Below are 120279 nucleotides of genomic sequence, written 5' to 3' on the forward strand. Positions count from 1 at the left end.
GCATTCAGGGGGTTGCATTAAGCAGGTTCTCCTCATATCTTAAAGGTCGAACATTGTCAGTTAATATGGGTAAGCCCAATGGGTTGCATTAAGCAGGTTCTCCTCATATCTTAAAGGTCGAACATTGTCAGTTAATATGGGTACGCCCAATTTATCCTCAACACTGATCACATGTGGTGTCCCACAAGGTTCTATTTTGAGTCCTCTGCTTTTTTCTTTATACATGCTTCTTCTTGGCTCTATCTTTCAGAAATATGATATGATGTCTCTAACTATATACTGTCATGCTAATGATACCCAATTTTATCTTCCTGTCAAGTCTAGCAATGGAAACTCCATCATAAATCTTATCTCCTGTCTGGAGGAAGTTAAAATGTAGTTGTCAGAAAACTAGTCCTAAAGTTTATTGAAGACAAAACTGAGACCATTTCTTCTGGATCTTCATTGTGTCACTAATATTGGAAACCAAATAGGTTCCCTGACTTTAACACTGCACAACAGAGTCAAGAACCTAGGCGCTGTGTTTGATTCTGATTTATCATTTGACAAACAGATCAATTCTGTCATCAAAGTAAGCTTCTTTCCTCTCAGATCCATTGCCAAATTAAAACTGTTCCTCTCAAAGGAAGACCTAGAATTAGTGATCCATGTATATATTACATTATTACTGCAATTCAATATACAGGTGCTGGTCATATAATTAGAATATCATCAAAAAGTTGATTTACTTCACTAATTCCATTCAAAAAGTGAAACTTGCATATTATATTCATTCATTACACACAGACTGATATATTGTTTATCAAATGTTTCTTTCTTATAATTTTGATGATTATAATTGACAACTAAGGAAAATCCCAAATTCAGTATCTCAGAAAATTTTAACATTACTTAAAGGGATAGTTCACCCAAGCATTAAAATTATGTCATTAATGACTCACCCTCATGTCGTTCCAGACCTCTGTTCATCTTCAGAACACAGTTTAAGATATTTTAGATTTAGTCCGAGGGCTTTCTGTCCCTCCATTGAAAATGTATGTACAGTATACTGTCCATGTCCAGAAAGGTAAGAAAAACATCATCAAAGTAGTCCATGTGACATCAGAGAGTCAGTTAGAATTTTTTGAAGCATTGAAAACACATTTTGGTCCAAAAATAGCAAAAACTACGACTTTATTCAGCATAGTCTTCTCTTCCGTGTCTGTTGTGAAATAGTTCAAAACAAAGCAGTTTGTGATATCCGGTTCGCGAACGAATCATTCGATGTAACCGGATCTTTTTGAACCAGTTCACCAAATCAAACTGAATCGTTTTAAACGTTTCGTGTCTCCAATACGCATTAATCCACAAATGACTTAAGCTGTTAACTTTTTTAATGTGGCTGACACTCCCTCTGAGTTAAAACAAACCAATATCCCGGAGTAATTCATTTACTCAAACAGTACACTGACTGAACTGCTGTGAAGAGAGAACTGAAGATGAACACCGAGCCAAGCCAGATAATGACTCTTTCACGAGTCAAGAACCGTTTCTGTCGGACTCGTCCGATTCGAGAACCGAGGAGCTGATGATACTGCGCATGTGTGATTCAACGTGAAGCAGACCGACACACAGAGCGTCTGAACTGAACTGATTCTTTTGGTGAATGATTCTGAACTGATTCTGTGCTAATGTTATGAGTGCGGGTAAACCGAAGGCTTGAATCAAGGGCAATCATCGCCAATGACGCCATTACGTCGAGCACAAAAAGAACCGGATAACCGGTTTCTTCAACCGGTTTATTGAATCGAACTGTCCGAGAGAAGTACTGGTGATCCGAAACCGATACAACCGGTTCTTGACTCGTGAACGAGTCAGTCTATTGTTCGTTATCTTAAAATATCTTAAAGTGTGTTCCGAAGATGAACGGAGGTCTTACGGGTTTGGAACGACATGAGGGTGAGTCATTAATGACATAATTTTAATATTTGGGTGAACGAACCCTTTAAGACCAATACAAAGAAAGGATTTTTTGAAATCTTGGCCAACTGAAAAGTATGTACATGAAAAGTATGAGCATGTACAGCACTCAATACTTAGTTGGGGCTCCTTTTGCCTGAATTACTGCGGCGTGGCATGCAGTCGATCAGTCTGTGGCACTGCTCAGGTGTTATGAGAGCCCAGGTTATTCTGATAGTGGCCTTCAGCTCTTCTGCATTGTTGGGTCTGGCATATCGCATCTTCCTCTTCCTCTTCCCAATATCCCATATATTTTCTATGGGGTTAAGGTCAGGCGAGTTTGCTGGCCAATTAATAACAGGGATACCATGGTCCTTAGTCCAGGTACTGGTAGCTTTGGCACTGTGTTCTGGGGCCAAGTCCTGTTGGAAAATGAAATCTGCATCTCCATAAAGTTGGTCAGCAGCAGGAAGCATGAAGTGCTCTAAAACTTCCTGGTATACGGCTGCGTTGACCTTGGATCTCAGAAAACACAGTTGAGCTACACCAGCAGATGACATGACACCCCAAACCATCACAGACTGCGGAAACTTTACACTGGACCTCGAGCAAGGTGAATTGTGTGCCTCTCCTCTCTTCCTCCAGACTCTGGGACCCTGATTTCCAAATGAAATGCAAAATTAACTTTCATCAGAGAACATAACTTTGGACCACTCAGCAGCAGTCCAGTCCTTTTTGTCTGAGAGACACTGTCTGTTGTTCAAGAGTGGCTTGACACAAGGAACGTGACAGCTGAAACCCATGTCTTGCATACGTCTGTGTGTAGTGGTTCTTGAAGAGTTGACTCCAGCTGCAGTCCACTCTTTGTGAATCTCCCCCACATTTCTGAATGGGTTTTGTTTCACAATTCACAATCAGGAGATGCATAAAGCACGAGAAATAGAGGTTTCCCCAGTAACAGCTGTAAACAAAGCAGAGCTACGCTCACAAACGCTGCGTTATCAGGCATATAAAATGCAAGTCTTCCTTCAGAAATAGTGATATAAAAACACCCGTGCCTCGTTTTGATATTTAAACATATAAATGTAAGGAATTATTATTATTAAACGTGCAGTACGTGAGGTTACTCATGTTTATTCAACAAAGCCTTTTTGAAAATTGATCAGTTTTATCGTGGCGTGGCGAGTCTCCAAAAATAAATAAATGTATGGGAAACACATCCCACAGCACAACCACCTGAGCCCAACTTCAGTCTACTCATCACCTTAACTTTAACTGCGTTTGTAGAAGGCACTGCAGCCAGACCGATATACACAACACAGACCGGAAGTTAACTTAGGGCCAGGCGGTGGACCCGATGAAATGAGTCTTTAATCATCAAAATTAAAAGAAATGAACATTTGAAATATATCAGACTGTGTGTAATGAATGAATATAATTTACAAGTTTTCACTTTTTGAATGGAATTATTGAAATAAATCAACTTTTTGATGATTTTTGATGATTCTAATTATATGACCAGCACCTGTATATGGGTCAATCTCATTCCACTATACATAATTTGCAGTTGGTCCAGAACGCGGCAGCTAGACATCTGACAATCACTAGGAACAGAGAGCACATTACTCCTGCTCTCACTTCCTTGCATTGGTTACCAGTTAAATACAGTCGATTTTAAGGTTTTGCTGTATGTTTACAAAGCTCTGCATGGGCTAGCACCTCAGTATACTGCTGATCTCCTTAAAAACATACTCTGTGTCAAGATCTCTCTGCTCTTGTAGCTAACTTCTTCTTTCTGTTCCTGGTCCCGTTTAAAGACTAAGGGTGACCGAGCTTTCGCAGTTGCAGATCCTAAACAGTGGTATGCAATTCCAGTTTCCATGAGACCTCTCCCACGTTGTACACTCATTTACTCTCTTTAGCCTATGCTGTTGCCTGAGAATATTGGGATTATAAAGCGGTTTATGGTTTATCTTGCATGCTTTTATTTGTATCTAATGAGTTTTTATCTATTTGTTATTGCTTTTTGATATCATTTAATTATGTTTATAAATTGTACAGTACTTGTACAACACAGCACGCTAGTTGTTCTCAAAGGTGTGTTACTGTGATTTCGCTATATTTAAGAGGTGCTGTGAGGCACAAAACAAGCATTACTGCTTTAATGCCATTTAGTGTAACTAATAACATGCTCTGGCTCGAATCTCAGTACTTGGCCAAAGGATTTCTCAGATCCTTCCCTGATGACCTGCTTTACCTTTCCTCTTGGCCGTCATCTCTGCAGGCCCCTGCTCAAAGATAGAATGAGACTGGATGACCTCCGGGCGACCTCGGCCCCTCCCTCGGCCGTCCCGCTGCCGACCTCGATCCACATCCTTCTTATCCCGTCTCGTTCTTTCATCAGCCTTTAATCTGCAGCCAAGTAAAACAAAAAACACCATCCAATGAATTATTGACGATATATTGATTAATTTCTATATTGATTGTAAATGGACACCAATTATAAAGAGTCTGACACTCACTCCTCTTTTGATTTTCGACCAATAATATTGGGCGTGAAGGTTTTCTGCAGGACAAATGAGAAGATGTCACTTTGAGTTACAGCATGACGCATCTGAAATGTCTTGCGTGACTGTAATGTTCAGCTATGTATGGTGACCTTTTTGACTCCTCCTAATGTGAGGTCTCTGGAGCGCATCGTGGGGAGGCGTCCCGGAGAGATTGAAGCAGGCAGACGACGGCCCATCGGCAGCCCTCTGGCTCCCCCTACATGCGGCGTCCGTGGAGGACCACTTGGGTCACCAGAGCTCTCCATCCTCACTGACAAAAGGAGAGAGGGTTACAACAAGTCAATTTGAAATCCAAACTCCATTTGCTTTGAGAAAAGCTTATGCAAATCATCTATAAGCAAATGGTTTTTATGAGAAACTGGCATCGGTTTGTTAGCAAATGCTTAAATGCCATTGTTCTGTTCCAGTCCAAAACCTTTTAAAATTTCCTTCTAAAGTGAGCATTTTCTGAGGCTCCTATGTTTATGTTCTGTCATTTCACTTTAATGGCAATGAAAAGAGCCTATTCATTGCCATTAAAGTGAAATTACTGAACCGGAGAAATAAAATTGATTTTAGAAGGAACATTCCAACGGAACTTAGAGACTACTGAACTATATATATTATATATGTATACACACACACACACACACACACACACACACACAGTAAAAATCCCCATTAGGATCATTTTGGATTGGTTCCAGATTATGATTAGAGATATTCCGTACAAATTGTTAACGTTACCACATTCGGATTTTTTGTCTAAGATGATGACACGCCACGTTACTGTGTGAACATCAGTCCCACACATGTATTAATACACACATGTCCAGCAGAAAGCGGTATTCGCACGCTTCCGAACACATGGCGAGACAAACACAAACACTCACTCAGACTCATGACTGGACTCTTACCAGAGCGCTTCCTCTGGTGCAGAGATTCCTCAAACACCGCTTACTAAGTACTGCAAAATACAACCGAGCTACTGACGAAATCCAGATTTTATGATGATGATATCTAGTGTAAGTTTGTTTAAGGCGGAGTTTCACGTGTAATGACACTTTGACCCGCGTGACACAGTGCTGTGTTTGGTGAACGTCAAATCTGCACCACTTTACGCAGATGTTTTTTAAAAGGCTTAACCAACACGGGACCACTCACATGTCAAACAAGCACAATCAATTTTATAGTAAATAAATAAACTACATACATATACACACACACACACACACACACACACACACATATATATATATATATATATATATATATATATATATATATATATATATATATATATACATTTTGATGTTTAAAGTGAGGATAAAACCAGGTTCAGAATAAAATAAAATGATGTTAAATATTTAAGAATATTTCGATAAATGTGGGAAATTAAACACTTTTTGGTCCCTATTGACTTCCACTGTGTTTCCCCCGCTCTATTAAAAGCCAATGGCTTCCATCAACTGTTTGATTACATTCTTCAAAATATCTCCTTTTATGTTCTATAGAAGAAGAAACATCACTAACATACAGGCAGAACAGGAAAATTAATCTTAAACAAGTAAATTATTTTATAATTACTGTATATAATCAGTTATTTTCTGCTACACATCTATATGATAACAATATACTAAACAATCTCAATCATGTCCACTACTCAGAAGAACATTTCAAATGACAAATCAGAATGTGCACATCTCTGAGGACGCTTGTCCTTGCATGTGTGTCAGGGTCTATTGTGTTTTAATTATCTGTGGTCCTTTAATTACTCTCCATCCTGAGAAAACTCAAGTCATCTGTGTGATCCATCAATCACAGTGAGTCAGAAACACGGCTCTGGATCATCTGACCTTCACACAGCTTCAGTCAGACGTGTCGTTGTGTGTGTGTGTGTGTGACCATATGGTGCAGCATTTGGTGAGTTCCTCTGTAGGCTGGAGCATCAGATGGTCCTGTCCTTGAGTAATAACATGCTGGAGCGGACGCTGATATCAGTATAGCAGATCCACACGAGCATGTTCTTGAGTTATAGTGCGTGACAGTGGAATCAGTGTAGTCTGGTCCTCAGTGTAATGGTGAATAGTGCGCTCGCTGCTTCTAGACTCAAGCCAGCTTCATTTCTGTGTGCATGTGTGTGTGTGTGTGTATTCCTGCAGAGTCTGAGCTCTTTAAGTCTTATTCTTGAGTTTGTTTATGAAACTCAGATTCGGGGTCTGAAAGCAAGCATATTAGATATGGTTTTAAACCCTAAAATAAAAATGGTCACGCAGTGAATCCTGTTCTACAGACCATCTGCATCTCAAGAGGGGTGGGAGATACATGAACACACACTCACTCAATGTTCACATCACAACCATTGTAAGGCTATATGAAAATGAAGTATTTTATTTTCAATAATCATTTTTTATGTTTTTAATGTTTTTCTTATTCTCATCAAGACTGTATTTATTTGATCAAAATACATTCAAAAAATTAATTTTGTGAAATATTATTGCAATTTAGAATATAAGTTTCTATTTGAATATATTCTAAAATATAATTTATTCCTATAAACCAGTGCTGTATTTTCAGCATCATTATTCCAGTTTTCAGTGTCACACGATCCTTCAGAAATCAGTATGTCAGTGTTGGAAACTGTTGTGCTGCTTCATTTTTTATTTATTTTTTGGAAAAATAAAAAGAACAGCATTCATTCAAAATAGAAATCTTTTGTTACAATATGCACTATACCGTTCAAAAGTTTGGGGTCAGTAAATCGTTTTCTTTCTTTTTTGAACGTAATTAATTCTTTTATTCAGCAAGGATGTGTTAAATAGATAAAAAGTGATAGTAAAGACAAAAGATTTAAATTTTAAATAAATGCTGTTCTCTTCATATTTTTATTTATCAAAGAATCCTCAAACAAGGTATCACAGGTTTCGAAAATAAATAAAAATAAATACTGAATACAGAATAAATGATGCTGAAAATGAAGCTTTGATCACAGAAATAAATTACATTTTTAAATATATTAAAACAGAAAACCAATATTATTTCATATAACAATAATAATTTTTATTTTGCATATATATATATATACATATATCCTAAATAATATCAATGCTTTACTACGTTTTTTTTTTTACCATCATGTAGTTTTGTAAGAAAAGATATAAGAAAGAACAGAGTTATTATTATCTTTAACATTCATTTAAATAAATCCTGTTCATTAGCCGTCATGCAATTTTGGTCATGCATGACTCTTGGTTTGTTGCTGATGTAAAAGTGCATGCTGTGGTGGTCTCTGTGAAGGTGGAGCGAGGAGCTCGTTACATCACTTTTACGGTTCAGTGATGCTGCACTTTCTCATAGCTGTTCACGTCCCTCGGCATACAGCTGTAGAAAAACACACGGAGAGAGAGAGAGAGAGAGAAAGAGAGAGCACGAGTGGGTAAACGAGAAACCTCTCGCTCTCAGTTTTCATCCTCGTTTAAAGAGCTGGCAGCAGTGAAAGAGAAGAATTACAGCCACACTAATTTCTACAGCTTCTGTCTGTGAACATATCCCTTCTTCATCATCATCATCACTGCTGCTTCTGAACACACTGGTACGTCTTTCTCTTTTATTCATTAAAAGCAACACTGAATTCAGAAAAATAAGAACATAATAACATAATATATTATAGTATAATAAATGTATTTACTTATATTTACTTGGATGGATGGATGGATGGCTACTTATTTATTATTATTATTCATTTTTATTTTTTTTACATATCTTTTCTCTCCACAACACTGTTGTTTTTCTCTGGAGTGCAGTGAACTGAGGTCAGGACTGCCTTGTAGACGTTCACCGTCCAGAATCAGATTAGAGCGTTTTGTCCGAAGTGTGCTTTCATGCGCTGATGTTTTATGTTTCTCTCTCTTTTGTAGTTGTGTGTATCACAGTGAAATGTAGAACAGTGTTGCTCTTAATAGTTTCACTGGCACCACGGTGGAGCTGCATTGCAGAGACATGTGAGAAATCTGAAGCATGACAGTCATTAATACTGTGCGAATCAGCCTCTCGTTTCTCACTGAATCACATTCACTTCTCTGAGACTGACCCGGTCAACGTTTATGTGTATTATGGGTCACTGAATACACTTATGTTGAGGTCTTATCAAAGTGGAGATAAAGAGTTTTGGGTAAATTGTTTCTTAGTTCAGAAAACTCTGAAAAAGCTGCTTGCATCTTATGATTTGCATCTCTGTAGTTTTGCATACAAGCATGATGTTGTATATGTTAATGTGTATACATAATTACACATTCAATAATTTCCTGAATTTCCTGCAGTGTTTATTAATGCTGTTCTGCTCTGTTATACCACTGAGTGAATCTCATAAGACCAAAATCAAAAGAACAAAATACATATAGTGCATTTTACTAGAACAAAATTAGCCCTAATTTTAGTTTGCATTACTATTTATTTATTATATTATTATAACAAAGATATATTATCAAAAATGGTATAATCTTATTCTAGATAATTATAAGCATGTTTACATATTTTTTGTATTACAGTCATTTTTATATTAAATGTTTATTAAAGTACATAAAAAAATACATTTTTATTTAACATTTAGATTTTTTCAAAATATATTTGTAATACATTTGTATTTGTTAAGTATAATATTGAAGACCAGACAGTTACTTTTGTATTTTAAGTTGAAATAAATTATTAAATCAGCCTTAATGAGAATCTAAAAAAAATTAAATGTTTTTAAAATAATTACATACATTTTTGCTGACTTCTTTTTTTCTCTATTGTTTTTATTTTCAGCGATTGATACAATCATTGCATGAAAAATTACTGTTTCATTAATGAGAATAATCGATTAAGAATAATTGTAATCACTACACACACAAACTCAAAGGTAAAATGTCTGGCTGTAATGAGACATTACTGTAATGAGACTTATTATAAATAACTTTTAATTGTCATGAAAAAAAAAACAATGCAAAAAAAACCTTTTTGGTTCTTCAACATGATTTATTTTTATGTTTAAAATATAACAGTTTTTTTCTTTCATTATGAGGTAAAATGTAGCCAGAACATAAGATTTTCTTGCCATTTTTTGAAGCATATTTTATAACAGACAGCGTGCAGCATCCTGATTTTTTTTACTGAGCACTAGAGCAAAACTCAAAAATATTCAAAGGTTTTTCTAAAATAGTAAGCAAGCGGCTCCACTGCGTGCGTGTGTGTGTATGTGTGTGTGTGTGTGTGTGTGTGTTTTGCAGTCCTGTGAGGCTGTTTATCATGGCCTACATTGCCTTTGACTGAACGGCAGCAGTCTGGGGAGTTGAAGAGTTTTCATGACATTAGTCACTGCCTCCTGTAAGACGGACGGTTATTTCAAAACTCACAGTTTGTTAATCTTAAATTACTTTTTAAATTATGCTCCATCCTGAGGCAAAGCAGATGATCGCTTCAGGCCACACACACATACACATGTCCTCCGTGGAAAAAAAGGAGTGCGCTTAATTGCATTGGATAGTGTACTTCAAATCTGTATTTGTATAGTACTGAAATAAATGTTTGCTTAAGTGAACTTAAAAGAACAGTGTCTGCCTCTAATCACATTTTTAAAAAGTGCCCTTTGCAATAATGTCAAATTACCAATTTTACCTTAAACTCCATTATGTTTTAATAATATGTGTTATATTTTAAAGAAGCACACTTATTTTGATGCATTGACTAATAAAAAAATGCACATTTAAAGTACTTGATTATTTGTTATTACATTTAAAGTTCATATATTTTAAATCCACTAAATTGTGAAATTACATATAAAGATGCATTTAAAAATCACTCTTAAGTTCAGCTGATTTAATATAAAATTTAACTATAATAAATATCCATTTCATTATAAATAACATGCATTTAAGAATCCGAAAACATTAAATTCAGTACACACTCTAGTGTAATGTTTCCTAATAAATTGCTAAAGTCTATTGCGCTTTCACAAGGGATGCCATGTCTCTAAGCCAAAGCATTCATGTGTGAAGTACTTGCTGTAAAACATATTCTCATTTTCTGGCATGCACACATTTATGCCGTCCAGCATTGCTCTTGGCATTGTGCTGCCTCAGCACTCTGTCCATATGGGAGATTTATACCAAAATACACCAAATTTCTGACAATTTAGATTACATGTACATTTTACTGACCCCTTAAAAGCATTTGGACAGTTAAGAAGTATATGTCAAAAGAGTAAATATCGAAGATGACAACTGCTATGAGGAAAAGAACTGAAGGAGGACAAGAAAGAGAGGTGCTTATAAATCACCCTGCCGTCTCTCTCTCAGAGTAGTGAGTGCTTCACGGAGCACAAGGGCTGATAATAGATGGTGTGACCACACTACTCTAGGGTCAGCGCTCACAGGAAGAGGAAGTGACAGCTAATCAAACACACACTCACTCATGGCAGTAATCACACACTGAGGAGAGCACCTTTATTATCTCTCCTCTGAGAGGCATCTGTCAAACCATCCTTCACCGCTTTGATTAGATTAGATAATGTGTTTACCTGTTAATATGCCATCTCCAGCTAAATTCTTATATTTTGTTATTAAACTTAGTGATGATATAAAGAAGTCTTCATTAAATGTAACGGGGTGGATGGCAACAAAGTTGATTTAATTAGAGATTGCAAGATTACAAAGCAACTCTTAGGGAATTTAATTCTGATATTTCTATATATCTACTTTGTAATGTTCATTTGTTTACTGTACAAAATCATCGTAACGGGGTTGACTTTATTCAATTAGTTATCTAAAGAATTATGATTTCATCATGTCAACAAATTATGGAAAAATATTTTTTTTTTCTTCTTCATAATATATGGTACCGTATATGGTAACAGGTTTAACAGTGACCCAGAAGCGTTTTATTTAACTTTTTTCTTTTTATTTTAACTCTCTTCTCTCTACTGTTGAAAAGTTTGTGGTCAGTACAATTTTGTTTTTTACGGAGCCCCTAATTCGTTCCCTCAATTTACTAAAACATGCACAAGATTACTATTACTTTCCCTCGATTTACTATTGCGTTCCCTCGATTTACTATTGCGTTTCCTCGATTTACTATTGCGTTCCCTCAATTTACTATTGCGTTCCCTCGATTTACTATTGCGTTCGCTCGATTTACTATTGCGTTCCTCTCGATTTACTATTGCGATCCCTCGATTTACTATTGCTTTCGCTCGATTTACTATTGTGTTCGCTCGATTTACTATTGCGTTCCCTCGATTTACTATTGTGTTCGCTCAATTTACTATTGCGTTCGCTCGATTTACTATTGCGTTCCCTCGATTTACTATTGCGTTCCCTCGAATTACTATTGCGTTCCCTCGATTTACTATTGCGTTCCCTCGATTTACTATTGCGTTCACTCGATTTACTATTGCGTTCCCTCGATTTACTATTGCGTTCGCTCGATTTACTATTGCGTTCGCTCGATTTACTATTGCGTTCCCTCGATTTACTATTGCGTTCGCTCGATTTACTATTGCGTTCGCTCGATTTGCCAAAACGTCGAACGATTTAGCAAATCGAGGGAACGAATTAGTAAATCGAGGGAATGCAATAGTAAATTAAGGGAACGCAGTAGTAAATCGAGGGAATGCTATAGTAATCGTGCGCACGTATTAGTACATTGAGGAAACGAATTAGTAAATCGTGCACACGATTTAGCCTTATATTTTTTCCTGCATGTCATGTACGTGGCTCCGTAGTTTTTGAATGTTTTTGAAAAAAATATTTTACCAAGGCTGCATTTCTATGATTAAAAAAACAGTAAAATTGAGAAATATTATTACAATTCAGAATAACAGAATAACTTTCTATTTAGATATATTTTTTTATATTTTTATTTCTGTTATAAAAGCTGAATTTTCAGCATCATTCCTCCAGTCTTCAGTGTCCCATGATCCTTCAGAAATCATTTTAATATGATGATTTGCTGCTTAGGAAACATTTCTGATTATTCTCAATGTTGAAAAAAGTTGTGCTGCTTCATATTTCGTGCACACCATGATACATTTTTGTCCAGGAGTCTTTGATTAACAGAAGGTCCAAAATAATAACATTTATTTTAAAATATATTTTGTAATATTATAAATGTTTTTACTGTCACCGTTTGACCAGTTTAATGGATCTTCGGAAAAAATAAATTATTTAATATTTTTCATTTATTTATTAAAAAAAAAAAAATAGATATTTAAAAAATGCTAACCTTTCCTTGCAATATATATATCATTGGCCAGGAAACCTTGAAAATACAGACATCATCATGATGAAAGAAAAAAACATTTATAATAAACAAATTTATCGGTCTTTTTATGTGTTTAGAAAAATGTCTGTATTGACAACATCTTTAAAAGTCAACATTATCTATACTTTGTATAATAATTCTTTTTGTATACTTTTTTGCATGCTTATACCTCTCAGTTTTGTGTAATTTGTTGCATTGTCGGCCATAATGACGTCACTGGGAGATGTCATAAGTTTCCAAGCATAACATAAGCACATTTTCCCCTCAATTGTTCCATTTGTATAGAAACAAGGTGGTTAATGAATAAATGATAAGTAATTCAGTCGGCTGTGTCTGAAACTACTGCTGTGCTGCGAAGTCAGAAGATGCGTGTTTTCTCCATGAACCGTCTGTGATGTTTCTGTTTGACAGGTTGTTGTGTTGTGTTCCTGCAGGCGATGGCTGAGGTGGGGCTGCTCTCCACACCCCATCATATTGAGATCAGCGATGTGACCTGCGACTCGTTCCGGATCACCTGGGACATGACCCCTGAGGACGCGTCCCGAGTGACGCATTACTTCATCGACTTGAGCCGCAAAGAGGGCAGCGAACACAACCGCTTCAAGCACAGAGTCAGTATCCTCCCTGTTGATCTCACAGGAGAAAACACAGCCCTGATTCAGTGTCAGTTAAAACTTTTAATAAACACTTTTTAAGTAGATTTTTGATAAGCAATTGAACCCAGAGCACCTAAGGTTTATTAATGACTCTTCCTCAGGAGGGAGTCAAGTTGACTGGAATTGGGTTCAGTACAATCACACTATGAAAAACAAAAACAAACAAACAATGAATCAACAAACAATAAATTAATTTTATGCCGTGCATGATTCTCCACATATAGCGCGATCTGAACCTGAACATGTTTTAAATTATCATTTTTTTAAATTATGAATATTATAAATAGTACTCTAAATATTTTAGATTTTTTTAAACAGCATATGTAGGGAGTGGTGCTTGCAACGTCATGATAATGGGTTCGGCTCAAAATAGCAAAAATAATATCAAAACTATTAAACATGTCTTCAACACAAAACATCCTAATCCTAATATAAATTTAATATGAGTAGCCTATTGAAAATTTGCAGGCATGTTCATGACACAAAATGAGAAAAAGTCACAGAACTTCAAGAAAAAAAACATCATAGATTAACCAGTATTTCCAACAACTCAAAAATGTATGCTATGGTCCAATTGACCTGCAGTGTAATGGACGGGTAAAGATCTGTTTTCATGTTATATTTCTTTGAGCGGAGCATCCTCTGCTTTCCTGTCTGAGTAAAGGAGAAATAAAGCAGGCGCTGGAGAGGCAGATGCAGGCTGATAAAGGTGGTATGTTTGTTGTAATGAGCACATCTGACAGTGCTTCAGGGCTACGGTGATGCTCACATCACTTCTAATAAAACTAGGATATTGCTTTGGAAAAAATCTATTTAGTGCACTAATAATTTGGGGCATCATGCACCTAATGTTTATTTGTTTTTATTATTTTTTCAGTAAAAAGTTCACACATCGGACATTGAAGTCCACAACAGTGTTTAAAAAAACATAGCCAACCAATTAAAAAAGAAAAATAAAACAAACAAAAATGTATTACAATTAGGATATTGTTTCACATAAATGTATAATAATAAATAATAAATTACTAGTAATTTGTGGCTTTATGCACCTATTTGTTTATCGTTGAGTAGGAGTCCTCACCATCTGCACATGAAAATCAACTATTTTATTTTATTATTTTTAATTTTATTTATTATTTTTATTTTGAGTCCTCACCACTCGCACATGAAAATTTAGATACTGCTTTGCAAAAAATATATAAATTTAATACACTAGTATTTTGGTCATCATGCACTTATTTTTTTTATTATTTTTTTTATTCCAAAGACAAATGCTATTGTTTGTACAGAGATCATATTTTTTTTACATTCGTAAACCCTCCACAAACAACCGAAAACAGGCGGCATATTATAGATAATAATAATAATAATAATAATGATAAAAGAAAATCTAAATAAGACAAAGATAACAAAGATGCAATAGTTGAAAAATGACGACAAAAAAACTAACAAAAAAAGTAATTGGATACTACTAAAATTATTTTTTATTATTATTATTATTCATATTTATTTAATTATGTTTTACAATTTGTATTTCTTCATTTTTGAGCAGTACTACATATATAAAATTTTAATATTGCTTTGCAAAAAAAAAAAAAAATTGTACACTAGTAATTTTGGGAATCATGTGCATATTTTTTATTTGTGTTCTTTTTTTTTTTCCTTTTTTTTGAGTATTCCTGTCTACTTACACATGAAAGTCTGCAGCAGTCTTAAAAAAATGATTTCATTGAAAGCTGTATTCAAAGTCTGCTTGACTGAAACATCTGCAACACTTGCAAGACTTAATTGTCAATTTAGTGCACTATTTAGAAAGTGTTAGGAGGATGCTGATGAGATATTCAGAGCTGAGTGAATGAGAGTCTTCATTGTGTTTCTTGTTTTTTAAATTATTCCTGACAAAATGAAGCTATAATGTAGGAGTATTACCATGCATCTTTTCTGCACTCATTGGCTGCCAAAGATAATACATGCATGAACTGCTGCTAAATTACTTCTGATTTTGCCACGTCTCTAATATTGCATTTGCGGCTGAAAGGACTTGCTGAGGAGGTTGCTATGGTTCCGCCCCTCTGAGCATTTCATAATTGGTTCTGCTTGTCAGGATCTCGAGCCTCCACAACAAGACTAATTAACTGTGATCGAGCTCTTTATATGTGAGAGGAAATACTCTACGCTTAGTGAAGTTTGAAAATGTCTGTCACCTCTCAGAAAGAAGATTTGTCTAACAGATAACTGCACTGGATGAGACGGATGTTATCTGCTCAGAAATCAAATTATCTCACTGATTAGGCTGCATACATAATTATCAGGCAATTAGTGTTTCCCATGACTCATTTTACTGGTAAACTATTATCCGTCAATCACAAACTTGATTTTATAACACTAGAAATGTATAAATACATAATCAGACATATATACTAAATTAAATTCATTGCATTGCGGTCTGTATTGTTTTATATTCACTTCTTATGTCTCTTTTAGTATGATTTTGCACAGTTCTGTTGTGCTTTATAAATCAATTTTGATTTGATTTGACTAAACTATATCAGAGATAATTGGACTATATACAACAAATAAATAATATTTTGGCCAATATAAAGATATTTGATTTTTTCAGTCTTTGGTTGGTTCTTCTTTGTCTTCTTTTTTTTAAATTTATAGTTCTTTTTTTCTGTCAACTTAAAAAATCCAACTAGCCTGTTATTTTATTATACTGTACTATACTATTATAATATGTATTATCTAATACTATGAAGTGGCTTTTATTTTTATATTTTAATTTCATTTTAAATATATTTTACATTTTAATATTTAAATGTGCTTTGGTCAACTTTTATTTTTTTCTTAATTTCTATTTAACTTTAATTTATTTTAAAACAGTTTTAATTAAAAAAATATATATACTTTTAGTTAGTTGCTAGGGCAACATTTTACTTATTTTATTTTAACGTTTAAGTTTCATCTAATGCTCATATTTAATCAATTTAATTTCAGCTCAAATTTCAATAAAAAAGACCAGACCTGATCTGGCTACCATTTTGTGTCAATCAAATACCATTCATAAAACTTTTTTAGTTTATTTTCCTTAAAAGAAATTTCCCCAGATGTTTCTTCAGTGCAAATTTCAGATTCTATCAGATCTCTCTCCTTTGGTCCATTTAAAAACTATGTATAAAAATCCTTTTATAAGACTTTTCAAATTTGAACTGTTTTTGTAACTCTAGGCTTGAGGATCACACACTACCATACTTTATACCCAACTTGTAGGGGTTTAACAAACAAAAAATGGTCAAGTATTGTAAATGGTTGGTTGTTTTCTTGAAGGCTGAACACAAACCCTTTAAGCCAACAATCAACTATCAGGGCCCTCTGGTGTTTTCAGGATGTCCCCACCAAGCTAGTGACAAAAGCAGGACCTCTGCCGATGGCTGTGAGAGGCCACTGGTTCCTGAGCCCTCGAACAGAGTACTGTGTGGCTGTTCAGACTGCCATCAGACAGCCGGACGGAGACTATCAGGTGTCTGAATGGAGCCAAGTAGTAGAGTTCTGCACTGGAGGTGAGCAGAGTGTTTTCAGGGTTAAAATCGTTCCTCTTGTTCCAGCTTAATATACAAAGACAACTGACCAAAAGATTTGTCATTAAAAAAGGGCTAAACACTGAGACTGTAGCTCTATAAACTAATTTGTCAACACAGCAACAGGCTCAACCAATGGTGTGTGTTTGGGGGAGGGGATAGTTTTTTCCAACCAATAACAAACAGGAAGACTATTTGGGGAAACCTGTTAGGAAACAACTATAATTTCTGCACTACTTGGCATAAAAATGACACACTAGCACTCTGTATGAAGTATCATGATTATCTTAAATTATTCTACAAGGCACAAATACTAAAAAACTCATGAACAAATGGCTTAACATACTTATCGTTGACTGTGCATAATATCTCAGATAGAAGACACAACCAATTTTGACACATCTTGCTTGCTTTTTTCTTGCTTTCAGTGTCATAAGTGTTTTATAGAAATCACTTGTGTTTTATGTTCAATAGTGATGGTTTTAAATGGGTTCTTTTCTGCAGATTATGCCATGGAGCATCTCCAGCAGCTGTTAGATAAAGCTCAGGCTGCTGCAGGGAGGCTGCTCAGGTTCTCTGTCTTCTACCGCAATCAGAATCCTGAATACTTCCAATATGTCAGGTTAGTGTCATCTGTCATCCTCAGTCTCTCTGCTGCTCCTACATAGATCTTTCCTTGACAGCTCTGAGACTGCAGTGTCTGATTTATCTGCTGTGTGTTTTTGTGATTTGAGAAGGCTAGTGAACTTGATATGAAATAAAAACAGACTCTATCTCCTTCTTTCATGTTCCTTGTCTGATTGCGTGGAATTCTTCATTGCATGTTACTGCAAAAACATTAGTCTTTATATATAATTAACATCAAAATAGAATTGTCTTTTAATATCTCGCCATGCAGTTTCAGTTTGTCACGCAGTTTGTCATATAGTATGTCATGCATTTTAGTCACCAAATGCAATAATATTTGTGTGAGAATGTTATTATCCATTGGTGTGGACATAAATTGTTAGTTATTGTAATTTCTTTGAAGAGGTCTTTAAACCAAGCCCCGTCCTTTATTTGTGTCATGTTGAGGTCCTGTGTTCATCACATTCAGAAATAAAATGAGTTGCTAATACCACGTACAGTCATGAAAAATGGAAGGAGTGACAGATATTTATAGCAGGTTCAATAACTTGGTTCAGTGCGTTGGTTGTTGATAAGATGAAGGCAGATCTCAATGTAAGCTTGAAGTCGACTGTAAGGAAAGGGACAGGATTTAAGTGGACTAAATGATTGGAGAAGTCCAGCGTACTTTGCCGGAGAAAAATGTAAAGATATTTGATATTGATTAAACCTGATATTTTGATTAAAATGAAAAAAATAAAACACGCATTGATGATTTTTTCATTTAGAAGGTGATTTGTCCTTTCATGCCAATTTGAACATCAACATTTCAGCTTTGTAGTGTTTAAAATAGCAGATTATTTATTATTCTACATCTCTCTACATAGGTCAGAGTGTGGAGGTGCAATGCTCCCATCTTTCAAAGACAACAGTGGAAGTCATGGCTCCCCCATCAATGGAAAGCTCCGTGGCGTCTTCCTCAGCTGCAGCACAGAGTTCGACACAGGCCTCCCTCCCAAAGACTCCCCATACGGCCCTCTGCGTTTCCAAATATCTGCCGATCGTGTCCTCACCCCAAGTACAAACCTCTACTTTGCTGACTTCTACTGCATGTACACAGCGTACCATTATGTAGTGCTGGTGCTGGCCCCTGCTGGATCGGAGGGGGATAGCTTTTGCAACAGCCGCCTACCACGACTGGACCTGTCAAGCAATCCCTTCCTGACATTCACCCCTGGAGACGCACCGGCCTTCTGTCACGCCAGTGATGTCATTCTGGAGGTGCTCTACACAGAGCCCTTGCTACTGGAGCACGGCATACTCGCTCAGATCAGCGGCCATCACCAGCTCATGAGTCTTTCCACCGCAAATGCCAAAAAAGACCCAAGCTGTAAGGTGTGCAATATCAGCGTGGGCCGCTGAGCTGTGAATGGCAGCTATCACTGGAAGTGCAACCGGAAACCGGATCGTGAGGACCTCACTGGTCTGGAAATGGACCCATAGTCCTAATAAGGATCTGAATAAATATTCACTTATGAAAATTTGAAAATACACCAAAGGCATTGCACAAAAGAGGCAATTAAAAATCTAAATGAATGGGGTCATGATAGTCTGGCCACTTGTCGTGAATCAAAGCCATATGGTCTGTGAGGAAACTATTCAGATCTTAAAGAGACTGTTCACCCCAAAATATTTCATCATTTACTTACTGTCTTTTAAAACCTGTATTTTAAAGCACCGTAAAAGTGGTCCATGAGACTAGTGTTATATTTTGAAAGTCTTCTGAAGCCATAACTTGTGAGTCCACTTCCTTAAGGCTAATTGTATATATAAAGGTTACATTATTGAATTATGTAATTGATTGTTTATTTTTTGTATTAAGTCTTTTGGGTTGTCACCTGTAATTAATTTCATGTGTCGTTGTGTGCATGTATATGCATAAATATGTTACATTGACTGTATCGAATGCTTTAACATTAAATAAAACACTTATTTAATTTTCTGCATGTTGTAGGTTGTGTGCATGAAAATGGTTGTTTCAGTACAGCTTTGACCAAGTTTTAGTGGTTTTGATGCACACACACACAAACCTTGCAAAATGCTTATCAAACATAGTACTGCATAGGTATCATGGAGAAAAAAACATTCACATCTTTGTTTCAGAATTACATATGACGGGCCTCGAATTGTCTATATCTGAGTGCAAGTGAGAATGCTTGAGCTCCAAACTCCAAAAACTGAATGAAGTCCACAATATATAATAATTTGTTCCAAAAAGGAAATGGAAGAAGAACTGCCTGAAATTTAAAATTTCTAAATTACATAATATAATACACAGAGCATATGAAAGCCATTAAATCACTTATGTCAATATGTTAGATATTTGCTGACTAAAGGTGGCCGGTGTATGTATTACATCTGATGAGGGTTGATTATGAACAGGCCATTCATAATCAGACTGAACAAGCACTGATCTCTATAGGTCTGTCTGTCTGCAGCTGAGAGCAGGATTTATCTGGCACATCCTTAAAACTCACATGAATAAGACAAATTACAACATAAGATCTCAATTTCCCTGCCAGCAGGGATGATTTCTTTGGCTCCTGCAAAGCATTAAGCAGCAATGCTATATCCTGGAGGTCAAATGAAAGAACTCAATTGAGTTTAGTTTTCCCACTTAAAATAGTTATATCATAAACCTAAAACATCAATAAAAAATATTGGGATTTGAATTAACCTCCTTGATCCTATAGTTTGTGTCCCATGCGAAACCGTTTTAGTTCATAACATTTGTTGGACTGGATATACAAAAAATAAATAAATAAAAAAGGAACCTTGGATATAAAACCGCAATAGATAAATGCAAGAGAAAATGACCAATCATTAGGATTCAAGTTCAATGAGCTTTATTTTAATAAAATACGTTAAAGAAATTAAGTTACCCACAGTATGGAAAGTGTTTCATCAACATGTTAAAGTGCTCAATCTTCCAAAACAAGTGGCACAGTCCTAAATTAATCTTTAAAAGTATAAGAAAATATAAAATTACATTTATTCGATACAAATCCCAAAATGTTTTCCCACAGCACACAAGGTACTATAAAAGGCAATACATTTTCCACAGTATGGGAGACTTCTACGCGTTGACTTGCCAAATATTTCCAATAAATTTAAAATGTATAAAACCGCATAGTCGAGTGATCAGAAAAGCATTCCTTGGCATATTTTAGTCAGTATATGTTGAACGGGTCAGAAAACAATTGACGAAGTGCAACGTTTGTAGTTTTGGGTGTGTTTGCACAAACAGTGCGAGTGTCATTAGAAAACCGCACATTCAGTCACACTTCAGCTTCACACACATAAATACAGTAGTTTTTTCCGTTATTATTGTCCCATTGAGCAGCACTGAACGCAGCGGGCGAGTAAGACACGCAGAACTCGACGCGCTCGCGCGGGTCTAACCGCTCAGGGACGCTGATGTTGAACTCAAACACGTCGGTTCCAGGCTCCCCATAACTCTGCTCCAGGTACCTACACGCCACGTCCTGGTAGCTGCGCCAGGCGTCGAAAGTTATCCGGATGTGCACCGCTTTCTCAAAACAAACGTTCTTGACGCGCACGGTGCCGAGGATGGAGCACCTGGTGACTTTACAGCTCTCCAACGCCACCATGCTTTCCTGAATCCGAGTCCTGAACGCCTGGAAATCTCCACAAGGCTGCTCAAACTCAAGCCTCAACCTCGAAGTATTATGGACGGTCTCTTTAGCGCAGCCCAGCTTCTTCAGCCGTGGGGTTTTCACCGGTTCACGCGGGATTTTATCCTCTTTCTCGGAGAACAGGCGCACCGTGATGAGCGAGAGTCCTTTGGTGTCCGCGAACGCGACGCGTTTCTCCCTGCGGCTGCTTTTGGCTCTTACGAGGCCTGTGGAAGGGGAGTGTCTGTACTCAATCACCGGCTGATGGGTGATGCAGGGCCGCAGGGGTTTGGGGGAAGACACGCCGCGCAGGTGCGTGATGTTCGGCGATCCTCTGCACCTGAAGCCCACGGTCATGTCCACAGACCTCACGGAGACATGCGGCCCAAACCTCGACATCACACTGGAGGTGCACAAACACGACAAAATTAGGATTTTAACACTTTACAATCTCTGTTGCCAGAGTTTTTTTACCAACGTATATAATGTTTACGCTCACAAAAAGTCATTTAGAGCAAGGGTTTAGTAGAAATATTGACTACAGACATTCCTATGACTAAATAGCATTTTAAAAATCACTTTTAATGACTTGTTCAGGCCTGGAAACTACACTTTTGAAATATTTCCAGATTTTTTTGTCACCATGGAAACCCTGGTCTATTAAGACAAACTTACTTTGCACAAGTCATCTTCAGCAATATAATAGTGAAATTGTCCTTCAGAATTGTTTTCCCCCTTTCCTCCCAAAGCAGTCACACACTTTAAAGTGAGCAGATGCTGTAAAAACAAACATAAGTGGTTTTAATAATTTAACACATTTTTAACATTCTTCATCAAATTTGGGAAAAAAAAACTAATCTTACTGTGCTTTAATTTCAAGTATTGGATTATCCGATGAAATCCTTCAAAAATAATCTCTCTCTTTTTTTTTTTTTTTTTATTGAAGGACAAGTTTGAGGTGTCTTGTGCCACCTGCTCAGCTGAGCTTCAGGAAAAACTATGTGAAATCTTACGTCACTTCATCTTTTATAGTAGTTTGAGCCCTCCTCCAAATTCAAGCCAATGAGCTTTGCAAAGACCAGATAGGATTTAACCATAAGATAGGCTAAAGAGGAGGAGACTAAATCCTAGGGTAAAAACATTTGGATACTTGACAAATATCAGGAAACATTCAGCTGGATGAATATCAGGTTAACATTCATATGAATGTTTAGGGAAAACAGCTATATTGTATTTCCTGTGTCCTTTATTTTTCTTTAAATAATTTATTTATTCTAGGTGACTCAAGTAGTTTTAAATAGTCCAGCGTGACAAATTTAATTATTTTTAAGGTGTAAATACACCATGTAGGTTATCATATCACATTACAGTGCAAAACGTCACTTCTTTCAATTTTATTTATAGCCTAAATAAGTTGATTTACTAAGTACATTTCTGTAATTTATAATTTTTTTGCTCTGAGCATTACACACACACACACACACACACACACACATATATATGAGTGGCCTTTATGCCAATTTTTACTATTTCTGACCAATCTGGATGGACAGTAATGATATTTCTATTTGATGCAATTTATGTAACACAGTGAAATTAACATAATTGTGCCTTTGGATGATGGGAAAAAGCATGAAATTTCCTCAAGGCCATCTACCCAAACAACCCAGTGAGCATGCTTGTTCACCTCATTAGGCTTTCATTCTTCATGCTTGAGCTTGTTTTACAAAGAGAGAAAATAACCATAGCTGCCATATCAGGTCTGTAGTATGGCACGTAGCATGAATGTGGTTTGAACTCTTGCCAATCGGTCTCTCAAAAACAGAAATGGCAAGCTGACTCAGTGTCAGTTTGCTTAACAAATTCTAGTTAGTAGTAGCAAAAATAGTAGCAAAGTCCAAGTCTATGCTTAAACTCATTCTTACAGAAGTTTAGTTTAAGTCCACAGGGCCAAAAATGCCCATATGTCTAATTTTATATTTATTGAATGAATACTAAAGAAGCAGATCTGGACCTAAATATTGCACACTTTGCACATTGCAATATTTCACACAGAAGACTCGTAGATATATCGTCGTGTTGGGAGTGTAAAATCCCGCTGACATGACCAGACATAGATTCTTGGTGTTTTTTTAGGAAAAGCATCAAACTAAAAACACTGCAAAGTTCAAAATAGATAGAATTCCTGATATGACATGTCTGAGTTGGTTATTTTGGCCGGGGGGGGGAGCATAAACGCATAATAAAGATTTTGGCAGAAATCCTCTGCTGCGCAGCTCTTTGAAATGCATCCCACTGCGATGACTTCAAGCGGATCTGTGGGTGTCAGAGAATTACAAAATATCCAAGACCAGTGTTTTCAATCCATTTTTGTCTCATGCACTCATCAGCGAGACTCAAGAACCCCTTCATCATCACCAAACCTCAAACGTGTTCATATTAACTCATAATCTATATCATTTAGCATAAGTAACACCATTATAATACTCATTATTGCAATGATTCACTTTTGAACTGAAACTGAAGAACAGAATCCAATTTTGTAACTGCGTTTAGTTTGATAGGGAAATCCATGATATTTTGGGGAGAGCAGAAGCAATGTTTTATATGTCAGTAATGCAAGTTTACAGATGTCTCATTTGCTTCCTGATTATCGGTCGATGTGTGCTTCCTGTGCTTCATATCAAAAGACTTCACTTTCCATTCCAGTATTTGTACAATGCATTAGCCAATAGCTGGATAGTTTGTGAAAACAGATGAACAGTTCTCTATGATTTCTGCCAGGACTGATGATGGACAGTGTGGGCTTCCTGTCGCTCTCAGGGTTAAGGAAGTCACTGTGAAATCGGAAGCTGTGACTGAGGCCAATAAGCTATTGTCAAGTTTACAAAAAACCCACATTACCAAGAATTATGTTAATTGACGTCAATGAACTCTGGGTGTGACTGACTGACAAAAAGTAAAATTTTACAGCAAATCTTGATCTTTTGAAGGGAAAGTTCACAGAAAAAAAATTGGTACATGTCATTCAAAACCTGTATTAAAGTTTTTTTTTCTCAAAACAATGAAAGTGTTGTTCTAGATCTTGTAATGGACTCTATTGAATTTCACATTTAACATTTTTCATAAAGATTTGGAATGACATGTAAATTAAATTAAATTCAAGTTTATTTGTATTGCGCTTTTTACAATATAAATCATTGCAAAGCAAATTTACAGAAAAAATTATTTCTACAATATTTAGTAGTAGCTTATCAGTGGTGACTGTCAGTTTGTGGGCATATGACAGGAATTTTCTGAAAAATTAATACAACACGTAGTCAACCAGACGATGAGCATTATTAACAGCAATTATTATATGATGCAATCACACTAGCAATATTTGTTAGTTCTGTATGTTGTTTCAGTGTTAGCATCATCTGAGGTCCTCTGAGGGGCCAGCATCATCTCTTCTCAGGTGTTCTGGATCCAGACTGGAGCTTGTGGCAAAACAGAGAAACAAATAGAGAAATAATTAGCATAGCTGCTGTTCCAAACAAGTAAAATTAATTAGTTTAACCCAATAATGCACATTTTATCAGATACAACTGCAGTCACAAATTATGAGATGCATTATTTGAATGCTTGGGGAAAGAGATGTGTTTTTAATCTAGATTAAAAAGATGGGGTAGCTGTGGACTAATAGTTAGAGAGCCGGACTTGTTACCAGAAGGTCGGCGGTTCGAGTCTCGATGCTGGCAGGAGTTGTAGGTGGGGGGGAGTGAATTAACAGCGCTTCTTCCACCCTTAATACCCATGGCTGAAGTGCCCTTGAGCAAGAAGTACATTACAACAGTCCAGTCTAAAGGTCATGAATGCATGGACTAGCTTTTCTGCATCAGAAACAGGTAACATGTTTCATAACTTGGCAATGTTTCTAAGATGGAGAAATGCAGTTTTTTTAAACATGGGAAATATGGTTTTCAAAAGACAAGTTGCTGTCTCATATAAAACACAGATTTTTGACTGTAGAGGAAGTAACAGTACATTCACCTAGTTGCAAATTGTAATCTACGAGATTCTGTGTACTGTTTTTTGGTCCAATAAGTAATATCTCTGTCTTATCCGAATTTAATAGGAGAAAATTATTGGTCATCCATCTTTAAAATTTTTAACACACTCTTGTTAGCTTAGATGATTTAGAAGTTTTATCTGGTATCATTAAGATGTATAGTTGGGTATCATCAGCATAACAGTGGAAACGAATCCCATGTTTTCTTATGATATTACCAAGGGGCAACATGTATATTGAAAATAGCAGAGGGCCTAGGACAGATCCTTGTGGCACTCCATATTTTACTGGTGATAAATAAGATGACTCCCCATTTAAATAAACAAAATGGTAGCGATCAGACAGGTATCTGTATAGTTTTGTAATCGATCTATGAGTATGTCATTACTAGCACTAAGATCAAGTAAAACTAGCAATGAGATGCAGCCTTGGTCTGACACAAGAAGCAATTCATTTGTAATTTTAACAAGTGCAGTTTCTGTGATATGGTGGGGCTTGAAATCTGACTGAAATTCTTCAAACAGAATTTTTTTGGAGGAAGGAGTACAACTGAGCAGACACAACTTTTTCTAAAATTTGAGACATAAATCGAAGATTTGAAATGGGCCTATAATTTGCCAGTTCACTAGGATCTAGTTGTGGTTTCTTATTAAGAGGCTTAATAACCGCCAGCTTAAATGGTTTTGGAATGTGACCTAAAGATAACGACGAGTTAACAATATTGAGAAGCGGTTCTTCGGCTACAGGTAACAACTCTTTCATTAGTTTAATGGGTACATGATCTACATGTTGTTGGTTTAGATGCAGTGATAAGTTTATTTAGCTCTTCCTGTCCTATAGATGTAAACCACTGCAGTTTATCTTTGGGTGCGATGGATGAAACTGAAGTATTAGATGCTGTAGAATTTACATTCGCTATTGTATTTCTGATGTTATCTATTTTATCAGTGAAGAAATTCATAAAATCATTGCTATTAAACGTTGATGCAATATTTGAATCGGGTGGCATCTGGTTATTTTTTAATTTAGCCACTGTGTCTGTCTCAGTTTGTCCATTGCTTTGGGGATGAAACCCCGAAGAGAGACTGACAGTCGCCCCCAATAATCTACAAAATTTTGCCAAAATTTGGACACAAATTGGGGACCCCTGTCGGAAACCACGTCCATCGGGAGGCCATGTAACCGAAAGACGTGATCTACGACAGCAACCGCTGTCTCCTTGGCTGAAGGTAATTTGGGCAAGGGGATAAAATGCGCCGCCTTCGAGAACCGGTCCACGACAGTCTTGCCCTGGGAGGGCGGTAATGAAATCTAGCGCAATGTGGGACCAGGGTCTCGAAGGGACTGACAGCGGTTGGAGTAACCCATCAGGGGGTCGGTTGGAAGTCTTACCAGTGGCACAAACCGAGCAAGCCAAAACAAACTGCGGATGTCGCGAGCCATTAAAGGCCACCAGAATCATTGCTTTACCAAAAAACTGGTGCGATTTACTCTTGGATGACACGCTATACTGGAGCAATGACCCCACTGAATGACGTCAGACCGATACTCCTCAGGCACAAATAACCGGTTCGGTGGGCAATCAGGCGGAGGCGTTACCCCTTCTAAGGCCTTCATGACCTTCGATTCGACCTCCCATCTAAGAGTGGAGACCACTAATGTCTCCGGTAAAATACACTCGGGAGTGGACGGGCGTTCGCGCAAGGGTGAATTTTGTCGTCTGTGGCAGAACGTTGGGAAAGAACTGCTCCTACCCCCACCTCTGACGTGTCGACCTCCACCACGAACTGACGTGATGGATCAGGGGCAACGAGGATGGGAGCCAAAACGAAGCGGCTCTTAAGTTTGGCAAATACAGCTTCCGCTGTATCAGACCACCTCAACGTCGTTCTGGGGAAGGTCAAGGCAGTCAGAGGCGCGACTAGTTGGCTGAAGTTACGAAAAAAACGTCGATAAAAATTGGCAAATCCCAGAAACCTCTGTAGGGCCTTACGGGAATCTGGACTTGTCCAATCTATCACAGCCTTAACTTTGTCAGGATCCATACGCATTCCCTCAGACGAGACGATGTACCCTAGAAAGGGAACGGACTGTGCATGAAAAACGCATTTCTCCGCCTTGACAAAAAGCCCATTCTCTAGCAACCTCTGAAGCACTCGTCTGACGTGCTGAACGTGTTCCTGAAGAGAAGAGGAAAAGATCAATATGTCATCCAGGTAAACATATATGAATTGATCAACCATATCTCTCAGCACGTCATTGATGAGTGCCTGGAACACCGCGGGCGAGTTGGATAGCCCGAAGGGCAAAACCAAGTATTCAAAGTGCCCCCTAGGGGTATTAAATGTTGTCTTCCATTCATCCCCCTTCCTTATGCGAAACCAAATGATAAGCGTTACGTAAATCCAATTTTGTGAAGATGGATGCTCCCTGTAATCGTTCGAAAGCTGAAGACATCAACGGTAAAGGATAAGTATTCTTTACCGTGATGTTGTTCAACCCTCGATAATCAATGCACGGTCGCAGAGACCCATCCTTCTTCCCCACCAAAAAGAACCCCGCCCCCGCTGGAGATGAGGAAGGTCTAATGAATTTGGATGCTAGAGAATCAGAAATATATTTCTCCATAGCCTCCCTCTCTGGAACAGAAAGTGAATATAACTTGCCCTTAGGCGGAGACTCACCTGGTACTAAGTATGGCACAGTCGTAGGGACGATGTGGATGAAGAGAAGCAGCACGAGACTTACTGAACACTTCTCTCAGGTCCTGGTACTCTTCGGGCACGTTAGATAAATTCACTGCCTCCTCCTGAAAAACAGACACAGGTACAGACGAACACGCAGACACTAGACATGACTCATGACACATATTACTCCACATGGATACAGAATTGTGCCCCCAATCAACTCTAGGATTATGCTGTGTGAACCAAGGATGACCAAGTACGATGGGTGCCAGAGGTGAGTTCATGTGGAGGAATGTTATAGTCTCGGTGTGGGTTGCCGGACGTGATGAGAGTGATGGGTTTAGTGGCGTGAGAAATGCTGGGAAGCTGTTGTCCATTAAGAGCATTGACAGAAATCTTGTATGTGAGGGGGGTGGTAGGAATGTGAAGACGGTGAGCCAGTTCTAAATCCATAAAATTACCTTTATTACTGCCCCCGAATCCAGTAAGGCCTGGGTGTCGTGTGTGTTGGTTGCCCACCTTAGTCTTACCGGAAGGAGAGTAGATGATGATGGTGAGGATGAGGTCTTCTCGGCGGAGATCCCACCCGATAGTAGCCTCATAGTTACTACCGGGCTTGATCTTTTAACGGGCACGAGTGGATGAAGTGACCCGCCCTCCCGCAGTATAGGCACAGTCCTTGGGACCTCCGCCGTTCTCTCTCCTCCCGGGAAAGCCGAGCTCTACCCACCTGCATGGGCTCAGGGTCGCAAAGGGGACTGACCGTATCCAAGTTCTCAGAGCGTCTGGTCTCCGTGCCGCGAAACGGATGGTCCTGTTGGAAACGACTCATTCTGCTCAGCCGAGCATCCACTCGTAGTGCTAACTCGATCAGTCCATTAAGACTGGTGGGAAGGTCCAGCATATAAATCTCCCTCTGGATACGGTCAGACAACCCATGCAGGAATCTGTCCCACTGCGCCTCCTCGTTCCATCGGCACTCTGCAGCCAGGGTGCGGAACTGGATGGAATATTCCGACACCGAACCATGACCTTGGCGGAGATCGGCGAGTAGTCTGGCCGCCTCCCTACCCGCCACCGCCCAATCGAAAACTCTCTTCATCTCCTCGGAGAGTGCCTGGAACGAGGCGCAGCATGGGTCTTGATTCTCCCACACCGCCGTTCCCCAGAGAGCCGCCCTGCCTGATAACAGCGTCAGCACAAACGCCACTTTGGATCGTTCCTGATCGAACGTCTGAGGCTGTAAGGCAAAGTGCATCGAACATCAGGTCAAGAACGCTCTGCAAAACTCTGGTTCACCTGCATATCCTTCTGGTGTAGGCAGTCTCAGTTCTCGCTGCGGCCGCGGCTCTGGTGGAGGGGGCGGAGCTGGCGGTGTGGGTGGCGCAGTGGAAACTCTTAGCTGTTGTATCTGTTGGGTGAGCTCGGACACCTGCATCACAAGCGCTTGGACCGCCCATCCTGTGAGAGAGATGTTCTCCTCTTGGGTGTCCATTCTAGCGATGCTTCGAGCTGCGAACTCGTCCCACGTGATAGCGCCTGCTACATCCATAAGGGTCAGATCGTTCTGTTACGTAAGACAGAAACAGGATGTAAATGCAAACACTGTTTTATTAAATCAGCACAAAGGTCAGAAATATGAAGTAACACAGATGCACAGGCGGGCGGACACAAGGCAGGTGAAACAGTGACGCAGGGACTTCGATGGACAACTGGTGGTGGTGCTCAATCCAGTGATGATCCCTCGAATAATACCCGGTCAGTGTAGAAATCCTTCGTAACGGTGCTCGGTGATCCAGTGCTGAGTGGTAATCCAGAAGAACGACGACAACACGGGGAATCCAACCAACTAGACAGATACGGGAACAGGTACAGGAACACACCGGGAAGAACGATCTGACAACATGAAACACAGGTTACTGAACTTATAAAGGGAACAAACAATTGAATCCAGCTGGCGCTGCTGATCATCGCTGATCAGTGAACACGCCCACAGACACACAAACAACAGCACATTAGACAAGAGAGAGATAGTGAATTCATGAACCGTGACAGTATGAAGTGCTTGTAATTATATTTCAGTACATCACAGAAACAACTGAAACAAAGATCTAAAAGCAGTTTAGCAGCAAACTTTTTGAAAGCTAATATTTAGTGAAAGTGAAAGTGAAAGTGAAGTGACATTCAGCCAAGTATGGTGACCCATACTCAGAATTTGTGCTCTGCATTTAACCCATCCGAAATGCACACACACAGAGCAGTGAACACACACACACACACTGTGAGCACACACCCGGAGCAGTGGGCAGCCATTTATGCTGCGGCGCCCGGGGAGCAGTTTGGGGTTCGATGCCTTGCTCAAGGGCACCTAAGTCATGGTATTGAAGGTGGAGAGAGAACTGTACATGCACTCCCCCCACCCACAATTCCTGCCGGACCGGGACTCAAACTCACAACCTTTCGATTGGGAGTCCGACTCTCTAACCATTAGGCCACGACTTCCCAATTTATGTAATTCTCAAAACTTTTGGCCACTACTGTACATCAAAACTATTATCTGTGATCATTTAATTTACAATAACTGCTTTGGGTGAGAGTTATCTAATGTTTATTAGCCCAAACTTAAAAAAATAGTTTTTGTTCATTTATTTTAAATTTTTCTGGTTTAATCACGATAAGATTTTTTCTAGATCCTACATTGAATTTATATTTTGACCTCACTATTCAGGGAGCAGACTTAATAGTCTTAATAATAGATTGTCTTAATAGATTGGACAGCACAAGTACTTCTATCGTTTGAGCGTGTAAAACAAAAGTCATCATAATAGTTATTTGAGAACTGGCTTACTAGTCATATGGAGCGAAGTGTCCTGGAGAAGTTGTCAGAGAGCAGCTCCACTCCGACTCTGCTGAGGTGCAAGCCATCAGCGTGAAACAGCCTAGGACGCTCCCAGAAAAGATTCCAATTATTAACAAATAGCAGTTTCTGTTCTTTACACCATGACAATAACCATTAATTTAAAGCAAAAATTCTACTTAACCTTTCGTGTCCTCGTCGTTTTTTCTTCAGTAGAAGGTAGAAGATATTTATCGGAAACCACAGTCCTTGGTAATTGATAAAATACCAGTAAATGGCTACCTAATGATACATTGAGGTCTTATGAAGTGAAATGATCAGTTTGTGCAAGAAAGTGAACATTTACAACAGTATTACCCATAATTCATAGCCTAATGCAAACAGTCCGTTCTGGGATTTTGCACAAGGGCAAATAAGTTTGGTTGCTTTCCAGTTGGTCTTCCAAATTCGCCATATTGAGCAACAGAAAGCTGCTTGGATGTGAACTGTGCTACATACATCGCTACACTATTGACAATTGACAATGGACCTTTTTTTGCGAAATAGCATCGACTGAAGTTTACTGATTGTGTTACACCACTGATCTGTTATAGTATTTTAACAACCGGTTTCCAATGCATTACAAGTGTTGTTTACACATGCTTCAGTAGTTAGCTGGCCACATTTCCAGGATTCAGAGTCTAATCTTGTTGTGAATCATAATTTTAGTTGAGATTCCAGTCTGATTTTACCGGTATTTAGTGAATCACACATTTCATAATACTGGAACTACAATGAAAATACTTCTAATGCTGGTTCAAGCCTGTAGACAGAGGTTTCAACACGTGAAGCCGCCACATAACCACAGGTGTATAATTCATGTAAACGGCGAGGAATGATCTTGTACACAACACAGGATATGGAGCAATAGGTTTGTTTCTCAAGGTGGAATAGGAGTGAGATTAAGCAATGTAATCAGTAGAGTCAGGTCACAATGTGAACACAGGGCGTACGTGTGATTTTATGAGAACTGATGGCACTTGTTGATTGAAAACATTATATTGAATAAATAGTTTTAACTCATAATTTGGGCCCACTAAAATCTGGGCATTTTAATCCTAACACCTGGCATATGAAGAAACGAAAATACGTTTGTTTTTATCTGGCTTTTATGGCACATACTGTATAAGAAAATATAGAGCTAATTGTGTTTTATTCAGAGGCCCAAACTGCAAAAATATGCAATTTGGTGTACACATTATTTATATGCCAAAAAATAAAATATTGTGATAGCTATTGGAACAGTATAAGAGACTGCGTACATAAAATGCATAAAAAATATCCACTGCCACTCTACATTGCCCAATTTGAGGTACTTTCAATTATGTGATCAAACACATAATGCAATGCAAAACAGTGATTGAGAGATTAACAAATCCTCAGAAGCCTGGCGAATCACAGTCAAAAGTTACATTTTAAGATGATTTTTCTGAAAATTCATGTATTCATAATCAAGTTAACCTTTGTTTCCTCAGTCCAGTAAGTGCTCATCCTGAAATATTATTAATAATATAAAAGTATTTCTTCAGGTTTTGATCATGTAGGTAAATTAGAGAACATTGAAACGTATGCATCTAACATGATACACTAGGCCTTAAAGTGTTATTCATAACAATATTAGAAAAACTGTTTTATAGTCTTCCTGAAATTGAACTTTTAAACTGTAAGGCTCTTAAAAAGGTGGTACACAACAAAACAATAAACATTAAAATGCTGATTCTTTTTTAAAAACTGAAACTCTTTGAAAATATAAATGTTGGCATGAGAACAGAATGACAGAATTTTGATTTAGAAACACAAAAACAGGATTTTACTGAATAACTCCTGTAATAAAATAAAAGATAGACATGGCTGACCCGGTTTACGTTCAAGTATGTCGCTATAAATTAGTTTTTCGGGAAACTGAGGAACAAAATAATTTTATGTGGTAACTGACATTATGCCATATATCCTGTTGACAAACTTAAGAGTTTAACATGCAAGACAGCTAGATATAGCACACTAAAAAACATATAGCAGGCAACACAATAAAAAAACAGAGGACCAAATAGAAACATAAATAATACAATTTTATTCCATTACATCAGCGAAAACCTAATGACCATTTAAATGACCAAATACGCCCAAACCAACAACTTCCCACTTACAGAGAAAACCACAGTTTCCGTTTCAGAGCAAGAGTGTCAGGTTCACCAGTTTCTGATCAGACTGCAATAACTGAGCTGTCAATAAGTGATGAAATTTTGCTGGACATCATCAACAAATTAAAAATAATCCAGAGAAACATCCTATCTGTGTTTGGTTACTTATCCATTTGTCAGAATACTTTAAAGATTGTTAATTTTTTTTCTTCTTTTTAACTCAATAATAATAATAATAATCCATACTGCTTTTAATTCAGTTTCATGATGAGAATTAAGCATTTTAAGATATAAATGCTTTTGGTTTCAAAGAAATGGATGTGTTCAAGGTGTTGAGAGGCTGACAAATGTTCACAGCTGGCCATCTAGCATGCAAGGATGAAGTACACAGGCGATCTGTTCCTCTGTGATGTCTTCATTCAGTTCCTGAGGCTCTCTCTGCAGGTTTAAATGAGTTGCACTGCACCGCTGGCCACTAGAGGTGCTATAGTACGGTAACGCATCAGGTGCTGCGAACCTTCGTCCAAGTCCACAACGTACTCCCTAAGAGAGACAACAGCAAAGATGTCCAAATAAATACGGTTTAGGAATAGATTTATGAATTCACTTGAATTTGCTCATTAAAATGAACAGGAATGCTGCCCCCTATAGGACATTGTAAATTTTGATTAAAAAAACCAAGGCATTTTATTAGGTATCATTCAGTTTATTGATTGGTTATGAGACAACAAACATTGTTCCAGAAACTATTGGCCTTCCACACCACATCCTAACTAGGCTGTAACCTGATTACTGGATTATCAGATTAGTGATCATCAACCAGTATGGGTTTGATGGATTCCCAAACTTAGTGTGTGACTGGTTTGAGCTGAACGAAAATGGCCTTACCTCTGCTCATCTGTCTCAGGCTCCACCAGGATATTCTCCTGCCTCTCTTTCACTCTCAAGAACACAAACGAGTCCAGACACGGCTCAGGAACTTCACACAAACAAACAAACAAACCCATTCCCAATTAAATAACAACCACTGCCTCCAGATAAAGCCATCATAATTACTGCATTCCATTTAGGTCTAGATTGAAAAATTAACACTACTGTCCAAATGTCGGGGTTGGTAAGAATTTTTTTAACTCTCATGCTCACCAAGGCTGTTTTTATTTTTTTAATTTTTAAAAAAAATGTATAAATTATAAAATAAACTATTGTAAAATATTACATATATCCATGCTAAAAAATATTTTGTGTTGCTTAATATTTTTATGGAAAACTAATATTTCTTTCAAGATTATCTAATGAATTGAAGGTTCACAATAACAGCATTTATTCGAAATAGCAATTTAAAGGGATTCTCCATCCCAAAATGAAAATTTTGTCATTTAATCACCCCCATGTTGTTCCAAAAGCTTTGTTCGTCTTCGGAACACAATTTAAGAAATTTGTATGAAAACCAGTAGGCTTGAGACTGTCCCATAGACTGCAAAGTAAAATACAATGTCAATGTCCAGAAAAGTATGAAAGACGTCATCAGAATAGTCCATCTGCCATCAGTGGATCAACCGTAACGTTATGAAGCGACTAGAATACTTTTTGGACGCGAAGAAAACATCAATAATTTGTCTCCTCTGTGTCCCTCTGCATCAGCGTAGCACCATTTTAGAGAATATGAGTTAAATGCAGGCAGAGTACGCTCTTCTGTGTCACGGATATGCTGTTTTCTTTCAAATCATAGCGTTAATATACGTTGAAAACCTATCCTTGTGTCGTATCTGACACAGAAGAGTGTACGCTGCCTGCGTTCAGCTCATATTCTCCAAAATGGCACTACGCTGTTGTGTAGTGACAGAGAAGAAAATTGTTGAATAAAGTCATTATCTTTGTTTAATTTGCATCGTCACTTCATAATTTTAGGGTTGAACCACTGATGGCAGGTGAATCAGTCTATCATTCGAGCATTCATTTATTTTTTATTTAATATTAAAATAAGAAAAATTAGAAAACGGCTCCTTTTTCGTTTTTTCCAATTCAGCTTAAATTTTCATTTTTCAATGAATAAACAGCTTGAATATTTGATTTAACGCCCCTTTCTGCTGATTGGTCAGCCAAAGATCAAACCGTGCAGTCATCAGTTCTTCCGCAGTATCATGCATCTGTCACTGCTGCAGTTGTACGGATTAATAACCCATTTTATTGCAACTACATTTTTCTTAGCAAACAGTCGAACACAACTCGTACCGGGGAAGAGTCTAGACAGGGCTTTTTTTCTGTGTAGACCAGCGGTTCTTAAAGTGATAGGGGTCCCTGAAATAATTAGCTATAGCCTAAAGTTTCCAGACTGTAAAGTCACTATTTTATCATAATAAATTAACATAGGCCTACTGTGATTTATTCCAAAGTGACTTATATGATGCATTTAATGTCAAATAATCTAAATCAGGGGTGCCGAACCCTGTTGCTGGAGATCAACCTTCCTGCATAGTTCAGCTCTAACCCTGATCAAACTGAGCCAACTAATTAGGGTCTGAAGGAGCACTTGATGATGACAGATAGCTGTGTTTGACCAGGGTTGTAACTGAACTTTGCAGGAAGGTGGATCTCCAGGAACAGGGTTGGTCACCCCTGATCTAAATTATGCCTTTTAAAAGACAAGTATTCGCTGTGGTTCATGTTTGTGGCATGCGCCAGAAAGATGCTCAATGAGACCGAGACGTGTTAAAGCAGCGCATTCTGTCTGCTAATTATTGAGTTTATTTAACCCATCATAATTTAACCCATCGTAAATTATTGGAACTGTGTGAACTGGAGTGACTACTCACCTTAATGTTGTTCTAAAGGCTTATTACTTAACACAAAAATGTCCTGCTCGCACTTGCCAATTTAATTAATAATCAAATAATCTGATGCATCTCGTGGCGTATAAAATTCTATTATCATTTTATTACCTGTTTTGTTGGTGTTTAAAATATTTCTGCTGCATGATACTGCGGAAGAACTGATGACTGCAAGGTTTGATCTCAAGATGACCAATCAGCAGAAAGGAGCGTTCAATTCACGCTCATGTGTAGAAATCATATATTCAAGCTGTGTATTCATTTTTCTACCCCTGAATGAAAAACAAAAATTTAAGCTGAATTCTTGTTTTTCATTTTTGGAGGAAAAAAAAAACCTCGAAAAAGGAGCCATTTTCAAATTTTTCGACTTTTAATATTAAATAAAAAAATTGAATGATCGGATGATACACAGATTCAGGTGCACTATTCTGACGATGCTTTTCTGGACTATGATTCGCATTTATTTAGAAACAAGAATCAAGAGAAAACATTACTGTCTACAGCCGCGAGAGGGCGCTCTATGCTTATTAGGGGTAGACTACAGGAGCATTGAGCAGCATAGAGCGGTTCATGTCAAATTAATTTTGATAAATAAGTCGCACCTGACTATAAGTCGCAGGACCAGCCAAACTATGAAAAAAAGTGTGACTTATAGTCCGGAAAATAAGGTATATGCATTTATAATGTAATCCATGTTTGGCGCGCTGCATTCTGATTGGTTCGTATAACATACTGCGGGAGGTCAGGGGCATGGAAGAAATAAGCTATAAAGTGATTTAGAAATCCTGCATGCTCAAATCACAATTTTATGACAATTCCAATTAATCACACAGCCCTACTTGACAGTGTAAGTTACTTGGCAGTCTATGGGACAGTCACAAGCCTCCTGGTTTCATCCAAAATATCAAATTGTGTTCTGAAGACGAACAAAGCTTTTACAGGTTTGGAACGACATGGGGGTAAGTGATTAATGACAAAATTTAAAGACTTTAAAGACTTCACTATTTTCCTTTTTTATCCATTTAATGCATCCTTGCTGAATAAAAGTATACATTTCTTTAAAAAAAAAAAACAGTAGTGTTCATGCTTTTCTGATCCATTTCTTTATATAAATGCAGATGTGAATATATGCACACTCTGGACTGGTTAGACTCGATTAAGATGTAATCATCATCCAGGGGTTATAAAATATTTTAATTTCATGTGACTGATCGGGCTGTGGAAACATCCTAGTTTTTAACTCTCAGAAAAAGTGGTCAAAAAGCTGTCACTGGAGTGCTACTCTTTCAAAAAGTACACCTTTGTACCTTATTTACTAGCTCAGAGTAGTGAAATGGTACGTACGACTAGTATCTTGAGGACAATAATGTGTGTGATTTTTTTTTTTTTTTTATAATTGTGCACACCTTCTGGGAAACAACTTGCTGACCTTGACTTCTAGTATTTTCTGGCTAGTAACATTTTGAAAATTACACTAATAAATATACACCAAACAATAAAAAAGTAATGTTGGTTAACTGTCTGTCTACTCTAAAACTGTCAGTTTAAGACATTAAGAAATGTTTCTCACCAGCCTTCAGCATGTCAATGCTCTGCAGGTTCGGGGGCATGTGTTTCAGAGCCACGTTTCGGAGGTACACCTCTGTGTTGGCCAGATACCTAAACACACAACATATAAGGTTTGGAGACCACACACACACAAACACGTCACAATGTGCATTATGTGAATTAGATGACACAAACACAGGCAAGAACAGTAATTCTCCTGGGGATTAAAAGACTGTTCTGGATCTGTTTGTACTTTAGCACACGGTCTCTCTGATACAGACAACAGAAAGGATTCAGAGTGAACTCACTCTTTAGCGAAGGCAAACTCTTCAGGAGAAAGAAATGAAGGATCTCCATCAGCACGTGACTTCTCTTTCTCCAAAACGTGAGGGAAAAACTTCTCTATCTGCAGATGAGACAACACCAATATATGAATATGCAGGGTTCATACACCTTGATTAACTTCAAATTCAAGGACTTTCCAGGTCCAATACCCTCAAATTCAAGACTTAATGTGGGGACAGATTTCAAGAGAGAACGAGGTTACATTGTGTTGTCTTGTAAGTTACATTGTTACAGTTTTATCAGTTGGGGCAAAAAAATATGTCATTTCCATACCTAAAATACTTATTTTACAGTCACTGTTATGCATATTGATCATAAACACAAGCTTCCTGCCAGTGGCCCTCCTTCACAAAACTTAACATCTAGCACAGTTTTATCATAGGCAGAATGCAAAATGTTTCAATACATTTTAGTCAAATGTAATTAAATCTACATTTCAAACCTCTAACCCACAGGGAAAATCAACCCATTAACGGTTTAAAAGTAGCCATAGAAAAAAAAAAAAAGTGTACTTGGCAACCCTGCATTCAACACGATCTGCATGAGTCAGATTTGACTGATCATAGGTTGAGAAGAGAGAGATGGCTGAGTCAAGAGAGATTTTAATACTCTGCGTATTGATAGCGGCTCCCCGATGCAACATTATAATGTTTGCAGGGAGCGGGCGGGATTGGACACAAAAATCACGGGAGTGGGCAATAATGGTCAGGAATTCAGTGGGAGCGGGATTAAGAAAATGGTCCCTCGCAGTGCTCGAACACAAAAAATAGGTCTAAAAAGAGGACATGTCCGGAAAATAGGAAATATGGTCTCTCTAACATCATGGCAACAGACAACACAAAGTACTTCATGCGCAAACTCTTAACGTAATGCATAAATGCAAGTAACTAATGTAAATCAAGCAAGCTTCTATGCACAGGCCACAAATTGTTGGCAAAATAACACATTAGCGGATCAGAGGGAATAATATGGATTTTTTTCCAGAAAACTTCTTGCACAAAATAAATTCAAGCACTTTCAAGGACCTGCATCAATGTATGTTTATTTTCAAAAACTTTGCAGTAGTGTGGGGCGATATGGTCATTTTTCAGATCGCCATATCGTCAGTCCATGAGATCGACGATACACAATATTATCGTGCGTGTGTGGAGTAAGAGAGAGACTCTTTGTTCTTGTCATAACATAACTGTTTGGTGTTTTAAACCGCACATGTGCGCGAGAGAGAGCCTATGGAATCACCAATAATAAAAAAATATATACTTTCAAACATACCGATAAACTAACATTAAATACAAAAATACTGTATTTAAAACAGCTGGTTTATATATAGTCGGTTGCAACTGTCATATCGCGCATCCTGTGACAAATTTGCTGCATCTGCGCATGGAAGTTATCATGATGTCTAAATGATCTGCAAAATCAGTCAACGGTGAAAATCAATAGTAGATTTAATTTAAAGTCCAACAGTTTAACACTAATATTGGGCATAAAACGAACACGTTAAATATAAAGTATTTAAAACGGCTAAGTTGATATAGTTGGAGTAAAGTTGAACTGAAGCATCAGTCATACAGCGCTCCGGACCGTGCGCCTCATGACGAGTCTGACGCACCGTCACAGAAACCAGAATGATAAATATATTATCAAAATATTGCACATATATAGGCCATTCAGATTATTTGTTAAAGTGCAATGAAATACCTTATATCTGCAGACGATGTACGTCTGTTTGTGGATGGAGACTTTGTAACGGCCAAAACTATGTATTTTGCATGCATCACATCATAGTGAACAACAAGGCGGCAGCGCGAACTAATCCATAGTGGTTCTCACGTAGTCCTTCATCACCACATAGTGTGTGTTATAAGTTAAGTGATCAATCTTTAACCACATCAACTCTGGGGACCCACCGGTGGGTCCAATATTGCATATGCCTAATTCTCAAAAAATCAAAATAACAGCTGAAGTGGTTAAGAGAAGGACTACGTGAGAACCACTATGGATGATAAGTTCGCGCTGCCGCCTTATTATTAGAAAGAAAGAGTTAATCTCTCATGTTTGAGAAGAGCGCGTGGTCGTTCACCAGCCATTAAATGTGTGGGACACCAACTCCTCGTTTTCCATCGCTTTCATTTCATGGATTTAATTAGTTATCCAAGTCAAATAGTACAACTTCACCATCTACAAGCTCTAATCCTCTCTTGCGCACACCCTGTGTGTGTGTGTGTGTGTGTGTGTGAAATGCGCTGCTGAAGTGAAATGGCTGGGCTGTTTGATAGCCGAATTATAATAGGCCGCCTAATAAAAAAATAAAAATAAAAAAAGTTATTATTATTATATTTTAATACAAAAATAGGAGAATGAGCCTAATATCGTCTTGACTACCGACAAAGACATCTGCTATCATCGAGATCTCTGACTATCGTCGATACATGATACTATCGTCTATCGGCACAACCCGAATTAGCAGATAACACACCTACAGTGCAATTTACCTTTGCTTCACCTCAAAGCATACAGGATGCTAAAGATCATTTCTAGAGCAAAAAAAATCTTAAAACCATCTGTAAGGACAGCTGGATATTTGACAGGGTCTAGACTCATGTAATTCTTGATCTATCATAACTGTGACTGTGAGAAAGACACACATCACTTTAATGTGTGTAATATGTGGAGTTGAAGTCACGTAGTGGTAGTAGTGTAGTGGTGTTCAGGATACCTTCTGAAGTCTTGAGCGCAGATAGCTGCTCAGAACGAAGCGGATGCGATCGATCTCCATGCGATGCACACTGGCCTTCACATCACCTTTCTTCACCCGCTGCAGATTTTCCTCCTGCGTAAACAAATATAAATGACTAACTGATAGGAAATTTAAATAAATGTATGTAAAAATATATTAATTTTATGTAACTGGCTGTGGAAATATTCTGGGGCGTTTTTCTCACTGTAAAAACAAATTAAAAGTATATTTAAATTACTTGTTCTAAAGTAATTTTGTGATTATTTTAGCATTATTGTGCATACATATATTGTGACACAAACCATTTAACAATTTAAATAACTAAGTGACTAAAAGGTTATTATAACTGGAAAAAAATTATTAAATTAAACAAAGAAACCACATAAAATATTTAGCTTTCCAGTTTTGGCACCCGTATTCTTTCACCTTCAATTAAAAACCTTGTTATTGGGGGAAAAAAAAGTGTCAAATTTTATTTGTCAGCTACCTAAATATAACATGCAATGTTTGAGCAGTGAACACAGATCCATACCATGTGTGTGATCTGCTCCATCACACACTCCACCAACTCGGACTTGTTCTCCAACAGTTCTGGAGAAAACTTCTCATTCAGCCAAGCCTGAAACACATTCAAAAACACTGTTCCTAATATAATTTGTCTGCTCTGCATGAAGACTCATATTATAGACTTGATCTAATGCATGCATTCATTTTTCACATGCACTGTTCCCATAATGTGCAGCACTTATTAAATACTAACAACACTAAAGCCTGAGCATAAAACACACACACACACACATTTGATTGAAATTCTGTTTCATATTGAAACACTTTGGAGATTTTAAATTTACTTTTAAATGCTTGAAACTGGTTTTGTAGACAAAAAACTACTTCTACACATTTTTACAGCAATGTGTCTGTTCTCTTTAAAGGGATACTCCACCGTGTTTTCATATTAAACTATGTTTTTCCCTTACATAAGACGAGTTGATACATACCTCTCTCGTCTCATTTTATACAGTTACTCCCGTAGTGTAACTCGACCTAGGACGGTAACACAAAACAAAACGTTGCGCTTTTCTAAGCGTGTAAAATGGATAACTATATTGTGTGGCGGAATACCATGGCAAGTGCTTGTAAGCACTTCGTCTTGGCGCAGTAATATCCTCACTAGAGGGAGCGGGGGCCGGTGAGAGGATTTTTCACGAGTGAAGATACGAGACGAGAGAGGTATGTATCAACTCGTCTTAGTTAAGGGAAAAACATAGTTTAATATGAAAACACGGTGGAGTATCCCTTTAAATGTATTCATCACATCTTAAAGTTTCCATGAAATATTCAGCAGCAGAATCTGTTTTTAACATTTATCAGAACAATTATTAAGCACCAATAATAAATGAGCAGCAAATCATCATATTATACTAGGGCTGCACAATTAATCGAGTTTCTAATTGCGATTACAATTACTGATGCCACAATTACATAATCGTTCAAAGTACACTTATGTTATTCTGTGTCCCTAAGATGTGTTTTTTTTTCTTTCGGCACGTTATCTTAAGGGTTTTTCAATTGTTTTAATTTTAGTATAACATTATAATACCATTCTTATATATATATATATAAATAATTTAAAGAAGAAACCAATCTGATGAATAGTTGACATTTGAGGCTTAACAGTATAGAAAAGCACTGAAGTTTTTTTTATTTCAAGTGTTTTCAGCTTGTTTATTTTCATATTAAAATACGGCATGCAGTTGCATCAAACTAATGTGTAAACATCAATCAGTGTAAATTGTGATAATCATAATTAATAAAATAAAATAATAAAAATTAATAAAAGGAATAATCGACAATTATGATTTTTGTCAAAACAGTGCAGCCCTATATTATACTGATTTCTGGAGGATCCTGTGACACTGAAGATTGGAGTAAATAATGATGTTGAAAATACACAAAAATAAATAACACTTTGAATTATATTACAACAAAAATGGCTATTTCAAATCTTTTTTTTTCCTGATCCTGAGACTTCATTAAAAACATAAAATGATAATGTTTACAGACTTAGTACTGTATGTAGTGACCACAAAATGTTAAGTATAACGAGTTTGTGTGTTTTATCATAGTTTTGATTACGTCACTAGTCCTGTAGATATGTACAGATGTGTCTAAACTTCTGACTGTTAACGTTACTGTATACTTAGACTTTATTCTTTATTTGGACGTTTCTTTCCGCTTCTTCGAGAATGGGTTTATGAAGATAGTGTTAGTGTCGGTTGGAGCTCGGGGTAGATGTCTGACCTCTTCTAGTTTGGCGATGAGCTCCGCGGGGGTCATCAGCTCCTCCTGGCTCTCCTCTCCTCCGCTCATATCATTGGCGTCTGCCATTCAAACACGCTCAACACGACAAACAGACGCTGTAACAAGACAACTGTACAGAGAAGCAGCTCGGCGACTTTCTACAACACTCCGGACAATCAAACTTCACAAGAAATGCGAAACTAAATCCCAAACTCAGCGCTGTTTACATTCTCACGCGCGTTCACTACGGATCCTTCGGATGAGGAATTTCGCGCCAAAAAACCAACAACGTGTCGACCGACATGACGTCAGCGCGTGCTCAAGCCGGTTAAAGTCGCGCGAGTCTGTGCAATGCGCACCAAAATAAAGCTGAGAAGAGAAGCTTACATCCAATCTTATAGAAAAACTCATAAATAAGTTGTAACTTTTATGATTGTAAAATTATTTTTTGACTGTATGTTTATGATGTTTCTAATTTGTATTAATAGTATTATTTAAAACTTTGTAAATACCTTTTAGTTTTTATGTATCCACCACATGTTCTTGTTCCAAAGTTTACGTGTATCTTTCTGATATTGTTAATAAAACAAGAATTAAGAAAATTAAGCACAGAGACAATAAAAAAGAAGATTTTTTTTCTAGTGATATACTTTATATAATAATTATATATATACTTTTAAATAGTGTATTTTTTATATAGTTAATAGTATTCATATATTAAAAGTTAATACTATATTAATATTTAAAATACTCACTGGTAAAAAAAATAAAATAAAAAAAGATGTATAGCCTGAATAAGTCGCTCTGGATAAAAGCGTCTGATAAATGTAAATATAATTTAAGTTCTCAATCACAAAGATTTAGAGAATTCAGATTCTGTGAAATTAGGTAGTCATGCAATATATAAGAGGCTGTTTGAATAAGAATCTCAGTATTTGTGAATGTTTCAAATTACGTTGTTCTCTGCTGCTTTGCTATTTTTCTTCTTTTCACTCTCCTCTTCTATTCCCTCTTTCTTTATTACAGTATACTGATGTTAACTGTCTGATATTTTTCTCCAGTCCACATTCTGCACCAGTAATTGATTTTAAAGGGGTCATATGATGTTGCTAAAAAGAACATTATGTTGTGTATTTGGTGTAATGAAATGTGTTTATGTAGTTTAAGGTTAAAAAACATTATTTCCCACATACTGTACATAATTGTTGCTCCTCTATGCCCCGTCTTTCTGAAACGCGTTGATCTTTACAAAACTAATCGTTCTGAAAAGTGAGATGTTCTCTGATTGGCCAGCTATCCAGTGTGTTGTGATTGGCCGAATACCTCAAGTGTGTGACGGAAATGTTACGCCCCTTACCATCCTTTGATATGTGTCCTAGTCAGAACCACCGGCGCGAAAAGACAATAACAAAGAAAACCCATGACAAACGAGGCATTTGTTGCATCCATGGGACATAATTAAAGATTATAATTACTTATACTCTGTTTTTATGCATTGTGTTGTGTGGCGCTACATCACGGTGCGCAAACATAAAACCATGTCTGCATTTGTGATCGGAGAAAATAGTTAGAACAGCCGGCATTGTAGTCTTCTCTCCCAGGATCAGGAAACAGTCCTTCATAAAATGAGCTGCACACATCTGAATATTTGGTTTGAACTGTTCAGCAACAGTATTGTAAATAGAACTTAACCACTGATTTCTAGTTGTGTCCTCTTTTTGATGGCCAAACAAAGTAGATTCGCTTTCACAATGAAACACACAGCATCTCCACGACATGGTGCCGGCTGCAACAGCGAGAATAAAAGTTACGCCTTCATTCTTTGCATGAACATCTGGGTGGTGTTATGCAAATCTTTCCACACAGTGACATAGAGAAGTGGTATTAGAATGAGCCATTTTAGGAGGGTTTGGATGAGTCTTAACTTTTATAAAGAATAACTCTTTGGATCTGAGACTTTAGTCTTCGCAACTCTACAGATCTTCTTTATGCACCAAGAGCTTGTAACACTCCAAAGAGAAAGGACAAATTTTAATCACATCATATGACCCCTTTAATCCGTGTAAGGACTCTTGCGTCAGTCTCATTCCACAATTCGGTAATTTTGGACACTATATGTGTACACTGTGCATTGTGTGTAATCAGTAAATCATGTGTAAATGTGAACATTGTGAATTAGTGTACTATCACTTAGTGTGAACTAATTGTATTTTGTGCATTTAAGACATTGTTTTAGACTATCTCCATGTGACTGTAACCCGAGATAAAAAAAAAAAAATATTGCTTATGTTGTTTTCTAAATAATAATATGACACTTTAATAATAAAATATTAAATAATTATTATTTTTTTATATTATTAATAAAATACTTTAACATTTCTGACAAAATAAAAGTTACTCTTTTTCTGTTTTGCTTGAGTCGTCAGACCGCTAGATGGCGTCATTGCGCTTTTCCCGCGGCGCTCTTCAGCTGAAGCTCTGGCGCATGCGCAGTGTATCAGTCAGAATGGCGGCTAGGCTTCTCTTGAGATCAGCGACCCGCGCTGCTTCTGCTGTTTACAGCCGTCAGCCTCGGCCAGCTCAAGCTCTAGTCAGGGGACTGGCGTCTGGAGGTACTGCTCGAGCAATGCCTTTATTTTGAGTGCGTGTTTGAACGGTTTGAAAAATACAGCTTAGATCGAGAGTGATATCGTCTGTTTGTGTAGTGACAGCATCTCTCAACTATATATATATATATATACATACACACACACACGGGCTCGAATGCAACTATTGCATAATTTTCGTCGAAATGCTTCAGCGTTATTTCTTCCTTGAAGAGTTGTCAGTGTGTTCGTACTAAGTCTAATCCTCTTACTAGCTAATTTAGTCGCAGTTACACTTGCAGGAAATAGAATTGGTTTGTTGCATACTAACAATATAATTGCAGTTGAAATAGATTTAAGTTTCATGCCAAACAGATGACTGAATTTCTGCCACATAAGCCAAAAATTTAGTAAATCATAATTGTAAGATTAAGTGTAAATGCGACCAAAGAAAAATAGAAATCGTGAGATAAAAGTGCGAAGTTATAAAATTAGCTCTAAATTGTGAGTCGTAATTAGTACAAAATCCATAATAATGAAATGCGAATGTTTAACGTGAAATTATGACCAAAAAGTAGATATTTTCAATTATATTTATATTGTTTTATGTCATAACTTTACAATATAGACCAATAATTCTAACAATCCTTTTGTCATTGAAATAAAGTCATAAGTATATGAAAATTAGGAGCAGAACATCTTTATACTTATGTTTTGTGTCTTTACTATGGCTTTCTCATAAGTTTGTTATAATTTCAACTTATTTCATACAGTATGTGTAATTATATATTCCTTACGAGTTTGGCTTGACCTTTAAGTAGGTCAAGCCAAATGATTTGCCAAAAATTGTGGAAAACAACAAAAATAAAATGCTTGTGGAACATCAGTTCACCTTGCACTCTTGGCCTGTAATAAGATTAATTGGTGAACTTGTGTTCAGGCATCCCCACAGATGATGAGCAGGCCACCGGTCTGGAGAAGATTGTGTTGGAGGCGTCCAAGAGAGGAACTGTGAGTGTCTTGTAATGTGCTCTATTGTTCTGTTGTGGCATCTTGTGAAATAAAGAGTGCTGTGTGAGTTAACAACAATCAATGCTGTCTTCTCCACTAGGATCCGTATAATATCTTGAAACCGAAGGAGTATGCAGGCTCCAAACAGGACCCTCACATCGTCCCCTCCATAACCACCAAGAGGATTGTTGGCTGTGTTTGTAAGTGAGCGCATAATTTAGCTACTGTATCAGAACTCTCTATGCCTTTATCCTTGTCTCTCATTAATAAAAATTGCCAAATAAGGATGTTTACTTAACAATGGCAGTGCTGACTAAAAGGCTGCTGAACATAAATACCAAAGCTAACTAGTCGTCTAGTATGTGTTTATTAACAGTATGAGCCATTATAAGAACCTAATGATATTTGGTCGAACCTGTTAACCTGTGTCTTTGTTTTTTGAAGGTGAAGAGGACAACACTGCAGTGGTTTGGTTTTGGTTGCATCAGGGTGAGGCCCAGCGCTGCCCATCCTGTGGTGCTTACTATAAACTTGTTCCACATGAGTTACCCCACTGAAATATACACTTCACCGCACAGATGGCTAAAAACACTCTCATACTGATTCAGTCACCATAGATAATCAGACTTATGCACAATATCCTTTGCTAATCTCTGTTCTGAAGAATAGAATTGGACATTATATAACTTTCTATTTAGTTCTTTCTTATTGGTTGATTCACATAAGCAGATCTGAAATGCAAGTTTGGAAGTGCTTTCCTAATTGTGAATGCTGGTTTAATTTTTTGGGGGAGGAATAGTTTATGTGCCGTTTTTTTTGCTGTGCAATATCAGCTGCTTACACATTCCAAACTTTCCCCTAGAAATGCAGTGCATTCCTTGCCCTGTTACATAAATGAGCTATTACTTAAAATTTACAAGCATTACAGAAGTTTGCACATTCTTGCAAAAGAGATGTCTACAGACGTTGTCTTTGATTTCTCAGTGTTTAGATAAAGTACATTCCCAATTCTGTGGGACCAAAAATATGCTCCATTTACTCTGAAAGTGTTGAGCTTGAATGCTCTACTTGTTGAACTGTCCTGTAAAATAAATTTGGTGCTTCAACACATATGATGTGTCATTTCACTGCTAGAATCTTTGCAATTGATTTACAGGAAGTGTCTTGAAGACCTAAAATCTTGACAAATTTATTTTATAGAAAAATATTTTTTTTACATTCAGTCAGAATGCAATGTACAACTATACATTACAGACATTTTTCACATTATTGGTGCTCTGTCAAATGCATTGATCTGGTCAAGTGCCTTGAGGCTGTAATAGAAATGTTAAAAAAGTATTAAAAAAAAAAAAAATTCTAGGATGTATGTGAATATAGCCCTTTGTCAAGATATGCAAGAACCTTGATGATTATTTACACTGGACCCTGAATTGTACCCCAAAATAATTTATATTCATTAGAAGAATGGCAATAAAGAAATTGTGCATGCTTATTCCACATGAACTAGGAGGCTATTCTCTTTTGCAGATATAGGCACACTGATGAACACATCAACATGTAGCATTTACATTTTAACAGCATTTGGCATACAATTTTCTCCAAAGTGATTTACAACAGTGCATTCACTGCTACATTTGATCAGTATTATGTATACACTAGGAATTGCAACCGTTGCAAGTGCTATGCTCCACCAGCTGAGCTGCAGGACTTCGTATGTAACCGTCTTTCAGTTAGCATTAGTTTTTAAAATCAACACTAAACACTTTGCAACCCATTTTACTTAATGTAAAATGATCCTGAAACTTGATCATGAAAATGGACTTGATCCTTCAGTATCAGAGTTTGTAGGTAGTTGTTAAGGAGTCTGTATTAAGAAAGTAAACTGTATCGACTTTGGTTTCATGCTGACCTATAGACTTGAAGAGTAACAGAAGGCTAGACTGTAAGGACCAGTCATTTAAGAATAGTTCAGTAAGGCTGCAGGCCTGCCATGTTGTACCCAGAGGGTGGATGCCAGATGGGTAACGCGTAAGGGTAGGAGGGCAAAGCAGCCTCGTAAGATCCAGTAAAGGGGTTGCCCACTGGCGGGCAATGCATAGAGTGGGTCTGAGCAGAAGGTATTGTTAGATGGCTTGGAACAAGGACCGGTTGAAGAGGTAGAGCCTTCAACTGTTCGGTTAAGTCTGCCCGAGGTCTCTCCAAGGTTGGCAGGTAGGGCATTGTTAGGCTGGGATGAGGGTGGAAGAGGAACTGCTGGGTAGGCAGAGGCAACGCTGTCTTTGCTTTCTCTTTCCTGTCCGTAATGCGATGTGAAGGGGCTACTGGTATCTTCTTCAAGTAGGATTCCTCAGTGGTGGGCCTCTTTAGGAGGTGCTGGGGGTAGGACATGTGGGGTTTAAAAGTGGGCTGTAGTGACACAGGCCTGCAGGGATCTCGTGGTGAGACCTTGTAGAAGCTGGAGGCATGAGGGACCCAGCAGGGTTTGGTGTATGCAGGTGAAGGCATCCTGTAGGATGTAAGTCTGGTGCTGGATTTACCATCCTCGGTCCATGTCGAAAGACTCCTCTGGGTCTTTTCGGAATGGGGTGGGCCACATTGCAGGAAATCCCTGTAATGGTAGCGGTGATAGTTGACCAGTTCTTTGCTGCTGGGGTAACATCCGAGAGGCTTGCAAACTCCTGTGCTAGCAGCCTTGGACGTGGGGAGAGCAGACAAACGAGAAGGTGTCTTACTTTCGGTATCTTTGGAAGGAGACTTCTGGGTCGGCATGGCTATACAGTCCTCAGAGGAGACAGAGCAAGGAGAGGGGCTACGGGACAAGGAGCCAGACGGAGAAGAGACGGGAAGGGGTGAGCCATCGGAAGAGTGTCGAGTGCGAGTGGAAGAAGGACACACGGGAGACTGGGAAGAGTGGGACAGCTGAATAACAGAGGGTCTCTCCAGTTCTGCCCCATCCTCCAAGACACCAGAGGCAGGGTTGGTCAGGCTAGCCTGGGCCAGACGCTTCTTCTTCTCCAAGGGAGAGATCACCTCAGTCGGGGTAGGAGTATGAAGAAGAGAGATCTCTCTAGAGCAGGAGCCAGGGTGGGGACCGTGGACAGAAACCCCGGATGACTGATCAGAGTCCAGGCGATCGGAGGATGTTAACCATGGACTGTGATGGGAGCACATCCCTCTCTCACAGTGATGATCTGATCCCATTTTCTCCTGTGAACAAAAGGGATATGCTTCAGAACACGGAGCAGACAGATACATCTCCACACACAGAACATTTAGAGATATACACTATGCATCAAATTGTTGTTTTGCTGGCAATATAAGAGCAACATTCTGAATATCGTGAAAGTTCTAATCTGCCTTTTATTTGGCCAGTACATGTCCTAAAGAATGTCATTAGACTAGCTGATCGACAGTGACCCGTCCTTCTCCCAAGACTAAATATGTAGGGGCATTTAGACCAAGGGTGTCAAAATCATCTCCTGGAGGGCCACAGTCCTGCAGAGTTTAACACCAATCTGCTCCAACACAACTACTTGTAGGTCCTGAAGACCTTGATTAGCTACCCGTTGAAAAAAACAACATATGATGGTTAGGTATGTTTTGAAGCACAGCAGCTGGTTTGAGCAGGTTTAAGCTGGTCTTTAGTTAGTCATGAGCTTGTTTAAGCTGGTCTAAGTTGGTCATGAGCTGGTCCTGAGCAGTTGCTAGACCAGTTTATTACCAGCTTAAACCAGCTCATGACCAACTAAGGACCAGCTTAAACCAGCTGCCATGCTTCAAAATATACCTAACCAGCATATGCTCTTTTTTTTTTAACAGGGCTGGTTTAGGTGTGTTTATTTAAATCTGAAGCTTAATTCTGCTGTAGCTCTCCAGGAACTGTTTGACATCCCTGGTTTAGATAGTAAAGAATTTAGTGCTGTTTATGCTACCATGACTGGGTGCAAACAGCCAACCGTCCAGGGCATAGGTCTTCAACCCTGCGCCTGGGGACACACTGTCCTGCAGAGTTCAGCTCCAACCCTAATCAAACACACCTGTTCCAGCTTATCAAGGTGTTTACTATCACTTGAAAAGTCACAGCCAGGTGTGTGGAACAAGGTTGGACACTGAGTCCCCAGGAGCAGTCTCCCTGCCTATGACCTGAGACACTGGGATTGGCTCCAGCATGCCCCTGACCTTACATAGGACAACTGGTTTGAAGAATGGATGGATGGTTCAAAATGGTCCATTTCAATAAATCAATTCAACAATCTGTTTGCATTATTACTTAAAAATGTGTCGTCACAAACAGAAGTTCTCATAGCATAGTTGTACACAACCCTAATTGTACATTTAACAAAGAGTTTCTTTGATCCAAGTGCATTTTCTTCCTGCTTACCTCACACTCTTCTCTCTCCATCTTCCTCTTCTTCTTGCTCTCTGGCTTACTTCCCCTGTTCTCAGGGCTTCTTTTGTACTGCTTTCGAGGTTTGGAGGGTGGTAGCGGTTTGTCCTCCTCCCCCCTCAGCTGCCGCTCAAAGGGCAACACCAACCTGCACAAAGAAGGAGTTTTACTGTTGGAGCCATTGGTTAACGGTCAATGCAACTTTCTTTAACTGAGCAGTTGTGTTCATGTGGGCAATGACACTTTCGACTTGTGATTCTGAATAAAAAAAAAATTGTCTGGTTCATTACAGTTAACAAGTGAGTTTACCTTTCGTAGTGTCTGCGTGTGCAGGTGGCTGCACTGGTACTGCCTGGACTACCACCCAGCTCATCATACACATTTTTCCATAGCCTCCGCGCTGTTACCTGTGAGCAAACACAACGTTATTACACACCCTGTAGCGACTTCTCTGACAATGATCCAATTACAAAACCAGATAATAGTGATTCTAATTCACGAGTTTTCACTCATATATATATATAAATATATTCAGATTTAGGAAATCACATTTATATTTGGTGTGCTGTCTGAGGAGAGGGCTCCGAGCTCGGCATTTAGCCAGAACCCAGAAAACTCCTACATATCCCAAGCTGGGATACGAATAGTTAGGATTTGGGAAGGAGGAGGGAAACCTGACACAGGTAAGTTGGCTGTATAAATATTTACTATAATTGTGCTCATTATCATGCTCTACCTGTGCTAAATTCATTGATTATTAATGTGAGCCTCCCAAACTTTGTTAATAAAACATCTTTGAAAATAGTTTAGTGTTCTGTCAGGGCCAATAGCCTCTTGGGCCTCACACTGACACACAGCGTCGTTGTGCTATGAGCTTTCCCGAATTCATATCCCGGCTCAAGGACCTTTCCTAATCCCACCCCTCTCTTTCTTTCTCTCTCCCACTTCGCTTCCTGTCAGATCTAAACTGTCCTATCATAAAGGCAAAAATGCCAAAAATTTATAAATAAAAAAATTGCTTGGTGTTCTAAGAGAGTGGTTACATAAATTTACCTTTATACAACTAAAGTTTACAGGCAAAATCCAGTCTTCTCAATATGAATTTCACACAAGGGATGTGTTCCCTATATAGTTTTTGTATCGAATTCAAGCTAGTTTAACTCTGAACATGTCAATTTGCCATGCTGACCAACACAATGCTGTTTAATTAGGAAGTGACCTCTGACTGAACGATGCTTCATGCATCACTACTGACAATGGACCTTCTTTGCCCACAAAGTTTAGCTGATGTGAAAGCGCCTTATGGATAAATGTGTTTCATATGCAATTCTAAATTAGTATCTGTGCTTGCATTTTGTTTTCTTGGACTGACTGTGTGTGTATTGCATGCACTGCAGTATCAGTCTGATCAGCTCTTGTCATAGTGGAACTTCATGATTAGTCACTGGTTAGTTTCAGAGGTTGCCTTATATGTGTGTAAGTACATACCCCAAATTTATGTTCACAGGCTGATAAAAGTTTCAGCTTTACAATGCTAATACCACCCTTACTGCCTGACACATTGCTAAATCAATTAATGACCAAGGTACTTTTTTTTTTTTTTACAGGTATCAGTCCTCTGAAGTTCGTTTGATGACAGAAAACATGTTCAGTTTAGTTGTGTTACTGGAAAAAAAGTTTGACTGATGCAATGATGGCATTTTTTAGCATGACTCTTTTTAGAGTACGAGGTCAGATTTTCCACTCCCAGACCTAATTCACACACATACACAAGACCCACTAAAATGATATGCAAACAGACATACATCGGTTTTACTGACCACACGCACACTTATTAAAAATACAAACATTTTAGCACCTTAAAGTGAGTGGAAACTCAAGCGTGACAGAACAAAGCTTTAAAGCAGCGGGTTTGGGTAGAAGAGCTAGGTGGAAGATGGACCCTCGTTCTCATTGTGGTCATAACGGTCACTGTATGTATGGTGTGGCCTACAGCCATCATAGTTTCCACTGTGCAAGAGCAAGTGGCAAATGCATGACCTGCTTCTAAATTTCCTCATTAGGTGCAGAAGCCTCAGGCAGTTGGCATACTTGCACAATATATTGACAAGATAATGCTATCAGGGGTGTGAATGAGAGATTGGGGCGACAGACCAGCACCAGGTTGTGAAAGGTCTGTCTGGAGGTTTGTTTGTGTGAGGATACTAACCGCATCATATCCTCCAAGTGTCTCCACAGCTTTGTAGATTTTCCACAGGTTGACTGGAAAAAAGACAGAGACATGGTTGCGTCATTACACAAATTTCTCATCAAAACAGTGAAAATCAGTGAAATGAGGTGCTCTTCAGATAAAGGAAGTCAGATTAAATGTTACACGAGCTGTTTTATTTATATAAATATATAATTTATATATATATTAAGGGTGTGACGAGATCTCGTGACAATATTTTATCTTCACATCAGGTAAGTGGACACATGATAAGTGGGAAAATTACGGAGTGTAGTCTTTATCAAGTCATAAAAACAGAATTCACAGTTTAGCGCAGAGTGTCACGGAAATTATCAAACTTTGAATTAATTAATGAAAAGTAGGTCATTATAATTAAATCATGATATGTATCTGTAAATATAAAGCCAAAAGTCTATTTAAATATGAATCCTGCATGTTCTGCGTGTCTCTGTTAATGCATGGCGCAGTCACACGGTTTCATTTACCACACACACACACACACGCCTGTCAGTTGAGTTTGTGGCAAAGCCTTCTCTAGTGTTTCATGTTGTTTATTACTGCATACATTTTTTTTAATGGATGTTTCTTTTCATAAAGTACAAGTTAATTTCAAAATGTAGCCTAACTCAGTAGTGGTACCAAATATTGTTTTGTGGTCATTAATAAACATATGTTTTATTAATTGAAGAAAATATTTTGGTTAACAGACTTACATGTTTAAGCTCAACACAACAAAATGTATTGTCTGTCTGTCTCAATATAAAAAGTCCAAATTGAGTCAACTTTGAGTGTAATGTAATGAGGAAATTAATATTGATATAGCTATGCAAAATGAGAGACTAAATATAATTTTTCTTTCATAATTAATTTTAAATATATTTTTTAATACAGTTAATTAAATCTGACTAATGATAATTTATTTTAATACTAAATTAATTTCTTTAATTTTAGATTTGTTTTATTTTCGATAACAGTTAACACAACGGTTATTTAACAGTTCTCATAACTTCATTAATAATGTGATTTCTGTCTCGTGATTTAAAGAAAAAAGTCCTTGCACACCAAAGTGTACCACATTCTTGGAAAGTGTCAGATACAGTTCATGATTTAGTCAGCATGTTTTACATATATGGTATATAAGTGGTTTTAATTAGTGCATTGCAGCCCCAAAAATGGTTGCGGATGTGTTCTGTTCAGCGAAATCATGCTAAATATAAATATTAATGCAATTTACTAAATAGCTGTGCATAGTTGGAATGGCATAATAAATAGGCTGTTCAACTTTTAAAAGGAAGGAGAAAACCTTTAACTTTGCTTCTGATATCAAAGTCTGTGTATCTAGTCAAATCAGACAGATTCCAACACGTATACATTGTGTAACATGCCCTCAAGCTCAGAAACCATGAACAAAACTATAAAAGGTAAAACAAAAGATGAACACTAGACATGGATTCACTTGGATTGTGATGTGGTGAGGTGAATTATGGCTGTAAAACTTTTTCCTTAACAAATACATTTACATCAAATTTATTGAATTACAGTACATCTGCACGATTTTGAAAGTATTTGAGGTTTTTGTTCTGAGTTGCCACATGATGTTCAATGTAAAATCTACATCTTGAAGCAAATCCAGCTGAAAACCACTTAATTAAATGCTGTAATATTACATGCAACAGTATTCAGACTCACTCTGTTTAAAGCCAAGATGGGGAATTCTCTCTATGGGCGTGCCTCTTTCCTTCATGAAACAGTACAGATTGGTCACAAAGGTCCTCTCTTCACTCTCAGATTGGTCCGTTCTGGAAGCTTCCTCGCTGCTATTGGTGGACACCATGCTCTCCATCTCCCTGCTGGTCTAGTGGGAAAAATTGTGCACGGTTAAAAGTCACAAAAGGTGTCCCAAAAACAAGTGCTTTTACTTGAAGAAAGAATATTTTAGGAATATTATGCATATTCCTTGAAGAATGTGACATTGTTTTCATATACCTCACTTGTCTTTTATACTGTGGAAATAATTATTTTATTTATTTAAATATTTTATTTATGGTTAACATTTAAATAGTAATCAATTTAGATTATGGTAGTATTTCGTGTACAATTTAAATCAATTTAGAATTGTTTTACCATAAATTAAAATAATGAAATACATAATATTTACACATATATGTAAAGTATTTTTTCTTCAAATAAGAAGAATCTATTAAGTCACAACACAACAGGTTAAAAAATAAAATAAAGGGTCTCAAAAAAGAATGCAAATGCTAAATACATATTTTTATAAACTTTACTTTTTCTCATTTTTATTTTAAGTTGAAATGACCTGGACATGTTTTTGTGAGAATCCCCCTAGTTGAAAAATGTTCTACTTCATATGATTGTCAGTTTCTGCCCAATTCAAGAGTTCCCAACATAACAGTTCGACAACCAATAAATCTACAGTATGTGTGTGCACTGTACATGATATAGGCAATATATGAATATATGTGGGTGAGTCTGTGTCATTTACAGGAAGCAGCGTAACTGTGCTTCGAACAAACTTCAAATTTCACTTTCACACAAACAGCCTGATAAATCTTCTCACTGATTCATTTTCTCAGAGCCTCATGCAAAATTGCAGGTGATATAGGTGCTCATGCAACCCCGTTCTGAGACAGTCATATTCAGAGTGTGAGACTGAAAACACAACAGCTTTGGCTTTCACCACCACTTTCAATAAGTAACCAGACATCCTGTTTGAAGGGAAACCGAACCACTGGTGGGGTTTTCACAAAAGAAAGCTGCACTGGTGCTGTGATAAAGACACAAGTGGTGCAAACATGAGAAACTTTGCAGTTACTGCAAGAGGGCGGGATTTTGGTGTCCGCAAATCTTGTGATTTTCAGCTGAAACACAAGAGTATGAATGTAGCCTTCCTTATCTATATGATACTAAAAAAGTGAAGTGGGATTATGAGATATGTTCCTCAGATCACACTATTTGATCAAAAGGCCTTTTGGAAAAACACTGAACTCCAGAATAAAGGGCCGTTCATGATAACTACAATGATAAGGTTTTAATACTTCAAACCACAACTAACAATAACTGTAACAACACACAGGAACTATAATGTTTGAAGCATTTTTTTCCTGCTGATGCACAATAAAACCATTGAAAGCCAATCAAAATCCACCTGACTTTAAAGCAGCAGATGACAAAACTGCAGCACACGCTTATAATAAACAATATCTTATCATCCGTTATTGTGGACACTAATAAAGTTATCTTTATATTTGTGATTCTAGGTGTAAACGGGCCACGATATAGACCACAGAAATCTCACTATCATCCGCTGTGAAAAAGAAGTGAATCTTAAATATATATATATATATATATATATATATATATATATATATATATATATATATATAAAACTATATTTGCAGTAATTGCAATATTATTGATATAAGGCCACTTAAGTGTACTTAGAGTACAATTTAATGACTATGTTTCTTAACACACTTAAGTACGCTTTTAAAAGTGCACTTCTTAATAATATCAAGTTTTACTTTAATGTACATTTTAAATAGTTGTTTTAATATTCTGTCATGCTTTATAGAATTATGATTTATTGACTAACATAAAGCACATGCAAAGTACTTGATTATAATTTTAAATGTGTTTTAAAAATAATTTGAAATATTATTTCATATTGCAACTTTGTCGTTACAAATACATTTAATTATATGACACAAGGTTATTTAAGTCTATTTTTGTTTAGCATAAATGCATGTCAGTGTTGTAAATATGCAAGTATCAGAAAACATTATATTCAGTTTGCACTTAGGTCATCCTTTGAAGTACATTATTTCTATAAGTAGTAGTATGCAGTCTAAATCAAGGCTAATACAGACAAAAACACAAGTTGTCAGGAAACGTTAGTGGTTTTTATGCTTGCAAAACCCACCGCTAGGTATGTTATCATTGCTATACAAATACTTAGGTGTTCTTGGTGTTCTAAGCCCAATGCTGAATAGTTTCTATTACTTCATTACTGATTGCAGATTCAAATTACGGTAATTGTAGTTAGTAATGTAATCTGTTGGATTACACATATTAGGTAATGTATACTACTACTCTTTGGTTACTTTTTAACCTTACTCGTAAGAAAATGATTTCCATTCTTTGCCTTTTTAATCGTCCACCATGTGAAATACACAAGTCTGATAACTTAGAAACACCTCTTCTCATGATTTGGGTTATGATCCATATCTTTAGCACAAACTGTTCAGGATATTTTACGCACTTCAGCAACCACCACTGAAGTGATGATCAGCACCTTATTAACTTTGTACATGTTCTTGTATAGCAAGGAAGGAACAAGCCCTGTTAAAAGAGGGAAGTAAGTGAATGTTATCTACAGAAAAACAGCACATTCACCCTGTGTGGCAAAGTGCTAAATGACCAGGCCAAAGTGGAACTGCTAGCATCGAGCACGCCAGCACACAGGACAATGACCCACAGTGCAGGCAGGCCGCAAGCGAGAAATGAAAGAGTGAAGGCATGCAGAAATGAACGCAAGCGGTCACAAGTTTGCCCACTCAGTAACAATACACATGACTTATAAGAGGGGGGCGGAAAAGTTGGTAAACCTTAGAACATAAGTAACAGGGTTAAAAATGCTGATGGAAGAAAGAAACAGAAGTGACTTGAGCTGAATAACGAAAGACACTGATGCCTTCTGTAGAATTGCTTATAGCCGAATTGAACTCATTATGACAATATTGTCTTTTAAAGCGGTTTCACAGCACATTATGAATTGTCTTTAAACATGAGTTTCCATAATTGATTCTGTTATTTCCTTGTTCATCTCTGTGAAGCTGCTTTGAACCAATCTATATTGTATAAAGCGCTGCAGAAATAAAGGTAACTTGACTGACAATGAATCAACATGGGAAAACTTTGTACAAAAGTGTGTAATCTGGTTTTAGGTTTTAGCCACTTCTCAGCTAAGCGTAGACTTGTTTCAGCAGTTTTTTTTAGACGGCTTAATTGTTTGTGGAAACAATTTTTTTGGGAAACAACGTTTGGTTAAATCACATTCGCCCTCCAAAAAGGTAAAAACAATCTGTAACAGCCTGCAAAGAGAGAAATTCCCCAGTGACTATATACGCTACGCACAGAAAGCTTTGGATTTCCATTTGATGACTCTGGTGGTTGATCTCTGTCGTTTGCTGCCAAAGCAATGTTCAGTCAGTAAGTTTCACACTGAATAGAGTTCCTCAGAGAGGGTAACTTCTTCCCAGAATAAGGCCTCTACAATGACTAATATTGTGCATATAGGGCTTTATTCTAGCCTCTGAGTAATATAGAAGATAAGAAGGCCCCTTTTCAGTGTAGTGAAATGAGTAAACATTGAGGCCTGAGGTCAAATCTGTCTTCTGTGAAGGGAATAATATCATACATGTGGGCCTAAAAGCTGGGGCAATCTAAAAGAGTCTGATTCATTCTTTCCCTCGCTTCAGTCGTAAATACAACAGAGAAAAATTGACACGTCTTTTGCTATGGGTGCTGCTGAGCTCCAGTCTGTCCTGAATTGAGTCATCTTCACTGAAATTTCTTATACGGGTTTATCTGATTACCATCTACCCAAACATTTCCTGTTATATTGACAACACAGATAACCAGCTTTGAGGAATAGTGTGTTAGCACTAGTTCTTGGAATAAATATTTGAATATCTTGTATTCAAGGGAAATGTGTTTTTGAGAAAAACGCAGGTGGTAGTTTTTTTCCGAATTCGGTTTCTTAAGGTCTGTTTATATTGTGTATGCATTTAGTGTCTTTTATCTAATGAAATTGTTACAAAATCATTCCTTAACCACAAATATAATCAAAGTAGAGATGCAACTGTTGGAAATCATATTAAAATACATAAAACCTGCTCTCACAAAACTATCTAGGCCACTTGATATGTAACAAAAACACAAGATCACTCGTTCAATTTAATACAGTCATATCAAGACCACAACAGGGAAGAGCTTAGCTCTTAAATGCTACCTTCGAGTTTCAAACAGGAAGGGTTTTTTGTGTGCTGAGAACCGTGCCCCAGTCCCTCTCGAACTGTGGCTTAAAGTAGCACAGACCCCAGTGTGAGAGACTTTCTGCGAGGTGCAGCTTCTTAAATTTCCACCTCATTCAAATTTCGGAAAAGTGCGTGGGTTAGTCTGCAGCGGACGTGTCAATAACACTCAGAATGAGAGTTTATACATGCTGATGAAGACGCAGTGGCATGGCCAGCGCTCGCCACCAAAACCACACGGCTTTCAACTTCTGACGCCACCCTGGAAATATGATGCATCTTTGCACTAGCATACAAACACTGTTTCAATTACAAGAAGTGTGTGAGAGAGAGAGAGAAAAGAAAACATCTGTGATTGTTTATATGCGTGTCCTTGTGTGTATCATAAAAGAAATGACAAGACGTGCCACCTTTTACCAGCCCCCTGCAATGCAACACTCAAAACTGGCTCATTCACTTGTTATTCTGATGTACTGCAGGAAAGAAGAACTGAAAACTATGACCGAAATAAATGAGACCAGAGGCTGTTGAGTCAGTGCATGTAAATAAACTGGGATACGGATTTTTCCGGCTCGCATTAGAGAAAAAAAGTTATTTTCTTGCAAAATGAAAGTCGAATGGACAATCTAACCACAAGTTAACAGTGTCATATCTCATGTGACTAACTACTGTTACTGACATCAGCATTCTCAGTAACCGAAATATTGCAATAAACCAGAAATCAATTTGGCAACAGTCATTAGATCGAAAGGGGAAGTGAGATGTTATTTTTACGAGCAAAATTTGCACTTCAGCCACATCGGGAGTATCAGTTATGTGAAATTAATAAAGCTACATACGAACTTAAATTCACATTTACAGTTTTAGGAAACGATGCCTTAAAGGGACAGTTCTCCCAAAACAATACAAATTACTCGCCCGTGTGACGCTCCAAACCCTTTTAGATTTTTTCAGTGGAACACAAAAGCAGAAATTTTGAGAACTGCTACGTAGTTTTTGCCACAGAATGACCATCATGAAAATAGTCTGTGACTGAAGTCATATGATAGCCTCTGGTAAGCTATGATCGAGAAATGTTCTCACAAATGCGTCCTTCCACAAGGAATAACACCACACAGGCTTGAAATGACAAGAGGAGAAGTGAATCACGAGCCACATGTGCTGTCTTACCTGGTTTGGTGAATTCATCTCCTGCTTTTTCTCTTCACAGTCTTCTAGTTCTCCTTCACCAACATCGACCTCTCCTCGAGGGTCCAACACTAAAACAAAGCACAGCATACTAGTTACTACTCACAGATGAAGGTGTAAACACCTAATACATCAAACACTACAGTGACTGAAACTTTCCGTTAGTGTGCAGCCGATTTGAGTTTTTCCATTTCCAAAGCTGATGCAGTTGATTCAGTTGATAAATACTCATTTTGGGAACAGAGAGACAGGTCTTTTCTAGAGACACCACAGAAAAGCAGTGGTGAATACTCTGGAAAGCAACTGGTAAACTGGTATTGGTTCACCCAGAGATTAATATGCAAATTCTGTCAAGATGTATTCACTCTCATGGCATTCCAAACCTGTATGACTTTTTTCTGCTGAGCACAAAAAGAAAAATAAATCAAATGTTTCTTTGACCACACTATGAGTAAATGAAACCATTGAATGTTGTTTTGGGCTTGTACAGTTACAAATTGCTGAAACATACTTTATTTTAGTATTAATTATACATTATTAGTATTTGTTATTAATTTAAATGTATTTCTTAACATTTATAATGAGCTTATTTTAATATTTTCAATCATTTTTACCATTTTTTAGTTTACATTTGAGTAATTTAGCTACATGGTGTTTAAACTTTTAGAAATTTGTAAAATGTTAAAAATATTTCTATATAGCTAGTGAATAGTTTTTTGTTTTTTTTGAGAATTTGTTATGTGCTTTTGTCACTTTTATTAGTTATTAGGGTTTTCTATATAGATTAACAGAATTTTTAATTCAGTTTTAGAAATTTCAGTCCGTCAGCTTATGCAAAAATGCCGCCAAGACAAGTTTCAAGTTTTTTATCTAATATTTAGATTTAGATTTTATTTCAGCTTTATATCAATTACCGAAAATCTGTAAATGTTTTAGTTTTGGTTAACAAAAACACCATAGTATTCAAAATGTCTTCTTTTATACTCGATGGAAGAAAGAAAGTCAAAAAGGTTTGGAACAACATGAAGGTAATTAAATGATGACGGAATTTTCGTTTTCGGTTAAACTGTCCCTTCACCAGCAGCATTTACACTGATTAGATCTGCAGAAACACCCCTCATCTCTACACGCTTAGAAACAAGTTGTCAATGGAGTATACATACAAAAGCTAAAGGGTACATGTTTGCACCTTATTTACCCTAAATGGTACATATTAGTACCATAACGGGAGTGATTTAAGAATACATAAAGTTATCATATTAGTTCCTTTTGAAAGGGCATCGGTCCAGTGAGAGTTTGGTGTCTTTGAGTATATCCCGTGTATCCCATTCGCATTAAACATCCAAATCAGATGCTAATTTAGCATGAGCAGAGCAACCCCGCATCTGCTTTATAAAATGCAGTTTTGAATCTGAAGTATTGAGTTAAATGGGAGTAAGACACATTAAGAAAGACAGATAGAAAGAAAGAAAGAATGAAAGAAAGAGAGAACATTCTAATACGAAACCACATGATTACAACACTACTTCCTGTCTGTATGCATAAACCACAGCTATGTGATACTCTGCTGGAATATAAAAATAAACGGTTGTGAGCTGTCTAACAAAATTAACCCACCAATGCATCCTCTATTATGAAATCGATATCTTGCATGAACGTACCAGTTGTGTACCAGTCTTTTATAATTCAGACATCTGATGTGCAGCGTTTGCATTTTTATACGCTTTTTAGTGCTTTGTATATATCTGTAGAAGGTGCAGTGGGGGACACTATCATCACACTGGACTTTCGATGGCCAAATTTCAGGTCAATAATGACACACAGGCGAGCATATCAAGTCATCTAGTGTTCAGGTATCTGGTTTGAATAGAACCAGCACAATGTAACCATCAGGTACCTGACAGCATCTTATTCACAAACCACACAAGCACTGAATTATAGGTTTGCTCTGGGTTGCCTCTACCTCAAAGTCTCCACTTCCCCTTCTCGCCACCCTTTACACTCATATCTCTGTCTGTAACATCCAGCAACGCTTCGCTTTCGAGATCAGACGTTTCCTGTGCCAGGGCACTCAACAGGCTTCTGTTATTTTACTTCCCCTTCTGAGCCACAGTGCAGAAAGATTGTGACAAGTTGGACTGATATTATCACTGGTGCGATAGCAACTTCTGCATTGTTTCTGGCAGCCTGCTATTGTGCGGATGGGACAAAAAAAAGTTAGAAACCCAAATGAATTCTTTAAGTGAGCATCTCTACAAACACCGAAGGCTTTAAACTGTGGCTTTTCATCTGAAGGGCTAACCATGCATTTGTCATATCCCTGATTGCCTCACAAATAAAACCAGAACGTGTGATAACATCACAATGCGATGGCGTCATAATGTCACAAACAAACTGGTATTCACATTCTGACTACATCAAAGCAAGTTATCAGCGTAGAAATACATATATGTGATAAGGCTTCCAAAACAGAGATGACCTGTGATGTTTGGTCAATACACTTATCTGGCCTATTCTCATCAGTTTGCTGTTGGCGTATCAGATGAGGCGTTTTACGCTTCAACAGCAATGTGTTGCTATTTCTCTAAAACCACTTCCTCAAAGAGCTAAACCTGTTATGGTTACTCATATCTAGTCCTTATTATAGTCACTTAAATTACTAAAAATGACAGTAATAGCCATTATGATAATCCACTTAACATTAACTCCTTCCAAAAAGGAGTATTTTATTTTATTTTACTTATTGTTTAAACTAGCTACTACTAAATAATCAAACAGTGATTATCATATTACCATATTGTTTATCAGCTCAACCAGTAAATGTTCATTAGGCTACTTAATATTTCATTTTTTCCCCCATAGATGTCCTAATAAGATTTTGAATTTATCTTTGTTGTAGCTATTCTGACTAGTCTAGTATTTTATATACAACAAGTAAAAATGAAATTATAAGTAGTGAGATAAGAAATAGCCTGGATAGTAGCCTACGTTAGTGTCTCAGAACCGCTACTTGACGTGGCTTTAAAATATAGGCTAGACAATATCTTAAACCTAATTATTAAGTTAGGCATTTAAATTAAAACCAGAAAACAGACTGTTTTGTTTTGTTTTGAAGAAACTTTGATAACCGTCAGTGCCAAGAAAATCAGTTAACAGAGACCCTCGCCTTTTGTAAAAACTAAGCAATATAAAGAAATGTTGATTTTAGTCATTACAAAGTTTTCGCATCGTTTAAAGTGGTATAAACGCTTACCCATTTTAGACAAGCGCGAGGTCCACGGATTGTAATCTCAGGTGCGCGTGTGTTGACGTGTGTCTGCTCGTCTCGTGTCTTAGTAATTGACAGCTCGCTCTCCAGCACGCGCTCTCTCTGCAGCACTTCCTCGTCACTCGAGTCAATCAGGAACCCTGGGAGTCTGAGTCCTCTTCAAACACTGCTGCTGCTGGTGGTGTTTTTTTTAAGCAGTGCGTTTTCGTTTTAAACAAGTTGGTTTACAGACTTTGAGTGCATGTTCCCGTTAATAGGTTTTCAGTATGTCTAGCTGCAGTTTTGTACGGAATCCTCTCTCAGAGTTTCAATTTTGAAGTCTGAAAAAAAAGAGAGAGAAAAAGATACATTATTAGGATATGTGTGACCCTGGACCACAAAACCAGTTTTTATTTATTGAAATTTACATCAATAAATAAGCTTTCCATTGATGCATGGTTTATTAGGATCTGACCATATTTGGCTGAGATACAAATATTTGATAATCTGGAATCTGAGGGTGCAAAAAAAAAAAAAAACTTTTATGAGACAATTGCCTTTAGAGTTGTCCAAATGAGGTTCTTAGCAATGCATATTAGCCTACTAATCAAAAATTAAGTTTTGATATATTTACGGTAGGAAATGTACAAAATATCTTTATGAAACATGATCTTAATTTAATAATCTAATGATTTTTGGCATAAAAGAAAAATCGATAATTTTGACCCATAGAATGTATGGTTGGCTATTGTTGCAAATATACTCCAGCAACTTAAGACTGGTTTTGTGGTCAGGGTACATCCTAATAATTTATCTTATTTTTTTTTTCAGACTTCAAAATTGAAATTTTTTTTATATATATATATATATAATTATAATTAATGTGTGACAATGTTTTATTTACCTGGTATAATTTCCACTCTAACAATGATTTTGAACCTAAATTGAATTTCTATCAAATCGAGACCCCATTCAAAGAAAAGGAAAACAAAATCAAAGATACATATCAGAATATTTTCATGGCTCATAATCTCCAGTTGAGCCATGATTTTGTCAATTTATATTAAATAAATAAATGTAAACGACAGAATGTTCCAGGGATGCATTAACATGCACTGTTGAACATTGTTAGTACGTAGATTACTCATATTTAATTAGTAATTCACTTAAAAATTACATTTATCTGAAAATGTATTCTTTCTCAGTCCATCCTAGATGTAGATTAATTTCTTCATAGAAAACAGATTCTGAGAAATTTTGCACTACATCTCTTGACCAGTGAATCCTCTGTAGTGAATGGGTGCCGTCAGAATAAGAGTCCAAACAGCTGATAAAAACATCACAATAATCAAGTAATCACTCCGGTCCATCTGTTAAGAAACAAATCCATTATGGTGTCCTTATCTTCAAATTATTGCAAACAGTCAAAATGTGAGTCCCTATTATATTGCTCTAATCAAGAGAGAAATATACACAGATTTGTACTGTTTACAAGCTAAAAAAGTGAGGGAGAATGGGCTTTTTACTTAAAGAAGTGTTATTTTGGATAATGTTTTAATGTTAAAAATGTATTAATGATTGATTTGTTTCTTACAATCGTAGTTTTTTGCCCCATTAGATGTTAATTGAAGTTATGCAAATTACTTTTGGATTATTGTGATGTTTTTTTTTGGACTCTCGTTCTGACGGCACCCATTCACTGCAGCAGAGGATCCACTGGTGAGTGATTGTGGAGTGATGCAATGCTGTATTCCTCCAAATCTGTTCCTCTCACTAAACAAACTCATCTATATCTTGGATGGCCTGAGGATCAGTAAATGTAAAGCAAGAAAAAATTTTTTGGGTGAAATATTCCTTTAAGATTAAGAAATATGAAATTTGAAAATAGTGTTTTTCTAAAACTCAGAGCATGGTCAAAAGTGCTTGTAGTTTACTAAACACCCTTACACTGCTGGATTAAAAACCTGACATCAGACACATACTGGAAACGCAAGAGAAAGGGGTTTGCCCTGACGCATGCAAGCACTGGTGAAAGTACTGTTCTCAGTTTTTCCCCTTTGTATCTATTATGAAAATGATAACCAGGACAGAAGTATTGTGCTAAGCAAAACCTCAAAAACTGTAAAAAGGCGACAGAACTATATTTTAGCATAACAAAAACGTGCACATTCTGCAAAAGGAGATGGGGAGTAATGAAAATAAAAAGGCACAACAACTGAAACATCTGAAAACAAAACAAAAAAGCTGTAAATAAAACAATATGTTTTACAAAAAAAAAAAAAAAAAACTATTTTAGGTTTTCCACTTTAATTTAGCGATTCTTGGTAATTGTCTGTGAAATTTACTAGTAATTTCTGCGTGAAAATTATTTCATAAAGATTTAATTTTCTGAGTAAAAAGCTAAAGTAAAGGGGTAGTTATTAAACAATGCATGAATATAAACTTCATATAAATGAATGTTGTAACAATTATTAAAATCATTTAGAAAAAAATCTGAATTTTTTCCAACATCAAAGACCTTTTTGTCACTGTAGTCTTAAAAATCCTTATTTTTTATTATAACTATTACAAATTATTATTATTATTATTATTATAGAAAACTTTTTTTTACTTTGTTAAATATCATAATATTAACCTAACATTAAAACTATTTTAATCACACAAGGATGACTGTCCTAGTTATTGTGGGAGAAAATCTTTCTGATTTAAAGTTAACTACATTAATTAACATTTGGTCCTAAACTAGCTGAGTAATATCCAGATTCATGGCATGGCACTGGTTAAAAGAACCATTCTGGCATATCAGTTTTTCATTTTATATATTTATTAATTAATTTATGTGTCATTAATTTAATGAATACAATTATTTATTAACTAATAATTAACATTTTCTCTCTCTCTTTTATATTTCAGCAAAGAGACATGGTTTAGATTGTGGGCTGCACTACAAGACTGGGCTAAAGGGGATTTAAGGACATGTGAGCATTGTTAAAATAATAAAAAAAATATTCAGGAAAGTGTTTTAAACAAGACGTTACAGACATATCATTTACTGTCAAAATGTGGGGAAATGCCCCTCTAAATCCAAAACACCACTGTTACAGACATCGTTTTGTCATTAATTGACCATGGTTATATAGTGCGTGTGTTTTGTACATATTGAAGATGAACTATAAAAAAGAACACCGGAAAACCCCATCATGAAAATGTGTCATTGTTTTGAAGCTGTCAGATGTTATGTACCGGCTTGATATCTAAGTGCACTTATGAACGTCTTGCTGTTAAAGTTTCGGATGTGTCGTTTATGGATGGGGCCTCTCTCACCTGCCCGCATAGTCCCTGACATTTAACCATATTTAACCTTTAAATGTCACAATAACAGTTTTCAGCCCAGAGCCAATTGCACTGAGGGAGTTTCTCAGGTGAAATATTAGACAAAACATCCGTCCTCCCTGTTATTGGGAGTGAAAGCATACAGACAGCATCTCAGCCTGTGCATGATAACCCGATGTGTATTAACACTCTCCAAGATGACTTCTTTTGGGGAGTATGAAATTGCTTATGTTGATATCAGAAATGGAAATTAGGGAGTTTGTGACTTGTGTGTTCATATTCGATTTGAGAGGTTCAGGTTTTACTCAGTCTGAGATCACACCAGAGTTTCACAATGCAGCTCAGGTGCTTGTCATAGCTTTTGTTCTGGATCAGATGGACACAGACACGTTTGACTAACTCGCCATCAAATTAAATGATGAAGCAGGCAAATATTAAGGCATTTGCTGTTGATCATATTAAAATGGCATCATTTATGTTAGTAAACTTGGTGATTGCTGTCAAGCATCTATCAAGTATTTCTGTCTACTGAATGATAGCTTAATCATGTGGCTTACTGTGGAAGTGTGTGACATTACTCTGATAAGTGACCAAATTTATGATTTTCATTTGGTAAGGGATTAAACGGGAATAAAGATAAAAACCCATTTCTATGGAACAGAATATCAAAACCACAAAAACTCAAACAACTACATAGCAACACCATGTCAACCACCCTCTACACTCTACACCACTCTAGAAATAACCCTGGCAACCATTTAAAAAACTCTAGCAATCACATGGCAACACCATGGCAACCATACAGAACACACTAGAGATTGCATAGCAACACCTTGGCAACCATACAGAACACTCTAGCAATCGCATAACCCTGGCAACCATTTAGAACACTCTAGTGATTGCATAGTAACACCATTGGCAACCATACAGAACAGTATTACACCAAAGTCACTATCAATCATGTAATTCAATCCAGAAATATGAATGTTTTCCTGATTGTATTTAGTGTTATATTATGTTTTGTTAACTGTTTTCACAGGATCCTGATATTTTGGGCAGTGAGAGGTCCGTGATGGTGTCTAATGAGCTGTACTCAAACACCTCTGGACTCAGTGCTCAGGTAAGATTTTCTACATCTTTTTCTAGCATTGGTTCTGAAATTAGTTTCATAGGCATTAACAAATTTAGATTATAGAGTCACAAGCCTTAAAATAAACAAGCTAGAAACACTTTTCTCTTAAAATAAGAAACAGAATGAGTACTTGTATTTACATTTTATGCATTTGGCAGGTTTTTTTTCTGTTATCCAAAGCACCATACATTGCTTTCAGAGTATTAGGACTGAATGATTTGGGAAGAAAGAAATGTGAATCTTCTGATAAAAATTTCAGTTATATTTCAAAAAATATAACACACATCAAGGTTTGCTGTGCTTGTTTGTAGGGCTGCACAATTTTACAATACCACTATTAATGGTCATCTTAATATGTTTGTTTTTAAACATTAAACCAGTTTTATTTTAACGAGGAACTGCAGGGAGCCCTTAAAGCGGTAACGCTTGACAATGAGCTTCATTAGTTAATGTCAATTAATGCATTAATGTTAAAGAGCAGGTCATTTGCTATTTTAAAGTGTCCTAATATTGTGCTGGAGTTCACTACAACAGATTGAAATGTCCTAAGGTCAGAAAACATTGTAATTAACCCTGGCAAACATTTAGAACACTCTAGTGATTGCATAGCAACACCTTGGCTACCACACAGAACACTCTAGTGATCGCATAACCCTGGCAACCATTTAGAACACTATAGTGATCGCATAACCCTGGCAACCATTTAGAACACTCTAGTGACTGCATAGCAACACCTTGGCTACCACACAGAACACTCTAGTGATCGCATAACCCTGGCAACCATACAGAACATGCTAGAGATTGCATACCAACACCTTGGAAACCATACAGAACACTCTAGCGATTGCATAACCCTGGCAACCATTTAGAACACTCTAGTGATTGCATAGCAACACCTTGGCTACCACACAGAACACTCGAGCGATCGCATAACCCTGGCAACCATTTAGAACACTCTAGTGATTGCATAGTAACACCATGGCAACTATACAGAACATGCTAGAGATTGCATAGCAACACCTTGGAAACCATACAGAACACTCTAGCAATCACATAACCCTGGCAACCATTTAGAACACTCTAATGATTGCATAATAACACCATGGCAACCATACAGAACATGCTAGAGATTGCATGGCAACACCTTGGAAACCATACAGAACACTCTAGCGATCACATAACCCTGGCAACAATTTAGAACACTCTAGTGATTGCAAAGTAACACCATGGCAACCATACAGAACATGCTAGAGATTGCATAGCAACACCTTGGAAACCATACAGAACCCTCTAGCGATCACATAACCCTGGCAACCATTTAGAACACTCTAGTGACTGAATAGCAACACCTTGACTACCACTCAGAACACTCTAGCGATCGCATAACCCTGGCAACCATTTAGAACACTCTAGTGATTGCATAGCAACACCTTGGCTTCCATTTAGAACACTCTAGCAATTGCATTACCCTGGCAACCATTTAGAACACTCTAGCAATCGCATAACCCTGGCAACCATTTAGTCACACTAGTGATTCCATAGCAACACCTTGACTACCACTCAGAACACTCTAGCGTTTGCATAACCCTGGCAACCATCTAGAACACTCTAGTGATTGCATAGCAACACCTTGTCTACCACACAGAACACTCTAGCGATTGCATAACCCTGGCAACCATTTAGAACACTCTAGTGATTGCATAGCAACAACTTGACTACCACTCAGAACACTCCAGCGATCGCATAACCCTGGCAACCATTTAGAACACTCTAGTGATTGCATAGCAACACCTTGACTACCACACAGAACACTCTAGCGATCGCATAACCCTGGCAACCATTTAGAACACTCTAGTGATTGCATAGCAACACCTTGACTACCACACAGAGCACTCTAGCGATCGCATAACCCTGGCAACCATTTAGAACACTCTAGTGATTGCATAGCAACAACTTGACTACCACACAGAACACTCTAGCGATCACATAACCCTGGCAACCATTAATAATCATTTAAAACTGGCAGCTCCAGTAGTAATTTTAAAGGATTTATATTGAACTCTGTCATGGAACTTATGTATAGACTCTGGTTAAATAATTGAATAATCAATTTAGAAATGAATTTGTACCTGTGTATGGTAATGACTGGATGAATGATTCAGCAGTGGGCACCATTTGGTAAGACATGCAACTCTCACTGTGCATTATGGGGATTATCTAGCCGTTGAGTGTACATCAGTCGTACACTCATTATTGCTTTGCATTGTGGGATTTAATGAGTGTACTTGAAAACCACTAAAAATAGAGCCCTTTATGAGGGTATAGGAAGCGATTGTTCTAGATATTGCGTAGCAACATCTTGGTAGCCACCTAAAACATGGATCCTCAAATCTGAACCTCGAGATCTACTTTCCTCCAGAGTTCATCTCTAACCCTAATCAAACACACCTGAACATGCTAATCAATGTCTTCAGGATCATTAGAAAATCACTAGCAGGTGACTTTAAGCAGGGTTGGAGCTAAACTCTGCAGTGCATTGGACATCCAGGGCAAGATCTGAGGAACCCTGATCTAGAACATTCTCAATATTGTATAGCAACACCTTGGCACAACACTCTAGAGATCGCATAGCAATGCCTTGGCAAACAGAACACCCTCACAAAACACTGACAACCATCTGAAACATTCTAAATATTATATAGCCAGGGAAGTTGCTAGGCACTTTTTAGGGGTGCTTCCCCATCTTTTAGTCTGCGTTATTTAGCACGAGTGCATTTTTCAATCCGATTCGGCTGAGCGTTAAACAGCCAGCGTCAGAGGACAAGGTGAGTTCATTTATTACATACATTAGATAAATAATGCTCAGTTCTTTGTTTAAGTTTAATGTGATGCGGTAATAATAATAATACAAGCAGTTTCCCATCCACTCATTCCAGCGTCTTATCAGAGTAAATGACAGAGCAGCAGATTGCATCATAGACCTATATTTTGTAGCCATAGCAAAAAAAGGAGTTGTGTTATGTTATTTTTTAAGTGTTTAGAAGTGGCAAAGAGACTGATTAATGTGCTGATATTATTTTAAAATGAAAAAAAGAGAGAAAAAAGAAATGGTTTTATATTACTTTACATCAAACATTATGCCACTTAAGACAATTACTGTAATCTAGGTTTGTCTATATAAATTAATATTAGTGAATATGATCTGAATATTTAAAATGATTTAAAATTAAATTATTCAGGGGCTAGAATCTGTACAGGCCTAATTGTTTAGCCTATATGTATAGACCTGCATCTCACTCTATTCTATTCCATTTTATCATCTATAGCACAACATACAGTTTATTTGTTTGTCTATTTATATTTACATACGTGTATTTTTGTTTTCTGTGTTGTTGTCGTGTCTGTGTACTGGAAGCTTATGTCACTAAAACAAATTCCTTATATGCACAAGTATACTTGGCAATAAAGTGCTTTCTGGTTCTGATTTTCTGCTTATTTTAGTATACAAAAAAATATTTTAAATGCCCAGTTTCACAGACAAGGTTTAAGCCTTGTCCCAGACGCATGTTTGAGCTCTTTTAACGGAAAGCAACTTTCAACTGACATACTATCTTAATAAATAAATAATATTATAATAATATATCCTCCCCCCGCTCCAGGGTGGGTGACTAGAATCTAAACCCGTAGGTTATAATGTTGAGTGGGCAGATGAGAGAAGAGCGGGTGAGATGAACGTTTACACCGGTGAGTCAGTGAAGAAACACTCAAGTCAGAGCTTTGAAGAGAGAGTGGAAGATCAGAGATTTACAGACAACTGAAATTCCCCCCTTATTCATGTAAGAGAGAGAAAGAGTGAAAGATGGAGAGTCAGAAAGAGGGGTAACAACAAAGAATGAGATGTGGAGGGGCACTCGAGCAGAAAACAGACGTTACAAGTTGGTCATATTGATCCAGAGCTACGGAGGCTGATTTGACTCATTCTCCTGGGAACAGAAGAACAGATTCCTCCAGTTCAGTTTATCTGATTTTAATCATTTACAGCAAGATAAAGTTTACCCGCTGATGGAAAAAGAAAGGTGAAGAATTAAAAAAAATAGGACAAAACTGGTTGCAAGGTACTTGCCACCTGCTACACAAGCTTTGTTGGATAAATATCACAAAGCTTTTCAAGAACATGTTCGGGTCATATTTCATCTAGAAAAAAAAAAAAAAGAATATATATATATATATATATATATATATATATATAAAATATATACAATTTTTTCACATACAAATTCAATACAAATCTTTTTTTTCTAATGCAACAGTTGCCTTTTCATATATGCAAAATTAAAATAGTATATAACTAGTAATGATATATATATATATATATATATATATATATATATATTCATTCACTGTTTGCAACTTCATAAAGTAAAATAACCAGATAATTTGTTCATTTCCATATTACTTCATAGTTTCATATAACAAAATTCATCGATTCAATTTCATAGAACATAAAATTCATCGATCTGGTTCTAGGCCTACTGTAAGTGTACTGTAGCAAAAAAGTTATGAACTTTTCAGTCACAGCACACACAAATACATTAAATATTCATGTATGATTAAGTAGGCTGATATGGATTTCTATATTAGTCTACATTTTTTCACATGAATATTACTATACAGTATATCTCAATTTTCTGGACATAATTTTAGGTTACGCCTGAATGTGCTCGGAGTTATTCCCTTATATAGGCATACTTCACCTCTAAGCACATTTGCTCATATGTGGGATATTAGACTAGCGATGGTATGATACCAGTAGGCTTTGATTCTGATATTGGTTAGAGATCATAACGCTCAACTTAGGAATTAAATGAGTAACGCATTAACACACTCATGTTACGTGTGGTTTGTGTGACTCGATTCAGAAGTTACATTACTGAGTAGGTATTCCAGTTCAGAGAACAAATTTGCTTGCAAAGCCTCATGGGACGTACACACTCGCCTCTCTCAGCATGCAACAGAAAAAAAATTCTCAGAATTCTGAAATTTCCCAAAATTCGACACAAACAAAAAACAAATTGATATTTGCCATCAATACATTTTTTTAAACAGAATAAAATCTGACATTCATACTTTTTTTTTTTAAATAACAAATTGCTCGTTTTTAAAACTATATTGTAGCTTTTTCAGCGAGAAAATATTTAGATTTTTTTTCTGCAAAAATAAAAAAAATATTTAAAGAAAAAGCTGTGCTCAGATGGAAATATAGCTGACGATCATCCACTGCGGTGGTCAGCAAGGACTTCCACTGCCCTTTTTGCAGAAGTGAGTCGATATTTTCCGTCAATACATTTCTTACTTCCCTTTTCAGAATAAAGTTAATATTGTGCTAGAATACATCACGTCCTGCAGTTACCTCTCAGCAAATACCAGATCTCAAATAGCATAGTTCTGATTTGGGATAGAAGGAATATGGATGGAAAAACTAATAATGGACAGGTGAAATGCTATCTGAAACATCGGTTAGACTTTCAGTTAAAAAACAAGATGATTGTGATCTCTGAAGAAGGGGGAAAAGTACAGTCTCTTTTCTTCTGAAAATGAAACTGGGGGTGATCAAGCTAAAGAAGAAAAAAAAAAAAATTTCCCCAAACGGCCATGTTGATTTCGCTTATTCCAGGAAACCCAGTGAGTGTGACACATGCAGGTCACAGTTCTCTATAGCTGTGGCTTCTGTCGTATATGACAGGGAAATCGATGAGAAAAGCACTCTGTTAACAAAGTGTGCTTGTTTACACTGGACCCCTCAATAGGAATTATGCATCACAGTTATCCTCATCAGCTGTCGCCTTGCCTTCCGAAAAAAAAAAAAAAGAAGAAAAAAAAAGTGAGCTGGTGTTGCATTTTCAGAATCGAGATTGCTTCATTTCCAGTGAGGAAACGGTTTCTCTCTTCACAGAAAAGTAAATGACCTTCATTGTCAGCTTTCAAGAACATGAGCATCAGTGATGACTAAATGACTATTATATTCGATGGTGATAGTTCACTCGTTATTTCTGCTTTTATTAAGCTTCACTGAACTTGCATGGAAAAGAGTGATCACATGAATGCATTTTAATAATCGCTTTCATGAAAGAAAACTCCTTTTGTGTTCCATTGTAGAAACAAATAAAAAGAAAATCATGTGGGTTTGGAACAAATGCATTGAAAGAATATGAAATAACACCAAGAAACAACTTTCATTCAGTCTTAAAACTCTTATTTATTTATTCTTTTAAATGAAGTTACAACGGTGTCCAGACATGTTAGATATTCACAATGAGCTCTAGAGAGGAACTACGGCTCTGCTGAATGACTCGGAGATGTTTGATGTTTTTCCACAATGCTTTGGTAAAAATGAAACCTCAAACATTTCCTCAAAAACACTTCTCCCCTCGCTCTCATATTGGCACAGCACTGACAGTAAAGTGGATGACTGGGTCGAAATAAACCTGACGTGATCTTTCTCTTTGAGCCTCGGCATCTAAACGCCATCCAGATCCCGGCCTGTGACCCAAAGGCAAGATAATGAGAGAATGATGGCTCCCTGAAACCTTAAAAAAAAAAAATCACAGTATTAATATTCTCCACAGTTCTGAGCAGACGGGAAAAGCTGTGGCCTCAACTGTTCTCACTGCAAGCCTAATATCAAGAACCGTAATAATATTCAACCACTGAAGCTGCTTTCTGGATTTGAAACACGTGCCATATAGGGACACAGCAAATAAACTCGTCTCGTCGATCGATCGATTGATTTCAGGCTGACCTCAAGCAAACTTCACTGCAGCTAATGTTCCTCAAGAAAGCAAGGCAGTCACACTCGGTCTTGTGGAGAAAAGAAGGCAGAAACCGAGGCAAAACAGGACCGGCTACCACAAACATCTGCACCAATGAAATGTTCAAAAGGAATGTCTTCAGAAACACTAAGAAAAGTCTCAAAGGGATATCTGCATGTCACAGGAATGTCAGCACAGCACTTATTCAACATGAAGTTTCGCAGGATTCCTGCACGCTTTTGGGCCGTCCGCCTGCACACTCAAAATCAATCGTTTTATAAAATTATAGCTTGAAATGAACTAAAACAAACAACGGAAAAGTATCAGTACAGTGTGAAATACCAGGGTTGAAACACCTCCGGTCACATGATCGTCACTGTTTTGCTCCGTGATTTTAATTTTAGTCTTTTCAATCAAATATATAGTAGAGATTGAAATCTACGTGGGACAATTAATTCAGTCTGATTCTCGTGAGGGAGGGGGAGATGTTAGCTGCGTTAGATGAGCTCCACATAATTTGCCGGGAACATGCCGAAGCGGCCATCGGGTGCGTATCCTCGCCACCAGCCTTCATCGATCATCTCGATGCCAGTGATGATGTCATCTGGGTCAAACGAGATCTCGGTGTCATCAGCTGAGAAGACACACATAAAGCAGATCAGATCACAGATTAGATGAGTAAAGTGACATAAAAAGCCATCTAAAAGGCCAAAGTCTACTTCTGTTTTGACACAAAAGCTTAACAGAATTAAAAAAGAAATCAGGTTGTGCGTTTACAGTAGGTGCATATTATGCTGATGATCGCATTTGTGCTTGGCAGACCGTATCAAAGTCATGTCACTCGGCGGCCATCTTTGAAACGCCTATTCTGGTGTATCCCGACCTTTAAAACTTAAAAGTATTCTTCGTAAAATTACAGTTGGACCACTGATGTCACATGGATTATTTTAACGATGTGTTTGCTACGTTTCTGGACCTTGATCGCAGTAGTGCCCTTGCGGTCTATGTGAGGGTCAGAAAGCTCCCGGATTTCATCAAAAATATCTTAATTTGTGTTCTGAAGATGAATGAAGGTCTTACAGGTTTGGACCGACATGAGGATGAGTAATTAATGACTGAAATTACTTTTTGTGTGAACTATCACTTTAAAGGGTGAAATGAAAATCACCCCACGATTACTCATCCTCAAGTCATCCCAGGTGTATACAACTTTCTTATTTCAAACGAATACAATCAGAGTTATATTAAAAATGTCATGGCTCTTTCAGGCTTTATAATGGCAGTGAACAGGTGTCCATCATAAAAAGTGCTCCACGGGTTAATAAAGGCCTTCAGAAGCAAACTGTTGCATTTGTGTAAGAATAATATCTATATTTAAAACTTTATGAACAGTAATCTCTAGCTTCCGTGTTCACAAGAAAGTGGCGATCCAGTTCTCAACAGCCATTCACTGCCATTATAAATCTTTGAAGAACCAGGACATTTTTGAAAGAAGAAAGTCATATACACCTGGGATGACTTGAGGGTGGTAATTTAAATGTTTGGGTTTAATTCCATTTCAAAATGATCTCAAAGTCCCAGTTTTTAAATACAACTCAAGAAGCCTTTCATTTCCATTTCTGACTAGAAAACTATTTATATTTACTATAAAAAATCTAATGAATCTAATGCATATGCTGAACAGACCAGATTTGCAATGATTAGGTAAGAAAAACCTGCAGTCTTGCAATTAACTCTCAACACACCAAGAACTTGACCTTCTGAGATATTATTTCTGGGGGCAGTTGTAGTCTAATGGTAGAAAGTCAAACTTGTAACCCGAAGTTCATGAGTTCGATTCACAATACCGACAGGAAATGTAGGTGGGGGAGTGAATGAACAGCACTCTCTTCCTCCTTCAATACCCATTACTGATGTAGCAGCAAAAACTGCTGCCCAGTGCTCCAGGTGTGTGTTTACTACTCACTCACTGCTCTCTCTGTGTGTGTGTGTGTGTGTGTGTGTGTGTGTGTGTGGGATACCTTGGCTGCATGTCACTTATACTGATTTTCTTAAAAGCATGACTGAGAATTCAAGCTATGATGATTTTAGTAATAGCAGAATGCAGATGGTAACAGAGAAATTTGTGCGAAAGGAATGTGCATCTCTATGCATATTCAGAATGCATTATTTATCATGTATGCTCAATACACACCAGCTTGGTAGTCATACAGAGCCCTGGCGCAGACACCGCGGTCTCCTGCCGTATCATACATGTTCTCCTCCTCCACCTGACAAACAGTCACAAAACATTCAAGAACCTGCACATTCAAATCAAACACGCCCCACATCCCCCCGAAAGACAGCATGAAATACAAAATAAATGGATGCCTTTAACTTAACCACATCAACTCTGGGGACCCACCGGTGGGTCCAATATTGCATATGCCTAATTCTCAAATCAAAATAACAGCTGAAGTGGTTAAAACTTTAACTTTTGGTTCATATATATTAGTTTGTGCTCCTCTGGCGTATGCTGAAAGACTGACTAAATGAGTTCCTAAAAATGTACACCTTTAAAATGTGCAATCGTTCACTTCTATAAAAGCAGACGAACAATAACAATGACTCAAACTGCAGGACACAGAATACTGTCCAATCAAAAGCTCTCCAGAGATAGTTTTGGCTATAACTGCAGTCATTATTCAGAACTAGTGTCGTACCTGTGTTGGATCCTCATAGATGGCGTCTTGTTCCACTACTGCCTCATATTGAGGCTGCTTTTGTTCTACAGGCATTTCATAAATATCAGTGACCGCTTGTACATCTGTAAAATGAAAGAAAAATAATTTGCTATGGGTTCTGTAATAGCACACATTCCCCACAAGGTGGTGCAGACAATCAGTTTACTGACTGATGATGATGATGATGATGATGATGATGATATGACAGTGAGTGTGTGTGTAGCCCACCTTCATACTCTGGCTCGGGATCTGGCTCTGGTTCCACATAATGACATCTGGGTTGCTCCTCAAAACTGGGCTCTACTCAAAACACACACACACACATGCGTGGAAACACACCGACACACACATGCATGGTAACAAGATTTGTATTCTGACCAACCGCAGTCAGAGTTTGAGAGCTGCATGATCAAATTATATCACGCTATGAGTGATTTTATATCAAAGCAACTGTATAGATCACAATATAGTTATTTCTGATGGAAATTCCACCCAAAAATAGATAATAATTAACAAGAAAAGCAAAGGCTTCACAAATATTTACAAAAGATCTTCCATATTTCATTATTTTACTTTTGATTTGGAACTTGATTGATGAAATGAAAAAGACCAGATTATTAGTAGCATGTAAATCAACCATCAGTGCTTCAAATGATTTAAAAGTAACAATTAAAAAAAAGGATCAAAATAGGAATTTATTAGAAATCTGAGCTTCATTTAAAGCCAAGTGGACTATAGTTTTCTAGATATACAGTGCTGCAGTATAAATTTGATTGTATACAGAGGCATAAATTATTGTTCAAAAGTTTTGTGTTCGTTTGTTTTCCTGAAAGAAATCAACACTTTTACTGATCAAAGATGCATTAAACTGATCAAAAGTGACAGTAAAGACTAAAATAGTTATGATTTTTTTTTCAGATTAATGCTGTTCTTTTAACCTTTCTACATTTACATTTTACATTTAGTTGACGCTTTTATCCAAAGCGACTTACAATTGCTATATAAGTCAGAGGTCGCACGCCTAGGTTTAAGTGTCTTGCTCAGCCAATGTGTCTGGTGTCTCACAGTGGATTCGAACCCGGGTCTCTCACACCAAAGGCATGTGTCTTATCCACTGCACCAACACCACCCTTTCTATTTATCAAAGCATTGATAAATTCCACAAACACTAAGCAGCACAGCTGTTTTCAACTATTATAATAATGCACGTATGTCTTAAGCATCAAATCAGCATATTAGAATGATTTCTGTAGGATCATGTGACACTGAAGACTAATAATTCAGATTTACATAACACAAAAATATATTAAAATAGAAAATAGTTTAAATTTGTATAGAAAACATTTATTTTAAATTGTAATGCACTTTTCGAATTACTGTTTGTATTGTATTTTTGATAAATGCAGTCTTGATCAGCATAAGAGACTTGAGAGAAAAATCTTAATCTAATCCCAAAATTCTAATCCCATCATAACGCTCGAGCTTTATTTTGAGATGATTAATTCATTAGAGACACAGTTCACCAAAAAATCTATTTACTCACTTATTTTCATTCCAATAAATACTCTGTTGTTTCTAAGCTCAATACTGACAATCTGTTCCTCATTTATTGTAGTGCATAAGGATGAACTATTCCTATGATCCTTTTATGGTGTTTTTGAAGCTTGAATTCTTCAGCCCTGCATTAAATTGAAACGAGTGGCCTGGATAGTTTTCAAAAATTCTTCTTTTGCGTTCCACAGATTTTACTTTTATTTTTAGGTGAACTGCTCCTTTAAGAGCACAAAGCAAACACAGTGTTCACTCACACACACAGCAAACAACATCCTGGAAATCCCTTTTATTTGGAGGTGTACAGCAGAATTTGACAGCAAGCATGAGGAACGTGTGAGCGGTTAGATGTTAGATCATGAAAACACTACGCAAAGAAGTAGAGACTGAAAGTGTGTGTGAGCATGGAGATGGACGACACACCCGACCTTTCCAAGTGAGCGATAAGGAAGGAATGATAAGATGCATGTTTGTGTACCTCTGGCTCGTAAAGGTGAGGCCTGACGCACGGGAGAGCGAAATGGCTCTGGGTCACATGACTGCTTGGATAGAAAAGGGCTGTTCAACCGCCCTGAGACACAGAGGACAGAGAACGACAAAGAGAGAAACCCAAGCTGACAGATGGCTGACGGAGTTATCCACAGCAGAACAGACCACAAACATCGTTTTAGACAGAAGAACTTCAGACGAACGGACAGGGTTGAAGTGCCCGGAGAACAATGGGAGAATGGGAAATACCACAAAACACTGAACAATCAGGAGTTAGTTCCTGCATGCATAGAGAAACATTCTAATTCACAGACAAGGCCATTCTTTAAACATGTCTGAACATTCACTACATGAAATGTGACCACATAGCAAAATAGGGAAGCTAAATATAGCATGCAAATAATGTGGCATTTAAATAAAACACTCCCAATAGTGTCAATTGTGCTTGTAGAGATCTCATCAGGACATCAGTATAATACTGCTAGTGTGTACATTTAGGATCAGACTAGATGAGATATAAACCATGCTATTTATAACCACTAAATTATGCTGGCATCAACATTTTCATTTGTACAGAGATTTATACACTGCTGTTTATATACTAATATTCAAAAAGTGTTCGAAAGTTTTGGGTCAGTTCATTTTATTTATTTTAAGAAATCAATGCTTTTATTCAGCAAGAATGCATTCAATTCTATTTAAAGTGACAGTGAAGTATCTATCTATCTATCTATCTATCTATCATCTATCTATCTATCTATCTATCTATCTATCTATCTATCTATCTATGTGTGTGTGTGACCATGGACCACAAAATCAATCATAAGTAGCAAAGGTATATTTCTAGCAATAGCCAAAAAAACATTGTATGGGTCAGAATTGATTTTTCTTTTATGCCAAAAATCATTAGAATATTAAGTAAAGATCATGTTCCATGAAGATATTTTGTACATTTCCTACCATAAATATATAAAAACTTTTTTAATTAGAAATATGCATGGCTAAGGACTTCATTTGGACAACTTTAAAGGTGATTTTCTCTATATTTAGAATTTTTTTTTGCATCCTCAGATTCCAGATTTTCAAATAGTTGTATCTCGGCCAAATATTGTCTGATCCTAACAAACCATACATCACTGGAAAGCTTATTTATTCAGATGATCAAATGATGTATACATCTCAATTTTGAAAATTTACACTTAAAGGGATAGTTCACCCAAATAGCAAAATTAAATTATGTCATTAATGACTCACCCTCATGTTGTTTCAAACCCGTAAGACCTCTGTTTATCTACAGAACACAGTTTAAGATATTTTAGATTTACAGTAATCCGAGAGCTCTCAGTCCCTCCATTGAAGCTGTATGTACGGTATACTTTCCATGTCCAGAAAGGTAAGAAAAACATCATCAAATTAGTCCATGTGACATCAGAGGGTCAGTTAGAATATTTTGAAGCATCGAAAATACATTTTGGTCTAAAAATAGCAAAAACTACGACTTTATTCAGCATTGTCTTCTCTTCCGTGTCTGTTGTGAGAGAGTTCAAAACAAAGCAGTTTGTGATATCCGGTTCGCGAACGAATCATTAGATGTAACCGGATCTTTTTGAACCAGTTCACCAAATCAAACTGAATCATTTTAAATGGTTCGCGTCTCCAATAAGCATTAATCCACAAATGACTTAAACTGTTAACTTTTTTAATGTGGCTGACACTCCCTCTGAGTTAAAACAAACCAATATCCCGGAGTAATTCATTTACTCAAACAGTACACTGACTGAACTGCTGTGAAGAGAGAACTGAAGATGAACACCGAGCCGAGCCAGATAATGAACAATAGACTGACTCGTTCACGAGTCAAGAACCGCTTTCATTGGTTTTCGGATCACCAGTAGTTCTTTTTGACAGTTCGATTCAATAAACCGGTTGAAGAAAACGGTTATCCGGTTCTTTTGCGCTCGACGTAATGGCGTCATTGGCGATGATTGCCCTTGATTCAAGCCTTCGGTTTACCCGCGCTCATAACATTAACACAGAATCAGTTCAGAATCAATCACCAAAAGAATCAGTTCGGTTCAGACGCCCTGTGTGTCGGTCTGCTTCACGCTGAATCACACATGCGCAGTATCATCAGCTCCTAGATTCTTCTTATCTGGCTCGGCTCGGTGTTCATCTTCAGCTCTCTCTTCACAGCAGTTCAGTCAGTGTACTGTTTGAGTAAATGAATTACTCCGGGATATTGGTTTGTTTTAACTCAGAGGGAGTGTCAGCCACATTAAAAAAGTTAACAGCTTAAGTCATTTGTGGATTAATGCGTATTAGAGATGCGAACCGTTTAAAACGATTCAGTTCGATTTGGTGAACTGAATGATTCGTTCGCGAACCAGATATCCAGCTGCTTTGTTTTGAACTCTTTCACAACAGACACGGAAGAGAAGACAATGCTGAATAAAGTCGTCGTTTTTGCTATTTTTGGACCAAAATGTATTTTCGATGCTTCAAAATATTCTAACTGACCCTCTGATGTCACATGGACTACTTTGATGATGTTTTTCTTACCTTTCTGGACATGGACAGTATACCGTTCACACAGCTTCAATGGAGGGACTGAGAGCTCTCGGACTAAATCTAAAATATCTTAAACTGTGTTCTGAAGATAAACGGAGGTCTTACTGGTTTGGAACGACATGAGGGTGAGTTATTAATGACATAATTTTGCTATTTGGGTGAACTATCCCTTTAAGACTGGTTTTGTGGTCCAGGGTCATATATATATTTCTAATAACAACTACTACAAAATAATACAGTATATAATAGTAAACAGTGTAACTATTATAAAAGTAAACATAAAAGAAAAAAAATCTCTCTCTATATATATATATTTAAGTATTTACATTTAAAAACTACATATATTGTTGTTTTTCTGTGTGTGTCTATGTGGGACACAGCGTATGTATGATAACCGGTACCTGGTTTTGGACTGGACTGAGTATTGTCTGTGTTAGCAGGGTTGATGCCCATCTCTCTCTGTTTGAACATTTCTCTGGGATTAACGGAGCGCTGGGAGACGAGAGCCGCGGCTTCCTGTTACAAATATACACACACAGTAGCAATCGCTTCATCAAGTGTCACGACTGATAACCCTGAAGGCAGTACAAGGAGTCTTTCACAATATAAGAGCTAGAGATACAAAGTAAGTGGCTATACTGAAAGAGAGAGCAAAACAAAAAGGCTGAATTTCCACCTTACTGTATGCATGTTTAAAATACTGACAAAAGAGCCTGGTTGATGTTATGAATGTTAATAATGCATCAAGCATGCGTTTTTAGGCTGATACTGTCCACAACATGTTCAACGGTTGCTGTATCTATATGTAACACCTTGCCAAGTACTACTACTACTACTACTACTACTACAGACTCAGTGTTCATAGTATACACTGCCTTGTTGTATGTACTTGTGTTGTAAATCAGCATTCGTGACTGAAACCATTGCATTTATAAACTGGGTTCAAGTCAGAGAGAGAGAGAGAGAGAGAGAGAGAGAGAGAAAAAAAAAAGCACAAGCCTGTTCAAAGCATTGAGGCATAATGATAAAACAGACATTCATTTGAGCCACAGCAGCTTGCCAACTAAAGAAATTTGTGAGAAGGGGAAGAGAAAGAAAGAGTCAGCAGTAGAGGACAAAGCCACACTGTATAAAGAAAACAGTTAGAAGGTTATAAGAAAGTTGAAAGAGTCCTGTTGTCCAAGGCCAAAAGAGACATTTGATGCTTCCTCAAACTCACGTTGGCTTTTTCCACCGACTCTCCGCGTCTAAAGGGTTTCTGTGCTGTCTGCTTCCTCTCCTCCTCCTCCTGATGGACATCAGCAGCACACTTTGATTCTTACACACTTGGTTCTATGACAAAACCTAGTTAGCTGCATATGAAAGTGTCATATTCATTTATGCGGTCTTCTTTTGGCCAAATTCTAGAGCAAAAGTTAAAGCTCAGAGAAACATCCACCCAAGATGGAAATGTCTGCAAAATGACTGAACGTAAATGCTGAATATATAAATATACTTAAAACATTCAATTCAAAAATGGATGGATGCACTTTTTTGGGCTTCAAAATCTTGACCACCATTCACAGCAATTATAAAGGCTTTATTCTAACAGAAGTAAATCACGGGGTACTTTTCATTTTTGTAAGGAATGTAATGTATAGTGTTGCTGCTGATGCTAAATGTTTCAAACTGTTTATTTACAGTACAAGGTGTATACAAGGCAGCTGCTTATACAGTAGTCAACATTTGAAGTGGATCAAAACCTTTCATCAAAGTTGTCCTAAAACCAAAATGCGTTATTGTCTTAGGATGAACTTTTTTGATTCACTTCAGATGTTGGCTACTGTATACACTGTTCACAAGGTTTCTCTCATAAATGAGGGCTGCGTATCAAAACCTGTTGAGATGCTAAGCCACAGAGCATGATATCAAGGTAGATTGGTAATCACAACCATGATCTTGGATTTAATCAGTTGTGGCCCTTGCAGATCGGGCCCTTGAGACCAGTGTGAACTGTATATGTGTGGCAGTGGGCCCTGTGCATATGGCCTGAATACAAAACCACAGATTGTCTTCATTTCACTTATTTGTGTCACAGCATCTCACTGGGCTGTCAAGAGTTTATTTTGGAAATGTGGTTTAAAGATTATCTACGTGCAGATAGAAGTGTACAGTGGGTATAGACAACCACATTATTCTAGAAAAAGGGAAGTATTTGTTGTCACTGTACACACATTAGCGTTGGCCAGTATTTTGGCAACCAATACAGGTTTGCTGTTGTGTTTATGTCAATGTAGATATATTTGAGTGATAAAGAAACATGGAGTAATCTGACAATACAAGTCACGGCGAGTAAGAAACCTATATATTTTCCTTTGTTCTCAGAATTATGATAATCTGCCATTAACATCCCAAAAACAAAAATGTTTTACAACTGATCAAAATGGTCTCTTCCGCTCTAAATGGGTGATTTGTAGCCCAATAAACTCCAAAATGGATGAGATTTTGTTTTAAAGTTTAAAAGTGTTTTCAAAGGGTTCGTAATTCTAAACTCCTCCCTAAATATTTATTTTATTTGACCAGTAATTTTCTTGATATTTTACCAAATTTACATACATGCACACATTTGCAACAAAGAAAAATCTGTGTTTTTGTGCTAGTATGAAGGCTTTAAACATATTGTGGCTTCTCTACAGGAACTATTTCAGAACATGTCCAGAGTAGTGATATGTGGATTTAAATAACCGCACAGGTGTGTGTGTGTGTGTGTGTGTGTGTGTGTGTGTGTGCATCACTAACCCATTGCTGTTTCTGCTGGCCTCGATTTTCTGCGTCCTGCTTCTGCTGGTACTTCCTATAACACAAACACATGAGGTTTAAAATTAACACTCAGCAGGCGCCATCGAGTTGGCAGATGACCTAACATCAAATTGCAACATAGCTTGAATCTAATTTTAAAAATAACAGTTTGACCGTTGGTGATCTCGTTGATAATCCATCCAAAAATGAAAATGTGGTCATTTACTCATGTCATACTGCTGAACACAAAAGAAGATATTTAAAAAATAATGATGGTAACCAAACAGTTTCAGGTCAAAGCAATTCAGTTTTGTCAATGCAATGAAAGTCCATTTTTTGTTTACCGGAAGGAACCAAAACTCTTTCTAAAAAAAAAAAAAGTCTTCAAACAAACAAAGAAAGTCAATACAGGTTTGGAGCAACAGAATTTTCACTTTTGGGTGGACTATACCTTTAAGGACACTCAAATGCACAAGGTGTTTATTTGTTTAAAAGTTACTGACCTTTGTTCATCTATCTGTGACGCCCTCTCTTTTGCTTGCTTTTCCCGTAACTCTGCTTCCTTAACCTCTCTGTCCTTCCTCTCTTTCTCTAGCCGCTGCCTCTCTTCTGCTGCCCTTCTCTTGTCCTCCTGAAGACGCTTCTCCTCATCTTTCTGCAAAAGAGACAAAAGCATTAAGAAAAATAAAGACAGATTTAATCAATCATGACAACTCAATAGTTTAGACATGGTAATGTGTATGACAATGTTAATGTATTTGGCCTTGTTGCACTAGATCTGTAAACGCTGCTACTGCAAAGGAAGTATGGACTTGACAGACATTGCTAATAAATACTCAGACATGCTGCAGTAAGCATGTAAGATATACTGCTGCTGCTGCATGGAAATGCATATATAAATCCAGTAGCAGATCTAGACAGGTGGTGCTGGGGAGGTGGAGGGATTCAGAGGAACTTAAATAGATGCTGTAGGACCAGATTTCAGCAAATACTGAACCAGAGTGTTTAAATGTTGAGCAAGCAATTTCATAGGCTGCAGAATCTGTTAGCAGATTGCATGTAAATTAGCATGTGCAATCCAGAGTTTCATGACTGAACTAGAAATATGATTCATCATTTATCTTCTTGACATTGTATCTGTAAATTAATCTTGAGTTATTCAAAAGCATAAGGAGTCGTCTGCTCTTTAAAGCTCTTGTGGTACTTTGATATCAAACACCAATCGATGTGATGGCGATGATCCGCTTCAAGACGAACAAACCTAATGATTCAATTCATAGAGAACCATTTACTTCACTCCAGAATGAATCAGCCATTTGAACGAATCAAATTAATCAATAAATGACTCGATAACTTAATTGTTAAGACGTTTACCACCACCTACTGGCAGTTTTAGTTTATTATTTAAAGTATCATTTCATTAAAGAAATAATTTCAGGTATAGTTCACCCACCCAAAAATTACAGTTTTGTCTTCATTTACTCACCCTCATTGGGCAAAAGAGTATATGTAATGAATTTTATCATTTTATCATTTATCATTTATTTTAGCATAAAATTTCTTACTGAAGCTACTTTTTGTAATGTCTTTTTGATTCTTTCCACAACATTGACTGTAAATGATCTTTATGGAGTAATTTCTCAACCAAATTTGATGTGCGATTAATTAATCGCCATTATCATGTAATAATTAGAAGTTTTAATCGCTTACCAGCCCCAAGATATACTAACCTTTAACATATTTTAACGGATAGAACTTGCGAGTATATATAATTGACCCTGGACCACAAAACCAGTATTTATGTTGCTGGGGTATATTTGTAGCAATAGCCAAAAAAAAAAAAAACATTGTATGGGTCAAAATTATAGATTTTTCTTTAATGCCAAAAATCATTAGGATATTAAGTAAAGATCATGTTCCATGAAGATATTTTGTAAATTTCCTACTGTAAATATATCAAAACTTAATTTTCAAGATTTCCAAATAGTTGTATCTCAGCCAAATATTGTCTGATCCTAACAAACATACATCAATGGAAAGCTTTTTTATTCAACTTATTATTATTATAAATCTCAATTTTGACAAATTGACAAATTAATATATCAAATATAATTATCCTTAATACTTATTCAGAATCGAAATACATTAACCAGAAAGCTAAACATTGTTGTAGATGATGGGGAATCATGGAGCCAAAAGGTTTGAGAACTGTATCAAAATGCTTATTTTGTATTAGGAAACTACACAACATTTTGCAAGTAGAAACTTTGATGCACGTATGCTGTATTACCTCTGCCTGGGCCCAGAAAGTGTCTTTGTTGGTTCTCTTGATTTCAGACATGGCGTTAGTCTTCTGGTAAACAGATCCCTATATGGAAAAACAATGAGTGGTAAATTATGACTAAGCCCAGATGAGATATTTAGGCTTTGCATTTTCTTTGCTGATTTTAGCAGAAAATTTTGTGGGAAAAAAAAAACCCAGAACAGAAAAAAAAGACCGAAGGAGCGGATATTATGACACTCCTATAGCTAAAAGGCTAAAAGGATAAGCAAATTAGCCAGAATATTTAATAAACACCCATGCAAGGGGGTGGGGGATCTCCCACAGCTTTCTCTGGAGTTCTGCGGGTGCAGATTCCACGTGGGCCTGATTATACCCAAATCAAGACTTAAAAACGACTAACCACAAGCATACCAATATATGAAAATACATTAAAATTGATTGTTGTTAAATTTACTCATTCACAATGTACTATAGATAAATGACTCAATTGCAGTTTGTGGGTACTTTTGGAGCTCAGCAGAGAAATTATTCCAAACCACCATAACAGTTTCCACATTCTGAGCATTCTGGCTCATTCCCTGTGAAACGCCTGACGCAGCACTCTGTAAGTGTGTTGGAGATAAACAAGCAGCACACTGGCACTGACCCTGGCACCACTGTGCCATCATAAACCCTGTCTGATGCCGTCTGCTGCTGACAACAAACTAAACATACCAGAGTTTACCAGTTTTTACCAGCTTTCTTATTTTTCAGAACTAATGTAAAAGCCAAACTAGATGCAGAAAACATGAATGCATGGTACCATACACATCTCATGAACTCACAATAATGTTAGTAATAGTGATTAGTGGGAAGTATTTTGCACCAAAAAACTGTTTTAATAAATGTACTGTTACATGACTATTTCCTCTCTAACCCTTGGTACTAAACATGCTGTTTTTGCTACTGTACCTTTAAGATTTCTTTATGTAAATAACCTCTGTCATTATTATCTAACCACTGTGTGAGAATAGGGCACATGAAGGGAATACCTTTTGCATTCAAAGAGCAATTAAAGTCCTGTTGTCCAAGATGAATGCACATTACAGATTGAAAGTTTGGATTTAACTAGATTTGAGTATTTTAAAATGTTCTTATGCTTACCAAAATTCTCTTATGCTTAAAACTAATTTGACCCCCCCCAAAAAATATATTATACAGGTGGCATGGAAAAGGCCTTTATTTTTTGTAACTTAATTTAAAAAAAGCAAACTTTCTTATATTCTATATTCATTGCACACACAAACTGAAATATTTCAAGAGTTTTTGCTTTTAAATCTGATGATTGCGACTTACAGCTTCGGAAAATTTAAAACTTATTATCTCAAAAAATTAGAATATTCCATTTTGAGCTTGATTCAAGTATAAATACTGGGTACCTCTTGGGCTAGTTCAGAACATGCAACCACAATTATGGGAAAGACTACTGACTTGATGGTTGTCAAGAAGACAATCATCAACACCGTCCACAAGGAGGTTAAGCTACAGAAGGTCATTGTTGAAAGGGCTGGCAGTATCAAAATATATTCATAGAAAACTGACTGGAAGGAAAAAGTGTGGTAGGAAAAGGTGCACAAGCACCAGGGATGACCACAGCCTTGGGAAGATTGTCAGGAAAAGCCAATTTTAAGAACTTGGGAGAGCTTCACAAGGAGTGGACTGAAGCCGGAGTCAAGAGCATCAAGCGTCACCACACTCAGACATCTTCAGGAAAAGGGCTACAGCTTTCGCATTCCTAGAACCAAGCCACTCCTGAACCAGAAAACAACGTCAGAAGCATTTCACCTGGCGTAAGGAGATAAAGAACTGGACTGTTGCTCAGTGGTACACAGCCCTCTTTTCAGATGATAGTACATTTAGCATTTCATTTGGAAATCAAGGTCTGGAGTCTGGAATGGCACAGAATCCAAAGTCCAGTGTGAAGCTTCTGAAGTCAGAGATGATTCGGGGGGCCGTGACGACTGCTGGTGTTGCTCCATTGTGTTTTATTAAGTTCAATGGTCAATGCAGCCATCTACCAGGAGATTTTGGAGCACTTTATGCTTCCCTCTGCTGACAAGCTTTATGGAGATGCTGATTTCCTTTTCCAGCAGGACTTTAGCAACTGCCCACAGTGCCAAAACCACTTCCAAGTGGTTGGCTGACCATGATATTGTGCTTGATTGGCCAGCCAACTCACCTGACCTGAACCTCTCAGAGAATCTATGGGGTATTGTGAAGAAGAAGATAAGTAACATCTGAAAAACAATACAGAGGAGCTGAAGGCCGCTATCAAAGCAACCTGTGCTTCAATGACGCCTCAGCAGTGCTACAGGCTTATCGCCTCCATGCCACGCCGCATTGAAGCAGTAACTTATACAAAAGGAGCCCCAACCAAGTATTGAGTGCATAATTAAATCTGCTTTGGAGATCTTGAACATTTCTGTTTTGTAAATCTTTTTTTGATTGATCTTTGAGAAAATATTACAAATTTTTGAGATAATGAATTATGTATTTTACTAAGCTGTAAGTCATAACCATCAGTCCAACGACCAATGGTCGTTCATTATTTGTTCATGATAGTTTACAGTGCATTAACTAATGTTAACCCGCACAACTTGTGATTTTAATAATGCATTAGTAAATGCTGAAATTAACATTAACTAAGATTACTAAATGCTGCAGAAATATTGTTCATTCTTAGTTCATGTTAACTAATGAACCTTATTGTAAAGTGTTACCAATGTACTTATCACTTTTGAATGCAGCAAGGATGCATTAATTTAGTCAGCAAGGATGCATTAATTTAATGCATCCTTGCTGACTAAAAATCAAAACAAAACAAAAAAATTAAGAACCCCAAACGTTTAAAAGGTAATGTATGTATGTATGTTCAAGGACTAGAACTAAAAAACTGCACTGGATACTACTCTGTTGCATTATGGACAAGGTATGTATGTGTGTGTGAACTGACCACAGGCCCCTGCGGCCCGCTGTCTCTGAAGCGATTGGACTCTTTGTGAAAGCTGTAGTTGGCTCCTGAGGCTTTGGCCACTTTCTGCATGATGGCTTCAGGCTCCACGTCTTCCTCCGCCCGTGCGTTTATGGTCACGTGAGCTCCCTGCAGAAACAGTGCTGTCAGGTTTTTAGTCCCACACATATTCACATTCAATTTAAACATGCGAACGAAACCATCAGACGGAAGCGTCAAGATTCACAGATTTCAAGTGAAACATGCCCACGCACACAATTTATTTATTAGCAACCTTTTGCTGTGTGTAAGCTTTTACTGAAAACAGCTAGCTAAGAAGGACTACAAAACAAGCAAACATCTTCTAATGAGTACAGGACGTCTCCACCCAGTTCCCTGTTTACACCAATGTGTCTGATGCAAGCAAGTGATTGGCTCAAATAAACAGAAATCTTGACGCAAACATCTCTTGACACTTATCATCTCTCAATCAACAACTTCAAGCACTTTTATGCCCAAGGGGTTGATTTTTATCTAAGGAATAAGGAAAAAATTCAACTTATTTAATTTCTAAATGCATTGTACGTGTTCAACTTTTTTTGACCTTATAATGATAATAATAATAATAATAATAATAATAATAATAATATATTATTTATATAATGTATTGTATTTAACAAACTGTCGGAACTGGATCTTTTTGTGAAAAAAACAGACTTCTCTCTAGTGGTCGTCTAGTGGTCTTCTCCAAATGCACGAAAAATGTCATACATATATACATACATACATATATACATACATATATATATATATATATATATATATAAAAAGGGTAAACAAAATAAAATAAACTCAATAAAAAGCAGGTTTGGCTGATATACCTAGGACTTGATATCTCGATATAACTTTTAATATTTCTGTTTTTGCTCTAGAAAAAGGTTTTCAGACCCTCCCACCTCTGTAATAAACATGGAGATGTTAGTCCTGTCTGAATTGGTACATGAAAGTCGCAGATGTCAGGTGGTAAGAATCGAAACTCTAACATAGTTTAGAAAACTAGTCCCGTCCGAATAGGGCTTAAGAAAAACATCTACAATTCTATGATTTAGCCACTAGATCCCTATACAGCTCTATATAAAAAAGGTCTATAAATTCTCTAATTGTTTTTAAACATAAATACTTCTTTTTATTAAGTTGTGGGTTTGGACCAGGGGTAGGCATGTTCGGTCCTAGAGAGCCGCAGTCCTGCACAGTTCAGCTCCAACCCTGAAAAAAAAACCTCACCTACCTGTACCTTAGTAATCCTGAATGGATTGATGAGCTTGTTCAGGTGTGTTTGATTAGGGTTGAAGCTGAACTCTGCAGGTCTGCGGCTCTCTAGGACCGAACTTGCCTACCCCTGGTTTAGACATTCTCAAAGACAACTTTTTGTAAAGGTTACTTTTTCTTTTTTTTTTTTGGTTTGAAATATTGATTTGAAGTGTCCGTTTTTGAATTATTATTACTACAGTCAAACCTGAACACAGAGAAAGAATTTAGTAACAAAAAAACAAAAATTCTATAAAAATGTAACAAAAATGAACAGGAATGATTTATCAGAGCTTCTGTGTATGCTCTGATTTCAACCTCTTATTTCAGTTTTCTGACTCGCTTTGGCCATATGGTTATAGCCATACCAATAAATTTGAGTGTGTTTAATGGTGTATGTGTGTGTAAGTGGATGTGTCTGTTTTACACTCTTGATGTTTTAGAGTGTAACACCTTCCTTGGTGTGCAGTTTTTACTGCATTAGTTGAATTACTGCTTTTATTTGACATACTTGCTATGTTACAGTCACATCAGTTCACAGGTGTGTGTGTACGCTTGTGTGTGTGTGAGTGAATGTGTTGGTTTTGCACTCTTGATGTTTTAGAGTTTCATACCATCATTGATGTATGATGTATCTGCATTGTGGCAGATTTGTAGATTGTACACACAAAAGAATCTCTGAATTTTTGTGTTTTTGTTGATTTACAATTCATTTCCTATGGTTGGTCATTTTTGACTGAAGACCACAAGTGTGATTTTTTTTTACGGCCACTTAGCCTGCTCGAATCATGGCCTACATTTTTTTTGTGTTCCCATTCTTAATGCCATAAAGGTCACCAAGTTTCGTACCTTTTGACAAAGCTGTGATATTTTACAAATTCAAAACAAAGTGAGCGAAGAGCACCACAGGGTTAAGAGACGCTATGTGGTCTGACTTTTTGGGGAGTAATTCTTCCTCCACACCCATGTCGACATTTTGCAAAGAGTTGTGGTTTGTACTACTCGAGAGACATAAAGGTGGATGGTGTGAAACCAGCGATTGGTGTGGTCTTTGGCACATTGATCTTATTTTTCAACAATATTTGATATTGGTCAGGGCCGACAGCCTTGAGGTTAGTGCACGGACGTATAACCTAACTGTGCTTGACTCAAGTTTGATTCCCATCTAGGGATGGGTATCGTTAGTTTTAACGGTATTACTACTCTTACCGATACTTACTACTTTGTGTTAGGCAGTCGAAAACTTTGCATTTCTCTGTCTGCACATAATGCACTTTTGAAAGATGCAAACATGCAAAAATTTTGTTGAACTTATGTCAACCAGTGTTGTCTGCATCAACTCTAGTGAAGTATAACCAAACTTTGGAACGTTTTGCTGTCTCTGCCATCGTCACTCTTTGTATTAAGCGGGAGTTTTCGTACTGTAAGGGGCCGGTCACATATCGCGTCTAAAAACGCGTGGAAAACGCTAGGCACGCCGCTTTCAGATTTTTTTCCCCCAAAGCCATCGGGCACTTGCGCTCCTGAGGAGTCTGCCGTTGCTAAGCAACCATGACCTGCTTTCTCCATGAAGACGCTGAAATTTCAGCAATGGATAAATGGATTTGCAGCACATAAAAACTGCTTGCAGTAGCTCTGCTACTAAATGAATTAAAAAATCCACATACAGCTATCAGCTGTTCCTTCATCTTGGCTGAGCTTTCAATGTTGTTACGGAAAAGGTGAGGAAGCTACATGACCTGCGGAGCGCTTGCGTCATTATGAAAAGTTAAGATGTTTTTAACTTGATGCGGTGCGGACGTGCCTGGAAAAAACAAGCTCATCGCACCGCGTGAGCGGCGCGACTGCGTCGCTTCCATTATGAGCGTGCATACCGCGCGCCTACATTTGAAATAACGAACTTGAGCGCGCAAAAGACGCGATATGTGAACGGCCCCTGCGTGTGCGTGCGCCGCGCTCGTTCTTGTTGTGTGACTGAGAGACAGCCTCCGTGGCGCGCATGAGAGATCTCACAGATCTCACAGACAAACGTCTTAATATCACAAATTAGAAATGTTTGGTAAGATAAAATGTGCACGATAACATAATTAAGCAAATTTCTTCGCCATGGTCACGCTTTATTATTAAGCGGGAGTTTTCATACTGTTATGTCTGTGCGTGCGCCGCGCTCGTTGTGGTGTGTGTGACTGACAGACAGCCTCCGCGGCGCGCATGAGAGATCTCGCAGATCTCACAGACAAACGTCTTAATATGATCGCACATTAGAAATGTTTGGTGAGATAAAATGTGCACGATAACATTATTAAGCAAAAATACATAGTACATTAATTTTTTTTCCCTCCAATACCGAAAGCAGAACCGATAGCATCAGATCTTACTGATACTACGGTCTTTCATAATTTAGCCCCGGGGCCATTTTAATACCGGGTTTCGATACCCATCCCTATTCCCATCTCGAGGGCCTTTGCTGATCCCACTCCTCTCTCTCTCCGCCAAATACTTTCCTGACATTTCTCTACTCTCCTATCCAATAAAGAATAAAAGTTATATAAAAATATAACTTAAAATATTAAATATTAATGATATTCTATAATTTTTTTTTAGATTATCATGATATGTATAATGTATGCATCGCCCAGCTCCTAATAAATAGGAAGTTAATATTAGGTGCTAATATTAATTTATAAAAGTTCCAACCGAAGCCACAGCAGAGAAAGTTTTAAACAAATAGGTAAGGGGAGTTATTCAATGACTCATTTGTGAATAGTTAATCACCTCATTTCTGAATAATCGGCTGTTTGTTTCATATTTTAAAAAAATGTATGCACGTTTTTTCCATATTTTATATTTCTAAATTAATTTCATTTAAAAAATAAATCTCATGACATTAAGGAAAATGTAATCGCAGTCTGTCTCTAGTGCAAAGATGGATTTTGTTGATACTGATTTTATTTAATTGATAACAGCCCTATAGTGTATTATTCAGATTGATTCACTTTAAGAATTTAACATGAAAGATGCATACGTTTAATTCAAGTTTAAAATGCCATTACAAAAGGTAAAAGGCTCCTAGAAATCTATTTAAGTAGGTTAATGGGAAAGTTTATTTCTGCTGTAAATTTGGACAGCCATTAATCTTTTTTAGACACAGTGGGAGCTGCAGATATTGTCACACTCTGCACAACTACCAACAAAGCCAACCCAAATGTGTCTGGATACAGCCCATGACGTCCTATCTTGTTGTGGGTGTCTAGCTGCGCTGTGAGTCACAGACCCTTAACTCAAATCACACAACTGAACACACTGCTCACAATACTCACACACTTAACAAAATAGTCCATTTACCTTAAGGAAGTTGGCCATAGAGCTCACATGGTTTGCACACTGGCCTTTTCTGGTATCTTTAACACCTTCACCGGTCTGAAAAAAGAAATGACAATTCCTGTCAACTTGAACAAAAAATGGCTGCAAACATGCATGTTAAGGGTGGCTAATGACCAAAATATTATTTATATTTAACACTATGGTAATGGAATTTATCATAATATAGTGATAAACTGTTATATACACATAACAGTAAAAAAGATAATGGTGTGAGTAAATAAAATGTCATCATGCTGTTTAGTCTATTTGGTGAATAGGAGCTTCATAAATCCATTTGGCAGAAGCACTTTTTACTAGGACAACAGGGTCAGTAAAATCTAAGGGTACCTCTGTAGTTCTATACAGTCAAGAAACAAAATCAATCTGATGAGTTACAGAAGGAAGGGAAACCCACCCAGTTGATGAGGACGTATTTGGGAAGGCCAGAGTTGGGGTCTTCAACACGGCAGAAAGCGTACATCACCTTACCAGTGTTCAGCTCCTCCACCAACTCCTCAAGACCACCGTCTGAAAACACACACACATAATGCACACTCACAGAAAACTACAATCACTGATGAACTCAAGTTTTGATGCTAAATCTTTCAGATAATTTAAAGAAATATGTAAAAAAAAAAAATTTAATCTGACTCAAATTTAACTGGGCAAGCCAGATATTTATTGATCTAGGAGTTAGATTTGTCTCAAAATACTTGTAAAAGATACATTTAGCCTCTGTCCCATATCTCTCAAACACTTTTTAAATTTGTTGTTATACATGAATATGCACACCTAGTGATCAACCGTTCCATTTTTTCATTTGAAAGTAAAAGTTTATGCAAGTAAAAGAAATATACATATTTTCTGAAAACATTCATAATAATTATGTTGTTGGACGTCCAAATAGATTTATAGTTGATACTGCTAATTCTTGGATTGTATGCTCCTATCTATAATATTATAATATATTACGTCAAGAATACTGGATAAATATTTTCTTGCATTGTTTTTTTTTTTAATAAAACTTTAAATTCCTTAAGAATTTCAGATGAATTTTGTTAGGTAAATTAATTAATAACACTGTAATAATAGAATAGTACCATTCCAAATTTTGACATTTTTGTAGATGATCCAAAACAATATGGTTCTAATGAACACACACACACACACACACACGAATAATATATATGACCCTGGACCACAAAACCAGTTTTACGTGTCAATTATTTACATTTATTTATAATTATTCTTAATTATTTATACATCATCTGAAAGCTGAATAAAAGCTTTCCATTGATGTATGGTTTGTTAGGATCTGATCTGATATTTGGTTGAGATACAACTATTTGGAGATCTGGAATCTAAGAGGGCAAAAAATATATAAATACTGAGAAAGTCGCCTTTAAAGTTGTCCGAATGTATTCTTAGCAATGCACATTACTAAACAAAAATTAAGTTTTGATATATTTATGGTAGGAACAAAATATCTCCATGGAACATGATCTATACTTAATGTCCTAATGATGTTTTTGGAATAAAAGAAAAATGTATCATTTTGACACATACAATGTTTTTTTGGCCATTGCTAAAAATATACCCCAGCAACTTAAGACTGGTTTTGTGCTCCAGGGTCACATACATATACATATATATACACACAGTCATGCCCAAAAATATGGACACCCTTGGTAAATATGATCAAAGAAGGCTGTGAAAATTAATCTGCATTGTTAATCCTTTTGATCTTTTATTTAAAAAATTCACAAAAATGTATCCTTTCATTGGATGATAGGAATTTAAAATGGGGGAGAAATATCATTATGAAATAAATGTTTTTCTCTAATACACATTGGCCACAATTAAGGACACCCCTAGAAATTCTTAAAAAGTAAAAAGTATATTCCTATTCATATTCACAATTTTGACTACTCCAGCATGATTATAAACATGAAATTATTCAGCTATTGCTTCCTGTTTCACAGAAATATAAAGAGGAGGGAAAACAAAGCCCAAATGCCATTAATCATCCATCACAATGAGAAACACCAAAGAATATATTTCTGATGTGCAGCAAAAGATAATTGAGCTTCACAAATGAGTGAAGTGGCTTTAAGACAAGAGCTAGAGCAGTGAAAATTCAGATTTCCAACACAGGGCAATAATTAACTATTTCCAATCAACAGAAAATGTTACGAATCTGCCTGGAAGAGGACGTGCGTCTATATCGTCCAAATGTGCGGTGAGAAGGAGAGTTTGAGTGGCTAAAGACTCTCCAATGATATTCAGTTATCAGACACGAATGGAACTTCAAATGGGACTGGCTTCTATGGTCAGATGAAACTAAAAAAGATATTTTTAGCAGCAAATACTCAAGATGAGTTTGGTGAACACAGAGATAAAAAGTACCCCTTGTGTACAATGTAATATACTGCTGTATTTTTGATGTTGTGGGCCTATATTTCTGCTGGAGGTCCTGGACACCTTGTTTAGATACATGGCATCTTTGATTATATCATCAAATACTGACAGATAAAATAAAATCAGTAAGTGACTTTGTCCAACCGTACAATAACCAAAACACAAACCTCAAAAACAACACAAAACTGGGTCACTGAGCTCAAACCCAAGCTTCTGAACCCTACAGAAAATGAGAGGAGTGAACTGAAGAGGAGAAGCTGGGAATCTAAAGGGTCTGGAGTGATTCAGGATGAAGGAATGGTCTCTGATCTCTTGTCAGGTGTTCTCTAACCTCATCAGGCATTATAGGAGAAAACTCAGAGCTGTTATTATGCCAAATGGAGGTTCAAAAAAATAATTCAATAAAAGGGTGTCCTTAATTGTGGCCATTGTGTATTAGAGAAAAACATTTATTTCATTATGATATCCCCCCCCATTTTCAATTCTTATTATCCAATGAAAGGATACATTTTTGTCAATTTTTTTTAAATAAAAGATAAAAAGGATTAACAATGCAGATTAATTTTCACAGCCTTCTTTGATCATATTTACCAAGGGTGTCCATATTTTTGGGCATGACTGTATACACACACACATATATATATATATACACATTAAAAGCTTATGTTCCACTTGGTCCAAACAGACTCAGGAATTCAAACATCATACGCAGATTCTGCATGCATTATGTGCTGAAACCAGTTAAAACCAGTGCCTTTTAATTAGGCCAGGGTTCTTTAAATATTAACAGAAAATACTCACTGTACCTCAAAAACATCTTTAATGTCAAAGGGTTTACATGAAAAGTCTGGGAATCCCAATTTATTATTTTTTATTATTCATTGGAGTGTTTTATAATTTCACTGTTGCAGTATAAACACAGTGACTTTAGCACATAACATTCTTTCCCCAAGGCTAAAATCAACGTTTATTCTCAGTTTCCTTCACACATGTAGGAAGAACTTTTGAATGACTCTTGGCCTGTCCTCGACAGTCTGCCGGTTCAGTGGACCGCTCATGTAATTACTACAAAGAACACACTGTACTGCAAAACAATCACCGCAGGCTGAATATGGACATACTCTGACACGGTTTGCTTAAAACACTTTCTTACACACCACATGATACTAATGTAAAGAACTGTAATTCACTAAATGAATCTCCACATGATCAGGAAAGCCCACCTCCTTTCTCTGCCAGCCGGATGTCATTGGTGTTCCCCTCATAGGTGAAGAGAGCCCTGCAGAGACATCGAGAGCATTACAGAAGCGTTGCACAGCCAGGTCACTGATGATTGAGGGCAACACGGCTCAAATTAAAGTCCACATGAAATGCCATTCACAAGCAATTTTACTTCCAGAATCTGATGCATTTTCAAGTAAACCAGCATTTTCAATTTAAAGAAGAATAGAGAAAAAGGGCCAAATGTTGACCAGGGTTACCAACTAGAAAATCTAATCCGAAAAAAATGTTACTCAAAATAAAATAAGGTACCTTTTTATTTTTTTTTAAATATATGCTTTTATTTGCTCTAAAACAACTAAAATGCCTAACCCTAACCCTAAAAATAAATACAACTATATTACTAAAAACAAACTAATAAAAATGATAAAAGGAAAATATAAAGATAAAAACTCATTCAAAATATCTATATAATAGAATATCTATGATACTAAAATACACAGTTGTTGACTGACATCAGCAGAATGCAAACTGAAAAAAAAAAAAACCTAATATGAAGTAGATACTGAAGTGGCACTCTGTGTGTGAACTCAGTTCTGATTCTCTCTAAATAAAGACACTAGTAAAGCAAGGAAGCCGTGTCAGCTTCCTCTTTGAAACACAGAGCCCAAGTCAACATTAGTCAGAAATAGGAAGTGCTTTAAAGAGGAATGAGAACTGCAGCAACCTTATTTCTAGAAGAGCTCACAGGTCAGATCATCTGTGACATTCACACTCTGTTGTGCTTTGATATGGCAATGATGAAAGTCACAATTGTTCAGACAAAACTGCTTCTTTAATAGGAGATGTTGGATCGAGCCTGTTCCTTCTGGAGATTTAAGATGACTCATCAAATCAAAAATGTTGATTTTGTGACATTTCATCTGTCAAAATACCCTCTTTAACAGCAATCATGCAGATGCAATTTTTCTCAGTAAAGTCCTTTTGCCCTCCATAAACTCCTCCGTCTGTGCACAAACCATTCTCAAGTAGTGCCTTTTTTTAATACCAATTTTAATAATCCAACACTCAGTCAACAGTGAAAATGCTTTTAATTTTGTATTAGATAGAGTTAGATTTGATGTTTATCTAGCATGCTTTTAAAATGTACCAAAGGAACAATCGAAACAAAGATTTCTAAATCGTTTTACATAACTTTTCTTTCATTTAATTAATTGTTTTAGTAAAAAGTCCTGTTTATTTATGGAATTATATGGGTTAAAATGTAGTTTAAAATCCCAACTCTAGATAAATTAATACAATTTAATGACAGTAAAATAGATATACACAGTACTTACTCAATTCTCTTAAAAAAAATAAATAAATAATAATAATATGTTTTTGAAACGAAGCAACACTTCTTTTTACTGGCACATCAACACAATATAATGTGGTCCATGTTTAAGAAACTAATAAATAAAAAAATACATTTAAAAAATGCTTTATTTTATATATATATATATATATATATATATATATATATATATATACATACACACACACACACACACAAAATAACAGCATTAATCTAATGTGACAAAAAGTGGCAGATAAATGAGAAAAAACATCAGTACAACTACAGAGATTTTTTCATGTTTTTGCTTGAAGTATCTTAAGCTTACCGATGCTGCAAAACACAGTAAGATAGTAATATTGTGAAATATTACAATTTAAAAAAACAGTTTATTTTAGTATATTTTCTCAAATGCAATTTTCAGCATCATTCCTCCAGTATGCCATCATTCTAATACCAGGAAACATTTCTTCTTATCATGACTTATTATTTTGTCAAAATTACTAAAATGTTAAATTATAAAAGACTTTACTGTTACTTTTGTGTCTGTATTTGTGTGCCTTTTCTCAAATGATATCAAATCTCTGGGTAGGGTGATGAGTGTAATTAATGTAGGTCATGTATAATCACTCTTCATTTCTGAAGCGTTCATGATCCAAACTCATTTCCACTTCTTGAAACCGGAGCTCACTTACACGTCAAGGTGCAAAGCTACAGGACTTTGGTCTGGTGTCAACCTGTCAAACATTAATATCATTTCCGTATGACGAGAAACCACTTGTACAAGACTCTGTCTGTTCTCTATACAGCTGGCATTAACCCTCATACATGTGAGGTAACATTCAGACTACAAAGAGCAATTATTTTTGACTTCAACACAATAGGGTTGCATGTAAATTGAGTCTCAGACAGTTGGCAGGGTCTGTCTGTCAACACAGCAACCATATACGGACAAAAACTACAGGAAAATAAGGAGGTAGGAGTGGTTCAACATGAGTGCACTTCTCAATCCCCATCTTCTCCAGAAGTTAGGATGCTTATGAACTGATCTCAGACGTGCAAACATGCAAAGCCACAGAGGTCAAAGCATCTGCATCATTCATTTAATATAAACTTTCATCGCTGGCAAGTGAGCAACAGTGTATTACTGGGAGGAAATCATTTCTGGAGGAGTCAGTGTTTTTGTGCATGAGCTGTGAATGGATGAGGGCACGCGGATAAAGTGCTGTGAGCTCACTAACATCATAAATAAGATTCAAATGAGGGCTTACGTGGTGATAAACACAAGCAGGGCGTTTAAAATGCCAAAGGAGCAGCTAACATGCTAAACCTGAGGATGTGAGTGAGTGTAACAGAGACACTAGCCTTGAGTCACTACTTACCAATTAGTCTGCGACTTCTCATCCACCACCTCCTTGTAGGCCGCGGTCAGAGCTGGGCCGTTTTTGCTCAGGTTCACAGACATGATGAGGAAACCTGTGGGGTTTTGACCGTCCGACGCCGGGGACAGACGCTGCAGTGGACTCCGGGGGTAGATGGGGATCTCTCGCAGACAGGAAGCGCGCAGAGACACATCACGTAGCTCTCACTCCTCCCTGGAGCGACCTTACGAACCCTACTACGATGACGGCGGAGCTCATGAATATTAATTACGCAAGCGAGGTTCGCCCAGTAAAGCCCTCCTGATTCGCTGCAGAGCTGACGCTATGGGTGGGCGGATGTCAGCTAGCGAATGATGACTCTGCTGCCTTGAATATTAATGAGGTTACGCGACTTCTGAAGGTTGTCAAGACAACTGTCTGGCTGAGCCTTCGTCGTAGTAGAACAGTGTAAATTAAGCGGCAGCGACATCTGCTGGACAGTGCGAGAGGCGCAGATGGACGTGATTACTAACTAACACATTTCTAAATGAGACTGAGTGTTAGTAGTAGCGTTCCTAAACAGTAAAATTACAATTTAAACGACTTTACACTTCAAGTAATAAAAGGTTTTGACAAAAACACATTGTTTTATAAAAATATCAAGATCAGAAATAGAAATATACATATAATTCAAAAATGCAGCAGCACAACCATTTTCAACATTATCAGATTCTTTTTTTTTTTTCCTGATAACTTTCTGATTGGCAAAGGCCATTTTTAAAGAGATAAATCTTTGGAATTATTATTATTTATTTTCTTTTATTTACTTACCCAAACATTTTGAATGGTAGTATTTTATGGTTTATATATTAAATTTTCTTTATTTTCAACCTTTATCATTGTTAGAATTTTCAGATTTTTTTCTCCTTCTTCAGACCATTTTTAAAAATATAAATCTTTGGAAATTTTGATATAATTGTTTATGTATTTGTTTGTCTGTAGTATTTTATGCTTTAAAATATTAAGGAGGACAACCATTTTTAACACTGATAATATTGAGAAATGTTTCTTGAGCATCAAATATGTGACACTGAAGTAGAGAAATGATATGGACATTTCAGCGTTTCATCACAGGAATAAACAAATACAATAAAATAAAAAATAAAATAAAAAAATAATTTTACATATAATTAAATTCACTGAACAAAATGTTTTGCAACAGGATTCATGTTGTTATAAAAAATATAAATCGTTTGATCTTGGGGTAAAATCTAAATTGTACTTTATTGTGTGTGTGTGTGAGAGAGAGACAGATTTTTCCATTACACAATAAAATATAATTATTATGTGAATTCTGTCAGTGCCGTAGATTAAGAGTAAATTCTGAATGTGTGCTGTTGCCTGTACAATAAATCCAAGAGAATGTATTAAACAAAAGGAGCTTTATTCACTAAAGTTGACACCTTGGAGGCTAGTCTCAGCTGTACTGAGTCTGAGGAGAGAGCTGGTTAAATGACAGGGGTTTCTAGCACAAACGGTAGCAGGAGAGGTCTTTATGGCTCTGTGTACGTGTGTATGTGCTATACAAAGTAGTACAGTACCAATCAACAGTTAAAACAAAGCAAACATTACAGTACAGTTGCAGATACATTGATGGTTAAGGCTAAGGTTTTATTGAGGGTCTTGGGGGAGGTGAGAGAATGGAAAAAATATCCCTGATATCTTGCAAATAACTGCGGAAAAAAAGGTTGTAGCCTACCAGAGTGCAAAGCATGCTATACTGCCTTAGCACAATCTCAAAAAGGGTTGCAACTCGACCTGCTGCTATAGACGAAGCATCAGAGAGAAGCAACTCGTCATTCCAGGCTGACTGCATTTGAGCTGATGACTGGAAGACGGCAAATAAATAGCAAATAAATAAATAAATTAAACAAAAACTCTACGTCCAGACGCACAACCAGTGAGCCACATTTAGTAGATAAATATTTGCCGATACAAAGACAGTATCATCAGTTTCTTTGAATCAAAGCTAGGAGAAGTTGGCATAAAGTTTTACATTCAGTTCAATTTAAAAGAGAAAAGGAAGGAAGAAAAAAAATTCTACTGTCTTTTGCTCACCATCATGTTTTCCAAATCCAACCAATGATTTTTCTCTGTAAAACAAAAAAGGAGAAATTTTAAAGTATGTTCACGCTGCACTTTTCCACACAATTAAAGTTAATGGGGACCACGGCTGTCAAGCAAAAATAGAAAAGTTTTCCAATAAATATTTACTCGAATTTGAGTTCAGAAATTTGAAAGTTTATGGTTCCCATCCGCTTTCATTGAATTGAAAACAGCAGCGTGAACACTTCAAAATTTATCCTTTTATGGTTTACAGAGAAAAATCATTGGTTGGATTTGGAAAACATGATGGTGTGTAAATGATAACAGAATTTGTCATCAATTCTGTTTGGAAAAGTGAGTAAATGATTGCAGAATTCACATTTTGGGGTAAACTATTTCTTTAAAAGCATATCCAAAGCTCAAAATATCAATACCCTTCGGTGAAAGTACACATATATGGTGCTAAATATAATTCTGGCGATATTTAGCCCTTTTCAGGGAGTCTTGAGCCATGGGCTTGTGAAGAGCAGCACCAGGAGGTGAGAGTGAGGAGATGTTCACACTTCTTTCCCGCCGGAAAGCGTTTGAGAAGTGGCTTCCCAACCCCCCCGAGCTCCAGTTCAGACGAGTGAAGAAAGATTTGTTCATTCTGCTCCGTGTAAACATCTTGATCATCCACCTCTAAATAGGCAGCCACGAGTTAATGAGTGCATTTACAGAAATTAATTTACAGTAGAAGAACTTGAGTCCAGCACCTGCGCTGGTCATACATCACACGTACCACCTACTCTGTCAAAAGTTTGTAATATTAGCGACTACAGGAACAAGAGTACCTAAAGATTATTAAGGATTAAACTCTTGCAGACAGATTTGTAGAATAGATAAATGTTAAATAGCCGAAAAATATTGCATTCATACGCTATGACGTGCCCATTGTCTGCACATCTGAAATAGTGATAATCACGTTTGGCAGAAATGGCGGCATTTGTTTTTGTTTTTTCCACAAAGTCCCACCGTTTAGCATTTTTGCTCCCTCTTTTTTTTCTGCAAGCAAATTGGGTGAAATTTTAAGACAAGTATAAAAATCTGCCTTGATTCCTAAAGCAACTTCACAATACTTATCAAAACAAATACTTACACTTACTTATACTTGCCATATCATGCACATGCGGCTGAAGTGAACTCAATTCAGTGGCCATTCGCATAAGACGTGTTTTTGCATTAAACACAGGTTGACGGAGCTTTCCGTGTACAATTGTTGGACAATGTGTTTATCCATTTGTACAGGAAATATGATTAACGTGCCCCCAGAGCAATCTGAGTGGTCCATTCTTTTAAAATCAGCACTGCACATCAAACAATAAACAAAACTCTGTCTAGTCATTGTTTACACAGAGCAACATTAAAAATACTGCACGAATGCAACATAAAAAATACAGCACGAATGGAAAGCAAGGGCATGTCCTGTGTGAACGGCCAGCTTAATTCTTACTTCTGAAAACGACACAAGGTTAAATAGACAATATGTCAAAAGGAAATATAACTATAACCAAATAATAATAAAAAAAAACTTTTGTCTAATAAATAAAAATAACACTGTGTCCTAATGAGATGCAATGCAACACAAGATAAAAGGTTTGTTTGACATTTTGCTTTTGTCCTAATCAACAGTGATGGTGATAAGCGACAGGTGATACTATTAATTAAAAAAAAATAAATAAAAAAAAAATATATATATATATTTTTTTTTTTTCAATTTCTGCTACCTTGTGCCTGACACTGATTAGACCGGTCTTTGTTTTGTTCAATATTAAAAGTTTAATTTGTGTTATCATTTTGGCACGAATTTAACGCCATAATGAAAGTGACAATAGATTTACCCTCGAAACAAACAAACACCTTGAAATACACAAGAACGTTCAAAAAGAACAAACAAGAGTATTTCACAACAAAATGACAAAATTTTATCGGCCACTGATATATTTTAAATGTTGTTAAAACTGTTAATTTTGATGAAATTACATATTTGTTGCACAGTGAGAGAGCAGTGAGCTTTCAGAGAGAGCTCCACCCACACACTCTTCTGATTGGCTGTGATTTGTGTTTGATTTTGTCACGTCTTTCTTTTCGGTGTCCGAAATCGCCCCCTATACCCTTAAAAGTTCACTATTTGTTATGGTGTCCAAAACCAAAGTGGACATTATTGAGTTCACTCGTTCAATCCTACGATGCACTGCTATAACTAGTGTACAATCGATGTACACTCAACAGCTAGAATGAATTTCCGCGTATACTCGGAGTCCAAATTTGCACACTTGTTTTCAATCATTGGACTATATTAGTGAAGTAATGAGGGGAATAGCGAATGAGGTTATAGGGGGCACTTGGCGCTGAAATCTCATTGCATTGCCTCCGTTTAGGACATGGTGTTATGTTTCTTTTCTTTTTTTTTTTTCAATCGCTCAAAGATAAAGACGCAATTGACTATTTTTATGACCTCAATTTGTTTAAAAACCAAATCTAATTTTCTCATTAGGGACACAACCTTTTCCTAAACACATTCATAGTGTTTTATGGGATATCACTGAAACGGCAGGAAGCTGGAAGGCGGAGACTACAGTAAGGTCTTTCTGACACCCGATTGTTTTTACATTCTATCGCAAACTGGTAGAAATGAAAGTGCACAGACAACTATGGTTTCCACAGAGACGGTGCAATGATTCAGACACGATCAATCCTGTTTTGCCGCCATTCCAACTTCAGCCCACCGTTTCCTCATTCAGTGATGACAAGAGTAAGAACGGCGACAGTAACACTGAGAAAATCACAATGACAGTAATAAGAGAACTAACAGTAGTACAAGTCTAACTTCCTGGGTTGTGGTACCCCGAGGTTTGTCCGGTTTTACAGTTTTCCTGGAGTTTTCCAGGCTAAGCCGTTGTGATGGCGGATCACATGACAGCGGATTCAGCACATAACGGCCAACGTGTACCAGCGGCTCTCTCCTCCTCACCTCCGCCTTCTGCTTCTCTTCCAAGGGTCAGGTGTTCAGACGTCCCCTCCCCTCAACATTCACTTCTTTTGACTCCTCTTGTTCAAAGTAAAAACACATTTCTCTGTCCGTTTGATTTTGTAGTGTTTTAGTGGCAGGCACTCTCACATGGCGTACTTTTGCGTCCATTCTCTCGCTAGTCTGTTGTACCTACGAGCAAAAAAAGGTTACACTCTTACGATAGACAATTTGAGCTACGTTTCTGTTTTATTTAGTTTTAGTTTATTCACTTTATATCCTTTAAACGTGCAAAACATCCATGTTTCACATCATTAATGAGTGCTTGAATAACATTATTGTGCATATGTTATGTTAAGAAACTAATGAATCAGTTTTTGAACTAAAGACGAACTGTCTGAAGAACCAATTTGCAAAAATGATACAGACTTCCCCATTTGCCTGAGGCTCTGGAGATGATAATATTGTAAATAATGTTTGGTTTCTTGCCCAGGCCAATCATTTTGCTTCATAAGACCACAATATATCCTCAGGGTCACAGGTTTTAATTCTGTGTTGCCTGATGCTTTTTGTTTACTCATTTTTGCTTAACATTTTTCAGGATTCTTTGATGAAGTTCAAAAGAAATACATTTATTTCAAATATAAAACTTTTGTAACATTATACATGTGTTTACTGTCATCTGTGATCAATTTAAAGGGTTAGTTCACCCAAAAATGAAAATTATGTCATTAATGACTCACCCTCATGTCGTTCCAAACCAGTAAGACCTCCGTTCATCTTCAGAACACAGTTTAAGATATTTTAGATTTAGTCCGAGAGCTCTCAGTCCCTCCATTGAAGCTGTGTGTACGGTATACTGTCCATGTCCAGAAAGGTAAGAAAAACATCATCAAAGTAGTCCATGTGACATCAGAGGGTCAGTTAGAATATTTTGAAGCATCGAAAATACATTTTGGTCTAAAAATAGCAAAAACTATGACTTTATTCAGCATTGTCTTCTCTTCCGTGTCTGTTGTGAAATAGTTCAAAACAAAGCAGTTTGTCATATCCGGTTCGCGAACGAATCATCCGAAGTAACCGGATCTTTTTGAACCAGTTCACCAAATCAAACTGAATCGTTTTAAACGGTTTGCGTCTCCAATACGCATTAATCCACAAATGACTTAAGCTGTTAACGTTTTGAATGTGGCTGACACTCCCTCTGAGTTAAAATAAACCAATATCTATATATCTATATATATATATCTATATATATCTATATAGATATATATATATGTACTCAAACAGTACACTGACTGAACTGCTGTGAAGAGAGAACTGAAGATGAACGCCGAGCCAGATAACGAACAAAAGACTGACTCGTTCACGAGTCAAGAACCGTTTCTGTCAGACGCGTCTGATTCGAGAACCGAGGAGCTGATGATACTGCGCATGTGTGATTCAGCGTGAAGCAGACCGACACACAGAGCATCTGAACCAAACTTATTCTTTTGTTGATTGATTCTGAACTGATTCTGTGCTAATGTTATGAGCGCGGGTAAACCGAAGGCTTGAATCAAGGGCAATCATCGCCAATGACGCCATTACGTCGAGCGCAAAAGAACCGGATAACCGTTTTCTTCAACCGGTTTATTGAATCAAACTGTCAAAAAGAACTACTGGTGATTCGAAAACCAATGAAAACGGTTCTTGACTCGTGAACGAGTCAGTCTATTGTTCATTATCTGGCTCGGCTCTGTGTTCATCTTCAGTTCTCTCTTCACAGCAATTCAGTCAGTGTACTGTTTGAGTGAATTAATTACTCCGGGATATTGGTTTGTTTTGACTCAGAGTGTCAGCCACATTAAAAAAGTGAACAGCTTCAAGTCATTTGTGGATTAATGCGTATTGTAGACTCGAACCGTTTAAAACGATTCAGTTCGATTTGGTGAACTGGTTCAAAAAGATCTGGTTAAATCGAATGATTCGTTCGCGAACCGGATATCACAAACTGCTTTGCTTTGAACTCTCTCACAACAGACATGGAAGAGAAGACTATGCTGAATAAAGTCGTAGTTTTTGCTATTTTTAGACCAAAATGTATTTTCGATGCTTCAAAATATTCTAACTGACTCTCTGATGTCACATGGACTACTTTGATGATGTTTTTCTTACCTTTCTGGACATGGACAGTATACCGTACACACAGCTTCAATGGAGGGACTGAGAGCTCTCGGACTAAATCTAAAATATCTTAAACTGTGTTCTGAAGATGAACGGAGGTCTTACTGGTTTGGAACGACATGAGGGTGAGTCATTAATGACATAATTTAAATTTTTGGGTGAACTAACGCTTTAATGCATCCTTGCTGAATTAAAGTATTAATCTAATTTTTTTTTTAAAAACTGCTTATCCAAAGCAAAAAATCCCCTACATATTAGATGGCCTGAGGGTGAATAAACCAACAACTAATTATCATTTTAGGCTAAACCATCTCTTTAAGCATGTTAGTAACTTGCAACCATAGTCGGCTAACCATGTCTGGAACTTTAACCTGCCTCTAGACATGAGATGCAGAACTAAGCAGTCTCTCGCAGTCGGTGCTTGTAATAATTTTTGTGCCTTTCTCAGTTTTAAATGCTGCCACACTGCCGACATTTTTGCTGCATTAGCGCACATCTCTGTTTGATCGTGTCACATCATTGTTCGGTACATATTATTCGTTCTTTTCGCTTATTTTTTCTTTTCGCGATTAAATTTGGTTGCCAAACATTCAGTGCATCCCAAGTCTTTTGTTCTTAACCCAAATGTTACATAATGCTGTTTTTGTACTGATAGCACACTTATGTTATAATTCTGACGTCCATCAAATAAAAGCAGAAAACCACCACAAGTGCTTTTCATTTATATGACAGTTTCTAAAAATAGGCATTTGATCAAAAAAAGAAATATTTACATGAACAATAAAAAAAAATGAGCATGTAAGGGTCACCCACTTTTCTCTGTCTGCTTTATATGTATGTGCGATCTCAGGTACCAGCGGGTCATCTGGGTTCGGGTCACATAAGAGGGAGCAGATGGACAACAAGACTACAAAAGAAAAGGAGCACATTAAAAACACATAATACCAAAACATCCTGATCGTCTGTACTGCTGGAATGAGGAGCTTCTCTCTCTGCCCTGTGTTTGTGTGTCATATAACACAAACTGATTCCTGTGGAGAGATCTGAACTAGGTCATTGCTTAGAACAAAGAGTAATCACCCACACCGGGCTCAGCGCTCAGAAACACCAAGACTATGTAGTACTCAAAACAAACAGAAAAACAGTCTGTCCAACAAGTGCTCAAGCCACATGAGAACATTATAATACCTAAATTATAACCATCATCTTATTATTATCAATGTTGAAAGCAGTTGTGCTGCTTAATATTTTTGTAGAAACCATGCAAAATTTTATTCAGGATAAATTGATGTGCGCAAATTTCAAAAGAACAGCACCTATTTGAAACAGACATCTTTCCTAACATGATAAATGCCTTTACTGTCATTTGTGATCAATTTAATGCATCCTTGCATCAATAAACACCACATATAAATTTTTTTTGCCTTATTTATGACGCATTGAGACATTGCCTGAATCTTACCTTTGGATACAGTAAGTGCGGGTGACCACTGAGATCGCAGGATGTCCAGACAAATACTTCCGTTACTGTTAATATTCGGGTGGTAGATTTTTGTTGTGAATGCGACCTGTCAATCAAAGCAGAGAATATTGATCACAGCATGACAAGCCATTACGTACATTTGCATTTGTCTAATCTCGCAAAGCAACTGACCTTTGGTGGTTTAAAGGGGTAGTCTGTTGGGAAATGAATGGTAAGGAAGAAAACCCCTCCTTGATATGGACTGTCATTCTAAAAACCAAGAACACAGCTTTCCTAAAGTATGCATGTAGTGTCTGCAACTATCACAAAACAGCCAATATTTCAACATGTCTCAATATTTATACTGTATGTATGATAAGGACAGATTAATTCAAAAATATAACATTCTGCAAAATGTCTTTACTGTGATTTCATGTGGAGATCCGCCACTCAGAAAATAACAGATGCTATTGACATATAGCAGTGTTAAAGGTACAGTAAACTGATTATTTCACTAAACTACAAGCAACCTTTCATTAACATGTAAGTGGACCTCTAGCAGAAAATAAAATGCAACAAAGGTATTAAGCTTCCCTTTTAAGTAATTTAAAAACCATTCTTAAAGGGATAGTACACCCAAAAATGAAAATTACCCCATGATTTACTCAAGCCATCCTAGGTGTACATAGAGTTAGATAAAAAAATGGCTCTTCCAAGCTTTATAATAGCAGTGAATGGATGTCAAAATTTTTAAACCCAAAACATTGCATCCATCCATCATAAAAAGTGCTTCACACTTTTAACCCCAGGGGTTAATAAAGGCCTTTTTAAGTGAATTTTTAACCATATTTAACACTTTATAAACTGTAATCTCTAGCTCCCGCTAACAGTCGTGCTCGCGTTCATGAGAGAGTGGCGTTCCAGAGGAAGACCAATGATGTAGTTGTATCGTAAGCTCTGTTGAGAAGTGAAGAAACCAGGAAGCACAGAGGAGAGTAGCAGTAGTATTTATTTATTTAATGCCCTGTCAGCATCTTAGGCTATTTTCATGGCAAAAAAATAAATAAAAACCAGCAAACAAACAAATACAAGTTAGAAGAGAGAGCAAAACAAAAACATTGGTCATGAATTAGAAGTACAAAACGAGGATTTGGAAAGAAAAATGTCGGAGGATTTCGATATAAACCAAGAGAAGAATTGGCTGTAAACAAAACCTAGCTCTCGCGAGACTAGCGTATTCTCACCGGAACTTACACTACACCTCTAGTGAACATGTGTATGACAGTTTGCAGGAGCTAGATATTACAGTTTATAAAGTTTTAAATATGGCTATTTTTCTTACACAAACATCACTTCACATCAGAAGCCGGAGCACTTTTTATGATGGATGGATGCACTTTTTTGGGCTTCAAAATCTCAACACCCATTGACTGCCTTTATAAAGCTTGGAAGAACCAGGACATTTTTATTAATATAACTCCGACTGTATTCGTCTGAAAGAAGAAAGTCATATAAACCTACAATGGCTTGAGAGTGAGAAAATAATGGGAACATTTTCATTTCAATTTCCACGATTTCCCCATGAGATTTTAAAATGTTGTATTAATCTTTAGTGTATTGATTTTTTTTTTTTTATTCCCTCATATATATTTTTTTTCAAACTCCCTCATATCTCATGACTGTGGGAACCCTGTTATTTGAAAAGAATAAGACAGAAAAATGGCTGCTTACCGGCCCCATTATTGTTGCCTGCCAGTGAAACACTGAAAAACATGATTCATGATATAAAATCAACCGGCAGTATTGAAGCAGAGCAAGAACTGATCCAATGTATGCTGAGAATGGTTGTTAGTGTTGGATGACTGCTAGAGTGAACACATGCGAATATCTCTATATTTAACCAGTAATCTGACAAAAATGTATCAACTGTAACTTTTTATAATTCTCTCGTTCCTCATATACTCACAGTCCTCTCCGACTGGACCTGCTGAACACTGAGCTGGTGGATCTCTCTGTAGGTCTGTCAGTTCCTGAGGGAAACAAAATGGCCAGGTCATGGAAAACTGCTTTTTTGTGCAATAACCTTGATTATTTGACTCTAAGTGTACTTCAGTTAAAACTGATAAAAGACACAAGTAACACAAAGGATTCTTGGTCTGATCAAAATGTTATCAGCACCAGGATACTTCATTTACTCAAAATGCTTTCTAAAAACAGATTTTGGCTCATGTTAGTGTAACGTGGTTGCCAACACATATTCCTAATGCTCTGGCTCTGAGGTTTGTTTCCATATTGAGATTCAGAAGCACTGCCAGCACAACCGATGCTACCGCAGTCATCTCATAGCGCCTCACAAACGGGTCTGAGAGTGAAGTATGGCTGTATACACAAAGGGTGCCACTCGAAATATCAGGTGTGAAAGACAGGCTTCTTTTACAAGATAATCTCTTACATTTTTCAAAATTTGAAAATGTATCTGTGTGAATCTCCAAATGAAAAACAAACAAACAAACAAATATATATATATATTTCTTTTTTATGTAATTTATTAATTAACATCCAATATGCTGATTTGATGCTGAAGAAACATTTCATATTAGTTCATATTCATTTAATACTTTGGGGTGCAAACTGGGTTACTTTTTGTTTTTAAGATTTTTTTGATGAATAAAACGCTGAACAGCATTTATTTTCATTACTAATAATTATAAACGATTATAAAATTACATTATAAATGTCTTAATTTTCACTTTTGGTCAATTTATTGCATACTTGCAGAATGAATTGGTAGATATACATTATATTTTAAACTGCATTAACTTATTTTCATTTAATTTACGGGTAAAATTGGGAGTTAAATTATGTTAATGATAGGTTTAATGAGATTCACCGATGTGTATTTTTATTAATGCTTTAATAAAGTCAAATTTGTGCCGGCATTTGAACAAGGTGCATTTCTGTAACTGTTCTGAATCATTCACCTGAAATATCTAATCTCTCTTTCTCAGGGCCATGTCACCTCTGTAATTCACCTCTTGAGCAGCTGTTTGTATTGCTAGAAGTTGCTCTCTGACTCACAGTGTCTGAAAACACCTCTCTAAAGATAGATGCAGAGCGGTCAGCTGTTCACAGACAGCACTTTCAATAACTTTAACTCTCAGCACACTAAAAAAAACACAATAAATGGCTTTAATGAACCACCCCCCAAACTATCTGACCAAAAAAAAACTATATGCTGAATTTAGGGACAGGCGTAATATATATATATATGATTCTGAATGAATCATATATGAATTGCAGGTTAACGGGATGAGATATATCACACCATAATCATGCAATCCAGTGTATTGAGTTATCCTCCCCAGAAAAGACTATATAGTTGATATAAAATCTATGTGCACAGTAAGTAAAGGTAAAAATCTATAATTATAGTTTTCTTCATAAGTGGAGTCCAATGTATCAATCAACATGTAGCCTGTAAACGTGCTATTACATTATGCTTACATGCTTAAATACACATAAACAGGTTTTCATATCGTAAACATGATTGTTGCACAAGACTGATCTTTATAAAACAAGCTCTGGCAGGAGCAGCACAACACACCACATACTGTGTTACATCTGTGCTGCTTTTAAAGGAGCGGAGCTTTTACAGTCTATTGTTGATGCTTTGCTGATGTAACATTCGGCACAAGTTAAACGTCTATCTAGCATTAGTCATCATGGGTCTGTATGCATTTTAATACAATAGCTTAAAATGTGCATCCAATATTTTTTATGAATAGATGAACATGTGCATTATTTCACAGGACTTCTCAGACCTTAAAGGGACAGTTCAATCGGAAAAGGAAATTGTAGAAATCACACCACGAAGTATCCTAATATACTAAACAGTTGCACTGTGATAGGATTCCAAGTATAAGTACATTTATCTGTCCACGTTAAAATTACAGCCAATCAGAAGAGTGTGTGGGCGGGGCTCTCCAAGAGCATAATCAATTTATTAAAATTCAATGATTTTAACATTATTCTAAATACATAGTCATTGACTGACGCAAGCCTTGTTATGAAATATACTTGTTTGTTCACAGTTTGAGCATTCTTGTTTCCTTTAAGGTTTTTTTTCTCCACGATTTTAGGTGAATTATCGGTTGTCGTGTTTATTATACCAATTAAGTCACACAAAAATTATACTCAAAGGATTTTAATATTGTACAAAACGCAAGTACTTGAGATAAATCTTTAACATAAGCTGTATATTCAGAGTCTGAAGATATACGACAGCTTTTGTATTACATTTATGCCATTATTTCTTCTGCTGAACACAAAAGATGTTTCAAAGAATATGAGTAACCAAGAAGTTAATGTACTCCACTGACTTCCACAGTATGACCAAAAAAAACTAAAAAACTAAAACTAAAAACAATGGACGTCAAGGAGGACCATCAAAGATTTGAATACACGCAATCTTCAAAATATATTGTGTTGTGTTCAGCAGAAGAAAGAACTTCATACAGGTTTGGAACATCCTGAGGATCAGTACATGATGACAATTTTAATTTCGGATGCACTATGTCTTTAGATTATGGGCTGTTCCTTACATAAAGACTCTGAATATAGAGCATCACAGTCCCGCCCACTGCCGGTGCCGGAAGTAAAAATTCAATACAATTTCTGCATTGACAGTTGGGGTATAAGCCATAAAAACTCAACCATACATGGTAGACTTAAAACCAGCTACGGCTGTACTAAGCGATAGTATATGCTCATATAAACGCCAAAGGTTCATGGGGCACTAACCTTGTTTTGAGATAAATGCCTTTTATTCGCAATGTCTTGGCTAAGTACTTCATTACCCACAATCCTGAACAATCCCACAATCCCACAGTGATGCATCTGACTGGTGGAACTCTGGTTAAACCCCGCAAAGGTCTGTGCAGACTGAAGATCATTAATAAAAAAAAAATAAATAAATAAAAACCTGTGTTGCGTTTTTGCATGGTAGACTTATCAGTGCAATCATGATCTCCTTGGCTGCCATGATGGCTTTTTTCAAGGAGGAAAACAAAAGTGTTCAAAAGGGTGAAAACCACTTCAGATCGGGTCATGTAACGTTAGTTGAGTGTAGCGTGTCCGAGGGTCAGCTTGTGGGTTTTGTAAGGGCCAGCATGAGGGACAAGACCTACAAAGTTTTGGTGAGTTTTGCAGGGAGGTTGGTAACGTTAGTTAGCATTATCGTCCACTTTAGCTAGGCTACTGTAGCCTTCATATGGTATGAGTCATATCAAGCATTTTATAATGCCACTGTCAAAAAAATATTTAGCCTAGGCATACCTTTTTGTGCATTTACTGAACATTTGTGTAATGGCAACGACATGTGCTGACGACTGAGCGGTGATTGCAGTCAGGTACAAAGCACTGCACCATTGCTGACGTTATCGTTAACCGCTTTCACAAACGCACACAATATATAAAATACACAATGATAAATATAAAAATCAATACACAATACCTATATAAAACACTATTTATTTACACGATTGTAAATTCACTACATTCACTATATAAAATAAAATTCACTGGAGGAAAAAGTTCGCGCGGCCGTCATCAGATTTGGAAGTCGCTCAAAAGGCTCGTTCGCGGTTGTGGCTTCAGTCGAATTCAATGAGGCGCGGTGGTTTATGGGATGAGTAGTTCCTTCGCTCGAAATGAAAATATGTACACAGTCTTGTACCTTTGACTTTTTTTGGATTTTCTCTTAATTTTTTCACTCGAAATGATATGTTATATGCTTATGAGTTCAGCCGTAGCTGGTTATCTTCAGACATGCTCTAAAACTCTTTAGTTATGGATTTTTCCGAAAGTCAATGGGAGAAATTAATGGGAAATTTACTTCCGGCACCAAAGCTCTCTCGTGATGACTGTGATGCTCTATTCGCTTGTTAAGTCTGACGTCACGTAGCAGCGCTTCCGTGTCCAAACGCTCTAGGTTATCACCAGGCGGCAAGGAAGTCGACCGGAAGTTGAAGTCGGCCGCGTGCCGCCATCTTGTAGCAGAACTTCACTTGCGTTAGCATTCCCATTGACTCCCATTCATTTTGGCGTCACTTTGACAGCGAATAACTTTACATCTGAGGCGTTTAAAGACTCCGTTTGTCCATTATTTATTTCTAAAGATACACGACAATGTATAAAGGGCTCCATTACCTTCTATGTTACATTATGGCCCCGTAGAAACAGTTTTTGTAAAAAATAGGCTAACGATTGCGTCATAACCACTCGACTCTCAGTCGCATTACCGTACAGAAAGGAGGAGAAGCTTGCAGGCAATTAACTTAATATGGCGTACTGGCGTTACATTTTAAAATACTATACAAAATAATGAATCAGAATACTTACTCCTGCTAACTCAGACCAAAGAACTCCCCGCTCAAGCTTGCTGTCTCTGCAAGATTAACGATGGCAGTTTGCACGCACAGCCACTAGAAGATTTACATCTGTCAGACAGGTTGCTGACGTCATCAAGCTTAGTTTGAGTCTGCGCGTCAGAAACGGAAGTGCTAAAAAACGCTAAAAATGGGCTTCACTTGTCTCAATTGAGTTCCAATGGGGTCGCTGTGTCCATTTCTTTTACTGTCTATGGTTATCACGAGAAAACAACAAAAAGTGCTAATATAAACTCACAATGTGATAGAATACTATCGAAAAAAGTATAATCTTAACCTTTAACTCCATACCGAAGTCCCAGATAGCCAGACAATGAAAATATAAATATAAAAAAATATATATAAAAATTATTTGTGTTTGGGACGCTGTGAGCACGGAGACTGTAGTGTATACCGTAAGTTTGAAAGCGTTTAGCTTAAATTATTAATATGAATAAACAGTGCTCATAAACGGCTGCTGGGGTCGTATTCTCAAGTGAAGCAAGTTAAGGCTTGGACCCGCTTATATGGGGATATTTTTACGTCATCACTTAACAACCGCGCACAAGTCAAAAATGATTTTTTTTTTCTTTTCATTTTCATGTTGGAGATAAAAAAAACCTTAAGGGTGAGTAAAGATTGACAGAATTGGACTCGTTTATTATAAAACACTCAAGACTACGGAATCCCTGAAAGAGATACACAGACTCGAAGTGATTCTTTTTCTGATTAAAGTCGCTGGTTATGCGGACAGGGTGGTGAATCTGTTAAAAATACCCTCCGCTGTCCTAGTGCCCTATTTGCCGAGCCATATATGGACACACTGACACCGGGGTCCAGCGCTTGGCAGCTCGAGAGCAGTTGTCGCCATCACGCATGCGCACCAGCGGCGTTTCGCTCATTCATGATGACCGACAACAGAAAAGATACAATTTAACAATGTTTCCAGCGCCCACGCACCTTCATACCACGGATCTGTCACAACAGCATCTGTCAACCCCCAAATCATGCGTTATTACGCACACAGACCCTTACGCTGCAACATCGCATAACGACAATAGCAGTTGTCGATCAAATATATCGCGCTAAACAAACACTCACGATTAGCCGTCTGTCTCTAAGTGACTGTTTATAACAGCATGTTTGTGAATCTGTAATGATCAGAAAGACACCGTGCGTCTCTCGACTGCATGCATCCACCATTGATCCGTCTTTGTCTTAACCAGATAGGGACAAAAAGAGAAAAGTGCGACTGCTTTACATCACAACAACATTAGAAGATGATGAGCAGGAGGCTGAGAGGCTATGGGATCCACACAATGCACACAGACTCACCTTCTGGATTCTTTTCAACGCCATTTGCTCGTTGTGTTACAGCACTGTGTGATCTAGTTCAGAGACTGTTGGCCTGTACAGTTTGGACGAGGACGCTGCCGTTTTTCTCCTCAGTGTCACACGCTACGTTTGTAATAACACCGAAGCACAGATTTGGACATTCAAACCGCTGTTTGAACGGCAGTCGCCGATTTGAGGAATTCTTCCACCCTCTAACCTCACTGACAGTTTTTAGTGCTGTACTAGACAGCAGGAAGGTGATCTCGCGATACAACGCAAAGGGTTTTAAGATAATATCGCGATACTAGAGCTTGAGGTGCGAGGTAATGCTGGGAAATGTAGTTCTGTGGGTGTTACGCTCGTAATTTGAGTAGTTAGGTTAGTAGTAAGGGTAAGTTAGCTGTAATAATCGAAGATGAAAATGAATTCACTTAATTTAAATATTAAATATTTTTTCTTTAAGAGTATGTTTGATATATTTTTTTGTTAAATTAATTTTATATATCAGACTCATTCAAAACTTAATTTTGCTCCTTTTCAAACAGCCTTTAAAATTTAGAATTTGTAAACAAAAATAAAAAAGCCCCACAGGCAGTCTCTGTTATATTAATTTAACATATGTTTGTGAAAGAAATGTAGGAGATGTAATCTGGGATATTTCCTGGAGGCACCTGGTGGGCTTGCTTTATTTCCTTGGCCAGTTCACCTTGCCATCTTGCAGCGGTGTCACACTTTTTTAAATGTTGCCCCACCCAGGTGTGAGCGGTCAGTCAGTTCAGTGTCTGGCTATGGCAGATAATGATTAACTGTTTATGGCTGTTGGCTTAATATCTGTTGGTAAATTGGTCAGTTTAAAAATTTTAAGTTAATGCTATAATTTCCGTCTGCTTCACTCTATCCGCTTCCCCTCCCACCCCTGGGCCAGGCATATGTTGCCCTGAATTTTGTCACCATCTGTCTCCATCCAGTGGTAATACTGGGATTCTGATTAGATTAGAGCCTCCACCAGTCTGTCTTTAGTATTCTATTCACAGATCAACGGCCAACAAGAGGATGTGAATCAGAGGTGTACTGTGTTTTTGTTTTCATTCTTTTGCTTATGCTTCATGGTCAGCAATCCCGTTCATTATCTCTCAGCTGTTTCTGCTCTACTCTTGATTTCTGCTGATAAAACACAGCTGATGACCAATGATTCTTCGCACTTAAATTATGTTAACATGCATATTGATTGTCTTGTGTTTATATTATTGAAACACTGGGTATTTTAACAGTAATGTATTGGCCATTCACTTTCATTGTAAGTGCCTGGCAGTAACCCATATTTTTGCTGAAATGGGGGAACGATTGGAAATTGTTTTGATAGTCATCAAATATTATGCCACAACTGCTATCACTGGGCTTAATTTATGCTGAATCTGTGATATTCCTTTTATAACCCTATGTTTGTGTGTGTGTGTGTGTGTGTCAGGAGCTGGAGTCTCTCTACAGGAGACTATGAGATAGCTGCAGTTGCAGTGTTTTGATAAGATCGAGGTCATGCTTAGGGGGCAGAGACGGGGTCAGGATCTGTTCTTCATCTGTGTGGAAGCCAAGATCAAATTCTACCAGTAACACAGAGCAAGTAAACAGAGAAATGTCAGTATTTTGTTCACACATCTGACCTGTGACTTCTACTGTCTGATATTGCCTGTATCTTGTGGCTGTTTTGCAACTCTTGTTGTTGTTGTGGTGAACATCACTAGTGCTTGATGATCCTCCTGGAGACAGAGAGACCGCTTTTCTAGTTCCCCTGATGACATGCCAAACTAATTGTGATGTCCATGCCACACTAACTGTAACTTTAAAACACACACACTAGATGTTCATGTGAGTGGATCCCCCACCATGTGTAATTGAACCACATTGTGGTCATGTACGCATTACATTAACCGGTATGTGATAGATTACCAAGGAGTGTATATCCTGTGGGAAGATATGTGAGAGAAGTTAGGGAAAACACTCATTTATCAATTAAAAACTCATCAAAATATAATTGATTCAAAATGTTTAGCATCTTTATTATTACTGAAAGATGGATAGTTCATGTCACCTTATGGATGTTTGAAATGGAAGTGGAGGAAAGTGACCTGGTTTATTTGCAAAAATAAATAAATTCTGTTAAGCGTTTATGGTAGTCTACCTTTGCATAGCTATTGTTATGCTAGTTGTATTCAAAGCTCTTAAATTTAAACACAGTCAAAGCATGGGTTAACCACTGATCTATAATATTGTATTATCTATTATAGATCAGTGGTTATAACTTTAACAAAACAAACGTTTTCTAGAAAGTGTACAAATAATGAAATACCATTAAACATGACGAGTCCTCCTCTTTGGTTTGGTAAATTAGATCAATTAACTAGTATATCTGTTAACTTTTGAAACTAAATTATAAAACTAACCCGAGACCAATTACAACCATTAGCCACTACTACTTGACCTAATTTGAATATGAAAAGTCATCAACCAATCATTTTATCACATTGTGACATCATAGGCCACGGCTCACTTTACA

The 120279-nt window shown here is 37.1% G+C and overlaps 8 protein-coding genes across 15 annotated transcripts in view; 2 read left to right on the forward strand and 6 right to left on the reverse strand.

The window, feature by feature from the left end:
• LOC132097095 (DNA-directed RNA polymerase III subunit RPC4-like) overlaps positions 1-5540 on the reverse strand; it is a 21179-nt gene extending 15639 nt beyond the window's left edge. The window contains exons 1-4 of the mRNA XM_059502723.1: positions 5405-5540; positions 4598-4758; positions 4461-4504; positions 4196-4350 (exon numbers count right to left, since the gene is read on the reverse strand). Coding sequence (XP_059358706.1) covers positions 4196-4350; positions 4461-4504; positions 4598-4753 — 355 coding nt within the window. The 5' untranslated portion in view covers positions 4754-4758; positions 5405-5540. The remainder of the gene's footprint in view (positions 1-4195; positions 4351-4460; positions 4505-4597; positions 4759-5404) is intronic.
• Positions 5541-8067: 2527 nt separating this feature from the next.
• LOC132097455 (phytanoyl-CoA hydroxylase-interacting protein) lies at positions 8068-19217 on the forward strand. The gene is made up of 5 exons (XM_059503170.1): positions 8068-8079; positions 13220-13396; positions 16827-17001; positions 17524-17641; positions 18513-19217. The coding sequence occupies exons 2-5, from the start codon at positions 13223-13225 to the stop codon at positions 19045-19047; spliced, it is 1002 nt and encodes a 333-aa protein (XP_059359153.1). The 5' UTR covers positions 8068-8079; positions 13220-13222; the 3' UTR covers positions 19048-19217.
• Positions 19218-20655: 1438 nt separating this feature from the next.
• ppp1r3c2b (protein phosphatase 1 regulatory subunit 3C2, duplicate b) lies at positions 20656-22332 on the reverse strand. The gene is made up of 3 exons (XM_059503172.1): positions 22184-22332; positions 21996-22097; positions 20656-21723 (listed from the first exon to the last, which is right to left on the reverse strand). The coding sequence occupies exons 2-3, from the start codon at positions 22007-22009 to the stop codon at positions 20964-20966; spliced, it is 774 nt and encodes a 257-aa protein (XP_059359155.1). The 5' UTR covers positions 22010-22097; positions 22184-22332; the 3' UTR covers positions 20656-20963.
• Positions 22333-33307: 10975 nt separating this feature from the next.
• Positions 33308-43167, reverse strand: gins4 (GINS complex subunit 4 (Sld5 homolog)). 2 transcript variants are annotated; one of them, XR_009422736.1, is made up of 8 exons: positions 42858-43167; positions 41089-41175; positions 40536-40649; positions 37780-37877; positions 37494-37582; positions 33984-34074; positions 33473-33638; positions 33308-33398 (listed from the first exon to the last, which is right to left on the reverse strand). XR_009422736.1 is itself a non-coding variant. In XM_059503173.1 (7 exons), exons 1-7 carry the CDS (start codon positions 42942-42944, stop codon positions 33542-33544), a joined length of 663 nt encoding a protein of 220 aa, XP_059359156.1. In that variant the 5' UTR covers positions 42945-43166; the 3' UTR covers positions 33308-33541. The 2 variants fall into 2 exon arrangements, 1 of the variants encoding a protein (XP_059359156.1); XM_059503173.1 differs by having other exon boundaries at positions 33308-33638; positions 42858-43166.
• A 2150-nt stretch (positions 43168-45317) lies between these two features.
• Positions 45318-47563, forward strand: LOC132097460 (cytochrome c oxidase subunit 5B, mitochondrial). Its single transcript, XM_059503175.1, has 4 exons — positions 45318-45469; positions 46383-46453; positions 46554-46653; positions 46898-47563. Exons 1-4 carry the CDS (start codon positions 45343-45345, stop codon positions 47008-47010), a joined length of 411 nt encoding a protein of 136 aa, XP_059359158.1. The 5' UTR covers positions 45318-45342; the 3' UTR covers positions 47011-47563.
• Positions 47564-47964: 401 nt separating this feature from the next.
• arid5a (AT-rich interactive domain 5A) lies at positions 47965-63867 on the reverse strand. The gene is made up of 7 exons (XM_059503174.1): positions 63568-63867; positions 60297-60385; positions 54760-54925; positions 53050-53102; positions 51150-51247; positions 50835-50988; positions 47965-49660 (listed from the first exon to the last, which is right to left on the reverse strand). Exons 1-7 carry the CDS (start codon positions 63569-63571, stop codon positions 48422-48424), a joined length of 1803 nt encoding a protein of 600 aa, XP_059359157.1. The 5' UTR covers positions 63572-63867; the 3' UTR covers positions 47965-48421.
• Positions 63868-75121: 11254 nt separating this feature from the next.
• Positions 75122-101486, reverse strand: dbnlb (drebrin-like b). Of its 7 annotated transcripts, XM_059503176.1 has the most exons (15): positions 101243-101484; positions 98530-98585; positions 95304-95416; positions 94871-94945; positions 90221-90367; positions 87235-87312; positions 85448-85599; positions 84945-84999; positions 83386-83454; positions 82568-82682; positions 79588-79680; positions 77787-77858; positions 77538-77641; positions 77030-77105; positions 75122-75469 (listed from the first exon to the last, which is right to left on the reverse strand). In XM_059503176.1, the coding sequence occupies exons 1-15, from the start codon at positions 101323-101325 to the stop codon at positions 75333-75335; spliced, it is 1425 nt and encodes a 474-aa protein (XP_059359159.1). In that variant the 5' UTR covers positions 101326-101484; the 3' UTR covers positions 75122-75332. The 7 variants fall into 7 exon arrangements, with proteins under 7 accessions (XP_059359159.1, XP_059359160.1, XP_059359162.1 ...); XM_059503177.1 differs by lacking the exon at positions 83386-83454 and having other exon boundaries at positions 101243-101486; XM_059503179.1 differs by lacking the exon at positions 79588-79680.
• Positions 101487-106450: 4964 nt separating this feature from the next.
• On the reverse strand, positions 106451-117991 carry ube2d4 (ubiquitin-conjugating enzyme E2D 4 (putative)). Its single transcript, XM_059503183.1, has 7 exons — positions 117726-117991; positions 111932-111995; positions 111697-111728; positions 110158-110235; positions 109966-110071; positions 109317-109410; positions 106451-106529 (listed from the first exon to the last, which is right to left on the reverse strand). Exons 1-7 carry the CDS (start codon positions 117747-117749, stop codon positions 106484-106486), a joined length of 444 nt encoding a protein of 147 aa, XP_059359166.1. The 5' UTR covers positions 117750-117991; the 3' UTR covers positions 106451-106483.
• Positions 117992-120279: the final 2288 nt, after the last annotated feature.

The sequence above is a fragment of the Carassius carassius genome, chromosome 21, assembly GCF_963082965.1.
Source record: "Carassius carassius chromosome 21, fCarCar2.1, whole genome shotgun sequence".
Taxonomy (NCBI): Eukaryota; Metazoa; Chordata; class Actinopteri; order Cypriniformes; family Cyprinidae; genus Carassius; species Carassius carassius.

What these genes read in the sequence shown, in the direction of transcription:
- LOC132097455 (XM_059503170.1), top strand. Translation starts at nt 13,223, where the DNA reads ATGGCTGAGGTGGGGCTGCTCTCCACACCCCATCATATTGAGATCAGC. An exon ending in ACAACCGCTTCAAGCACAGA is followed by an intron (nt 13,397 to 16,826) that starts GTCAGTATCCTC and finishes TGGTGTTTTCAG; the next exon opens with GATGTCCCCACCAAGCTAGT. An exon ending in GAATACTTCCAATATGTCAG is followed by an intron (nt 17,642 to 18,512) that starts GTTAGTGTCATC and finishes CTCTCTACATAG; the next exon opens with GTCAGAGTGTGGAGGTGCAA.
- gins4 (XM_059503173.1), bottom strand. Translation starts at nt 42,944, where the DNA reads ATGGCAGACGCCAATGATATGAGCGGAGGAGAGGAGAGCCAGGAGGAG. An exon ending in TGCGCTCAAGACTTCAGAAG is followed by an intron (nt 37,878 to 40,535) that starts GTATCCTGAACA and finishes TCTCATCTGCAG; the next exon opens with ATAGAGAAGTTTTTCCCTCA. An exon ending in CATTGACATGCTGAAGGCTG is followed by an intron (nt 34,075 to 37,493) that starts GTGAGAAACATT and finishes GTTTGTGTGAAG; the next exon opens with TTCCTGAGCCGTGTCTGGAC.
- LOC132097460 (XM_059503175.1), top strand. Translation starts at nt 45,343, where the DNA reads ATGCGCAGTGTATCAGTCAGAATGGCGGCTAGGCTTCTCTTGAGATCA. An exon ending in CAGGGGACTGGCGTCTGGAG is followed by an intron (nt 45,470 to 46,382) that starts GTACTGCTCGAG and finishes ACTTGTGTTCAG; the next exon opens with GCATCCCCACAGATGATGAG. An exon ending in GAGGATTGTTGGCTGTGTTT is followed by an intron (nt 46,654 to 46,897) that starts GTAAGTGAGCGC and finishes TGTTTTTTGAAG; the next exon opens with GTGAAGAGGACAACACTGCA.
- arid5a (XM_059503174.1), bottom strand. An exon ending in CCATCTTGGCTTTAAACAGA is followed by an intron (nt 53,103 to 54,759) that starts GTGAGTCTGAAT and finishes TCTTTTTTCCAG; the next exon opens with TCAACCTGTGGAAAATCTAC. An exon ending in ACACGCAGACACTACGAAAG is followed by an intron (nt 50,989 to 51,149) that starts GTAAACTCACTT and finishes TTCTTTGTGCAG; the next exon opens with GTTGGTGTTGCCCTTTGAGC.
- dbnlb (XM_059503176.1), bottom strand. Translation starts at nt 101,325, where the DNA reads ATGTCTGTGAACCTGAGCAAAAACGGCCCAGCTCTGACCGCGGCCTAC. An exon ending in CCGGCTGGCAGAGAAAGGAG is followed by an intron (nt 95,417 to 98,529) that starts GTGGGCTTTCCT and finishes GTGTGTTTTCAG; the next exon opens with ACGGTGGTCTTGAGGAGTTG. An exon ending in TCAGTCCAGTCCAAAACCAG is followed by an intron (nt 79,681 to 82,567) that starts GTACCGGTTATC and finishes TCTGTGTCTCAG; the next exon opens with GGCGGTTGAACAGCCCTTTT.
- ube2d4 (XM_059503183.1), bottom strand. Translation starts at nt 117,749, where the DNA reads ATGGCGTTGAAAAGAATCCAGAAG. An exon ending in CGCACTTACTGTATCCAAAG is followed by an intron (nt 109,411 to 109,965) that starts GTAAGATTCAGG and finishes TTTCTTTTGTAG; the next exon opens with TCTTGTTGTCCATCTGCTCC. An exon ending in TATAAAGCAGACAGAGAAAA is followed by an intron (nt 106,530 to 109,316) that starts GTGGGTGACCCT and finishes TTTTGCTCGTAG; the next exon opens with GTACAACAGACTAGCGAGAG.